The 103,810-nt window shown below is 35.4% G+C and overlaps 2 protein-coding genes across 2 annotated transcripts; one reads left to right on the top strand and one right to left on the bottom strand.

Moving 5' to 3' along the window:
* Window positions 1-18,327: 18,327 nt before the first annotated feature.
* On the bottom strand, window positions 18,328-97,304 carry LOC128207401 (synaptotagmin-17-like). Its single transcript, XM_052910289.1, has 13 exons — window positions 97,209-97,304; window positions 54,608-54,760; window positions 44,462-44,884; window positions 36,437-36,631; window positions 35,132-35,253; window positions 29,533-29,535; window positions 29,316-29,477; window positions 28,479-28,598; window positions 28,132-28,212; window positions 24,302-24,427; window positions 23,466-23,580; window positions 22,591-22,796; window positions 18,328-18,600 (listed from the first exon to the last, which is right to left on the bottom strand). The coding sequence occupies exons 1-13, from the start codon at window positions 97,219-97,221 to the stop codon at window positions 18,478-18,480; spliced, it is 1,842 nt and encodes a 613-aa protein (XP_052766249.1). The 5' UTR covers window positions 97,222-97,304; the 3' UTR covers window positions 18,328-18,477.
* Window positions 59,664-64,691, top strand: LOC128207400 (uncharacterized). Its single transcript, XM_052910288.1, has 3 exons — window positions 59,664-59,798; window positions 60,180-60,460; window positions 60,825-64,691. The coding sequence occupies exons 2-3, from the start codon at window positions 60,180-60,182 to the stop codon at window positions 63,466-63,468; spliced, it is 2,925 nt and encodes a 974-aa protein (XP_052766248.1). The 5' UTR covers window positions 59,664-59,798; the 3' UTR covers window positions 63,469-64,691.
* Window positions 97,305-103,810: the final 6,506 nt, after the last annotated feature.

The following is a 103,810-nucleotide window of genomic DNA, read 5'->3' as shown; positions in this document are numbered from 1 at the left end:
ACCTTTAATTGTAAAAGGTTGTCCCAGTGATAACTTGACAATGCCTGCACTCATGTCCCTCAAACTTGACTTGGAGAATTGGCCTGACCAGGAGATGACCCCTATGGTTTTTGGGGAACATCTGTCCAAAGGTCAAGGTCACAGTGACCTGGAATGGTAAAAGGTTGTCCGAGTGATAACTCGACAATGCCTGCACCCATGGCCCTCAAACTTGACTTGGAGGTTGGGCCTGGCCAGAAGATGGTCCCTATTGATTTTAAGGGTCATTGGGCTAAAGGTCAAGGTCACAGTGACCTGGAATGGTAAAAGGTTATCCGAGTGATAACTCGACAATGCCTGCACCCATGGCCCTCAAACTTGACTTGGAGGTTGGGCCTGGCCAGAAAATGGTCCCTATTGATTTTAGGGGTCATTTGGCCAAAGGTCAAGGTCACAGTGACCTTGAATGATAAAAGGTTGTCCGAGTGATAACTCAACAATGCCTGCACCCATGGCCCTCAAACTTGACATGGAGGTTGGGCCTGAGCAGTAGATGACCCCTATTGATTTTAGGGGTCAAAGGTCAAGGTCACAGTGACCTTGAAAGCGAACTCGACAATTCCTGGACCTATGGTCATCAAACTTGACATGAAGGTTGGGCCTGCCCAGTAGATGACCCCTATCGACTTTGGGGGTCATCAGGCCAAGGTCAATGTCACAGTAACCTTTAACGCAAAAAAGTTAACAAATCTTCTCCCACTGATATCTCAACAATGCCTGAACCTATGATCATTAAACTTGACATGGATGTTAAGCCTTACAGTAGATCACCCCTATTGATTTTAGGATTCATAGAGCCAAAGGTCAAGGTCACAGTGATCTTGAATGGTAAAATATTGTCCGAATGATAACTCAACAATGCCTGAACCCATGGCCTTCAAACTTGACTTGGAGTTGCATCTGACTTGTAGATGACCCCTTATGATTTAAGGGGTCATTGGGTCAAAGGTCAAGGTCACAGTGACCTTGAACGAAAAAAACTTGTCTGTGTGATAACTTGACAATGCCTGCACCCATGGCCCTCGAACTTGACATTTAGGTTTCTGGTGACCAGCTGATGACTCTGGATTTTGAGTTCATAGAGTCAAAGGTCATGGTCATAACACACTCTATCCTCACACTTTAATGGTCATAATCTTAAAACTGCCTTAACGGCAACAAATCAGCTGTCATTTCGGTCCATACATATTTCATTCAATTGTCCATATAATCCTGACAACATGGCGCTCAGGGGGGGGGGGGGCATAATGTTTGACAAACATCTCTTGTTCAACACTAACTCGCTCTTCAACATATGATGCCTAATTTAACGCATATTTACAGCCTAAGTTTTATCCGAATATAAATTCAAAAACAGTTTTACTCATGAAGCTATTTGTCCAGGCCTCGATTTCTCGAACAATATTAAGTAGCTTATAACAAGGACACTTTTATGTTTTGATATGTTTTGTAAAATCTGTTTAATGAAGTACTGTGGATGAATGAAATAAGATATGCACGCCTGTTACGATTAAATTTTGACCAGAAAAGCCGTCGTGTAATGGCGCCTTCGTGCTACTTCATTTACTGGAAACTTTAATATGCACTGAATATAGAAAGCGCAAATTGTTTCACATGCATTAGGCATACACAAAAAGTGTCTTTCGATTTTTAAACCATATTTCCCATTAGCTACGTTCTAACTCACAGCACTAATGCATAACATGCAAAGGGTCAGACGCAATTAAGCAAACGACAATTTGTCTGTACGATATCACGTGGAGAGCTGGCCTCGAAATAAAACATTAAAGGGACTAGACACAAGATGATACCAGAAAAGAAAAGAAATTTGTCAAAAACTTGCATAAAATTGAAATCGTTGTGTACAACGCATTGAATCTTACTTACTGATGTATTACATCGCTTACTACACATGTATCTTTCGCAGTTTTTGCGTATTTTTCAAATTCGAAATTTACTGGGGTTGTCTACCACGTCAATACTATTAAATGTACTTTCACTCGCTAAATAAAAACACTATAAACTTGGAAAGCATTAAGCTGTAAACTCAGCTGAGACAGCGACAAAATATTCCTTTAATCATGTAAAGTGATGTATTTATCGGCCTCATACTAGCTCGTATTAACAAGTCCCTTTAAAAGTATCGACTTTTATGATAATACTCGTAAAACAACGCTTTAACTTGAATCAAAACATGACTCTAAGAATTATCTTGTAAATATGGTATCAGTTTTATCTTCAAAGTGTAGAATTACCATTACAATCGATTCCAAAGCGAAGACCAAACGCGAGCAGAGGTCTTGAAGGGAGAAACAGACGTCTTTGTCAGATGAGCTGGCACTGGGGATTAACAATTAAAGTCGTTTTGTCACGAAATGGTCTGGTCTTGTCATTAGTGACAGGTGGTTGATACGTTAATGAAAGACGAGCCCAAACATTATTTGCGGTTCTTCAGTAACCTTTAGACAAAAAGAACTTCTATCTTATCTGGTAAACTGTGAAAGGGTAATCACGTGAAGTTATTGCGTTTACAATCGATTTGCCGTACCGTATTTTTTTCATATGCATGGCGGCAGAGAAATGCAATTGAGCAACATGGACAATTTCCAAGTAAAGATGAGTCTACTTTCATATTTGAATAACACTCATATAGAAAAAAACATACACAAACTCAAAGTTTACGGCAATTTATAAAGTCCAAGATGAAATGAAACGAGTGGAAAATGTGCACGTGCAGGTGAGGCCGTAAACATGATATGTTTGTTTCCGGTTTTATGCCCCGAAAACATAAGGTTGAGAGGTCGGAAAATATTTTTTGGGGAAGATATTTTAATGTCATTTTTTTCTGTTACCAAAACATACGGATCTTATGATTTAGAACATTGCTACACTCAGTATAAGCATCATTGTAATAGTTAAAAGCCGAAAATTCTTCATTTTTTACCTTTAATAGATTAAAATCAAACAATTGAAAATATATATTTCTCAAGGCAATTTTAACGATTAGTAACGAGGTAAAAATTGGGTTGGTAAAAAAAACCGGAAACACATATTATTATTTTTAACGCCTAAAGGAGAAATAAGTTATCACTATTGCCAGAATTTGCGATTACCTTTATATGTATTTAAAAAAGTTTTAATTTTATTCGAGCATTTTGCTGTGTAACAGTGTTGCATAAAATTCACTAATTCTATTTAATTACATCGAGAGAAATGTTGTGGGTTCAATCCTGAGCTAATGTCTTTTATCGTTCTGATAAATGATCAAATTTTAAACATCTGCAAACCTTTTTTAACACTTTTTGAGCAATTTTAGAATATGAAGCTTTTTTAAATCGCTCAAATTGACAATATTTATGACAATTTCTTCACAGTTCTCTAAATATTTGTATTTAAAGATCGGGAAAACCTTCAACAAGTAAAAGATATACATGTCGCCTCTATTGGAGTCTGAATCCATTGTTGAAAACTTATACCCTTTACCTGTAAGACATGCCCATTGAATAATAAGCACTAGGGAACAATATACACGCGAGTTTGTTAAAGCGTGTTTAATAATCGAATCGCCTATGTTGATGTACGTGTTGCCTTGTAGCCTTGGTTCTTCGTATTTGACTTAGAGATTAGTGTTTGTAAATGGTTTTGTCTTGGGCGGATTCTATGTAGTGTAACAAAGAGGGTGAATAATAAAACAATCAGCATTATTTGGGGAAAGAATGATTTTGAAAGCAACACTCATTCGTTAAGTCTTGGAAACGATGGCATAACAATACCGGGGGTGCATAGATGACAGTTCCGGAGGACACAGAGAATGCTCATTACCGCTGTTAATACAAAACGTGACGTCCGCAATATATAACATAGATTTAAAGCTCATATAGCATTTTAGTACTGACAAATCTATACAAACAGTGAACTAAAAGGACTCATCTACGAAAGAACATTCAATCGCAATACTAGAAATGTTGCAAAAATCATACATAAAATGTATACTCAAACGAATGCACTGCGGGCAAAGTTTCTCAAGAAAAGTACGCGTGCACACAAAACTGGAGGAAAACTGTAATCAACAACATATAAATAATTGAAAAACATGTCGTCGATATAAGAAAATCATATGACATTCATCATAATTTTATCAGAAGATTTTGAATGTGTTTTCATGTACTGCGTTATATGTCTAAAGTACAGCCGGAGACCACTTTTGATAAGTGCTAACACGATATCTAAAACCACTTTTAAAAACAATGCCAGACATAATGAGTTCGACAGAATGTATCTTTGTGAAAATGCATTATCGGCTTAAAGTATAAAAGCGTTTTAGGACCATACGATTATTCCGTAATACGTCTTCCCTAAGAGACATAATCATCACAAAGTATGTTGTCCTAATTATAATTGAGGCATACCTTTGTTATTATTGCATAGGGCCTTCAGCAAAAACAAGGACCCTGTTGGAAATAAGTGCTTGCACTTTCACGGGTTATCCTTGACCGCAAGGTCTTAAAACAAACATAGCGTTTAAACATGCATGTAAAACAAAGAGACATTGACAACATAAAGTTTGATGATCAGTTAGCGCCTACTATTTTGCATTATTTAAAACAAGGGAAAGAAGATTTTCTGATCCTATCAAACTTTTGTAAATCAATATTGCACCTTTATTATATTTTATTAAAAAAACAATTAGTTCGTATTCGGGTAAGAGCAGAGTCTGTAACAAAACATATGTAATGGAGGTGGACTTATTACGCGTGTAGATTCGAGCTACACAATTGCATTAATTAAAGCATCAACATAAAATAATGATAATTGTTGTTTTATAATGTTTAATTCAATTCCTTTTTGTAATGCTGTACTGTAATCTTGTAAAATGTAGTATGTTATCTAGACGAGCTGTATCACTTGTATAATCAAAATTGCTCGTAGAGATGTATCTCTTGTTTAATATATGCTATCATACAGATATGTATCTCTTGTTTAATGTATGTTATCATACACAGATAATGTGTGATGTCTTGTGGAGATGTGACTCTCGTTTAATGTGTGTTGTCTTGTAGAGATGTGACTTTTGTTTAATGAGTGTTGTCTTGTAGAGATGTGTCTTTTGTTTAATGTGTGTTGTCTTGTAGAGATGTGTCTTTTGTTTAATGTGTGTTGTCTTGTAGAGAAGTGACTTTTGTTTAATGTGTGTTGTCTTGTAGAGATGTGTCTTTTGTTTAATGTGTGTTGTCTTGTAGAGAAGTGACTCTCGTTTAATGTGTGTTGTCTTGTAGAGATGTGTCTTTTGTTTAATGTGTGTTGTCTTGTAGAGATGTGACTTTTGTTTAATGTGTGTTGTCTTGTAGAGAAGTGACTTTTGTTTAATGTGTGTTGTCTTGTAGAGATGTGTCTTTTGTTTAATGTGTGTTGTCTTGTAGAGATGTGACTTTTGTTTAATATGTGTTGTCATGTAGAGATTTTTTTTGTTCAATGTGTGTTGTCTTATAGAGATGTGTCTTTTGTTTAATGTGTGTTATCTTGTAGAGATGTGTCTCTTGTTTAATGAGTGTTGTCTTGTAGAGATGTGTCTCTCGTTTAATGTGTGTTGTCCTGTAGAGATGTGTCTTTTGTTTAATGTGTGTTATCTTGTAGAGATGTGTCTCTTGTTTAATGTGTGTTATCTTGTAGAGATGTGTCTCTCGTTTAATGTGTGTTGTCCTGTAGAGATGTGACTTTTGTTTAATATGTGTTGTCATGTAGAGATTTTTTTTGTTCAATGTGTGTTGTCTTATAGAGATGTGTCTTTTGTTTAATGTGTGTTATCTTGTAGAGATGTGTCTCTTGTTTAATGAGTGTTGTCTTGTAGAGATGTGTCTCTCGTTTAATGTGTGCTGTCCTGTAGAGATGTGTCTTTTGTTTAATGTGTGTTATCTTGTAGAGATGTGTCTCTTGTTTAATGTGTGTTATCTTGTAGAGATGTGTCTTTTGTTGAATGTGTGTTGTCTTGTAGAGATGTGTCTCTCGTTTAATGTGTGTTGTCCTGTAGAGATGTGACTTTTGTTTAATGTGTGTTGTCTTGTAGAGATGTGTCTTTTGTTTAATGTGTGTTGTCCTGTAGAGATGTGACTTTTGTTTAATGTGTGTTGTCTTGTAGAGATGTGTCTCTCGTTTAATGTGTGTTGTCCTGTAGAGATGTGTCTTTTGTTGAATGTGTGTTATCTTGTAGAGATGTGTCTCTTGTTTAATGTGTGTTATCTTGTAGAGATGTGTCTTTTGTTGAATGTGTGTTGTCTTGTAGAGATGTGTCTCTCGTTTAATATGTGTTGTCCTGTAGAGATGTGTCTTTTGTTTAATGTGTGTTGTCCTGTAGAGATGTGTCTTTTGTTTAATGTGTGTTGTCTTATAGAGATGTGTCTTTTGTTGAATGTGTGTTGTCTTGTAGAGATGTGTCTCTCGTTTAATGTGTGTTGTCCTGTAGAGATGTGTCTTTTGTTTAATGTGTGTTGTCCTGTAGAGATGTGTCTTTTGTTTAATGTGTGTTGTCTTATAGAGATGTGTCTTTTGTTTAATGTGTGTTGTCCTGTAGAGATGTTTCTTTTGTTTAATGTGTGTTGTCTTATAGAGATGTGTCTTTTGTTGAATGTGTGTTATCTTGTAGAGATGTGTCTCTTGTTTAATGTGTGTTATCTTGTAGAGATGTGTCTTTTGTTGAATGTGTGTTGTCTTGTAGAGATGTGTCTCTCGTTTAATGTGTGTTGTCCTGTAGAGATGTGTCTTTTGTTTAATGTGTGTTGTCCTGTAGAGATGTGACTTTTGTTTAATGTGTGTTGTCTTATAGAGATGTGTCTTTTGTTGAATGTGTGTTATCTTATAGAGATGTGTCTCTTGTTTAATGTGTGTTGTCTTATAGAGATGTGTCTTTTGTTTAATGTGTGTTGTCTTGTAGAGATGTGTCTCTTGTTTAATGTGTGTTGTCTTATAGAGATGTGACACTTGTTAAATGTGTGTTGTCTTGTAGAGATGTGACTTTTGTTTAATGTGTGTTATCTTACAGAGATGTGTCTCTTGTTTAATGTGTGTTGTCTTATAGAGATGTGTCTCTTGTTTAATGTGTGTTATCTTATAGAGATGTGTCTCTTGTTTAATGTGTGTTATCTTGTAGAGATGTGTCTTTTGTTGAATGTGTGTTGTCTTGTAGAGATGTGTCTCTCGTTTAATGTGTGTTGTCCTGTAGAGATGTGTCTTTTGTTTAATGTGTGTTGTCCTGTAGAGATGTGACTTTTGTTTAATGTGTGTTGTCTTATAGAGATGTGTCTTTTGTTGAATGTGTGTTATCTTATAGAGATGTGTCTCTTGTTTAATGTGTGTTGTCTTATAGAGATGTGTCTTTTGTTTAATGTGTGTTGTCTTGTAGAGATGTGTCTCTTGTTTAATGTGTGTTGTCTTATAGAGATGTGACACTTGTTAAATATGTTGTCTTGTAGAGATGTGACTTTTGTTTAATGTGTGTTATCTTATAGAGATGTGTCTCTTGTTTAATGTGTGTTGTCTTATAGAGATGTGTCTCTTGTTTAATGTGTGTTGTCTTGTAGAGATGTGTCTCTTGTTTAATGTGTGTTATCTTATAGAGATGTGTCTCTCGTTTAATGTGTGTTGTCTTATAGAGATGTGTCTCTTGTTTAATGTGTGTTGTCTTATAGAGATGTGTCTTTTGTTTAATGTGTGTTGTCTTATAGAGATGTGTCTCTTGTTTAATGTGTGTTGTCTTATAGAGATGTGACACTTGTTAAATGTGTGTTGTCTTGTAGAGATGTGACTTTTGTTTAATGTGTGTTATCTTATAGAGATGTGTCTTTTGTTTAATGTGTGTTGTCTTATAGAGATGTGTCTTTTGTTTAATGTGTGTTGTCCTGTAGAGATGTGACTTTTGTTTAATGTGTGTTGTCATGTAGAGATTTTTTTTGTTCAATGTGTGTTGTCTTATAGAGATGTGTCTTTTGTTTAATGTGTGTTATCTTGTAGAGATGTGTCTCTTGTTTAATGAGTGTTGTCTTGTAGAGATGTGACTCTCGTTTAATGTGTGTTGTCCTGTAGAGATGTGACTTTTGTTTAATATGTGTTGTCATGTAGAGATTTTTTTTGTTCAATGTGTGTTGTCTTATAGAGATGTGTCTTTTGTTTAATGTGTGTTATCTTGTAGAGATGTGTCTTTTGTTTAATGTGTGTTGTCTTGTAGAGATGTGTCTTTGTTTAATGAGTGTTGTCTTGTAGAGATGTGTCTTTTGTTTAATGAGTGTTGTCTTGTAGAGATGTGTCTTTTGTTTAATGAGTGTTGTCTTGTAGAGATGTGTCTTTTGTTTAATGTGTGTTGTCTTGTAGAGATGTGTCTTTTGTTTAATGTGTGTTTTCTTGTAGAGATGTGTCTCTTGTTTAATGAGTGTTGTCATGTAGAGATGTGTCTTTTGTTTAATGTGTGTTGTCTTGTAGAGATGTGACTCTTGTTTAATATGTGTTGTCATTTAGAGATATTTTTTGTGCAATGTGTGTTGTCTTATAGAGATGTGTCTTTTGTTTAATGTGTGTTATCTTGTAGAGATGTGTCTTTTGTTTAATGTGTGTTGTCTTGTAGAGATGTGTCTTTGTTTAATGAGTGTTGTCTTGTAGAGATGTGTCTTTTGTTTAATGAGTGTTGTCTTGTAGAGATGTGTCTTTTGTTTAATGAGTGTTGTCTTGTAGAGATGTGTCTTTTGTTTAATGTGTGTTGTCTTGTAGAGATGTGTCTTTTGTTTAATGAGTGTTGTCTTGTAGAGATGTGTCTTTTGTTTAATGAGTGTTGTCTTGTAGAGATGTGTCTTTTGTTTAATGTGTGTTGTCTTGTAGAGATGTGTCTCTTGTTTTATGAGTGTTGTCATGTAGAGATGTGTCTTTTGTTTAATGTGTGTTGTCTTGTAGAGATGTGACTCTTGTTTAATGTGTGATGTCTTATAGAGATGCGACTTTTGTTTAATATGTGTTGTCATTTAGAGATGCTTTTTTGTTCAATGTGTGTTGTCTTATAGAGATGTGTCTTTTGTTTAATGTGTGTTGTCTTGTAGAGATGTGTCTTTTGTTTAATGTGTGTTGTCTTGTAGAGATGTGTCTTTTGTTTAATGTGTGTTGTCTTGTAGAGATGTGACTTTTGTTTAATGTGTGTTGTTTTGTAGAAATGTGTCTTTTGTTTAATATGTGTTGTCTTGTAGAGATGTGTCCTATGTTTAATGTGTGTTGTCTTGTAGAGATGTTTCTCTTATTAAATGTGTGTTGCCTGTAGAGATAGGACTCTTGTTTAATACGCGTTGCCTTGTATGGATTTGCCTCTTGTTTAATGTGTGATGTCTTGCAGAGATATGTCTCTTGTTTAATGTTTGTTGTCCTGTAGATATTTGGCTCTTGTTTAATGTGTGTTGTCTTGTAGAGATGTGACTCTTGTTTGACGTGTGCTGCCTTGTAGAGATGTGTCTCTCGTTGAACGTGTGTTGTCTGTAGAAATGAGTATAATATTAAATGTGTTGTCTTGTAGAGCTGTGTCTCTTTTTAAATGTGTGCTGTCCTGTAGAAATGTGTCTCTAGGTTAAAGTGTGCTGACTTGTAGAACTGTGTCTCTTGTTTGATGTGTGTTGCCTGTAGAGATGTGACTCCTGTTTAATGTGTGTTGTCATGTGGAAATGTGACTCTTGTGTAATGCGTGATGCCTGTGGAAATGTGACTCTTGTTTAATGTGTGTTGCCTGTGGAAATGTGACTCTTGTTTATTGTGTGTTGCCTGTGGAAATGTGACTTTTGTTTAATGCGTGTTGCCTGTGGAAACGTGACTCTTGTTTAATGCTTGTTGTCTTATAGAGGTGTTTGTCTTATTAAATGTGTGTTGCCTGTAGAGATATGACTCTTGTTTAATACGCGTTGCCTTGTATGGATTTGCCTCTTGTTTAATGTGTGATGTCTTGCAGAGATATGTCTCTTGTTTAATGTGTGTTGTCCTCTAGAGATGTGTCTTTTGTTTAATATGTGTTGTCTTGTAGAGATGTGTCCTATGTTTAATGTGTGTTGTCTTGTAGAGATGTATTTCTTATTAAATGTGTGTTGTCTTGTAGAGATGTGACTTTTGTTTAATGTGTGTTATCTTATAGAGATGTGACTTTTGTTTAATGTGTGTTGTCTTGTAGAGATGTGACTTTTGTTGAATGTGTGTTGTCTTGTAGAGATGTGACTTTTGTTTAATGTGTGTTGTCTTGTAGAGATGTGACTTTTGTTTAATGTGTGTTGTCCTGTAGAGATGTGACTTTTGTTTAATGTGTGTTGTCTTGTAGAGATGTGTCTTTTGTTTAATGTGTGTTGTCTTGTAGAGATGTGACTTTTGTTTAATGTGTGTTGTCTTGTAGAGATGCGACTTTTGTTTAATATATGTTGTCTTGTAGAGATGTGACTTTTGCTGAATGTGTGTTGTCTTGTAGAGATGTGACTCTTGTTTAATGTGTGTTGTCTTGTAGAGATGTGACACTTGTTTAATGTGTGTTGTCTTGTAGAGATGTGTCTTTTGTTTAATGTGTGTTGTCTTGTAGAGATGTGACTTTTGTTTAATATGTGTTGTCTTGAAGAGAGGCGTCTATTGTTTAATGTGTAATGTTTTAATTTTGTGTCTCTTGTTTCACGTGTTGTATTTTGTATAGTTGTGTCTCTTGCCTAACTTGTATATTCTTGCAGTGTTGTGTCTATTATTAAATGCGTGTAATATTTTGAATTTGTTTTTCTTATTTAATGTTTATTATCTTGTAGCACTGTGTTTCTGCTTTGATGTCTGTTATGAGGCATTGTTTTGTCCATTGTTTAACAGGTGTTATGTTGTAGAGCTGTGTCTCTTGTTTAATGTTTGGTGTCTTGTAGAGCTGTGCCTCTTGTTTAATGTTTGGTGTCTTGTAGAGTTGTGTCTCTTGTCTATTGTATATTGCATGGTTGTGTTTCGTCTTTAATGTCTGTTTTCTAGTAGAGCTGTGTCTCTTGTTTAATGTATTTTGTCTTGTGTCGGTGTGTCTCTTGTAAAATATATATTCTCTTGCAGGGTTGTTTCTCTTTTTTCCATGTGTGTTTTCCTGTAGTTCAATGTCCATTGTTTAAAGTGTGTTTTCTTTTAGGGTTGTGTCTCTTGTGAATATGTTTTATCTGGTAGAGTTGAATATCTTGTTTTATGTGTGTTTTCTAGTAAAGTTGTGTCACTTCTTTATTGTCTATTTTATTTTAAGACCCTGTCTCTTGATCTTGTAAAGCTGTGTCTCTTGTTAATGTTTGTTATCTTGTAGGGCTGTGTCTTTTGTTTAATGTGTGTTATGTCATAAAGATATGTCTCTTGTTAAATGTGTGTTGTCTTCTAGAGCAATGTTGTTTGGTTAACATGTGTTTTCTGTAGAGTTGTGTCTATTGTATGTTATCTTGTTAAGCTTTTTATGTTTTTAATGAGTGTTTTCTAGTAGAACCGTTTGCTTGTTTAATGTATGTTGTTTTGTTGCGATGTGTCTCTTGTTTAATGTTTCTCTTGTTTTCTTGTAGAGCTCTGTCTTTTGTTTAGTGTGTCTGTCCTTGCTTTTTGTGTAATGGGTGTTGCTTGTTTCCCGTTTAAAGTGTTTCTTGGTTTAGGTTAGCGCCGTTGTTGCCTTTCGCTTTTGTTTAATGTTTGTTATCTTGTATATCTAACAGACTGTAGTTACACTGTATCGCTTTTGAGCTATCTTTTCTTGCGACGCGGTAAAATGTCCGCTTCCACGGAGGTGCACATAGCCTTTTGTGCTGTATGTTACATTTGAAATTTCGGAAACAATTTTCAATTTGCAATGACCTTGAGGCGTATCGTGCAGTCCGGGTCCCTCGTTGGGCGCCATAGCTGTGTCTCTTTTTTGGTGTTTGTTGGTACATGGGTCCATATGTGATTACGCCTTGAGGCTGAGCTTGAGACTGAAGACTAAACTGAACATCAGTATTGTCATTGTACAATTTCAATTTAAGGAGCAATTATGGTAAAGCCATGATAGGAAAAGTCTGTCGACATTATAACTTTGTTTTTGTGTCAACTTGCCCCAGACCACCTTATCAACAATGTCTTGTGAGTTGCTGGTGATATATTTTAATATAAGAGAGATTTTCAATAAAAGAACGATAAATAGTGGATTAAATTCATTTCATGATTGGAAAATGCAAATATCGTTCTTAAGATATCTGCAATCATCAAAAAGCCTCAATACATTTTTGACTGTATAGTACTGACAAATTTGACACAAAACCATAGTTATTTTGTTATTTTGTATTTCCGGAAATATATGAATTATTTTCTGTTGGAAATCTGATACAATTTTATTTCTTAAAATTTGCTCAACTTCTTATTTCAGCTTCACATGTTGCGTCGGATTTCCTCGTCTATTAACAAACCAAATTATTACCCGATGCCCTATATCAATGTAATTATCTATTTTCGGCTGTTTTACAAAAAGTAATCAACATAACAATGTTTTGAACTGTTGGCTGGAAATCAGTATGAACTGTTACCCGCGCGTGAGGCTACGTCATAGGTACGTCTTGGGTTTTGCCGAGATTCTAAAAATAAACTACATATCGTTTAAACTCGTGAATTTCCGGTATTACTTCTCTAATTTTAATTGGTTCACGAAGAATATCGAAGAAATTCTAAGAGCTCAATCGTCAATATGATCAAGATTATTACCAGATGTAAACAAATTTTGATATGATATAATTTGTTTTGAAACTTCAATATATTCACTTTACAAAAGTATTTGTCTTTTTTGTGTTTGAACAAAAATATAATCAGGTAATTAAACACAAATGCCCATGCAACAACTGTTTAATGGCTCCTTGTTGGCCCGGTTTTGATCAAACAGAATGTAAAAATGTTGGTCTACATAAAATGGAGAAGAGACCATTGAAACCATGGTTTACCAACCTTGGGTCATATTATTTAACCAACTTTGATCTAACTTACGTCGAAGTATTTTGCTTGGACTGTAAAAATAACTGGTCAGTATACTGAATGGAATCATAGAGGCATATCAGAGGTTAACGATAAGAATGATATTAATATTGCCCCTGGTGCCACTATTCCCTCTTTTAGATGGAATTTGTTCAGCAAAACAAGGTTTGTCTTAATAAAACCTTGGACGAGTTCAATACTGTGTTATGTAAAGTTAATAAGAAGGTCACTTGGCCGAAACATTATTTCCACTCCAGAGACCGCATGTTTGCTAAGTTCGATGAAACTTGGTGTTTGTATAATGCATTTTAGGACAAAATTGATATAAGGTCATTAGGATTTAAGACTATGGTCAACTGTGACCTATTTTTATTTCTTGGAGGGTTAATAATTTCAATGGTAAAACATAACAGACAACAAAGAAATCAAAATTTTGTTGTTTTTTTAGTCTTCGTGAAACACGAAATAACACGAATATATTGGTAACAGTTTTAACAACAAAGGGGAAGTATCCAATGTACAATATTTACAAGTACCAGATGTTATAACAATACAATTAAAACAATTCCATAACAGATACTCGTTAACATCACTTAAAGCTGCACTCTCACAGATTTACCGTTTTTCCAACTTTTTTCTTGTCTTAGAATAAGCAAATTTTTGTGTAAACATCTGCAAATCCGTGATAAAATACTGCTGACAAAAGATCAGATCGCTGATTTTCATATTTCCGTTCGAAAATCAATGTGTTGTGGCTAAAACCGTTACTAAAAGTTTAAGAAAAATGCAGTTAACTTCAATTTTTGAACTTAAATATAAAAATCTGCGATCTATTTTGTCAGCAATCTTATATGACTGGTTCGCATAAATTGGCTCGTTCCACGACAAAAAATAAAATTCTTGTCAAAACGTTCAATATGTAAGAATGTAGCTTTAAGGGGTTAGTAGATGACCAGATATTAAATAAACGGGGCAAAGGATACCATGTCGGGTGAGAGCAAAGCTCGAATCTGACTTTGGTTTCCTTCGCACCGTTTACCCCATAACGGGAAATCTACGAACCTCGTTACATATATATCACGTCTGCAACCTGTTGGCATTGATCGATTGATGGGATATGTTTCATTTATTCATCGGAATCGGAAAATATACGCCAAATTGGTACGATATAACTAGAACTCCGCGAGTCGGATGTGTCGCCTGACGAATTATTTAGTGTCGACATTATAGCTGTAAGATTGGCATTTTATTCATTTATAGACAATGATGTTGCCATTTAACTTTCAAGTGTAGGTGGCATTTGATAGTTTACGAGATATGCCACGGACAAAACCTAAGCAAGAAAATTAACAAAGGGCAATAACTCTAAAAATATGGCAGCAAGAGTAACGGTTCTTGTGTACTGCACTTGCCCACGATGAGATCTATCTAGCTATGAAGTTTCAAGTTGATACCTCTTATATTCTTCAAGATATGCCCCGGACAAAACTAACAAAGGGCAATAACTCTAAAAAATATGGCAGCAAGAGTTACGGTTCTTATGCACTGCACTTGCCCTCAATGAGATCTATCTAGGTATGAAGTTTCAAGTTGATACCTCTTATATTCTTCAAGATATGCCCCGGACAAAATTTTAAGCATGAAAATTAACAAAGGGCAATAACTCTAAACATATAGATGCAAGAGTTACGGTTTTTGTGCACTGCACTTTCCCTCAATCAGATATACCTACGGAATAAGTTTCAGGTTGATACCTCCTATAGTTTACGAGATATGCCACGGACAAAACCTAAGCAAGAAAATTAACAAAGGGCAATAACTCTAAAAATATGGAAGCAAGGGTAACGGTTCTTGTGCACTGCACTTGCCCTCAATGAGATCTATCTAGCTATGAAGTTTCAAGTTGATACCTCTTATATTCTTCAAGATATGCCCCGGACAAAACTTTAAGCATGAAAATTAACAAAGGGCAATAACTTTAAAACTAAGAAAGCAAGAGTTACTGTTATTGTGCACTGCACTTGCCCTCTATGAGATCTATCTACATATGAAGTTTCAAGTTGATAACTCTTATATTCTACAAGATATGCCCCGGACAAAACTTTAAGCATGAAAAATAACAAAGGGCAATAACTCTAAAATATGGAAGCAAAAGTAACAGTTCTTGTGCACTGCACTTTCCCTCAATTAGATCTATCTACATATGAAATTTCAAGTTGATACCACTAATAGTTAAGGAGATATACCCCGGACAAGCGAAAAAGGGACGCGGACGCCGCCGCCGACGCCACAGCCGCCGCCACCGACGCCGCCGCCGCCGACAAAAGTATCCCCTATATGTCGTCTTTTCAGGCGACACAAAAATGAGTGTCCCAATATGTTTAAAAATGCGGTGACGAATCCTGGACCAATGGTGTGGCGTCATTCATGTTGGAGGCGTGATATGGTATTATATGTGACATAACATAAAGCAGACATACATTCCAAATGCTTAACCACTGTTTTGAATCCGTTTTTCTTTTCATATGATTCATATGTTATTAATAAAAACTTATTATTAAAGATCGACTGTTCAGTTCGATATACATAACAATTAGGGCACATGTTAACTGGGTTAAACTATGAAATACATTTAATTGTTGCGAAATGTTTAATTTGACAATTTTGCAAATTATTTAGGATTTGACAAATACTTGGTTTATGATATCCGACTTAAATTTATGTGAAGTGATGATGCCTTGTGACCCGTTAGGTATTTGATATCATATAAAGGTTTCATGTGGAAAAAAAGAATATGCAAATACTGTTACAGTACTTGAGTGGTGGTATTCAATATGCAACTTCAGTCATTCTAATGATCGTACATGATATATTTCACTCACGGTATTAGTCCGTCATTAAAATCTCGCGATCCACTTAGTTACATCGTTATTAGATCCAATCAAGATCATTATTGAATACCACCCCTGATAAAAAATTGTTATTCCAATCCGCTGTTTTGACCTTTAAAGATTGAAAAATCGATCAGTTCACTATTGATTTCAAATGAAAATAATAACAGAAATTCAAACTGCCATTACTTTATTTGTAATGATTCATTGGTCATTTCTTTCACATTTTAGTAATCAACAAGCAATACTCTTTTAAATTATATCAAATAATAAGGGGCCACGAGGCGACACAGTTTAAAATGACGGTCAATGGCATGATAAAACCTTAATTGTTCATCGTATACCTTAAAGCTGTTCTCTCACAGATTGACCATTTGTACAACTTTTTTTTTGCGTAAATATCTGCAAATCAATGATATTAAAAGATTACTGACAAAAAATTAGACCGCAGATTTTCATATTTCTGTTTAATATTTTTTGCGTAAACATCTGCAGATCGCAGATTTTCATAGTTCCGTTCGAAAATCAATGGTTTATGGCTTAAACCGTTACTAACGGTTTAAGAAAAATGCATAAAACATCAATTTTTAAACTTAAATAGAAAAATCTGTGATCTATTTTTTTCAGCAGTCTTATATCACTGGTTTCCATGGATTTTTGTAAAAATTGGCTAGTTTCAAGACAAAAAAATAAAAAGAATGTCGAAACGTTCAATATGTGAGAGTGCAGCTTTATGTTGGCGGTCACATTTATTTGCCGTTAAAAATGACACATTTGATTTGTTCTTATATGGAGAGGTTCGACAATGTTTGTATAAAGAAGGCAGTTAGAACACTTGTTACTTCTACTTAGACAGAAATAGTCCTTTTTGCACCAAACATTCTCATAAACAGTCATTTGGAAGACCTCGGTAATCTTCCATCGAAAACAACCTCGAATGTATGCCGTTACATCAGAAGAAGAAGTTCGTGTTTTTAATACTAATATTAATTAATTGTAGTGTTTTAACTTGTATTTTCTATAACTAAGTATAATATGATAGTGAAGTGAATTATTGCATAAATAATTAAGATTCCCAAGAGGAAAGTCATTAAATTTAACTTCTAAATTGGAATTACAACGCGAACTTCTTGAAGTATAGTAGTTAACAATTCATACACGTTATGCATTATGGCAAACTATTTCAATATCCAACAATGTAATCAAATCGTTTCTAAAAGGGGCAGTTCATGCAGAAATAGCGAGACCTCGTTAATGTTAATATCATCATATGAATTGAATGATACACAAAAATACAACAGTTGGAATATTCAAACAATCTAGGGACATGTATGTGTGCAATTTAATTGCAACAAAAATGCACGTGTACTTGGTGTTCGCACATATTTGTGGGCCAATGACACTCGAGGATTTACCCCATTAACTGTAGCTCCATTTCATGAAGAGCAGAATTGACGGTGAAAACGACACGTCTGTGATAGAGCATATTTTGTTGGTCTACGTGACTTGGTAGAGTTTGGACATACCACGTGGTTTGTGACGTCACATTTGGATATTACAGGAAGCAAAATAATTTTCGATTCAGATATGATTATCGCTTAAGTTCGTTATCCTCATATCAATTGTTACCAAACATAGCGCAGGCTAAGGGAAAAATGTACACTATACTCCGTTACTGAGCGATATGTTGAGTATTTGAAAAAAAAATCAAAAATCGTGGGCAAATGCTCAGAATATTGTTTGTTTTAGCGAAAAGCAAATTACGTTTCTTGTCCAAAAATATGTTTATGTATATATTCACCAGGTTTGCTTTTAAAACGGAAGTTTCGGAATGCATTTTTTATGCACAGGGTCCATGTATGTAATGTTTGTGTTTTGTTATTACGAAAAGCAAAAACGATTTGGTTATAGCGTAAACCATTTTTTGGTGAACAATGCTCAACCTTTCTCCTTCTTTCCATGAGCCCGATTAAAACATGTTTTCCAAAAATTGTTTGCAAAGGCAGTAGATATAATAACCAAAATACCACGTGACTTCACATAGGGCGGTGCTAGCGGGTCAAATAAGTGCGAACACCAAATAAGTAAAGGGTTCATTCTGGCGTTCTACGGAAAATGATGCCGGCTTTGGTTTGGCCTGCGGACTCGCTGCGCTCACTCCATTTTCTGTAGATTGCCAATATGAACTATAAAAATTGAGTCTTAAATGTTGAATTTAATTTCTTTAAAAGCATTTAATATCCGACCCACTGACAGTCTAAACCTTTTGCTTACTCACGAAAGATGTCATCCAAATGTTCATTTGTCTTTCACAACAGTAAATGACTTGTTTTCGTGTAGTACTTATACAGGGGGAAGTATTTACAATGACCTGTATTATTTATATGTACGCAATGTACGATTTGAAATTGTTTCTTATTCTTAATAAACATTAAAACTGCATATCAGTTATTAAAACTGTACAAGCGACAGGATGTTCAAACCGAAGTTCGCTATGAGATACGATTGGCAGACATTGTCCAGTGGGCGTGTATTGTACGGATGATTGACGTGACGGTCAGGAAGTAATCTTGCTGGTTTTGATGATCGGATGCCAGTAGTCAGTTGGTCTGTGTGGGTGCTCCATGATATCATACCAGTGGTCAAGCTGCTCACCATGGCTATACCAGCCCAGTTCAACCTAAAACAGAAGGCATATTCTAAGCAGGTCCTATCGTTATTGTATTATGCTAAAAAAATTCTTTGCTCTGTTAGATCAATATTATCACAAATATTTTATTGATATGCATATTTTGTCAATAAGATTATACATACGTTTTTAAGAGCAAAAGGAGTACTTGACGGATTACTCAAAATTAATCTCTGTACTCACTTGTTCTTTGAAACGTGAGATTTATATTTATAATCACTTTAAGAAATATAATTTTTAAATTATAAACCTTTAACTACTTTCTAAATACTGCATTAATGGAATATATAAATAACTGATAACAAGGTTGTAACCATGTTGTTCTGTTTGTGTTATGTCTGTGTTGTTTTGTATGTGATATGTCTGTGTTGTTTTGTATGTGGTACGTCTGTATTGTTTTGTATGTGATATGTCTGTGTTGTTTTGTATTCGGTACGTCTGTATTGTTTTGTATGTGATATGTCTGTGTTGTTTTGTATGTGGTACGTCTGTATTGTTTTGTATGTGATATGTCTGTGGTGTTTTGTATGTGGTACGTCTGTGTTGTTTTGTATGTCGTACGTCTGTGTTCTTTTGTATGTGGTACCTCTGTGTTCTTTTGTATGTGGTACCTCTATGTTGTTTTGTATGTGGTACGTCTGTGTGGTTTTGTATGTGGTACGTCTGTGCTGTTTTGTATGTGGTACCTCTGTGTTGTTTTGTATGTGGTACGTCTGTGTGGTTTTGTATGTGGTACGTCTGTGTTGTTTTGTATGTGGTACCTCTGTGTTGTTTTGTATGTGGTACATCTGTGTGGTTTTGTATGTGGTACGTCTGTGCTGTTTTGTATGTGGTACCTCTGTGTTGTTTTGTATGTGGTACGTCTGTGTTGTTTTGTATGTGGTACCTTTGTGTTGTTTTGTATGTGGTACGTCTGTGTGGTTTTGTATGTGGTACCTCTGTGTTGTTTTGTATGTGGTACCTTTGTGTTGTTTTGTATGTGGTACGTCTGTGTGGTTTTGTATGTGGTACCTCTGTGTTGTTTTGTATGTGGTACCTCTGTGTTGTTTTGTATGTGGTACCTCTGTGTTGTTTTGTATGTGGTACGTCTGTGTTGTTTTGTTTGTGAAATGTATGTGTTGTTTTGTATGTGGTACGTCTGTGTTGTTTTGTATGTGATACGTCTGTGTTGATTTTAAGCGATATGTATGTGTTGTTTTGTGTGTGGTACGTCTGTGTTGTGTTGTATTGGATATGTCTGTGTTGTTTTGTATGTGATATGTATTTGTTGTTTGTGTGTGGTACGTCTGTGTTGTGTTGTGTTGTGTTGTATTGGATATGTATGTGTTGTGTTTGTTGCATGTGATATGTCTGTGTTGTATTGTATGTGCTCGTTGTTTTGTATTTGATATTCCTGTTTTTATGTATGTTATAAATTATGTCTGTGCTGTTTTGTACGAGCTTTGTCTCTAAGTGTATGTTTGGCTTTGACTCTGTGCCTTTAAATAGAGTCATCATAATTTGTTTTGGCTAATGTGATTTTCCCTGTAATGTTCATTGTATCATTGGTATGTGCAATGGACCCGCCTTCTCGAAATATGTGGATAAAACAAACCTGGTTGCATCATATTGAACATGATAAAAGTATGGAGTAAACGGCTTCAGAATTTTCTAGTTAAAGATGCACTATTACTCCCAAATAAGATTTACCACAATTAATACGGTTGCTTTAATATTCCAAAACGGGTGAATAAATGTCGAAAACAATGGTTTTTATGAAGGATACCGAGTTTAATTGTAAGAATGAGCAGAAAACACGGTATTTTTACCTTAAGTTACCATAGTAGACCACAGTAATGTTTTTAGCTTTCACCAATCATTTAATATTTTTGCGTTTTTTGTTATTAAATACAGGGTTAAAAACTTGTTACAAATCAGTTTTAAATATTTTCCATTAAAGTATTATTTAGTAAGTAGTTAAAGGTTTATCACTCAAAATTGATATATGTCAAACATGTGTATGTATTGATTTTGAATAAGAGTGTCACTTTAAACGAAATAATACAAAATTGATTTAAGTCCTCCATAACCGAACTAAAGCTATTGTTTTTCTTGCGCACGCAGAGAGTTCTGAAGATGATGAAGATGAAGATGAAGATTGATTAACTCGGCTATCACTCGATCTAAGATTCTGCATTTAAAATATGGGTATGGTTTGAATGAGGCTGGTAAAAGGCTGGTATTGGTAATCAATGAAACTTAAACGGTAATTTAACTTTAAAAATGAGACCTTGAAAATTGCAACGTGGGATGTTCTTTACAAATTTGCTACAGACATAAATTGCAACTAAGATTAAGTTTAGACAACACAGAATTATACACCAAGGATGCAAGAGTGTTCGTAGACTTGTTTAGAAACTATATATTTCAACTTGCCACATGCAGGCGCGTAGCTGCCTTTACGCGAATACGCGGCTGAATCCACATGGTTCTGTTAAAAACAAGAGGGCCATGATGGCCCTAAAACGCTCACCTAAGCAAAGGGCCACAACTCTGCGATAAAGCATTAATAGAAATGTTGCAATTCAAACATATCTTTACCCGTGACGATGCCTTGATTTATATTTGTAAAAGGTCATGCAATTAAGCTTCCTATAAAGTTTCATTGCATTTGGCCTGGTAGTTTCAGAGATTTTTTTTAAAGCAAAAAAAGTAAGTCGGCCATTTTTTTGTTGTTGTTGTTGTTGTTGTTGATCAATTTCAATGACTTGTTTTACTTTTGTAGAGGGTCATGCAATGAAGCTTCCTGTAAGGTTTCAGTGAATTTGGCTTGGTAGTTTCATAGGAGATGTTTTTTATAGCAAAATAGGAAGTTGGCCAGATTGTTGATGTTGTTGATCAATCGCGACCCCTTGTAGTATTTTTGTAGAAGGTTGCCCAAGGAAGCTTCCTATAAATTTCAGAGAATTTGGACTGGTAGTTTCAGAGGAGAACTTGTTTAAAGCAAAACAGGAAGTCAGCCATTTTGTTGTTGTTGTTGTTGTTGTTGTTGTTGATCAATCGTGACCCCTTGTTGTATTTGTGTAGAAGGTCAACCAAGGAAGGTTCCCGTAAAGTTTAATTGAATCTGAACTGGTAGTTTTAGAGGAGATGTTTTTTAAAGCAAAACAGGAAGTTTGCCATTTTGTTGATGTTGTTGATCAATCGTGACCCCTTGTAATATTTTTGAAGAGTGTCACCTGAGGAAACTTATTGCTTCCTGTAAAGTTTCATTGAATTTGGAGTGGTAGTTTCAGAGGAGATGTCTTTTTTAAAGTAAAAGAGGAAGTCAGCCACTTTGCTGTTGTTGCTGGTGTTGTGTTTGTTGATCAATCGTGACCCCTTGATGTATTATTGTAGAGAGTCACCCAAGGAAGCTACCTGTAAAGTTTCATTGAATTAGGACTGGTAGTTTCAGAGGTAATGCTTTTTAAATCAAAACAGGAAGTCGGCCATTTTGTTGTTGTTGTTGTTAATCAATCATGACCCCTTGTTGTAGTTTTGTAGAGGGACACCCAGGGAAAATTTCCTGTGAAGTTTCATTGAATTTAGCCAGGTAGACCCCCTCGTACAATTATGAATCCATGTTAATAGAGGGCTAGCTACGCTCATGACGTGGCAAGCAATATGTTACTTTCTCTTCTATAATCAGGAAAATTTCATGTCCTTTGTTTTATCAGGATTGCGATCAAGGTATTAATTGGATCGATGTTGCACATTTACAACATAACGTAGCTGTGTGATTAAACACATTAGCTTGTCATATCCAGAATTGTTCACGTTTTTGTAAGTCTGGAAATCTTATAGGCCTTGATGTCTGAAAAGCTGACGAATCAATTCATAGATTTAAGACAAGGTCGTTTGTCCCCAAGGAATGGAAAGTAAATTTCCATTTATTGTGGCTAAAATAATGATGACTCATACAAAACTATGGTGTTTTAAATTCACGGAATTTACTGGTACCTGGCCAATCTTTTGAACTCCCATCATCATGTCCTTGTGTATTATATGGAAAACAAACACGTGACCAAGCAGTTTCGGATTCTCTCTGTTTATATCGAACACACAGGCTTGGTTCCAGACCGGATCCTGTGTGTTTTGTCGAACCTTTGTTTTATGTTTGGCTTCTCGGATCCCGTTTATATACATCTCCACCTTGACATACGGATCTGGAAATAATGTAATACAGTGCCAATTTAGTCAAACAATTAAAAACCGTTTTTGTTGATAATAAACTAGTTTTGGTTTTATATTGGTTTCACAAACTGTGTTTTTATTGTGATATTCTCAAATAAAATGAATACCAGGTATATCGTTTGTTTTATCTAATAAGGCGGTTTCGTCTATTCGTTCAATCCGAAAACTAGCCCTCTTTAAAAACAACAACATGGCGGACAGTGATCCAACACGTGTGTTGAAATACCATTTAGTTAGAGCAGGAAAAGGACCATCTGCGATATCATTATTTCAAAGAAATTTAGAAATAATGGCTACATGAAGAAGTGCCATCATGTTGTTGAAGCTGTACACAAAACCATGCATGTGTTACTTCCAGCAAAACAGATTTCCAAACAGCCGTAACCTTTGAACCCAAAACAATACCTAGTTTATCAACAAAAATGCCTTAGTATGATGTACAAGAACATCAATTTTTTCATCGAAAGGTCCCCCACATAATTTACTTTTTAAGCGTGTATCAACTATTACTGTTATCGTTGTGTTTTTAGATTACGATATTTTACATATTTGCGGTCAAAAGTATTACATTAACACACAGACAAACCGCATAATTTAAACACTTTATCAATGGATGAAACAGCCATTGCTGGGATACTCACTGACAGCACCTAACAAGGAGACACGTGGAAGAGTCCTCGCCTCTATCACGTTGAAAACCATTTTCCCGGCTACTGGCTGATAACAACCAGATATATGGATATCACCCTGATGAAGCTGAAAAGCCACAATCCAGATTAAGCCCCTAGTCACTGACCGTTCCAAGGATAATATTTAATATGCAACTTAGGTCAATCTTAGGGTCATACATCATTGACTCGATTCTCTGTACAGTTCGGTTATTTAAATCGAGCAATCCGATTAGCTACATCGTTCTTAGATTCAATTTAGGCCAATATTGAATACCATCCCAACGCAGTAATCCCTTCATTTATAGGTGAAGCTATTTAGATGCGGGTGTGATCTGTGTTTTGTGTATGTGTTTGAGTATGTGGAGCTTATTCGTTTGTGTCTCTAGTTCATTGTCTGTTTGGCCTTTGCCTTGTGACTAAAGACGGTTTATTTTTGGATATTCGAATAGTGGGCTTATCCCTGTAGTTTTCGTTGTATTATATTGAAATAAGAACCCTTATAAATGGTTGATGACAAGACGCTGCATTGTCCTATTTGAATATTTCATATTTTTGTAAGTCAATGAAAAAGCTATGATGAGAAATACTCGAACAAAGAAATGACCTTGTTCTTGGATTCAGCGAAAGATTTTGTTAAACAAAATGACAATGCCCGAGAGTGGACCTTATCAGATGTTAATGTCATGTCAATTAACGATAAGATGACATTTAAAAAGCAGAAAGTCGTATTTAAGATTATTCAAATTTGGTATTATCTCTGTTTGTGATCATTAGGTTTAACGATGTAACATTTTCATATAACTTACCCTATACACACTGTGAGGCATAATGATTAGTTCTATGAGACCATTGTCAAACTTCTCCACATCTTTCAGCTGTACGGACGCCATACCGACCAGATGCCTTCGAGTAATGTGATGGGACGAATACACCTGAGGAAATAATGTGCATTTGATGGTTTTAAACTCGTTGGGGTTTAAAGACAATACATTAATTTCGGCATGTCCAATTTAGTTAAAAGAAGACTAGACATAATTTTGTTGGCATTTACCCAATTAAGGGCACATATTTTGTATAGGAGATTAAAATACATAGAAATTCAAATAAAAGAATAAAGCCCATTTAAGATTCATTGATGACCAAGACCATTCTTTTCTAGCTTGCATTCTATATTTCATTTCTAACCTCCTGATTTATAAACAACTGAATGGACAAGTATGGCAAACTGTGCAATCCTTTCATTTTTTTAATATTCAAAACTTACAGGAACGTAGATTTTCTAAAGTCTTTGGCTTAAAGCCTGTTCAACCACAATGAAATAACGTACGTGTATTGTGTGGTCCTTCGGGATCATTAAACATGGCTTATTAATTTTATGAAAAAGGAAAGCGGCTTAAGTCGAAGCGAAGGGCATTGACAGTGTTGCACTTCACATTGTTCTTAGCCGGCGCAAAGGGAGTTGCCAGTGGTGCACTTATCATTGGTATTAGCCGGTGCAAGGGGAGTTGCCAGTGGTGCACTTATCATTGGTATTAGCCGGTGCAAGGGGAGTTGCCAGTGGTGCACATATCATTGGTATTAGCCGGTGTAAGGGGAGTTGCCAGTGGTGCACTTATCATTGGTATTAGCCGGTGCAAAGGGAGTTGCCAGTGGTGCACTTATCATTGGTATTAGCCGGTGCAAGGGGAGTTGCCAGTGGTGCACTTATCATTGGTATTAGCCGGTGCAAGGGGAGTTGCCAGTGGTGCACTTATCATTGGTATTAGCCGGTGCAAGGGGCGTTTTTAGTGTTGCACTTTTTATTACCCGGTATCAAGTGGTTGGAAGTTTTGTACTAACTATTGTTATCAATACATTTCAGTTTTTTATTCAGAAGAGACTGTTGTTTTCATCATTTAAATGTATTGAGTATGTCACAGGTCTTTCTAAAGTTTAATTTTGTAACATTGTGCTCAGTTTTTGTTGAATTCAATTTAGTTCATTCAATGTAAGAATATTGTTTATTAAAAATCACATGTTTCTTTAAAACAACATGACGATTAAAAAAAACTACACGTTATTTGACGAGCCAACTTAGCTCCATAGTAGCGATAATGCTGTGTTTAGAGTTCTATTATTTTGACTAAAAATGAGCAATTTAGAAGTGTCACATTTCGGGAGCGCCAGACACCTTGTCAGACCAGATACATTAGAACCATTAATCTAAAGGGTAACTTCGTCCTTGATGCTTAATCCAGTAACATCAAGATAAAAAGAGTCATTTATTGTTCATGATAAATTGAAAACAAAAATAAAATAAGAAAGAGTTATCACAACCTTTTTCCTTACTGATCGGTAAATTATACCTACTAAGGTTGATATCCGTAGAAACAAGCTTTTCGGATATTTCAAGCTAAAAAGTTAGTTGAATAAAAATTAGGGATGCAAACGAATGGCAAACTCGATATTCGAATATTCGGTAATTCTTTCGATCGAATATTCGAATATTCGATAACCGAAATACATATTTTATAAGATGTAGTAAAATACCATTAGTATTCGCTAAAGTAATAGCCGGGGTATTTTTATCCCGTAATTTGTTGAAGCCAGTACGTGCGGCGGACCCTGAATTTCCCCAAATGAGTTTTTGAAATTCTCCATTTTCAGGAAGAAATAAGCAATTCATTTCAAACAAACAAACAATAATATCAAATAATTTCAATTCTGCTGCCTTTATATTTGTAAACAATGTGAAGTTAGATAAATTGCTATTCAAATAGTTTTGCGCCAATGGAGGGTCTTTCCGTAGGACGTGCAGCCTTTTTCTGTGATTGACCTCTAAATTGACTTAATATAACTATGGAAACCCCAAACCAACTTGGGAACTAGTAAAATAATAAATCAAAATAATATGTGGATTTGAGGTATGTTATACAGCTTAATTTGCAGCCAAGAAAACACAGTGGTGTTAAAGCCGATTCCTAGCCAGATATTGTAAAAGTAGGGGGACTTTTTATAGTACCCAAGGATAAGTCCCTAAATGACATATGACGCGTGTTTAGTGTATCGTCACATTCACACCTCTGGCATTAGGGGCCAATCGTAGTAAAAACAAGACAAATAAATGTTATAAACCACAACAGTGGTGTAGGTGTTTTTATTCTCTTTATTGAACTTTTTTATTCGAATATTCCAATACCGATTTTGACATTCGAATACCAAACGTTTGATCGAATATTCGAATATTCGAATATTCGTTTGCATCCCTAATAAAAATAAAGAAAATAACCATTGTGATATTAAGTATAAAGACTTTACACCAAGGAATTTAAGTTATTGATAACAAAATAATGTGTTACGCCGATGGCGATGATGATGCCAGACAAAGCGATTCCTGTGTGCGTGTCGTGCTTCGCAGACGACACGAAGACGATGGCGCCTGACAAAGTGATCCCTGTGTGCCTGCTTTGCTTCGCATGCGACACGTGGACGACGACGACGGCAACAATAGTGATCTCTATGTGCTTGCCATGCTTCGCAGGCGACACGAGCACGACGACGCCTGATAAAGTGTTCCCTATTTGCCTGCTATGCTTCACAGGCGACAGGTGGACGGCGACGCCAGACAAAGCGATCCCTTTTTGCCTGCTATGCTTCACAGGCAACACGAGGACGACGTCGACATCTGAAATAGTGATCTCTATGTTCTTGCCATGCTTCGCAGGCGACACGAGGACGACGACGCCTGATATAGTGATCCCTAGTTTCCTGCCATGCTTTGCAGGCGACACGAGCACGTCTACGCCTGATATAGTGATCCCTGTGTGCCTGTTATGCTTCGCAGGCGACACGAGCACGTCTACGCCTGATATAGTGATCCCTGTGTTCCTGGTATGCTTCGCAGGCGACACGAGCACGACGGCGCCTTGCATAGTGATCCCTATTTGCCTGCCATGCTTTGCAGGCGACACGCGGACGACAAAGACCGATATAGTGACCCCTATAGACCTGTCATGCTTCGCAGTGCCTAACATGCTTCGCAGGCGACACGAGCACGATGACGCCTGACATAGTGATCCCTATACGCCTGTCATGCTTTGCAAGCGACACGAGCACGACGACGCCTGGCATAGTGATCCCTCTGTGCCTGTCATGCTTCGCAGGCGTTGCGAGCACGACGACGCCTGGCATACTAATCCCATTGTGCCTGTCATGCTTCGCAGGCGTTGCGAGCACGACGACGCCTGACATACTAATCCCATTGTGCCTGTCATGCTTCGCAGGCGTTGCGAGCACGACGACGCCTGACATACTAATCCCATTGTGCCTGTCATGCTTCGCAGGCGTTGCGAGCACGACGACGCCTGGCATAGTGATCCCTGTGTGCCTGTCATGCTTTGCAGGCGACACGAGCACGACGACGCCTGGCATAATGATTCCTATACGCCTGTCATGCTTCGCAGGCGACACGAGCACGACGACGCCTGAGATAGTGATCCCTATACGCCTGTCATGCTTTGCAGGCGACACGAGCACGACGACGCCTGAGATGGTGATGCCTCTATGCCTGCCATGCTTCGCAGGTGACACGAGCACGACGCCTGACAAAGTAATCCCTATGTGCCTGTTATGTTTCGCAGCGTCAAAAATATTTTACCTGGAATTCAATAGCAGACCCTTCGATTAAGTCGGCTTTGGTTATCTCTGTTATTGAGAATTTCTCCAGGAAAACAGGAGTCTAAAAAGAACAGACAAAAACATTCATACAAAATATTATAGTTGAACCAAACACCAAATCATTTTGACTTACTTTTTTTACATTAACATTTAATATCAACTGTACTTAAGGCAAGCATTTGCATCTTATTCTTACGTCACGAAAATACTGTGATACTAATTATTCTACGTTAAGAAAAAGACCTTAGGTCAAATTAATTTGCCATGTCAAAAATTATTATCAACATAATTGTGTTATGTTTATCAAAAAGGACGACAAACACTTACGCGTGACTTGTTTATCGTTTTTGTTCGGTATTTAAACGTTCTTCCAGGGACGAGGAACGCTTTTACATAAGGATTTACTTCTGTGTTGCTAGGCAAACCGGCAATTCTGAGATCACCTGCCTGAAAGTAACATTCCAAGACGTCATAAAGCTAATTCCAGAAAGCAATCAAAGCAGCAAGACTGCCAATGAAATCCATGGGATTAATCAAATAATATCCGGTCAGTAAATGTCATTCCCGTGCGAATTGGCAAAGAAATGTAATATATTTATAAAATAGCAGGATACATTTTCCATTTAGGCTTTGAGTTTTTTTCCTACTAACCCGATCGACACTATTATTTTTCTTCCGACCTAACACTTGTTTTACCGTATTTTGTTTGTATTTTCCTAAAAATTAGCATTTATTTTGGAGATTCAAAACACGTTAGAATCTGACCATTTTATAACTATTGTTTTACAATTGTGATAAACCCTCTTATGGTTCGGTTTGGTACAGAATACCGGTTCTCAAATAAAAAATAGCAAAAAGTTATGCCTGCCTATCTACCTAATAAGATTTTAATGATAGCGTAAAAAAACAGTTTTACCCTTATGTAAACTTATTGTACTTTAGGAAGAAATGGATTTTTTTAATGGGGAAGAAAATTTAGTTAACATGGTGAATGAAATCTCTTTACTAGGAAGAAGATTAATAGCATTCATTAATTGTCTCTTGAATAATTAGGTTTTGGCTTGTCGTAGAAATAAAGGTCCGTCTAGAGGAATTTTCAGGGACGTATTTAAGAGCCTGTGTCTAACATTGTTTTTTCAATTAAGCATGAAGGAACAGCATTACCTCAATAATGATGACATTTAACGCATTATCAGTAAACTGCAGCTGGACTTTAAGTTTGCCCGTTGGTTGGAGTGGGGCAGTGTATTGCGGGACCATCATCTCCTCGAGGTTTAAATCGCCCATCATCACCGGCGTGTCTGGGAGACCTATACCTGGGGGGCGCTGAAATATAGTACAAAGCCTTATGTATAGTATTAACTAAATTAATCAAACAAACATTCTTACAAATTTCAAACACACGCTTATAGTTGACTCAAACACACACTCGCAAATGACTCAAACAAACACTTGTAAATGACTGAAACACACATTCGTAAATGACTCAAACACACACTCGTAAATGACTCAAACACACACTCGTAAATGACTCAAACAAACACTTGTAAATGACTGAAACACACACTCGTAAATGACTCAAACACACACTCGTAAATGACTCAAACACACACTCGTAAATGACTCAAACACACACTCGTAAATGACTCAAACAAACACTTGTAAATGACTGAAACACACACTCGTAAATGACTCAAACACACACTCGCATATGACTCAAACAAACACTTGTAAATGACCGAAGCACACACTCGTAACTGACTCAAACACACACTCGTAACTGACTCAAACACACACTCGCAAATGACTCAAACAAACACTCGCAAATAACTCAAGCAAACACTTGTAAATGACTGAAGCAAACACTTGTAAATGACCACAATTTAAACTTGTAAATGACCAAAACATACACTTAATGATTAAAACAAACACCCTTAATTGGCTGTAATTCACGTTTGATATTCTGCATGTACAATTACAAAAGTTGATTCTGGTATTGAATTCGCCTAGTTCCTATGCACTATTTATAATATATATAACGGCTTCTATCCTGCGTATTTCGTCTAAAGGCTAGTAAGTTATGCAAAACTAAAATTAATTGTTGGTCTATAACTGTTTATAATTTGAAATCGTGTCCTATTCAAGTGTCGCAGACTGGCTCAAAATAGTATTCCCAAGTTCATTCACATCAGCAAATATTACCAGGCGTCGAAATTACAAACATCTGAACGGACGAATGTGCAGCTTTTAATGTTTATGTATTTGAAATCAAAAGGTTATATGATTTTTATTTCGCCAAAATCGGTTGACAGTTTATAATTGGTATATTGCAACAATCGCTTGACGAATCGATCTACAATGATATTAAATTCACGAAAAAAGCTACGTTGAATCATGGAAGATCGAACATGCATTTGCTGCTGTATGTCATATGCGTGAAGGAGTGGTGTTGGATGTATCACTGGTCCTTTAAACAACTGTAATCTTCACTTGCTTTTGTTATTGGTATATATTTTATATAGAGTCAAAGGCGATCGAATACATTAAAATACAATTTGTATACATGAGTAAAGGAATTAATAGCATATGAGAGCGAAACGTTCAGGAATTCACCACTTGCAGTAAAGTCCATGTGTGTGGCAAAGTTGAATAACTGTTGTTGTTTTTTAAATAAATATACACATCTTCTAGTTTAAAAGGTGCGTGACAAAGTGGTTGCCGTATGCATCATGCTGATGTTAACAGAACGACATATAAGAATGGAATAAGTACAAAGTATTCCTAAGAACTGGATTTGTAAAATTATAACAGCAAAGATGGCTATTGTATTGCGAATGTTGCCAAGCAACAGTGGTCAGAGATTGAAAACTTAATTTATCGCCATTTTCTATATGCGGTTATAGTAGTATACCGTGATTAAGGTTATCAACTTCGTGATGAAAATGTATGATCTTATAGATCCGTTTAAGGTTCTTCCCAATCGCGGAAAAACATACGAAAATCCGTCCTTAGTACGACAGTAAAATATAAAAATACGTATTGTTTGCCTTTATTATATGAGGTCCATTGATTTTTGCGTTGGTGATTAAAACCGTACTATGCCGTATAATGTATGATGTTTCGCTATCTCTGTTTCTTTGAGAATTACAAACTTGGTGGTCCTTTGGTTGCTATGCATGACGAGGGCAATGCTGATTTAATAAACCACTATGGGGTAGGGAACGATATATACAACGAAATATACCAAAAGTTTGTTCGGATATGTCTCCTACGTCCATTTGCAAGTTGTTCCGGCTTTGTTTTTGTGTTTTTTGGCTCATAGAAGATAGCCAAACGAATTTCGATAGGTCCACGAAGATCAAATGTGGGGGTCAGTCGAATAAGGGGCATATTTAGACAATTATAAAAGCTTGTGTAATGTGTACAAAGTTAAATGTGTTACGATCTTGAACGATTTTTTTCCACTAAACCGAGACATTTTTCATTCCGACCCTACATCGTTTTTAGGTCGTGTTGTGTTTTTTGTTCGTAGTTTCCAAAACGTTGTTGGAGTGAATATGTTAGAATTTGACCATTTTATATTCGACACTTCCTACAAAGCGATATACCCTTATATACGTCGGTTTGGAACAGAACCCTGGTTCTTAAAAAATAGAAAAGATATGCATATACCTACCGACTCTAATATTTTTGGAGATATTTGTGGAAACAAATAACTACTTTGACTTTATTGCCAAGGTCACAGTATTTGCACTACGAGGACGATGCCGTGAGACGCAGACGACACCTAAGGCTATGACAATAGCTCGACCTTTTTCTACGAAAACAACTAAAGGCTTGGTGATAATAACAACTAAATTGTATAAATAACAGATTTAACAAGAGCTATCACTGAAAAGGAAAACTACTGCCTTTTGAGTTGACATTATCAGATGGAGAGAAGAACATGAGAATGCAATGCAAATGGATTTTAGGCGGGAACAGTTATGCCCTGAAACGAATTATTAATGTGCTTGTACCTACAATAGTGATAAAAAAAACCATCTTTACCACTAAGGATTTTTTAGGAATTATGAAATGAACGCTTTTATTATGTGACATATATCAACTTCTGAGAAAATATTTTTCCTAGAACATATAAAAAGCCGTTAATTATAGTGCAATTGAGTCACTGAATGCAGGAACCGTTGAGGAAATGTTCAAATCTTGTTCTATGAGCGCATATGTGTTTAGTTTGTGGTCACAAAGCCCGACAAATGGGCTTTCTCCGGGTATATACTTCGGTTTACCCCACAACAAAAGACCAACATCGTGCCAACAACAGTGGCTTATTAAAAGTTATCATAGCTTACTTCACAATCGTTGTAAAATATAAAATGATTAAAATAAATCTTGTTTTATTTTCGCTAAGTTCAGAATTATACCGGAATAGAACTAGTAAACATATTAATTTTGATTGTTCTAATCTTAATCTCATGGCAAATGCATTTTGGTATTCATCTGCGAAAAAGTCCCGTTTAAAGACCATAACTATGTACTGTATACTAGTATAAGTAATATTTTGCGATACATCGCGTATGGTGTAAACGAAGACCTATACGTTAGAAGTCAATCAATATAATAGGCCGGGGTTGAAATACTTACACATAAAGCATATAATTTTCCAACGAACTCACCTACCCGCACACATTTATTTCGGGGTATAAACTTAAGCAATTAATATATTCAAAGCTACTTTGAAACTGAGGCAAATTGTAATGTGTAGTTTAATAACATCTCATAAGTTCTCCGATGTACAATAAAAGACCTTATTTTTATCGCGTCATTGGTAATAATGTTAAATGTTGATGCCTGGTGACCCCATTTTATTTCGGTATCATTTTAAATGTTTTGTTTGTTGATTACCAACATATGAAATCAATGACTGAACGTTTTCTGTAGATACAGTTATTGCGGTAAGTAGTTTTCTTCTTCATTTACACTACAGACCGCGATAATTTGGTCTAAAACCGTGTTGAAAGGCCAATTTAAATACATGGCTAGATTTTCATCCACTTTTTAAATAAGGGCGGGTGACAATTTTTTCTTAAATGACTGTTTCATCGTCGAATATGTGTTTATGCTTTTCCTTATAGCATAAGGGACCATATGCATGTGTTTCTTGACGAACAAAGAACACCATCGTAACAATTTTCCTTTTTCAATTTGAATAATATACGTCGACACTGTAGGTATGAATAAACGCCGTTCCCGGAGAGTACCGGACCGATACGCAAATCGTGGGGTGAATTCGAAAAGGTTCTAAGTGACATTAAATAAAGAAGCAGATAGAACCTTTTCGCTTTCACCCATCGAAATACAGACATTATTATTTGAGCCAATAAACTATAAGGGTCGGCGAAAGAAAAGAGGGGACTGGCGGGGATGATAGTCTAGCAATTAATTTAAAGTTGCCTAACACAGTTTCCTGTATAATAATCACATAATCTTTTTCTACTCATACAACGGTTTCATATACATATATATATAATAACGTATATATTGTTATTCAATATTCCAGGCAAGAAAGATGTACGAACTCGCGATGTGTCAATATCCGACATCAGTATCAAGTTTCCACTTGACCTTTCAAAGAGTTACACATGTCAACGTCTGCGAACCACTATTTCCTTGTTCAAATAATAAATCGTAAAATGGTTATATGAATAAATCAATGCGTGTGAGCATCAAGGAGGAAATGTTCAAATCTTATTTATTTATTTTTTGTGAGTATGTGTTGTTTCGTAATATACGTCAAACACATCAAGTCTCGACTTGACGTTTCAAAGAGTGGCAGATGTCGACGTCTGCGAAATGTGATTTCCTTGTTAACAAAACAAATCGTAAATAGTAGTACACATAAGTCATTGCTTGCTTACATCAAGGAGGAAATGTTCAAATCTTGTTTTTGAAGCTATTTGAATTATTATACTGGTATTCAGTATTAATCTTAATTGGATCTAAGAACGATGAAGCTAATCAAATTACTGGCTATTTATAATTGACCAATAGAGTGAATGAAGTCAATGGTGTAGGACGATAAGATATATTTAAGTTGAATATTGAATACCACCACAGAACTAGTTTCAGAGAAAGTGTTGTGTAAAAGTATCCGCCAACGCAACAAGGTCTACCATACATTTAAAAGAGTGACACTTGCCAACGTCTGCGAAACATTATTTCTTTGCTGAAATAACAAATCGTAAATAGTAGTACAAATAAATTATTGCTTGCGAGCATCAAGGAGTAAATGTTGAAATGTTATTTATTTAATGTGTTTGTGGCTAAGATCAAAATTATTATCAGAGAAAGTGTTTTTTCGTAATATCCAACATCAGTATTAAGTTTCTACTTTACCTCTCAACATCTGCGTGTCCTTGCATGACTGACAAGTCGTAAATAGTAAAACGATTAAGTCATTGCTTGCATGCTTCAAGGACGAAATATTCAAATCCTATTTTTGATGCTAAGATCAGATTTATTACCAGAGCAAGTGTTGTGTCGTGATATACGACAAACGCTTCAAGTTTCTATACTTCACTTTTCTACGTCTGCGAAAAATTATGTCCTTGCATGAATAACAAGTCGCAATTAGTATAACGATTAAGTTACTGCTTCACGCAAGCAAGTGCTGTGTCATAATCTCTGAGAGACACATCAAGTTTCTACTTTACCTTTCGAATAGTGACACATGTCGACGTCTGCGAAACAATATGTCCTTGCATGAATAACAAGTCGTAAATAGTAGTACAAATAAGTCACTGCTTGCACGCGTCAATGAGGAAAAATTTAAATCTTTTTTTTTTGTTACGATCAAAATTATTAAAGTGTTTTGTCATTTTATCCGACACATACATTAAGTTTCTACTCAACCTATAAACACTTTTGAAATAGCAAATAAAACCATGCTTATGTTGAGGAAGGGACAACATGTGGCCTACCAGTTTAGGCTTCTTCCTTTGATAAGGTGGAGCCACGGGATTCGGGGTGTGGTCCAGGGCATTCAGCGAGCTGACGACCAGAGAGGAGAGCGTGACGCGTCTACCGTCCGGTCGACTTCGAGCTGAGCCGACACTGCGTGAAGGAATGGTCTTGTCTTCTATAATACAGTACAACAGTGTGTGCATACCACGTGATAAATTACGTCATATATGCTTCGTCGGAAGGCAAAAAATTGCTTAGAATGAAGACTTAAATCAAACCTAACTTTTCATTTACAAAACCATTTTAAATGAAACAAAGGGCAGTCTATGCCGCCTAAGGAGCCCCGCCTTCGTTTTATTACTGGGGTTTGATAAGGTGATTTGTTTTATCAAACACTTCGACAAACCTGTTTCCAATATAATGTTTTGACAGTGCTCCGTCAGACGGCCGTATTGAGAAAAGGTTTGTCGAAGTGTTTTAAGAAACTAAACTCTCAATCAAACTCTGGCAAAAGACCAAAAACGGGGCTCCGTAAGCGGCATAGACTGCGCTATAATTCATTTAAAATTGTGAGGAAATAGTTATATTTGTTTAAAGTCTTCATTCGAAGCAAATTATTACCTTCCAAGGTAGCATTTATGACGTAATGTAGCACGTGGTATACACACACTTATTACAAGGGTTGTCAGGTTCGACTTACAACAGGGATCAAATACTTAACACTATTATTTCAATGGTACTGTTTATAATTTTTTTAGACTTGGCAATATATAACAATATATGACTTTTACTGCTTCATATCCCAGGACAAAAACACATTATGATTTTACCTACCTCGATAAGTAATATAAAAACAATTAATGATAAATTTAAAATAATTAAAGGCACGTTTTTGTTTATACTTTTAATATCATGCAAGAGTTACATTTACCTGTTGGCTGAGGTTGCTTGACTGAAAATATAAATCATTAAATGGGTTATAATCCTTTCGCCTTAATTTTTATATTAATAATATATACGAGAAAAGTAAATGTACTTCGATAAGTAGCAAAAGTACATTCAATGAATTAAAGAAATATGAATGATATTATGAGAGAGGCCAAAGCTACTTCCTTTTAGAATCGTTGTTCTGAAGCATTTGATTATACAATATAATACGAGTATGAATATGCATATGAATATAGATAAAGTAGTACCGCCGGGTATGAATATACGTATGTATATAGAAAAAGTAGTACCCTCGGGTATGAATATTCGTATGAATAAAGAAAAAGTAGTACCCTCGGGTAAGAATATGCGTATGAATATAGAAAAAGTAGTACCCTCGGGTATGAATATTGCACTGGGTCTTCGAATCTCGGCGAGGGAGTGGCTTCGGCGATATGGGCGTGGTTTTCTCCGCGCCCTCTCCGGCTCTTTGGAATTGTGCTCCTCGAGACTGGAGCGCCTGTTCTCCGGTAGCTCCTCCTCCAGCGTGTACATCTCTTCAATCTCACAAGTTTCCGAGTCGGATAGATCTGTTTGGACAAAAAAAGTCAACGGTTTTAATTATATGTTATTTATTTTTGGAGGTTTTAAATAACAAGTGACATTTTTGACCTCAAACATTGACCTTTTTTAACATTGAATCATTTTAGTCTATGACTTATTAAAGAATTTGCAAATGCGTATTTGCATGTTGATGTTAGGTTTTTGTTCGAAAGGAATACGTTAATGAATTAAATGTCAACAAAGTTTTAAAGATAAAATCTCTAAGTCCCTTGAAACTTGTTCTTGTTTTACAAATGGCGAGCTTTATGAAGGTGAATTTCATCACGATCGTGTTAAAATTGCTTTTGCATTTAGAACATGAATCTTTGTATGTATGCCCAAATGCACGATACTATAGAAATGTGATTTTGAATGCTATTGCCAACAGACAGAAAATACAATGTACAAACTAAACTCTTTCATAGAATTGCTAAGTTACAACATTGGTACACTTAAACGTGTGTACAAATATTTTCTCTACTTTCAGCTCAAAAACAAATGACGTCAGGGGATTTTCTAGAGGAACGGTTTTATATCGTCATTATTCTTTATTTTGCAGTACAACATTCAATTGAATACAGTTATATTCATCCGGTGAATATTCACATTTCCGTCGTCTATTCACGATATAACGAATACTGGAATGTACCCAAAGTGGTAGTGACGTCATGGTGAATAGACGGCCTTTTCTTTTACGTTTTTTTGTCGAAATCGTTTCTTTAATGATATATTTTTATATATAATCTGTCAAAGAAAAGTATAATTTCAATCATGATGATTAATTATTTAAAATGCAAATAGAAGGGTCAATTGTACGGTGTATTTTTGTTGTATGATAACACACTTGCGAATTCCCAAGATGCTTGCGCGCTTCGTGAATTTTCACATTAAAAAAACGCTTGACGCGCATTTTGATGTATGAATGCATTTGCCGCAGAGAAGCAGATAAATGGAACACCGAGACAATGTATTCGTCATCAATGCCTTATCTCGTAATGTTCTATGCTAAAGTCATCTGATACCTTTTCAGTGATCAGTTACACTTGTCAACCTGCCCTTAGTACTATTATTTCTCATTTTACTGAGTGTGTTGTATTTTTCGTATTGAAAAAAAAGAGTTTAATATGTTGGTTTGTCTGGACATTCAACTTTTTCTTACATATTGTTAAGGGTGTTTAGTTATACAAATATGGTTGCCCAACTTTTTTGCATCAAACTCTCACCAAATTTAATGGTTATTAATTTCAATTAATATCATAAACAATCTAAATCTTAATAATTGTTTTTATGATAGACATGTTTTTACAGCATATTCAAATACGAGTGTTAGTCGTTTGTTGTTTAAAGAGAATAGATCATGTTTTTGCAAAATGCATTTTTGTATGACGAAAATAAGTAAGGCAAATCATTGAGAGTGTTAAAACTAAGATACCCTAGAACCCTTTGGCAAATGTTGATATTTGCTCAAATCTCGTCTTTGAAGAGAACAATTTGCATAAGAGCTAGTTACGCTAATGGTAACTTAATTAAGGCTTAGTTGTTGCGTAATTGATTGATTGACATCATCATTTGATGTTATTAATGTATTGTTAAAAGGTCAAAATATCCATCACTTATAAGTTCTGGTGGCCTGGTGGTAAATGCGTCGCTTTTTTCCGGACCGGCGTTGGTCTGCGCACCACTTAAACCAAAATACATTTTGTATAACTAAAATTGTTTTGTTTTTCTGCAATTTCGGTATCATAGAGTAAAAATAATGATCAAATAGGTGTTTCCAGATGCATTACCTGGAAAAATAAATTTTGGTCCAAAACATTATCTAGTACCTTTAATATACATACTAAGGTTGGTGTTGATTTTTTTGTGTATCTCCATGAGATAAATCATTTTGCAGGACATAATAATATCTAATATTATATGTTGAAAGGATATGAAAATAAAAATATTCAATTTTTTTTTTCATTAGATCACAAACATTACTCTGACAAATAACAGTTGCCATGGAAATACAGACTTCCTGAAATGGTATTGGAAATGATTTAAAAATTGCCTATATGAAGAGATTGCGGTTTTAAAACAAATCACCACGGTAAAATTATATTAATTTTGCAGCATCGATGTGAAGATAAGGCAATATCTTAAAAGCTTATAAAATCCAAAAATTGGGTTGCAACAAATGAGATCTAAAATCCTCAAGAATGAGAGTAAAAATGCTATAGATTTAATTTCGTATCTATGTTCGCCACTGAGTCAGGGGTTTGATTCAACATATTTTTTAGTAATTTAAAAAACATTTTTGTTCCTCATAGTATGATATACATTGTTATATATAAAACGATAACATGATAGGTATGAAATTAAAGATAGAAAGCAATATAATAGTATCAATAAAAACAGTAGTTGTAATAGATAAGTTTATTTTAAGTATTAATACAATCTGTATATTAGTTGTTATGTTTGAAATATTAAAGTAACACTCTTATTCAAAATCAATGCACACATGTATAATTTTTTCTCCCACCTCAGTTTAACAAAATACAGTAAAAGTGTACTTACTTATCGTAGGAACACTTTTTGCATAGTGAAGAATAAATGCGTAAAGATAATACGTGATTTCTCGCTTCAAATGTCACCATAAAACAGTTTTCATGCACCTTTTAAGAAATTATCGGCAAACCTCGTTTCCGCAAAACACCCTACGCTCGGGTCGGAATGAATCTTACACTCTCGGCCATGGAAGATACTTATATTCTAGCATAGTAAAATTTTAGGTTCTACTAATTTGACTTGGGAGAAAAGCCATGCGAACAATGCACCCTTTTCGTCTATGTAAGTGCATAGTTTTCAACAATTTAAATTTTAACTTATCAATTTATAATGCAAATCATAAAAATAGAAAGCAACATTCAAACGCTGTTAAAATGTAATGTTTTAGGAACTATATGACGTCAATTTTGATTTAAAACTACTACTTATTTTGCGTCAGTAAAAAAAATGAAATACCAAATCGTCTTAATTTACATCAATTGTTATAAAACCTTACCGTTTCAGGTATGCAGGAAAATGCATCAATCATGTGCTTCCGTTGCAAATCGAAAACTTGCCCTCAGATTAGATATATCGATCCGCACCGGAAACACATGACATTTCTTATTAACGTTCACTGCAAGTGGCGTCAAGTTCGATGTAATGGCCGTAAAATGTCGATGGAGGAGTCATTTCATCAACATTTCTAAGACAGATTTCGTACAAAGGAAGGGTTTACAACAGTGCAAAACCTGTACTAGTTAATACCCATTTATTTTAGCTCGGTTGTGTAGAAAAGGCTAATAGCTTATTTTAAACACTCGTGAGTCCCGGACCGCTGCCTGGGTCAAATTCACCAGTACTGAATGTCCATTTGAGAGGCCATCACTGCGTTCCCCAACCGCGGAACCTTGATCGGGAGGCAGACACTTTACCTCTGGGCCTTCCCGACAAAAACTACTGTCAAAAAGCTCTCCTATGTAAAAACATCACTCCTAGTAGTCTTGATGAAACGGCTCTTAGTATTTTTCCCACATAATACTTCATCAACAGTGAAAATGAGTTTTGGGAGCATGAGACATAACTCTGTAAACTCCTGTTTCATTGACTGTTTCTGGTGATGGCGGTAACCTCGACTTAAAATTAAACCGATGTTTTAATTTTGTATATGTATTCTTTGTGTGCTGAATTGAGTTGTTGAATGTCTGTTGAAGACATGTCTACAGTATTCTTCTCAACATGCATGGTTAAATATTTTGCTAGTGGGTTTGTCCCTGTAGTTTTCAACGTATTATTTGTGATTCTTGAGTACAGAACACCGCTTAAAGAGACTGTCCACCAGATTTTTTCTGTAACAAATCTCAGGACAATTATTTAATAAAATGTTTTACTCGTTGATATCATGATTGTGAAAAAGAATACCAAAATTTAAAAACAAAATGTGTCGAAGACCGGGTTCGAACCGGTGTCGCCAAAATTGCAGTCCAGAGTTGTATCCATACGGGTTACGAAGGCTTGCTTTAAACGGGTGATATAATTAAGCTATACACCTTACTCGGTAATATCACGTGGTAACATCGACTAGCCAAGTACGCATAAGGAATGAATTCTACTAGGTAGACATACCCAGTAATCTTTTTTAATAGAGAAATACGAAAAGACTGCGAAAAAAAAAATAATTGTAAACTATGTGGTACTTCAGTTAGCAAGTTTCAATGCATTGTAAACATCGATACCAAGATTATGTCAGTTTTTGACAATTTTCTTTTTTTTCTCGCTATTTCATCATACGCAGTACAGTCCCTTTAAGACCATGACAATGTTGAAAATGTTGTACCTTAGATAGTTCTGTCAATCTACACAAAACAGTTAACAGATATAGAGAATTTGAGAACCACTGTATTTGTGCACACGAATTATAAAGGCAATCCCTAATATTGCTAACAAAAAAAAATGAATCCTAAGTAGTATGTTAACGTACGATTTTGGGTTCTTCCAACCTTTGAACCAACGATTTTGGGTTTTTTCAACTTTTGAACCAACCATATTTCTTATTTTTCGAAATGGCTCAGTTACTATCCAACATTGTTAAGCTGTTCGGTACTGGCTCTGAATTGTTGCTAAAGACCTGAGTTTGTCTCCCGCTAAAGACCTGGGTTTGTCTCCCGCAACAAATATTCTCTTAATTAAGACAAAAGGCAAACGGAAATATACGCATACACGACAATACTCTATCATTAATCACCAAGGCAAACATCTGTCATAATTTCCGCTTTTAAACGTCTATGCAACCACTTGGGAAATTAATCGGGTAGGGAGAGGAAGGGTGAACTGCTCGACTTCACTCTAAGCCCTACATGTATTAATTACCTATATCGCATTGCAGTTGCTAAACGGTAGGTATGTTAACATACGCTATATGATTATAAAGAATTCCGGTTGAGAATAAGTAAAAATGTTGTTGATGTTGTTGTTGTTGCAATTGTTTTGATTTTTAATGCTTTGGTCGTCTTTGAAGTTTCAATGGTTTTATCAATGGCAACAGACAATATATTCATGTATCCTGTCTTTCAACCTGTTCTAAGACACATCTTCTTCTCAAAGCGATATACTATTAAAGACAACACTTGGACTTAAAGATACGTAGTTATTATCTTCGAAGTCCTACAGATTCGTTCTAGAATTTGTGAATCCACTTATGTTCGAACCAAAAATTATTCTCATTAAGCGTCAACTCAATCTGAACTTAAATATACATGTATCCTTAGAATAAACAAGTCCCCTTGGGAAACACTGTCGCCTTTTGCATTATTCTATGCATTTACCTAGAAGTATTGCTATCTATCATAGACTTTACATATTCTGAACAATAAGAATCACATTAGAAAAAGTCAATTATTTTTCCTGATGAATGGAAGATGACTCCTACAATATCTTAGAACTATTTTGTGTGAAGTTTGGTTTATTACGCCTAATGATGAAATAGTGTTTAATGAACTAGTTGACGAAGAATGTCGCCTCAAATATCAGTTTAGTTTATACTAACAGTACCTTAAAAAGGTTAATAAGTGTATAGTTTAGGTTTCTTAAACGACGTTTCTAGTCTGAAAAAAATGTTGGATACTTGATCAAATCCCTCGTTACGCCGTTAGGTCTGATCCCCTGTAAAACTATATCTTAATCGGTATGTAAACGTGTAAACATACTTTAATTCCGACCTCAAGTGACCGAACGGAAAGACGTATGGGAATTGATTATTCAGAAAAGCCAACTTAGTTATGCAAAAATGGGAATAAAAATCAGGAGATAATGATTTTCCCTTTATATCAGATGTCACCCCTGTAATGCAATAAAACGATTAATTTTATGGGAAGCTTAAACGCGGTGGATTTTGATACTTTTACTGGTTCCGGCTGTCCAATATAAAACCCATGACACTTAGGTGCTACCACAGATCAGCATTAAGTCAACCACCGCTCTATTCTGTTCTGTTCTTTATCAAGTCATTCACCGAATATTTTTTTATTTTGCATTTACCGGTGAGTGTTACAAGGTGGGGAATCACGTGATGCTAAGGGGTTCTCACATGGGTCAACAAGGGTCACAACCGATGAAAACAAACAAGTAAGTTACGTGCAACCCTTGGCCAAAATTTCAACTTGACGGATATTGAAGAACGATGCAAGGCTGACATTTTGACCAAGGATTGCATAATTAAAATGCAAGCAAAAAGAAAACATTTCACACGTGTTGAGGCAGATAATAGCATAGTCGTTTATAGGCTAGTGGTTAAGCGTCCGCCTAAGGAGCGGGAGGTCATGGGTTCGATCCCTAGCCGCGACATACCAAAAGACGTTAAAAGTTGGTACAAGTAGCTCCCTTGCCTGGCGCTCGGCATTTAAAGGTTAGTGCTTGGAAAAGTGCTGTATTCAGTACTGGTTTAACCCAGGAAAGTTGTACCCCGTGATACACCGAGCACGTAAAAGAACAAAGGAGTCACTTCGAAAAAGAGCTCGGGTATCGCACCCGAACTTCCTTGTATCCCCAAACTGTCTCTTCATCGTGCTGTCCCTTCAGCAAAAACAAAGGACCCCGTTGGAAATAACTGCTTGCACTTTCATGGGTTATCCTTGACCGCAAAGAAATACATACATACATAGGCTAAGAACTATTTTCATATCTTTACTGCCAATGTGTTTTCGTCATTAACGTCACATGATTCCTCACCCTGGTTAACGCCAATTGTGAAGTCTGGTGCTCGTAAACATTGTTTAAACCCACTGTTAGTTCTTACTTAGTTTAACTGATCGTGACAAGGCGGTTACCGTTACGTTTACCAGTGACGATATTGTGATGTGTTGGTAATGTTCGTTGTCTTATAGCGCAGTGTCTCGTGTTGGCTGTCTTTTTGTCCTAACTCGATTTAAATAGGATACTATTTTGATTCAAGGCTGCTTGCAAATTGGATTAAGCAATTCCAGTTTGTACAGATTACGAACAGCAGAAAGTCAATGAAATGAATATCTGGAAAGTATTATTGTCCTTGATGTATTGCAGTTAACTTGGAAATAAATATAGTTCATACACGTGCAATAAGTGCTGCATTTGTTTTTCACACAAACATTATATATGGCTGTTCAGTTTCGGTCTAAAATCGATTATAAGAATCATTTTATATATATTTTTCATTTAACACTAATGTGGTTCGTTTAAAATTATATTTATTATACACCGACAGTTGTAAACTATGAATCATGTATTTAAACTTTAAATACATGATTCATAGTTTTGAACTGTCCGTGTATATTACACCGTAACAATGTCGTATCTGTCGACTATCACTGTATTTTTATATATGAATTTGCATATTTCTACACTAAGGCGCGAGCTTCAGGGGAAGATAAACAATGCAAGCAGGCTAAAAAATGGCGTACATGATGCCTTAAGACCTAGTTTGAGGAGGTTCTGGCTTGAAAATCCCCTGCTGATTAGCCCCTGTTGTATGACCCTTAGTGACACAGCAGGGTGCATTTGCTGTATATTGTTTAATGGCTAATGCTGCGTTCATAGAATAGGGGCATTGGTTTTACTTTGACCGACCATTATTCACTGATCTTTCATACCATATAACAGGCACTAGAGGGCAAGTAATATTAGGATCAATAAACAACCGTGTAATTTACAATATATTACGCGGGGGCCGGGCGGGGTAAGGCGTGGTGGGGTGGGGGTGTCACTTATATACAGGTTTCACTTGGTCATTAAAAGAAACAATACTCCACTTTTCATACCTGCTAAAAGTTCGTCCGTATCATCATACCTTCCCGAACTTGCATTCGAGCCTTTACGACTACTTCGGCTACTTCCGCTACTACGACGAGAAGTACAATCGGAAAGTAACGAGGTTCTCCGACTACACAAACTGCTTCCCGATCCCCTCCGATCATTGGACGCGAGCGAAGTTCGTCTGCTACTGAGGCTGCTGCCCGACCCTCTTCGATCTGTCTCATTTGATGCAATAGAGGTTCTCCGACTACTTAAACTTTCAGCACTGCATCGTCTTAAATAGTCTGACGCATATGACTGTCGTCTGCTTCCATAGTCAACAAAAATCTGAGGCACAACGAATTTTGCCTGTTCTTGTTTCTTATTCTGCATCGGTCCCATCACCAAACTTTTTTTGTCTTCTGCCTTTTCGCTCTTTCTCATGCCAGCTGAAAATGAAAACAACACATTTAAGTTGTTTACAATCACCAAAGAACGAAGTAGTTGTTAATGTATGCACATGTTATAAAATCCGTTCTGAATATTCACGAAAACAAATGCATTTGAATAATAGTTTATATATTTGATATTTATTTCAGGACGCATTAATAAACCTTTGGAAACTTGTGAGGTTGTGTACTCGACTCCCGGTTTAACCATCAGATAATGTCGTTGTGCTTGCACAGACCATTGCTGAAGGTGATAACCAAATTTGTAATTTCCACGTAGGTGATACCTTAATTAATTTCTCAAAGTGTTATGAGTTTAAGTCTATATCTAAGGTTTCTTGTCTTGACCTCTCATTTAAAAACTAAGCCCAAATTTCTGGAATATTCTTAAGCGTCTTGGGCTTAAAGCTGCTCACTCACAGATTGGACGTTTTGACAACTTTTTTTTATTTTTTTGTCTTGGAACGAGCCAGTCTTTGCGAAAATTCATGAAAACAAATTTCACGGCTGATGAAATATTAGATCGCAGATTTTTATTTTTAAGTTCAGATTTTAATGTTTTATGCAGATTTCTTAAACCGTTAGTTAAGCCATAAAACATTAATTTTCGAACGGAAATATGCAAATCTGCGATCTGATCTTTTGTCAGCAATTTTTAATCATTGGTTTTCGGTTATTTACGCAAATATTTGCTCTTTCCAAGACAAAAAAAAAATAGTTGTAAAAGTGGTATTAATAATATCTGTGAGAGTGTAGCTTTAAGTTAAGCCAAATAACCAACTTTAGCTTTCTTTTACATACTAAATATGTGTTAATTGTTAATTGTGAATTTGATACAGGGGTCCCCGAATGCTTCAAGATGAGAGCATAACACAAATCATACCAAACAAAGATATGTGGTTAGCTTGATCCTGTTTTAACGGATTTAAGATTGTTCGATAAATTGTGGTCTAAATATTGGACTTGAAACCAGAGTATCTACATTATTCTCTTCTTTTCGACATTTTCCAAATGATAGATCATCAGTGGATTCATTCTTTCAATCATGCAAACAATAGTGGAAAACAAGACACGAACAAGCTGACCTTGATTCTAAAAAGGGACTCATATCTCCTTCAAAATGTTGTAAAGGGATCAATTAACATCCCAGGTTAGATAAGTGAATAGTTGGCGGTGAACTGCAGACATGTTTTTTTCATCCACAATTTTAATAAATCTCAGTGGCAAAACATTTAGACGATCGATCATAACCATATTACCTCCAAGTCATATTGAAAGATTCAGCAATTAAGAAAAAGACAATACAGTCGAAACTGGCCATGTTGAACTCTGTTATTTCGATATTCTGGCTAAGTCGTTTTTGTATATTTTTCGAAAGAGAGAGAGGGGGGGGGGGAGGGAGAGAGAGAGAATGAGCGAGGGAGAGAGAGAATGAGAGAGAGAGAGAGAGAGAGAGAGAGAGAGAGAGAGAGAGAGAGAGAGAGAGAGAGAGCCTCAGTTAAAAGGATGGCATACCACAGAGATCTATGAGCACCGCAAGGAAGGCCGATATGTGACCACCATTTGTTCTGTAAGCACCACAATGGCCGACCTGGCTCTGCGAGCACCAAAGAAGAGGCCGACCACGCTCTGTGACCAGCACTGATCTTTTCAGCACGTCCCAAATGATTCATATCATTTGTTTTTCTAAGATGAAGTGCCTTTAAGATCATGTTATAAGATACATTTCTGCAATCTATTTCTTCACAATTTGAATCCCTTTTGTTTTAACAGGAGTTATGATTCCTTATTCAGGTTCCAGGCCAAGAAAGCCTGCAGATAACTTCTTAATACAATGCAGCTTCAATACGGTAACACATAATGTTTTGTTACCGCTTTGCTTTAATTAAAAATGTTCAAACTTAACAAGAATGAAAAGCAGCGAATAGTAACTCATTTTCATTTCCAGAATGAAGCCAAATGACAGCGGTTAAATTAAAGACGATTATATCTTGAGTTGCGTGGGGTTCCGTCCTAGGAAGCTCTAATAAAGACAAATTGATTATAGACGAATGTAGCACTTGCTTCCTTTGTTTTCGCGTCAACTATCCGATTTAGATATCAATTTTCATTAACAGAGCGTGTTTCTGTTTTGCTAATAATCAATGTTATGTCATGAATGTTAATAATCATTGATGTTATTTTCTCAAAATGTTTTGTATTGTGGTTAAAGTATTGTTTCCTATAGTTTTCTTGAAACATTCGTTTTTACATACAAGTGCTTTGGTAGTGGTCAACCCTTGTTTAGTAGTAAAAAAGGCTGATATGATTTTTAAAGCACGTTTCAACCTTGACCTTGACCTTTGGGTCGTTTGTTCAAGTGACTCTCTTATTCAAAATCAATGCATACATATGTATAACAACCATTAATTTTGAGTAATAAACCTTTAGCTACTTACTAGAAAATGCAATCATGGAAAATATTTATCACTGATAACAAAATTATAACCGTGAATTTTATAGCTGAAAACGCAAAAATATTAAATGATTGGTTAGCGCTGAAAAATTTAAAAACAATCTTCTATCATGGCATAAGGTAGAATATCACGTTGTCTGAACATTTCATTCAAATTAAACTCGGTATCCTTCATTAGAACCATTGTTTTCGACTTTTATTCATCCTTTTTGGTATATTAAAAGAATTGTTTTAATTGTGGTAAATCTTATTTGGGAGTAACAGTCCGTCTTTAAAAAGTATGAACATAACAAATTTGACGCCAATACATGTTCGTGTGACATAGTTATAAAACATATAATTAGAGTAGGTATGGGCTCAGGAAAGGGCTGCCATATTTGCTATTGTCTGGTTACCATGGAAACTTGCATGATGACAGCTGTCCACTCAAGCTGAAAATGAACTTCAAACATCCCCGACACAAATAAACCAAGAAACGCTTTGGACAAAGCGTGCACTAAAATATCTCTCAACTCAACTCAATTGTATTGTGAATAAAGGCCTCCAGCCCAGCAGCCAAATGTTTACAATACTAATATAACAGTGCCACACTGTTTTCGTAACTGCTTAATCTTTTTTCAATCGCAGTCATAATTTGTGAAACAAAATATGTGAACACATAGTCGTTATCTATTAGATGATAAAATTAATATGACATCCCTGACCACTATAGACCACTATATCAATTAAAAAAGATACCCTAAAATTAAGGAGACTCGAAAAAAGCATGACACATATTTTCAATGTCTTGCACATTTTTTTAAGCGTGTGAAAAAAATGCAATCAGAGTGGGTATCACGTTGCACAATATAATGTCTTCCAGGTTTTTTTTATATTTAACTAAAGATAAGAGCATCTAAAGCGTGTCAGTGCTTGATATCTGAACGGGTAGGTCGATTGTTAAATATCGTTCAGAAGAAAGCAGTAATTTAAAATATTTGTGTCACAGCGCAAAGAAGTACCGCATCGTTGTGCCAATTTTGCTTCATGCAATCAGTTACCCGCTGTTAAAGCAACTGTGCACCTGATGATCAATTTGCAAGAAAAAAAGAAAATTGTCGAAAATTGTCATAAACTTGGTATTAATGTATACAATGCATTGAAACTTACTAACTGAAGTAACACAATTAATGCGTCCTGAAATAAATATCAAATATATAAACTATTATTCAATTGAAGTAGTTTACAATTTATTCAAGTTAAGCAGTTACTTCGTATTTTTCCATTAAAAAAGATTACTGGGTATGTCTACCTAGTAGATTTCATTCCTTATGCGTGATTGGCTAGTCGGTGCTATCACGTGATATTACCGAGTTAGGTATATAGCTTAATTATGTCATCTTAATAGAGTAAGCCGTCGTAGCTCAGTGGATACGACGCTTGACTGCAATTTTGGCGACACCGGTTCGAACCCGGTCTCCGACACATTTTTTTTTTTACATTTTGGTACTTTTTTTACAATTATGATATCAAAGCGTAACACATTCTATTAAATAATTGTCCTGAGATTCGTTACAGAAAAAAACTTTTTTGGTGCCAATCTGGTGTACAGTCCCTTTAAGGAATGTATGAACATAGTTATGTCCCCAATATCCTGCACGATCCACAAATATTTGCAGAATATCTATAACACTAGTTGCCAATATCCTCCTTCCCAATCGTCTAACGATTTTAACATTTTATAACAATTAACTGGGTATAGTATGATCTGGCATTTGTAATGCAGTACACCAATTTTTGATACATTCAAAATATTATATAATGCAAAGCGGGAGCCAGTCGCATTCCCCTTGAAACATATAAATATATACTTTGGAATTCACTCCCAAATATATTTACAGAATTCTACGTTTGACCTTTCCATGATTTCACTGTTACAGTAAACAAAGCCCCATATTTCGGACCCAAACGTATGTATAGGTGTAACCATACTATCAAAATATTTAAATGTATTCGAATTTGAAAAATAACCAAATGGTTTTTGGTATTTAATAATGGAGAAAGCAGCCGTGCGTGTTTGCGCTGCTAATATGGTTTAAGCCTTGGTCGAGCGTAACTTAGGGGTGAATAATAGACCCATATATGTATATACGAATATGGTTATTACTTGTTGGCCATTTTAAAACCATTTCTCGTAATTACACAAAGGCCTACCCTTCTGAAGACAACAATCTTTGTCTATTTCTTAATTTACTTTCATGGCAAAAGCTAGATACTACAATGAATTGTAACTGGAGACTGCTGGCGGTATCCGCGCAGATTGCTACGTCTTCAGCGTATATAAGGCAGAATATATCAGGTATTTAATGGTAATGAATATACCATTTCTGCAATTATCCTTTATATATGATACTAGACATTGATGTTAAGAAAAAATAATATCGGTTATTTGAAAATACCTCTGTCTGGTGTTTACGGTACATTTAAATAGTTGGATAACATTATTTCCCTCAACGTTTACATGCCCACGTAATTTTGAGTGCATGGACATCAGGACTATTAGGGTTTTTATCATTCATACCTCTTTTTCTGCAAGATTAAAGAACAACAATTTAAAGTGTACCAGAGAATCAAACGCTTTTTGAAACTTAAAGAAGATAGAAACGGCCACCAGGCTTGTAACATATTTCTGAACCATACGTTGCAAGCAGAACAGATTGCCGGATAAAGATTATAGCCCGAACAAAATCTGCATGGGACTCTTCAATAATATCATAATCTTCCGCCTATATATTTATACGTTTTTTTATACCAGAGAAAATCTTATAAGTTACATTGATTAATAAAATACTTATATTATTACTCGGATCTGGTTTACATCCTAATTAAAAAATGGACACTATAATTACTTTACTTCAAGTGTCCGGGGAAAAAGCCGTTTCTATAATTCGATTAAATAGCATATCCATAACTGGGAAATTAATCTACTATGTGTTCTTATAAAATTCTTCACATCCCATCGTTACCGTTTGATTTACATAATGTTCACTTTTTATAAGTCGGCGCCCTTCTATATTTGATATTACTTTAGAATTATTCCAACTGGGGGACTAGTTCATAAATTGCAGAACAATGCTTTCAATATTTTCCACGTTGCATGATAAAATGTGAAGTTTAGTATGTTATATAGAACTTCACACTTTAATTGATAATGAAACCTTAAATTATAATAGCCCTGCTTATCATTTTGAATATTTTGATTTTAAATACCAACTCAATCATAACAACTCGGCCATCTCCGGCAAGCTTCGAGATAGATACAGGCCGAGGTGTTCCGACTGATCCCAAATTGATGAAGGTTACACGGTACTATTACAATATCCTTTATGTTTCTAAACCTCCTACGCAGTCATCTCCCTTGGCGACAGCAAAAAGGCGAGTTTTGAAAAATTAACATTGAGCTTAATTGTTTGTTTTGAAAATGTCATTCGAGAGAATGAACTCCAGATTATACCCACTTAATGTATAGTATTTTTATCCCCGTTCTATTTACTCATAAGAGTAAAATGTGTTACAAAAACATAAACAATATATAAAGCCAGGAATTCACATAATATGCCGGTTCAAATAAAAGGTGAATTTCATGCTATTGAAATCAAAGCATTAGACCATTGACTCTATTTCTTCCGAAGAAACGTGTGCATATTTTTGGTATAATTTAGTTTGCACCGGATGATTAGCTTGGAAAAAACAGAATATCTATAATTCCGGGCTTAAACTATTGTAACAATATTATCAACCATAATGTCTTTCGAACATCTGTATACCCAACATATTATCATTGAAATGATAACCATTATTTGGTTTTCTACATGCACGTTTTTCTTCTAACTTAATTGCAGCGACTTGATGCTATGCATCAATTTTTTCTTGTACCTTTCTGTATTTCATCATTTGATATAGGACGATTCAAAGTGTCGGTTGTATTGAGTAAAGCGTTGTGCATACTCGAGGTTGATATATTCTATGGGTACTTGATTGTCCTTGTACAGCAAATATTCAAAGTAACTTGCCCAGTCATTTGCCGAAATAGTATTACACTCTACAGTTAACGGTTTTGAACGTTTAACTATTCGCCAATTGTTTAAGGTTTATCCATAGATTGCAAAAGTGAAAATAGTTTAACTTTTAGTTTGCATACATTTAAAATGATATTCTAGACGCCTTCTAGCTTAGAAAACCTGTACTTTTATTTGTCCATCAGAAATGCTTTAAAAGGAAATATTTTCTCCTTTTTGCCTCCGGCCTCTGTACAAGTTAAATCCCACTTTGCTGGCTGAAATCGACTATACTTTCTCCCAGCTCCACTGCGCATGTTTTTAGCGGACATCGTATATAAGCATACAATTTTATAGACAGCATAGTTAATATTCGCCTATACTGTATTGTATACAGAACAGATCATTTATTTACCAGAAGATCATAGACCCATGTGGCCGAATATCATACAAAAATGGCGACAGGTACAAAACATGTGTAAATATTCATACATATATATGACCTTTCGTGCACTACAGACAACATATAACATACCAAAACTTACAATAATAAAAATTTAACAATGCAATGAATGGTATATAGGTTATTATATTTTATATGCATATACATATACATAAAAACATACAAACACACATATAAACACACACACATATTTATGCTGGATATAATGCATTTCTAAGTTCGAAAGCCTTGTATATAAACATACTCAGATTTTTAAAAATAGTTTCATTTTCTGCATTGATCAACGCAATTAATTTATACATACTAGGATGTTGTCTATAGTACCTAGGTATACATCTCATTCTTAGTTCATTAAATAATGTGCATTCTATAGAAAATGGTATTCATCTATTATATACATTATATTCTCTTTCATCGAAATTATTTCGAAACGCGCGTATAAAATCATCTGACTAAATATTTCGCACAAAAAAGCGATCGTAGTTCAGTGTTGTTTGTGCACCATATTGCTGCACAGGCGATATTATTTATATACGGAAAACGAGTTTGAAAACCATCGTTCTTTACTGAAGCATATGATAGACATTCAAACAATAACGTCCAATTTTAAATTACGTATCTTACAACAAACGCATTATGTATCTTCATATTATTGAACGATGTTCATATTTGCCGATAAAACCTGATGTACTGAAGTATTAATATAACCAGGGATCGAGTTTTTTAGTGCCATGCATTTGGTTTATGATAATTCAAGACGCAATTTAAACTAATCGTACCGATATGTCAAGGTTAAACCATGATTAATGTCATGAATCTTTACATCTGACCACAGGCGTATCTAATTGTAGAGTTTTTACATTCTCTATTATCCTACGCAGTGCCACATTTCATAGATTGTCACAGCAACAACCGCATCTACCTGCAAATTGGCGATAACAAATGCCGACAAATGATTAAAGGTTTAAGACGATGCCAATAAATTTAGACTGATAATAGAAAATGAGTAATTACAACGCCAATTAAATCAAAACAGTCGTGAACATCCGTTATCACGCACCTAGTTACCGTGTCTTTCATAAAAGAAATTTAATATAAATTAATTTCCCATAACTTTCGTTTAAATATGCCATAAAAGCTATGGAAACATTAGATAAAGAATGCATGTGTCCGTTTCGCCAGCGTAGAATGGCAGACAAGAAGTGCGTCTTCCTCATATTCATACGTTAGTTTCCTATCAATCACTGTTGAGCAACTTGGTGTAGAATACTGATTTTTTTTAACAGAAGGTCAAAGGTCAAGGTCGTTCAGGCCTTTTCAAAAGTATTTGTTGTAGAGTCCTAACTATATGCACATTAGTCATGCTCAGTAGATGACCCCTTCTGAGTTTGTAAGACAAAAGTCAAGGTAGTGGTAACTTTAAATCGAAAAGCGGTTTTCACTCAATTTTTTGAGACACCACTTTGGTCAACCCTATATTTTCTTGTGATTAAATTTTGTGTCTTGGATTGTTCTACATATTCAGTTAATTGTTTTTTAATTGGGACTGTTGAAAAGCGAAAAGCCAGTTTAGTGTCTATATGAAACATATAGTAAAAATAACTGAGGTCTTAAGCCAAGTCACAAGGGAATATGCGCTATTTGGGCATAACGGTTAAGTTTGTATCGGTCATTGAGGTTGCATTCCACGATTGATATAAGAAAACGACAAAAACTTTTGGTTCCTGAATTCATGAAATGACATGAAATTACACAGAACTTCTAAAATTGCAGTTCAGTGCAATAAATTCCCTGGCATATAACCACGATCTCGTTATAAAACCCTGGAATCTGCATGGAACTTAATGTCTCATTATACTAATCAATTTAAATTTGGATCGTAGAGAGCGAACGTTAAAATTCATGAAAACGTGAAGTAAAACAAATGATTTCATGACGCATCCTGAAATCATGCTTTCAAACACGTTGGACCAACGGGAAACTACAAACATTTTAAGTATTATAAACACGAACAGGTCTGTACAATTTAAAACAGAACAACGCAGCCTTAGTATTCTTTTAGCAAGCAAGTTTTAAGGTATAAGTTTATTTGAATTTTGAATATCAAGTGATCCCATTCTATATGTCGTTTTAAAGGATATCATGTGTAGAGAAGAACTATATAAAAAATATACTGAAAAATTATCACAAATAAGTTTTTTTTAACCATGAAATGTTGCAAAATCGGTAAATTCATGACTCATTTTCGTTGGAATAAAGAACTAAACAGAGAAATTGTCATAACCTGTTTAACGTACAGAAAGAAATAAGGCACCAGGCCCCAATTTCTCAAAACTTCTTAAGCTTAACAGGCTTAAGTCGCTTATTTCAATTAGCCAAAATACATACTGAAAATTGATTTTGATTAATGAAATGGTTTATTCTGATAATCATACAGATTGTTCCTACATAATTACTAAGAAAATCTTGAGGAAGTAAATATAACACATTTTATAGAACAACAAAAATAGTGAGATTAGCTTAATCCTGTTATAAGGGAATTAAGAAGTTTCGAGAAATTGGGGCAACATTATCACCAATGGCTCGTTGAAGCGTATGTGTGCATGTGAATTTATTCCGTTTTCAATATTAAGCCAACAAGTACTGTTTAATAACGGTTCGAAAACTTTTACAGAAATTGAACAAATTCACTGAAATCAAATACCGGATTCCGTATTTTAAGGTTATGGAAATCAAATATCGTCTTATTCAAATGCAATCCAACTTACAGTAGAGTCTCCGTATGAGTCGCTTCAAGCCCCTGTCCCAGAAGGTTCTGGATCGTATCATGGGGTATTTGAGGCATATCACCACGACAATGAAGAAGCATACGCCAATGGTAACTATGCCTAGTATTGCTCCTGCTAGCTCTAATGCTGGCACTGAAATATAGAAAACAATGAACTGACAATAGTTTACACAGCATAATCATGTTGAATGTTCTATGTTATTAGAAACATACACTGTAACACATGGCGAAGTTAGGAGATTACTGCAACCACGTATGAATTTTCGTTCAAAATCCAGCCGATTTACAATATGCACAGGTTGTCATTTGTCATGTTTTAAACATACAGTTAACATATAGCTTTAACGTAATTTGATTGTTGACAAAAGAATGATGCAATTAAAACATATACATGTATAATGATTTAAAATTGCCGATTCACTAATTGGTCAAACACTATCGTCACGTGGTGTTTGGTGACAGGGATGATTGTTCTTGACAAAATCTGATGAAACGGTTCCTTTCAATGTGAATGGGCTTGTCTCTGTATGACAATGATATTCAATAAGTATTATACATAAAGGTAATAATCTATTATAAACAAAAAAGTAGCTATTTTAGAGTTTTCTAAATTAAGATGCGTTGTATTGTATCCATTTGGTTCGTGGTACGTTTACCGACTGTTTCAATATTGTTTGAAATAATGCGTATGCAAATCGGATTTAAATGGCGGTAAAACCACACTTACAATCGATATGACAACAAAAGATAGCATAGTGGAATAAATTTCAACTCATGCATAGATGAATTCCAATGACTTTATTGTAGAACATAAAATTTTAATGTTGACAGGAATGGGAAACATATTATATGCCACGCTGTGGTGAAAACATATTGCCACTAAATGCCGAGGTCGTTCTATGTAGAGACATTGTATTGCTAACACGCATACTCTATGATACGACGTCGTTCTTTGGACGGAAATTGTATTTTTAGCGTGGAAAGTCTATTGAAGGATTTGATATTAGCCGTTCAATTACCCAAACCGCATTAGCGAGGTCTAGTTTTATTATCCATCAGGGTTTAGTGTCTAGCGACGGAGATATTTTCACGCAACATTTTAGAGACAGTATGGTTTGCTACAGAAAACGCCATTTTGATATAATTTGTTTTCAATGTTCAAAAGATAAACATAGATTGAACACTACGAGTAAATTCAAATAACATTTAATATTAGTCCTAGGGGCCGGCTACATAACCTCAAGCCTCGGAAATTACGAGCCAAGCAGGTATGTTTACATTTAGTTTATAAAAATCGGTCCCTTACATCCAGTTCGAGCTAACGAGTTATTCGAGCCAAGCGAGTTCGAGCCAACAGGGTTCGAATGTACTTAACCAGTCGAGAACATGAATGTATCCTTATGAAACTCATATACAATATGATAGAAGGTTAGTGCGTCCAATTATAACAGAAATGACTCTAATTACTCATTATAACAGAAATTATTAAAGTAGTAATTGGTTTCTCTGCTCTATTGACAGGTGAAATAATGTGACATTAACTAGTTCTCGGTGAAACCAAAATAGAATATATATTTGAACAAGTCAGCTAAATATCATACAACGAGTGATTGAGATAGCCCTGCACGCCCAATTAATTTTACATCATTTCATGATTAAAAACCGGCGATAGTTATATGAACGGAACTCTATGACATGTTACAGATAACTGAGTCTGCTATGTACAATCGAATCCGTATTTCCTGGCTTCGCAATAATAGATAATCAATGCTTTCTATTCATAGACCGTTGATCGCGGTACCATCTAAAACGTATGTCTGTAAAATATGAAATATACGGTCGGCGTCAATGCATGAATGTACACGCTGTCCATTTATCTGATTATAGCCCCCACCTACACCACACCAGCGGATCAAGCTTCACTCCCCCCAGAGACTTCATTGTGACAATATGGTAGACATTATATGCATAAACTACATCAAACAATAAGAACAACTCATTTTAGCTTGTATCCATTTCAGGGATGGGACGGATCTGAGACCAAGTAACATCCCGCCACCAACGGCAATGTTATCTTCTCCGCTGATGTCTTGTAGTTGTATTACATTGCAAATGTCTTTTATTGCGCTGTCGACATGTTGTAAGACGCCGTAAACCTTGACGTAAGCATCATTTTCTTTACCTCAAGATGTTTACCAGTGATCCAAAACCTTGAACAAACATAGGAGCGACATGTTCTCGTGCACGGAACTATAGTGACCTTGAACAAACATAGGAGCGACATGTTCTCGTGCACGTCACTATAGTGACCTTGAACAAACATAGGAACGACATGTTCTCGTGCACGGAACTATAGTGACCTTGAACAAACATAGGAGCGACATGTTCTCGTGCACGGAACTATAGTGATCTTGAACAAACATAGGAGCGACATGTTCTCGAGCGCGGAACTATAGTGACCTTGAACAAACATAGGAGCGACATGTTCTCGTGCGCGGAACTATAGTGATCTTGAACAAATATAGGAACGACATGTTCTCGAGCGCAGAACTATAGTGATCTTGAACAAACATAGGAACGACATGTTCTCGTGCGCGGAACTATAGTGACCTTGAACAAACATAGGAACGACATGTTCTTGTGCGCGGAACTATAGTGATCTTGAACAAACATAGGAGCGACATGTTCTCGTGCGCGGAACTATAGTGATCTTGAACAAATATAGGAACGACATGTTCTCGTGCGCGGAACTATAGTGACCTTGAACAAACATAGGAGCAACATGTTCTCGTGCGCGGAACTATAGTGATCTTGAACAAACATAGGAGGGACATGTTCTCGTGCGCGGAACTATAGTGATCTTGAACAAACATAGGAGGGACATGTTCTCGTGCGCGGAACTATAGTGACCTTGAACAAACATAGGAACGACATGTTCTCGTGCGCGTCACTATAGTGACCTTGAACAAACATAGGAGGGACATGTTCTCGTGCGCGGAACTATAGTGATCTTGAACAAATATAGGAACGACATGTTCTCGAGCGCGGAACTATAGTGATCTTGAACAAACATAGGAACGACATGTTCTCGTGCGCGGAACTATAGTGACCTTGAACAAACATAGGAACGACATGTTCTTGTGCGCGGAACTATAGTGATCTTGAACAAACATAGGAGCGACATGTTCTCGTGCGCGGAACTATAGTGATCTTGAACAAACATAGAAGCGACATGTTCTCGTGCGCGGAACTATAGTGATCTTGAACAAATATAGGAACGACATGTTCTCGTGCGCGGAACTATAGTGATCTTGAACAAACATAGGAGCGACATGTTCTCGTGCGCGGAACTATAGTGATCTTGAACAAACATAGCAGGGACATGTTCTCGTGCGCGGAACTATAGTGATCTTGAACAAACATAGGAGGGACATGTTCTCGTGCGCGGAACTATAGTGACCTTGAACAAATATAGGAACGACATGTTCTCGTGCGCGGAAGAACAAACATAGGAGCGACATGTTCTCGTGCGCAGAACTATAGTGATCTTGAACAAACATAGGAGCGACATGTTCTCGTGCGCGGAACTATAGTGATCTTGAAAAAATATAGGAGCGACATGTTCTCGTGCGCAGAACTATAGTGACCTTGAACAAATATAGGAGGGACATGTTCTCGTGCGCGGAACTATAGTGATCTTGAACAAATATAGGAGGGACATGTTCTCGTGCGCAGAACTATAGTTATCTTGAACAAACATAGGAGGGACATGTTCTCGTGCGCAGAACTATAGTGATCTTGAACAAACATAGGAGGGACATGTTCTCGTGCGCAGAACTATAGTGATCTTGAACAAACATAGGAGCGACATGTTCTCGTGCGCGGAACTATAGCGATCTTGAACAAACATAGGAGGGACATGTTCTCGTGCGCAGAACTATGATTTAAATGTCTGCATGCTGATGGATGTTTTAATGTTCAGCAATCTATAGATCTCTGAATGCACAGTATTTTCTACAGAATGAAAGCGATGAAATTGCCATAAAAATAAAATGCCATTAAACCTGGCTGAACTAAAATTCACACTTTAACAAATATTGTATGCTTAAAATGTCAGTAGTAAACATCTCCCCCGCTTATTTCGTTCATTATCGAGAGAGAAATTGTGCTCCAAACAGCTTTATGAATGAACAGTTATCGTAAATAGTTGTTAAAAGCGAAACTGTTTCAAATGTTTATCCCACTGTTTTCCATTACTCAACAGAGAAGTTTTTAAAAACCATAACTTTTTATAATTGCAAAAAAGCGGCCAATCGTTTATACTGCATAAACGCACGAAAAATAAGAATCAATCCTTATAATTACAGTTCCCCTTTCTATTTCTCTATTTGTTTGTGATTATAATGATTTTCTCTTTTAAGGATATTGTTTTTAATTTATGTTTTAAGTATGCATGACCAAGGCCTTTTTTGCGAAACTCCGCCTACAGAGGTCAAAAAAGGTCAACCGGTTCAAGCCAAATGAACGCCAATTTTAAGGTACAGAAACTCAAATACGAATGTTAATGTTTTACATTGTTGATATACATATACGTAGTGTAATAATTTTAGCCGTGATGACATAACTGAATAGCTATGGAGATGTGCGTGTTATATGGCGACTTTTGTTAAATGTTAGCGCTTTAAAGCGACATTTGTTATGCATTTAGCACTCTAAATCATCAACTTAGTATTTATGCTATAACTTGAATATCACATTCGTGATCATAACATGCGAAACTCGTTTACTGAAATTCATAAAAAAACGAGTGTTAGAAAAACCGTTTAATAAATTTCGTTTTGACTGATAAGTCATTCAATATCCTCATTATATATTCTTGAAAGTCAATACTTGTTGCTCAATTCAGCAAAACAGGTCTTAATCCTAAATACGATGAGCTAAAATAAACGTCTACAATCATACTATCAATTACAACGCATAGTCCATGTGCAAGTATCGTATATACAGTGGTTTAAATGTTTTCTAAATGTTAGATACCCGATCCAATTAACACCTTTTGTCTTGCTCGACTCAGATATATTAACACGGCTATTGATTAAAACTTATAATCAAAATAACAATTTAAATGGACTTTAACAATTGTTTTCAATTAAATGTTTTGAGGAGACAATGTAAGTATTAAAGAGTTGTTAATTAAAGAGTTTTTTTGGGGGGATTTAAATTGGATTATCAAATAGCATTCACTTGAAGAACAAACATAAAATGCTCCTGTTTGTATCTGTGTTGCACAAAGGGATCTAAGGGTTTGATAGCCCAAATTCAGAAGCCTTTCTATGGAAAAAAACTGCACTAAAGGGAACTTTAACAGTAGTTCTACTGCTGTTTGTCAAAGATATCTACCAAAGGACAATGAATCCGTGATTCGACACATTAAATTATGGAGTCTTGCAACAAAATCGTAACACAGTGCACGTTAATACTCGTATTGGCTATTTTTGGTTACTGGGCTTGTACGTGAAGTTTTCTTTGTATTTTTGTTTTATAATCATCAGATGCCGCTCAAAAATAAGGCACCACCTGGACAAAATGGAGCCTCCTCTCCGACCCCAAGCGGGGAAGTTGTTAACCGGCTGTTACATGTGAAGGACACAGTGAACTCAACATTGATTGTGCAGCATAAAAAGACATCGAATCTCACAAACGTATTGTCTGAAGTTGAAGATCAAATAAGAGAGGTGACAGAGCAGACTCTTCGTAACATAAAATCAGATATTGAAAAGAACAAGCGGAAAGTACTGCCAGGAATAAAACGTTTGCAAGATTGTTTAAAAGGGTGAGTACAACTTTAATAGAAAATGTCGAATTGTTTGTGCATAAATGTATACACAATATAGGTTGATGCCAATTTTTAAAAAAAATATATATTTTACTGCATTATTTTGTTTAACTCATTTGACTTCAATGCTCAAAACAAAAACAAGCATATTATTTATGTACAGATAAGCCTTTATAAATAAAAACAACAACAATTAATTGTAGCGTGGCCATAAGCGCCAAAATATCGCTATACTTTTTATATGTACAGAAATCATACGCTTTTTAGTTTTGATCATTAAAAGTCAGTTGAGTTAAACATCATAATGCACGAAAAAATATTTGACATCAACCTATATTGTGCCCTTAACATTATTTTACAGTTTGTCGAAGTCTGAAAACAAGATAAAGCAAGGCGACCGAGGGGGTAGGAATGCAGACACGAAGAAAGCTAAACGTCGTATCAAGGATGCCCAAAAGCTCATTCAAGAGTTTGGGACTCGGGAAACGGACTACGAGATGACAACATGCCTCGCTGATCATATAACCCAGCTTTGCAAACGCCTCATGCAGCTTACGATTAAATTATCCACAGCCAAACTTGAACCAATTGAAACGCCGAGAAATGAGAAGTCCGACACCGATTCAGAAGATAACTTTGATTCAAAACCACTTGAAAGAAGCAGAACGCCGAACCACATATACGAAGAAATAGACCAGTTTCAAGTTGATGATACATATCTTAAGCCAAATGGACGCTCGCAGTCTTTGCATGAAAGGTCTTGCGAAGTTCCACCACTTCTCTTAAGGAATTTGAGTCCAGGGAATATATCCAGACTTAATAGTGTCCATCTGTTTTCAAGTGAAAGCGATTCAAGTGGAGATGATTTTAATTCTAAGACGTTTATGCCCTTCAACCTTGAACCAAGAAGTAGAAGTCCTCTCATTCGAAAAGCAAAAAACACACAGCAGACGCCAAAGGAGCGGAAATACGTGCGAAAGTCTCGTTCGCCGAAACCGCAGAACAATGAATACGGGTTTGAAAGACATATTTCCCCTAAATCTGAAAAGCGTAAAGCGGTTCTGATATCCGAACACCCGACAGAAGACAAGCACGAAACACATTTCCATCCCTCCTTGCAAGCACCAATTGATCAGTATATCGAGCACATGTCAACCTCACCGGAAAACCAGTCCAGTCACCACGAGATTCCTACTTCTAATTGCTTGACATTTACTACACGATCGACACCGAAGCGTTTGCTACCTGCAATTCCAAAACCACCTGCTGAGGATGTTTTTGATGCGGCACAAACTCGACACGAAGAAGGCGGAACAACTGCAAACTATTTCAGAACAAAAACTAACAATTTCCAAACAGCAGACGACATTTCATTGACGAATCAACGTCACTCTGAACGCCGTGAGGAAAGTTCAGATAGGGGGGAATCTGTTGATAGGGAGGAGATGGAGTTTCGAAAAACAGTGAGAAATGCTCGTCAGGAAATTATCGATCGTATAAAGAATCGATTTCATGCAGGCGGGAAGTATATTTCGGACAACAGCTCTGATGAGAGAAGGGATGATTCTAAGACAGTTGGAGCGCATGTAAATACAAACGCTAAACAAAAGCAAAGTGAATTTCAATCAATGCAAAACTGGCACTCAAAGGAGATGGATGCATCAGGGTCTGACACATCTTCTGTTAATAAAGCAAGTGGAATATACAAAAGTAAATTAATCCACCTTGGTGACACTTTACCTAGTACTAGTAATAATTCAAAGGAGTCAATTGTGAGCTCTACGATAAAGAAGTTTGAAACTGATATCTGGAAAGCTGAACTGACATATTTCAAAAACGCAAGAAAGAGCAAGAAGTTACGAGCTAGTAAAACATTGCCGCATTTCAGATCTGCCAGTGAGCCTCGAAGGTCAATCTCAAGTTTGCACTCAAGGTCAGACTTTACCGAAATCAAATCACCGTTTAAAAATAATGCTTTGAAACCAAAAAATGAGAGTGGGTACAGCACATTAAATGAAAGTGACAAAGACAAATTCGATGACAGCGCAAATGAATCCCTAAACAATTCTCTGCTTCTCAGATCGTGCACAGAAAATGATCTAAATGACCTTGTGGAAAAGGAATGCCCTAGTTCCATACGAAGACAGTGGAGTAAAAGAAGGTCTTCATCCCTAAATGCAAGAGTCCCACGAGCAACACAAGCCCCGATCAAGCAAGGACATGTGTATGAGAAAGAAACATCATTCTATATACCCGACCATGTGACAAGATGTCATGCTGCAGCTATAAACGTGCTGGACAGTGGAAATATCATCATTTTGGATGAAAGACATTTTTACATACATCTCTTCAGCGGCGATTACAGCCATATTCAAGAGCTGAAACTTTACGATATCCCACGAGGATGTGAACGAATTGATGGAAATAAGGTGGCAATTGCTTTGCCATACAAGAAGAGAGTTTCGATATATGCGGAGGAAAACAAACATGTTAAATTCAGGAAAGATCTAGCTATCCCATGTCAAGAATGGATACTTGATATAAGTTTTGCAAAGGGTCTCATATATGCTCTTTGCAAAGGCGGACATGTTCATGTTACTAACGAGCAAGGGAACGACTTAAATTGTTTGTCAATTGGAATGAGCGGTCGTTTAAATGTCGAGCCTTTAGGGAAATCTTTCTACATCATTAGTGGTAGAAAAATTACCAAGTTTGACATAAATGGGAAATCTATTTCAACGAAACCAGACATCGACGCATATTCAATGTTGTTTTTGGAAAATCGTGTTTATGTTGCTGACAGAATGAAACACCGCATTCGTGCATTAACGAATGTTCCTGACGTGCAAGATTTAACGGAAGATAAAATAGAATATCCATCAGCGATATGCACTTCAAAAAATGGAAATAGGCTATACGTCAGCCAATATGACGAGTCGATCGATGTCACGTTCGCCCGCACAATTACAGTGTATAAGTTGAGAGAAATTGTGACAAACGTATAACAATGCAGGATCACTTTCTGAAAGCCACTATCTAAAAGCGAGAAAAAAAACGTTCCAAATTCCAATCTGACACAAATTTAAAAAATCAGCTCAAATAATGGTTTTAATGCATTGCCTTTTTTGTAAGGTTTGTTAATAATTTATTGATTGTATATCTTAGGAACTGATGCAATTGAAACCACACTGACAAATGCATCAGACAAAAAATACTGTGATATTTGTGAATGGCGCAAGGAACGAAAAAGCCAAAGATACATTCATCAATTTATATTTAAGACAACACATATATCGTGTGTATACAATCAACGTATATATTACAAATCGTTTATCATTGATTGCGGTACTGTTGGAGTCAAATGGAGTTTACACCCGGTTTTCCATCATTCTATCGCATGTGAAAATGGAATTTATACTTTGAGTTTGCATTGAGATGGTCATTTTGATAGCAACATGTTTTGCATATTCGTTTCAATTAGCGGTGTGTATTCCAAAAGCTGTAAGAGCTCGTGTATTTCCTGACTTGACCTTTGCAAACCGAATTTGTCTCACGCAGTAGGTAAATGCCACAGAGGACGTAATGGCTTTATACAGCAGTCGATCCTTATAAAAGTGAACATTAAACCCCAATCCTATTTAAGATATTCTTTATATAGTTTCGCTTTAAACCCTACGTTAGCCGTAAGGTGATAATATTATGCTGGATTCCCGTTTCTTCTCCCCCAAGATAGGCTAGGTAATTCTTTTGACCCACTTAAACTGTTTTCTCTTATTTTACCCGTTGCATTATAAAAATGGTAACATAAACGCAAACAATGCCGTCATTTAATTTCGTTTCCGATATGACGTCATTCGGTTGAAATTTCATGCGATTTCTTATCAAATATCTTCTTTTTTTTCAATTAATGGCATGAAATCGGTGAAATAAATTATATATCTTAAACTGAAACAAACAATTACCCTCTATGGATTTTCATGATAAATCATTTAAGGTACATATAAGTACACTTATACCTATAAACGAGTATCTTTCTGTGCAAACACTCAATGTTTGTTGTATGGACATTATCTCGTGCGGATACTTTTTCGAAGAGTATTATCAGCACGTATTGGAATGGGAGTGTCATATTCACGTGTTAACCTGAGTTGTTAATTGTTATTCTTAATGTTGCACTTAAATATTTCCAGAAAAATGTTGTTGCATTAATAGAAAGTGAGATGTATCAAACCTGATCACACGAATTGTAAATAAAAATGTTTGAACGTTAAAATATCAGATTTGTTGTTTTTAAAATGCTGCCGCATCGTGTCTTAAACCATGTGAGCGAATGAGGGTGTGATGGGTATTAAAGCCGCTCTCTCGAGCTCACAAACTGACCTTTTGGCAACATAAATGAGCCATTTATTGCGTTAAAGTCTGGAAACCAGTGATAAAACAAGGCTGACTAAAGAGAAGACGGCATATTTTTTTCATATCAATGATCGAAAATTGATGTTGTATGGCTAGAAAGCCTATAGAAAATCACAATTGTCTGATCTTTTTTGAATAATTGAGATATGCTCTATAAAAATATATCTTATATCACTTAGTTGAAAGCATAAATGCCAAAATCAGCTGATTTGAAGACAAAAAATTTAAAAAAATATGTCAAAACTGTCAATCTAGTGTGAGTGTGCAGCTTTAATTTCCAATAAAAATACTAAAATGGGAACGTTATTCCACAAGGATTAAAACATTTGATGATTTTTCCTCATATAACACATTATGATTTACGTGTTCTCTCATGAATTTTCTAACTTCAAATCGCCTGAAGCGAAATACACAATTTCAGTTGTCTCTGATAACACGGTGTATTAAGTTTCTCGATTTTGCGTCCTGGCGAGATTAGCAAAAGCATTTCACAGCACTTATTTCACGTTCTATTGCCATATTGGTCACCCCATTTCCTTCTCATTACAATTTCAATTTCCGGATAATGCAATAGTGCGACTCCAGCGATTCACTTGTTTCAAGAGTCATTCCTTAGATGAAAAAAATCAGCTGCAATTGGCAGAATCGCCCCGGTGCAAATTACGATGTTGTGTAAAATCTATATCAATGCAATTTGGTGTATTTTTGGATGTCTTTATAAGCTAGAGTCGATGTTGTTTGTCGCCTGCTGAGCAACATAATTTGAGCTATTAACTGTAATTTGGCATGATGTCGATATACATGTATCCATCTAAGTGCGTATCATTATATTCTTCTGGAAAATTCTATAGCTACGCAAGTTATGTACGGAAGGCTTGCACTATCATTTTTTTACCTTAATGATTTAATTTAAGCAAATTGTCATATTTTAAAAGTAAGAATCGTAAAAAGGAGAAGAAAAACGTATGCTAAAAACGTCGTGATAATAAATGTGTTTGTTTCTTCTATCAAATATTATAATAGTTAGTTTCTAGATACTTCGAACAAAAGTCGATGTACTTAATGTAAAATATATTATATGGGTTTCTGCATAAATTCATTTTTACATATTAGCTTTTTGGTTTATACAATGTCAACACAAAACCTGATTCACTATGCCATACCTATCTACGTTGTAGCATGGTTAATAACGTATTTAGACAAAACTCGTTTCACTGTATGATAACTAAATTATCATAAACCCATCTATGTATAAGTTTATTGAATCGATAAAATGGAATAACAAAATCTCAGTAAATTTATAGCTAATATTAGCCTCCAAAATATAACACTCTATTGTTAAGATTTACCTCCATATCACATATACATGTATACTGATATTTTTTTTCCTTTTGTATGTCTTGTTACATTGTAAATATCCCCATTCAATGATAATGCCATTTATCATTGTGACCAAATCATCATGTCTCCCCAACTCATGGGGAGACATATTGTTTTTGGCCTGTCCGTCAATCCTTCCGAACGTCACACATCTTTTTCGCACAATAACTATATAATGCGTTGACACAGGAACTTCATATTTTGTATCTGGTTAGTAATGAACTGCCTAATTGCTCGAAACTTCTTAAGTCCTTAATAACAGGACTAAGCTATGTTCACTATTTTAATTTTCAATATATTGGGTAATATTTACTTTTTTACTGTGTTTATACTTAAGATAGTAATAACAATTAATCATTTTTCATTTATCAAAAATCAATTTAAGTATGTATTTTGGCTTATTGAATATAAACTACTTAAGCCTGTTAAGCTTAAGAATTTTCGAGAAATTGGGACCAGTAGATGTTGATATTGAGATCAGTAGATAAAAGGTCAAGATCGCGGTGACCTTGAGGTGAACAAAAAAAAAAACGGTTTCTGTTCGACTGCAGATTCTTTGTCCATGATTTTCATACAAGGTCAAGGTCATGGTTACATTCAGGGTAAAACGATTCTTTGGCCATGATATTGAGCTAAAAAATGGTTACCGCTCAATAACTAAAGACCACTTACTAGCAGATGATCCATGTTGATTTGATATCAGTATGCATAAGGTCAAGGTCGCGGTTATCTGCTTAATAACTAAAGATTTTTTGGGCATAGGAACTCCATACAATACAAACTGTGTTTACACTTTGTAAGAACGATCTCACAATATTGTTTATGAATCAATAGACCAAATTTCAAGGTCTTTCTTGGTTCGTCTCCATTCCAAAACTACAAAATGTACGTCCATCATGAAGTATTTCTTACCTACGTCCACACAATGGGGGAAGAGAGACAAGCGCATTTCAAAAGAAAAAACAATAAATAAAGAACCAAAACAATCTTAGTTATTCACTATTATGAAACATGAATTATTATGGTTGGTGATTAAACTGTTTTTTAAACATGTTAATGACAATAAACAATTATGTCTGTCTATCCTATCTATGTTGAAACAAATTGAAATTAGTTAAATAATTATTGTATTTTCGACGGTTTTCATCACAAACATTCAAAATGTTTGGTCCTTTTTTTGCTAATAGCGAACTGGGAACTCCAGGCACATGTCTAGCAGCATAGCAAAATGTTACTGCGATCTTTTAACTCAATTTTAAGACATTTTCATGATATATAATTCCTAAAATACAGTTTTATTGTCGTTTAGATTAACATTAAGTGCCAACTGCGTCTATCGAAATACATTTTACAGTAAATTTCAGTTATAGGCAAGATCCTATTGATTTGTTAGACGTTGGTAGGTCTGTAAATTAGCTTTTGCAATTATGCTGCTTTCTTGAAAAAAAATATATGAAAACACTATCTCAGATTCTCTTGTTTATCAATAATTCAATATGGTGGAACTCGCTTCAGGATAAAACGCAAACACGACGCGAGGTAAAATGAAATGGTTTTTTGCAGAAGTCGTTTTAAGTGAGAATATTTTGTTTTTAGCACTATGTTGGTAATCCGCTCTAGGGAGATTCTAAATGTAGTCTCCTTTCTATCGATAATGGTACAAGATGTCTTGAAAGCTAATGGTGGTTTCTCCTTATCAAAGAATGAATGAGACGAGAATACAATTACTGTAGATTGTTATTCCATGGCGATGAAACATAATACACATGTTTTAGTTTCGAGTCAGAAAAAAAGTACGCTATAAAGTATAAATCTGACCTTTATTTTTCATGTTAGAAAGTCATCATGTGTCCCTCGGGATGAAACTATTTAAGAATTCACCGAACATTTAATGTACGAATGTGATCATCTTTTATTTGATCTTTTCGAATAGTGACATGAGGGTATCTTTTAAATTCGCCGTATATATACTTTGTGAATCAGTAGTTAGCTTAAGTATAGATATATTACAAAACAGTGTTACTAAAGTTATCTTTGGATGAAATTATTTGAAAATATACCAAATACTTACTGTATGAGTTTTATCATCTGTTCGATCAGTTTGCAAGTGGGTTTCAGTATACAAAATTAAAGGGAGTCTCATAATTTGTAAAATGTACTTTTTATGACGAAATAAACAAGGCAAACCATTAGAGGTGTTAAAAATAAGACACTGAAGTCTGGAATCCTGCAACAAATGTTGATATATGCTCAAATATTGTCTTTGAAGTCCACGATTATGAATAGCGTAGGTAACGCTTTTCAACAAAATATCTTAAAAAAATTTACAATATGATGTGAATGTCCTTTTGGGCGACATTATTGTCAGTTTTCTAAAATAAATTTGTAAAACTGTACCATCGTGGGCTCGCTACCAGCTCATACAAGTATGTTAAACTTTAATTGTATATTTTTTTCATTTTTATTTGCAATATCGGTATCAAAGAGTAACAGTGTTTTAAATGCATTTACATGAAAAAAATGTTGATCCAAAAACATGAGAACGTAAATATACTTTATCTATTAATACCTTTATTAATATAGGAGAAAACAACAATAAAACACGCCCAATATTTACGCTTTTGACTAAAAAATGGTAAAAAAACGCCTACATTTTTACCAAAAAAATAGGTCCTAATTGTGGAGCGCTAATTTAACTTTCGGCGAAATATGTAAAAATCTTACACTAAAACCAACAATTATCCAATGTTTAGCAAATGCCATTATTTGACTGCATCGTCTAAGATTCTGAGGAGCTCTCTTGAATATTTGATATGTACGTTATTCGCGCATGAAATTATTTATGAGTATAATTCATAAAATAAGGATAATTATTCATATTTTCCATAAAAACTGAAGTTTTAAAAGCTGTGTGGTTTTTGAAAAGAATGATCAATTTTCTCCGTATTTCTAGCAGTATTTTTCCTTCATATGATAAAAGTTTTTCTCAAGAATCTTGCGAACAATGATATTCAATATTAAAATCAGATGGATTCTGTAACACAATTTATGTACTCTGTTGCCATAGTAATAGATAATCATTTTCCGGCAAGAAAATTAATGCGTTCGACATTTTTTCCCGATTCCAGTTCACAAACCCAATAAAAGAAAGTTGAATTCCAATGGACATGTATACACATGAAAGCTTTCTCTTGAATTATAATTATCTGCAAAGAAGGCGATGACGGAAAACAATAATTGCAGTTGCCATGAGCTTCATTTCCTTGTATCGAAAAAAAACCAGCAAGGTTATTTGCAACAAACATGCAACTAATCTTTAAAAGGATGAAAACCTTTTATCTTTTTCCTGAAACTTTGAGAAAAAGGCATTTAATTAAATTGACGTCATTTATTCATATGCAAATATGACGTAATCTGGATATTGTATCACATACGATATCACAAAAAATAAACGTCTTTAAAATAATTTGACGCCATGCGTGCATGTGCAAAAATTTGGATATACTATTGCATACGTTAAAGAAGTCTAATAACGAAAGCTGGTGTCTCTCATAGCATGGCATGCGTATCTATACATTTAAAGTGGCACTCTTATTCAAAATCACTACATACACATGTATAACAAACATAAATTTTGAGTGATAAACCTTCAACTTCTTACTGAAGAATGCATTTATGAAAAACATGTATTACTGATAATAAGATTATAACCTTGTATTTTATAGCGGAAAACGCAAAAAAATATATAAAAGAATGGTGAGTGTTAAAATATTAAGTAAATCTACTATCATCTCCTAAGGAAGAATACCGTGTTTTCTGCACATTTCATTCAAATTAAATTCGATATCCTTCATAAGAACCATTGTTTTCGGCATTTATTCATCGTTTTTTGGCATATTCAAACAATTGTATAAATTGCGGTAGATCTGATCTGTGAGTAACAAAGCATCTTTAAACATTTTTTGTCAGCATTTCAATTATACAATGGCAACTACAGAGACCATCCCAGTAGTCAAACATCAAATATAAAACATGCTAGGACACAAGGTAATAGCAAAAAGGACACTCATTGCAAGGCCTTTAATAAGTACTTTCCATGGCTAAGAGTGTAAGGCAGACTCATCACAAACCGAGCGTAGGTTTACAGAGTTACCGTAGACCACCCTGTCCGAGGGTTTGGATAAGCCTGTCTTACACGAGCGGCCATGATAGATGCCTTTTCACCCACCTCAGTTAAACATAATATAGTAAAATGCGTTTTCTTTTCGCTGGAACTCTTTTGTGCGTAGTGAAAAAAGTCATTACACACAGGCACTTTTTTATCTGTGCCCGTGGGCCAGATAAGGATTTCCAGCATGTCCAATATTTTGATCTAAATACCCGGGGTGGGAGAAACAAACATAAAAGCCCCCATTCAGACAACACACCATCATTATAGCTTTTCTAACTGAAGATGGGATAACTGCCTCGGAACTGTCGGTAAAACTTCACTTGACCCGAGTCTACTGTGGGTTTAAACTAGTTTTTATCATCATAAGCCCACACTTTTCCAAACAATTATCAATTATAACAAAGTTTAAAATAGAAGTCTCATTAAAGCAGCAATTGAAAACGATTAAAAAGTTAACATATAAACTGAGAAAGTAATTTCAAGTTCTAAATAAACGACCGAATGCAAATACATCTGCTAGATTTATTATGTACACTTTGCAATAGCTTTGACAACTGGTCTGAACAATAAATCCTCGTTTTTAGAAGGAAAAATAATGAAAATAAACACTTCCTTTTCTGTATTGTCATTCCAATAGCTAATTGCATTGGGTAATTTAATGTCATAATTTGAAATTTTCTAGGAGACGTGCTGAACTGAATATCCTTTCGAATACCGCTACCGTACATCGACGCGCTACCGTAGCCGCCTAATGCAGACCAACTTTTCAAGGGTGCTGGTTACCGCTACTGTTTTACTGTAGGAATACTGTAGACGACTGAAACGTACCGAAAAAGTAGGTACGTCCAGTTCCACAGCCGCAAAATGCACATTTTTCGCAAATTTGTGGTACGTTTTTCATTGAAATAAGAAGGATTGTGAATTTTTAAAACAGCATTAATACGCTATGGTACTTTGTCTCAGAAACAGTTACTACACTACGGTATTTCTTTCAAATATAATAATCATGCAAAAATAAGCAACGGTATTTCTTTAAAAATCGCCATTCACCATTATTCGCCTCTGGCTTTAGTAAATTTGCTTTAATAAAACAGCATGCTTAAGCTTTTCCTCTTGTATCAGGAGTACGCTGTGGTATCACTGTTAAATTTAAGAAATGAGCAAAACTGCGCAGTGGTATTACTATGATATTTGTTTTACGGACTGTGTGTTAACTTCGATAAGGTAGACATTTCATGTTACTAAATCAGTCACTTAAGTGCACTTTGGTAGCGTTCTTGAATCTAGAAGTATGCAAAACTACGCAACGGTATTTCCTGTATAAACATAATACGTAATCAACATAACACAACCCATTTCAAAGGCGACGTTGCCTTTGAAGGTCATTTAACACTAGTTACGCTTCCTTTTAAAACTGTTGAAATATATGCTATAACTTTCTTATAAATTCAACCGGACATCTATTACGTGATCGCTATAAAGTTATCATGGAAACCAATAGTGACTGCAAATATATCAATATATCAACAGAACATCCATTAAAAAATAGCTGTCACAGTTGCCATGAAAACCACTGCAATAGACAATAAACCAACCGGACAAATATCACAAGGTCGCATCAAGGTTACATTGGAACCACAGTGACCCCTGTTATGAAAGTTGTATGGGAAAGGAGCATGACTTAATACAACGTGCATCAATACATATCTGTCGATGAAACAATGATCAAATGTCACGGTCACCATTCAAGAATCGTTGGTGCTCCATGTGTCATGGGGTATCTCAGGAATTACCAGGCGTACTTAAGTCGAAAGATAAAAGTAAGGTTGACTCAAACAGTTGTAGAGAACTGAAGAGAAAACATCACAGGATGATCATGTTGTATTTGCCGACAAGTTTAAAACATCAGTTCCTCTTGCGTTTGGGAAAAAAATCTATACAGTCGTGTCACGCATTAAACACCGGAAGAACATATCAATTGGTCAATCGCAAAATCAGTCCACGAAAAGAGATGGCAAAGTTAGGATGCTCAGCAGAGGAGAACACATGGCATGAAATATTTCGGACCGGAAGCGTATGTCCACTGCATGGGAATAATCAAAACATGTGTGCAACCCGATGACATGTTTCAATCCTATACTATAATAAATAGCCGACAGAACAAGGTTTTGACCGAAGAAGTAAATGCAAAAGGAAAGTGGGGAAAAAACATGCATCGAAGTTATTTTTTAATTCAAAAAGGGCATGGGTGTTGTAGACAGTGAACATTTACAGTGTACCAACACAAAGTGCTTATTTGTGGACCTAATGTGTGTGGTTTGCCGTGGACATCTGGCTTGTGATTCATCATGTATAAAGCGTCAACCCTCCGGCTACCTATAAGCTGTTTGAGAGAATGGTAATACTTTTTTTACAGTATATTACAAACATGCTGTAGAATGTTAAATAGTAACCATAATCAGGTTTAATATCATGTTGATCTTTGCACGTACCACCAAAATGAAACATGAACAACATCTTTTAAAATCAATCAGCTGTTTAATGTTTTATGTTCTGTTTTTAGGTTGCAGAACAACTTATCGGCGGGAATAGCACACGTATAAGGAAATCCAAACAAACAAGTGACATTTTTTAACCTCACCTCTTTGGCGATGTGCAGTGCAGAGTCAGCTTGCACAAGTATAATTATATTTCGTATCGTGGCATTACCTCTAGGAAAGGCCGAATGGAGGTCAAGTCCAACAAGACTATGGCTCCAGAAACACACAGGAACGAAAAACAACAACCCATGTATGTAAAACATTTTCAATAATATATGTTTTTTATATAATTGCATTTTGAAATGACCCTTAAATCGCAACAATGAACGGCCTCTGAAGTTTATGAAAATGCATACATTACATTATTTCTACTGTTTAATGGCACATCTTGAATTTCAGAGTCTAGTACAAGAAAGCGCCGTTTAGATCAATCATGTATTAAAATAAGTATTAATGAAATAATCATAACAAAATGTTGTTCAGGTGTCAACCTTTTGTTCCTGAAGGGACGAATAATGTTTGTTTTAATGTTTTTATAGAATTAAACATGTCATACTTAAAATGTGGACATATTTTTCGAAATTACATATATACAATGCAATTGTCGCTAACAACGTGTCTTTATAACAAATATTCATCAATATGTGATTTCTTTTAACAGACCGATGATATTGCATTGCACCAGAAACTCCACTAGACTCTGTTGCCGTTTCGTTAATCGCATGCTGTGATTATACTGGTGTTGTTTCCCGTGACAAATCTGGCGATATTTTTAGCAATATAATAGTTACAGTCAAATACTTTGATTTATGTTTAGGTCTATGTTTTTCTATTATATAATTATGTACATGTGTTCTTTGTTGATTGGAGAAAAAATATTATCATTATTGATTTTTGTCATGTTTGATTTTTTCCCTATGTATTCCTCAAGTTCCTATGATGTATATAATTGCTCTATACATTTTATAACCTTGATGTATGAATTAATTGTGAATCCGTATTTGGATTTTAGTCCTATAAGTATACATTTGTATAGGAAATGAATGAACATGTGTGTAAAATATTATGATAGAGAATTGTTATTTTAATTCCTTTCTGATTTATTTAATAAAAAATATATTGTTTTGTAATCGCTTTATGCATGTGTAAATACTAAAATAAACAAAAATATGTATAATATAATGAAAACTACAGGGACAAGCCCATTAGTTGAACAGTAAAAAATAAGCCCTGTTAAGAGGTACAAGTCAAGGACCCAAACAACAATGAACTAGACACACAAACATTGTTACACCACTTCTTAAATCATAAGTTTCACTTTTTATTTTATTACTGAATTTTACATAGAATGACACGTGCCTGGAAAACTGTGATAATGTGATGTCTGCATTAAAATTAAGCATGGCTAAAATAGCGTATTTATACATACATAGTTTAGTTACACATGGCATTCCAGAGAGTGTTTATGTGGATTTTTTTTTAATTTACTCAGATTCAAGCACACACATGCATAATATGATTGAAATAATAAAAACATTTCGCAAAGTTGCCTTACAAACATCTTTTTAAGCATTGTACTTTTGAAATATTTTGGAAAACCTTTTTCTACTACTGTAGTACAAAAATGCTGTTTTAAAAATATCAAATAATAGCCGTAGCGTATTTATGAGGAAAACAACAGACATAAATATCGAGTTACTACAAAAGTTAAAACTGCCATAGTGTATCTATGCATGCACACGTGGTATAATCATAACATTAAACGTCTCCGGCAATTTTGAAATACATATAACTGAAATGTTTGTACTAGAACTACCAGAGTGTATTAATGCATAATATTATCCTTTATGTACTTTAACAACTTGTTCAAAGAAGTAATTCCTATCTACATAACTCGCCTATAGTAGTTTTATAAACATTAAAAAGTAGCCAACACCGAAGATGAAAATTACCACAACCTACATATCACAGGATTACCATTGCGCTGTTTTGCATGTGCGTTTACCTACTGATGATTGTCTTCAATCAAATTACTACAACACACGTCTACGGTTATTTCTACATTTGTTCAAAATTCATCATATCCGTAGTGTATTAATGAGAGTTTTGTATTTTTCCGAAGTCAACCAGAGCGTAGTTATGCCGAAATGTCATATATATTAATAAGTGAATATTTTAATTGCCGTTACATAATAAAACCAATAAAATGCATTTTATTGTATTAATGTGTCTATTAAAGGGTTTAAGTAAAAGGAAAAATGTACATTTTCACTAGAACATTACCTAATTAGGGATAATGAATATGTCACTAATTCGTGAAATGCAAATTTGATTTATAAGGGTGTTATGTTATATAATTTTATGTACTATATATTGTTTGTATTTAATTTCTTTAATTGTGTTATAAATTTATACTGTTACGAAATTGATAAACATTTTACCTAATTGCTAACGCATTTTAATCGGGAGATTTAAGTCTCTGCTTTTAGCAAAACATGTACAAGATTATAAAAATAAGCGGTATTCCCACGCTGTACGATAGCGGTAATCAGAAGCCGAAAATTTGAGTACGGTTTACACTGCTGTGGTAGTTCGCCGGTGTATGATAGAGGTAATGGGGACACCCGAATTTAGGGTCTGCATTAGGCGGCTATGGTAGCGGAAAGGATATGACAAATACTTCTGTGCACTGGCCTAGAGCATTACAGAACAGAACAAAACATTTATTTAGATACAAGCACATACAGCTTATGATCATCCAAACAATCATCATAGCATGCACAACTGGATATATATATATATATATATATATATATATATATATATATATATATATATATATATATATATATATATATATTAGTATGATAACACACAAAAAGAAACATTAAGCAGAGAGTAGTAACATCCAGTTTAAGTAAGGCTGTAATTCTTACTATATTGTCACTGATCTTATTTGCCTTTATAGTAAATATAGCCAGTTTGTGTAACAACGACTTCTACTTAGAGTAAAGAAGAGTAATAAATTTTATCATACTAGGTATATAATGATCTCGCTGTTTATATCTATCTAATATCAGTATAAAATGATATTCATCTTCAATGTCATTCAATGACAGCTTAGCAATAAAATGAAAACTACAGGGACAAGAGCAGCAGAAACATAGTGCGCTTATATACTCAAGTTATTGTCAAGGGCTTGTGAATGTTCTCAGGTCCCGTATTTCCTAACGTTCTGAGTCTTTTTTTGAGCATCAGACTCAATAAAAACACTTTTAGGAGCATCTGTGTTAAACAATAATGCAGTCGGTGGCATAGTTAGCCCTCTTTTTCATGTGGATTCATAATCGTGTTATGGGGGTTCGGGGCATGCCATATTGGAAATTTTTAAAAACCATGGCGTTCTGAAGAACTTCATTTGGTATTGGAAAATGAAAAAAACAGGTTTAGAATCTTGTAGTCAAGAACTCATATTGCAACTTTGGCAGTTTTTTTATTTCTTTAGTCAGAATCATGTGGATTCAGCCGCGTACTCGCGAATAGGCAGCTACGTTTGGGAGTTGTTACAAAAAGTTGTTCTACAATCTAACATACATATTTTGTCAAATGAGTGTTATTACAGATATTCGGAAACATTTAGGAACATAAATGTTCCGAGCCTGAGTCTGTAATTCAGACTTAAGACGTTAGTAATCCGGACCCAGGAGTCAGGATTACGAACAAAATATGTCATTCCAGTAATATTTTAGGTGGCAACTTTATTTCAGCGCATTTCGTTTTTTACTATCGATGTTTGAATTAGCTTAACATTTTATCTTTCTTAATAGATTCAACAGATGACAATAAAACAAATAATGCATTTTCCGTGTACAATTTTGCTATTCACAAACTGGGGTCAAAGTTGGGTTGTAAAATAACGTCAACAACAAACGTTTGGCTTTGAAACATGATCATTAACAATGACACATATGAAGAAGAAAGTTTATTCAAAGAAATATATCACACAATACATATTTGAAATAGGCCAACATGACCCGTGATCAAATCAATGTAATACAATGACTTATATATACATGTATGGCGGAACAGATTGATTGACTCTATTTATATATTCACAGATTTAACAACTATATTCATATAATTTAATATAATTGTCTTTATCGGTTATGAGTTATAACTTAAATACATATCTATCAACCGTATGACTTATGCACAACACTACAATGATACCATGAATTTTGATAAGCAATTCTCGTTACTACTGTACTCATTATCTACAAATAACTTCAATAATGTTTTGCTAGTTTGGACTAAGTTTTTAACAGAAAGATAGGCTATGGAATACAAAAATCAGGCTTGTACGTACAAATATGTATGGTTGTCATCGATACCGGTTAATGTGTGTCAACAAATTTCGAATAATTTATTAATCTGTTGTATTTCATATATACATTCTACGTCTAGCATAAAGAGTACCGTTATTCAAATACAATGTAACCGTACACTAAGTCGTGTTTACACTCATTCTTAATTTTCTTAATTCAAAAGCATGATATATGTATGCTGATAAGTTTCTTACAGTATTAACGTTTTCGGACTGCAAAAGTTGTACAGTCTTATACATACTAGGCCTAAGTCTATAATATCGTTTTATATATTTATCTCTAATAGTATTATAAAGATTACATTCCATCAAAAAATGGTATTCATCTTCAAGTACTTGGCATAAATTACAGATCCTATTTTCTCTTGGTACATTTGACCATCGTCCAGTTTCTATAAGTAAACGATGAGAACTAAGTCTTAACCGTGACATAGCAATTCTATATTTTTCTACATTAACAATATTCAAGTATGCTTGGTATTCAAAATTACCGAGAGATATATAAAACGTTGCTCTAGATGATTCATTTATCCGACTATTAAGATTTTGAATAAAGTTATCTTTGACTCTTTGCTTAAACAAACTGATAAATACATTTATATCACCAACACCTTGTGTTAACCATACCTCATTGAACCCAAAATTACACAGCATGTCTCTGACACTAGCGGCCCAGTTCTTTTTTCTTGGTCTAATATCAATGTCTCTTAACATCATTTTATACACATTGTTAATAAATTTTCTATCCGAGCACTCTATCACTTTAAACCAGTATTTAAGAATAGATACATAACGTAGATGAACAAAGTCTAAGCGTCCCAGCTCGTTATATACAAAATCGTTTTGCGTTGATGTCTTAACTTTCAGTATTGATTTGCAAAATAAAGTATGTATGCGTTCTACACACAATGCATCTGTAAATCCCCAAACCTCACATCCATAAAATAAGATAGGCTTCACCAGCTTATCAAAAAGATCTAAGATATGTTCTACGGAAATATTAGTGAAATGAAATAAGTATCTCTTCAACTTGAAAATAGCTTTTAGCGCTTGGCCAGCTAATGTCTTGCATGTATTTTGAAACGAACCACCAGGCGTGAAAACAATACCCAGATAACAATATTTGTTAACAATCTCAATATTCCCACCCTCATAACGGAAGTTCAAATCATTAGGCAGTCTACCGCCTTTTCTAAACACAACTATCTTTGTTTTATCTCTATTAACAATTAATTTCCAGCGTTTACAGTATTGCTCCAGAATATCTAAATTTGATTGCATATCTGCTGGTGTTGTTGCAAAAATAACAATATCGTCTGCGTACATCAACAGGAATATTTTTAGTGTATTTACATCAATGCCATTTGCACCTTTTGTCATAAGCTCTTCCTCTAAATCGTTTAGATACATTGCAAATAAAAATGGACTCAAACTTTCACCTTGCCTGACACCGAGTAAACATTCAAAGGCATCACCTGTTTTACCCAGTAACTTAACACGTGAGCAAACAGTATTATACATTGACTTTATAATATTAAATAATTTACCTCTTATACCTAGTCTATATATCTTTTGCCAAATATTTGGCCTAACAATATAATCGAATGCCTTGGAATAATCCACAAATAAACAATATAGCTTGTCATTATTATTTAAACAATGATTTATTAATGCGTTTAGAACAAAAACATTGTCAACAGTGCCCATCTTTGCTCTAAAACCCGCTTGAGCTTCGACGTACACATAATAATTCTCAGCCCATCTTGTTAGGCGAGTATTAATAATTTTGGTGAACAGTTTTCCTATAACACTTAATAAAGTTACTCCTCTAAAATTGCTTACTTCACTAACACTTCCTTTCTTGTGTATAGGCACTATATAGCCTTCTCCCCATGATTTAGGAAAATAGCCTACTTCTAATATTTTATTAAAAAGGTTTGTTAATACTAAAGTAAATATATTTTTACCATAATACAATAATTCATTAATAATTCTATCAGGGCCTCCACTTTTCCCCAGATTCAATTCTGATATGCCTTTATCTATATCAACAATAGTAAATGGTATGTCTAATTCTGCAAACATAGTTTTCATTTCACTCCCTAATAGTTGATTATTAAAAAATAATACATCTTCATCAGCCTGAAAAAATCTACTCCCAGGATTATTTATAGCTTTAAAGTATTCAGTAAATGTTTCTAATGAGATATTCTTTGGTGATTTATGTGTGACAGTCTCTTTTAACATATTCCAATACAACTTAGCATTTTTAAAACGTGCCTTTAACAAATCTTGGGTTTTTATTCTACTTCTATTGTAATTAAAAGATCTTACATTTTTCTTATACACACTTCTTGCTTGTATCATACTTATTCTATTCTCTGCAGTTTTCTCACGCCTATACATATTTAATTTGTTATAAAAGTATTTTCTACTTTCAATACATATATCTGTAAATAAGGCGTCACCACCTTTTGCATTTCTATGCAAATCATGACAGTCAGAAAATGTTTTAGAATGTTTCTCAAATAATGGTTTACAAACACTATCAATATGATATAACAATGTCTCTATACATAAGTCTATGTCACTATTTAAAGCAATATTACTTATATCACTATTTAGTTGTTGTACATGGTTTATAAAATCAATATCATTAATACTTTTCATATAGACATCTTTATGTTCTGTGTTCCACTTATAATATGCATTCATATTTAACCCAGGCGCATAACTTTCATTTTGTTCGCAATCTATATTATAATCGTTTTGCTTAACATTATTCAACAATGAAAATTCTATTAGACAGTGATCCGATAAAATATTTGGTCCATGATTGACAAAACACTGAAAAACATTTAATAAATGTTCGCTCACAATACAGTAATCTACCACACTTGACCCATTACTGCCAACATAAGTAAAATCACCACAATCACCGCATACACGCCCGTTAGCTATTCTCATCCCGGACTGTTTTAAAAAATCAATCAACAATCGTCCATTCGAATTAACATTTAAATCTTTATTATTTCTGGCTAAAAATCGATCTGCAATGTAATCATCAGGTAAAATATTTAGATTTGATAATTCAACATTATCATCCTCGACAAAATCATGTAAATTTCCTATGCGTGAATTAAAATCGCCTAGAATCATAAACGTATATTTATTATCTCCCCCTGCGCTCTGAAAATGGGCGATATTGTCTAAAATATTGTCAAAAGTACTATTTTCTACAAGTGCACTTCTGCTGGAGTTAGCCGGTATGATATAACATACACAAATCAGCAAGTCAGTCATAAGATTAAAATGTTTTCCATCTAATTTAACCCAAAAATGAGAATCATTTTGTTGCATAACACACATATCTGTACTTGCTAGCTTATCTCTAATATATAAAATTATTCCACCTGAATTTCGAGTACTGCCTTTAAGTTTCTCTTTTCTATTTAAGACTACATGTTGAAATCCACTAACTGTAAAATCTAAATCATCACTTCCCCAAGTCTCAGTTAAACATATAATATCATTCTTATCAAATATCAATCGTAAATCATTACTTTCAAGTTTGTTTATACGCTTAAGTTTTAATCCCTGAATGTTCAATAAAGCAAATTTAACTGTACTATATACATTGTTTATGTATACACCGGTAGTACTACAACCGTCCTAGGTATTGACCCCAGTAGGCGGTTCACTATTTGAAACCACGCTCTGATTGGTCAGCTGTGTCTTCTTTCGTGACGTGGTAATCGCTGGCTTAGCGCTGGCTGATCTCGGTCTGCTCCGATTAGTTGATGACTGGCCACGTGATCGGGGTCGACCACGTGCACTTTGTTTATCAACAATAGCACTGTTAATCGGAGTACCTGAAATCAATGACTGCGATAATGTCTGCGAATATGTCAGATTACTGATGTCACCAGCCGTCTGCGTAAGTGGCACATGTTCCGGAAAAGGCCTGCTACTGGTCTGTTGCTGTGTAAGCGCTGGCTCGGCAGATCCCGTCGTGCTAAGGGACACGTCCTCACCTGACACAACTTTACCACTGGATGTCGAACCCAAAACGCCACTCACCGCTTGAAACGCCGACGGATCTCGTGTCGGCGCGGTTTCACTAGTTACATATGGCGTAGAACGTCGGGGTATGGGTTTTGCTAGTAAAGTATGCCAGTTCGGGAATTCATTTATAATCGTTCGGTTATTTACAACGAGTTCGGCGGGATATTTTAGTTGCACTCTGTTGGCACGATTTGATTTGCATTCCTTAAACTTAAACTTATGTGTAACCAATTTGAAAGACATCATAAACATGTACCTGGACAATGTAATTGACTATTGTATTAGGCCAATGTATTTCTCCCACCTTAGATAAGTAGATCCAATAATTTAACCATGCTAGATATTCTTATCTTGCCCACGGGCGAAGATAAAATGCCCGTATGGAACTCCTTTTACCACATTGTAATTACCTCCCTTGTTGAAGTCTGTCGTCAGTAGCATCAAGGAAATCTTGTCTTATGGTAATATTTAGAACGCTAATTAATTATTTCTCGCTTCAAATGTCACCATAAAGCAGTTTTCAGGCATCATTCAAAAAATAATGCTTCATTGTCCTTAGAACTATTTAAAAAGACCGATTTGACTATAATATTAACATTAACTGGATCACTGCGCGTATATCCATGACAACCACGTGCTATCGCATATCCATACGCAATTATTTTCACTAAGCAAAAAAGAGTTCCAGCAAAAAATATATTTTTACTTAGTTTTGTTTAACTGAGGTTGGAGAAAAAGCATGCAAGTGCACGATGCAAGATAGACATCATGAATATGCAGATGACCGATGCCAGATAGACATCCTATCATGTGAGTGACCAATATAAGATAGACATCAAGAATATGTAGATGACCGATGCCAGATAGACATCATGAATATGTAGATGACCGATGTCAGATAGACATCCTAGCATGTGAGTGACCAATGCAAGATAGACATCATGAATATGTAGATGACCGATGCCAGATAGACATCATGAATATGTAGATGACCGATGTCAGATAGACATCCTATCATGTGAGTGACCAATGCAAGATAGACATCATGAACATGTAGATGACCGATGTCAGATAGACATCATGAATATGCAGATGACCGATGCCAGATAGACATCATGAATATGTAGATGACCGATGTCAGATAGACATCCTATCCTGTGAGTGACCAATGCAAGATAGACATCATGAATATGTAGATGACCGATGCCAGATAGACATCATGAATATGTAGATGACCGATGTCAGATAGACATCCTATCATGTGAGTGACCAATGCAAGATAGACATCATGAACATGTAGATGACCGATGTCAGATAGACATCATGAATATGTAGATGACCAATGTCAGATAGACATCCTATTACATGAGTGACCAATGCAAGATAGACATCATGAACATGTAGATGACCAATGTCAGATAGACATCATGAATATGTATATGACCAATGTCAGATAGACATCCTATTATATAAGTGACCAATGCAAGATAGACATCATGAACATGTAGATGACCAATGTCAGATAGACATCCTACTATATAAGTGACTAATGCAAGATAGACATCATGAATATGTAGATGACTGACGTCAGATAGACATCCTATAATATAAGTGACCAATGCAAGATAGACACCATGAACATGTAGATGACCGATGTCAGAAAGACATCATGAACATGCAGATGACCAATGCAAGATAGACATCATGAACATGTAGATGACCGATGTCAGATAGACATCATGAACATACAGATGACCAATGCAAGATATACATCATGAATAAGTAAATGACCGATGCCAGATAGACATCCTATTATGTGAGTGACCAATGCAAGATAGACATCGTAGACATGTTATTGACCTTTGCAAGATAGACATCGTTGAAATGTTATTGACGTTTGCAAGATACCCATCCTTAACATGTTATTGACCTATGCAGGATAGTCATTATAGACATTTATGTGACCTATGGAAGCTTGAAATGGAAATGTTATTGACCTATTATTTACAGATTTATACAACATTAACGAAATAAAGTATATGTTGATCTGCTAGGCTATAAGAATGGGTTGGACTGGCAAAATTCATTCCGAAAAATAAATGTTGTCACATACATATATTGTTAAGCATGTCCGTGTCTTAAACGATAACGCTTTCAATGCTATGATACTTATCACCACTGTGAATGTTACAAGCAAGGTTACACACTACCGATGCAAATTAATGTTCATGCAACAGATGAGATGATCACTTTATTCATTTTGCAAATAAATGAGTTTTATGGTGCCCTCTCATGAAGGAGTGCATAATAAAGTAATACAGCAAGTAGTATCATTGAAAATTGTCATTAAATTAATGATGATTAAACAAAAAATAATTGTCCATGAACCATATGATCTATTTAATTATTACACAGAATGATTCAACGCTTGATTGTAAAAATCACAAACATTACGCATGAATAGCCCAAACAGTTTACACTAGTAACAACCAATTCATTTAATGATAGTGATGATAAGAAATTCGAAAACTATTTGAACGCATTGTCAAGCATATTAAGAGATTTTAGTCTGTACACCGCTTACCTACAGAATTTAGTATCGCAAATCGAAATGAGGTATAGTGAGATCTAATTTTTAAGATGTCATGCTATAATAATTAATGCGTTGGGGTTACAAAATGGGACGTGTTAATATGCGGTTTCAAATATGGCGAATGGAAATAACAATTCATAAAATGCAATAATAAAATTGCAGCATTCATGCAAATTTGAAAGCCAGTCGATTTAATCTTAAATGAATATTTGTGAAAACCGACGACAAAAGATAGTTATAGATAATTACGCAGAAAATGGAAATGTGTTGACTCAAAGACCGTACCTTAATTTACCTACTACAAATGATCAAAACATGCTCAGGTATATCATGTTTCATGTAAATAACTTTAAACAAGCAATTAACTCGTGATTTGAAAGAAATCTGCATATATCCTAGTTGATATAGGTATACTTATAAATATAAATAGGTTATTGTATTAAAAAATCATCAATTTTAATTATCAGGTAATAATAGGCATTAATCGGATTACATTTTTATTGTCTGTGAACAAAACTGTAAAGAAACTAAAATCAAGCATGTCGAGCCTACAGAATTTCAATGCTTCCAGCGCTTTCATTTTACTATGTCAAGGACCCCACACACTTTAACCAGCCCAACTGCGTTCATACCCCGATAATGACACCAATCACGCTATTCATTCCTGAGATAGGTACCCTTAGATATAATGCCATACGCCAAACAATCTCAAAATGATCACGTATACACAATAATTTGTTTATCGACATTATGTTTTATCAGTAGCTGTTGCTAATGTAAACAGACATGATTTCTAACATTTTAATGTACACATGCAGTTTTGTAAACATCTGGACCAATATTATCAAAACAATGTTTTTAAACATTTCATAGAATATGTTGAATTAAAATTTTGATCAAGATTAAGAAAAAATATTCTGCAGTAAAACAATGAAATAAAGTCAAACTCATTGCTTTTAAGCAATTATTCAAATGCATATTTTAATTTGTGTAAAGACAATTTAAGATTGAGATTTGGATCGAGTATTTTCGTGATATTTGAGCCTGGACATTGTTTTTTTTTGAAGTATGCATTGTTTTACCGTTTGTCTTTTAGTGTATAACTACCTTCATAGTTTTGCTAAAAAATGAGGCTTAATATTTGTCTTCATGTTTTGTATTGTCATGGTCATATTTTTTATCGCCAGTTGTGTTGGGCATGCTTTACCTCCTTATGAGCCGCTTGCGTTCTTACTAATGTTTTGCAGCATAAGCCCTGGCTTAAGTTGTGTTATATTCAATCTGTCCATTAACCCTCAAATTCGCCGTACTAGAAAGCAGCTGGTTTCTGTTGATAAAACAGGTTTCTCGGTTATAAATCCAAAGAGAGTACACCCGAGTCGGTTAAAATTAGTGTCACAAATACTTAGTTTAATCTAAACATGGAATAAAAGAACTGCCAGTTCAAATTAGTTCAAGCAAGTAGGTTTTGTGTTTCATCTTATTTTAAAACTGAGGTTTTATATTGTTTTCACCGCCCGTTTCCAATGCGGTATGCCAGCAATTCATTGAAAGCGTTATTCAAATATTTTCACAATTTTTACTGCCCGTTCCGAGGAGGTAACCCCGTTATATTTAAAAACAATATTCAATAGTGACACTGTTTTCACTGCCTGTTACAAAGAGGTAATCTAATTGACAACTATGTTCAAATATTATTACATTCTTCACTGTCCGTTCCGAGGAGGTAACCCCTTTTATTGTTAAGAATATTCAAATGCTTACACGTTATTTACTGCCGGTTCCGAGGAGATATAGAACATATTTGTTGATAACGATATTCAAATATTTACACATTCTATAGTGACCGTTTCAAAGAGGTAACTCCATCATTTATTGTTGACGATATTTAAACTCTAACACGTTCTTTACTGCCATGTCCAAGAAAGCATAGCGGGTATTTGTTGATGGCGATTTCAAAATGTTTACACATTCTTCACGGACGGTTCCAATGAGGTAACCCAATTATTCATTGATAGCGATATTCAAATGCTTACACACTCATCATAACCCGTTCCATGGAGCTAACCCGGTTTTTTTAATGCTTACGATGTTTAGATATGTTCAATATTTACACTACCCGTTCCAAAAAGGTAACCCGTTATTTCTTGATAACGATATTTAGATTTGTACAATACTTCATTGCCTGTTCGAAGGAGGTAACCCCGTTATTTATTGCTGACGATATTCAGATATATACACTGTTTTCACTGCCCGTTTAAAGAACATAACCCATTTCTTTATAACGACATTCCGATATAGCTACTAAGGGGGAGCTAATCTCGAAGGTATCTTCGGAACCAATAATGATAGGAGCTTGGTTCTGGTATTGAAATTTACGTCTCACCATACCCTACGTGGCGCCCACGTCGGCGCATCGCTGACGTTATTACGTGACAGTTTCCATTCGCCTATAACGTTATTTTATACTCTAAAATGCAGCACAAAATGCCCTAAAATGGGGTTGGCAATCTCGAAGGTATCTCAGCATCCCTACACGTGATTAGGCTTGGACCAATTTTTCCATGTAGGGGACGCTAAACCCTTCAAGATGCACCACTTGGGGTGTGCGGGATGATAGTTTTTGACTGGTTTTATTAGCGTCAAAGTATGCGCAAATTCGCGACATTTCGTAAACAAAACGCGCTCCCATAAAGCTACTAAGGGGGAGCTTATCTCGAAGGTATCTTCGGAACCAATAATGATAGGAGCTTGGTTCTGGTATTGAAATTTACGTCTCACCATACCCTACGTGGCGCCCACGTCGGCGCATCGCTGACGTTATTACGTGACAGTTTCCATTCGCCTATAACGTTATTTTATACACTAAAATGCAGCACAAAATGCCCTAAAATGGGGTTGGCAATCTCGAAGATATCTCAGCATCCCTACACGTGATCAGGCTGGGACCAATTGTTCCATGTAGGGGACGCTAAACCCTTCAAGATGCACCCCTTGGGGTGTGCGGGATGATAGTTTTTGACTGGTTTCAACAGCGTCAAAGTATGCGCAAATTCGCGACATTTCGTAAACAAAACGCGCTCCCATAAAGCTACTAAGGGGGAGCTTATCTCGAAGGTATCTTCGGAACCAATAATGATAGGAGCTTGGTTCTGGTATTGAAATTTACGTCTCACCATACCCTACGTGGCGCCCACGTCGGCGCATCGCTGACGTTATTACGTGACAGTTTCCATTCGCCTATAACGTTATTTTATACACTAAAATGCAGCACAAAATGCCTTAAAATGGGGTTGGCAATCTCGAAGGTATCTCAGCATCCCTACACGTGATCAGGCTTGGACCAATTTTTCCATGTAGGGGACGCTAAACCCTTCAAGATGCACCCCTTGGGGTGTGCGGGATGATAGTTTTTGACTGGTTTCAAGAGCGTCAAAGTATGCGCAAATTCGCGACATTTCGTAAACAAAACGCGCTCCCATATAGCTACTAAGGGGGAGCTAATCTCGAAGGTATCTTCGGAACCAATAATGATAGGAGCTTGGTTCTGGTATTGAAATTTACGTCTCACCATACCCTACGTGGCGCCCACGTCGGCGCATCGCTGACGTTATTACGTGACAGTTTCCATTCGCCTATAACGTTATTTTATACACTAAAATGCAGCACAAAATGCCCTAAAATGGGGTTGGCAATCTCGAAGATATCTCAGCATCCCTACACGTGATCAGGCTTGGACCAATTTTTCCATGTAGGGGACGCTAAACCCTTCAAGATGCACCCCTTGGGGTGTGCGGGATGATAGTTTTTTGACTAGTTTCAATAGCGTCAAAGTATGCGCAAATTCGCGACATTTCGTAAACAAAACGCGCTCCCATATAGCTACTAAGGGGGAGCTTATCTCGAAGGTATCTTCGGAACCAATAATGATAGGAGCTTGGTTCTGGTATTGAAATTTACGTCTCACCATACCCTACGTGGCGCCCACGTCGGCGCATCGCTGACGTTATTACGTGACAGTTTCCATTCGCCTATAACGTTATTTTATACACTAAAATGCAGCACAAAATGCCCTAAAATGGGGTTGGCAATCTCGAAGATATCTCAGCATCCCTACACGTGATCAGGCTGGGACCAATTTTTCCATGTAGGGGACGCTAAACCCTTCAAGATGCACCACTTGGGGTGTGCGGGATGATAGTTTTTGACTCGTTTCAATAGCGTCAAAGTATACGCAAATTCGCGACATTTCGTAAACAAAACGCGCTCCCATATAGCTACTTAGGGGGAGCTAATCTCGAAGGTATATTTGGAACCAATAATGATAGGAGCTTGGTTCTGGTATTGAAATTTTCGTCTCACCATACCCTACGTGGCGCCCACGTCGGCGCATCGCTGACGTTATTACGTGACAGTTTCCATTCGCCTATAACGTTATTTTATACACTAAAATGCAGCACAAAATGCCCTAAAATGGGGTTGGCAATCTCGAAGATATCTCAGCATCCCTACACGTGATCAGGCTGGGACCAATTTTTCCATGTAGGGGACGCTAAACCCTTCAAGATGCACCCCTTGGGGTGTGCGGGATGATAGTTTTTTGACTAGTTTCAATAGCGTCAAAGTATGCGCAAATTCGCGACATTTCGTAAACAAAACGCGCTCCCATATGCACACTACTTTCACTGCTTGTTCGAATGAGGTTTCCCGTTATTTATTGCTAGTGATATTCAGATATGTACATTGTTTTCACTGCCCGTTTCATGAAGATAACCCGTTATTTCTTGGTAACGATATTCAGATATGTACACTACTTTCACTGCCCGTTCGAATGTAGTAACCCCGTTATTTATTGCTAGTGATATTCAGATATGTACACTGTTTTCACAGCCCGTTTCAAGAAGATAACCCGTTATTTCTTGGTAACGATATTCAGATATGTACACTACTTTCACTGCCCGTTCGAATGTAATAACCCCGTTATTTATTGCTAACGATATTCAGATATGTACACTGTTTTCACTGCCCGTTCGAAAGAGGTTACCCGTTATGTGTTGATATCGGTATTTAAATACTACGATGCCTTCTCTGTCCATTTCAAGGCGGCAACAATAGTTATCTATAAACATTTTTTGGTATTATGTTATATTTGACAGGTGCCTCGTGACGTTGTGCGTCTCACGCTGACAGTCTGTTAGGTTGGCAACCATGTACGGTTGAAACTCAAGCATAGCTATATGTGTCATTGCTGGATTGGTTTCTGTTGTTTCAACTGTATTTGTTCAAAAAGCATAGCTATGCGCCCCGTAGAAGTAAGGCGTGTTTTGTGTCAAACGTTTCCATATCGAATATACTAAACAGCATAACACAGTACGTCCCATTTTCGAACCCCGGCGCATTAATTTATTAAACAAGGCAAATACACCAAAATAAATGCGCAATTTCAGACTATAAAGAGCCAAAGATTTCTTTGCGGTTAACCCCAAACTTTCTTACTGTTATTTTACCTTCATATATTTCGAGCAAGCCCCTACCCCGATCAAAACTGTGCCCATTCATACGCCGAATCCTGTATCCACATCCATTTACCATTAATAAGGGTATGAGAGAACTTTCAGTTGACATAACTTACAATCAAAGTTGTTTACACAAGCTGCGTTCAATTACCTTTCATAGGTTAACGACACTTCTTCGAAGAGATTATAGAAGACCATAAACAAAGTAATTAACCGAATCATGTGCCTTCTTTTTTATATACAGCGTTGCTCAAGCATGGTATTAAGACCTTTCATTTCTCGCTGATTACAAGTAAATCAAATCAAGATTGGCACACACGAATGCCCATTAAGCTGATGTCTGGTTGTCCATAAAGATTAAATCTGATTCGAATAAATGCAAATTGTCAGCCCTCGCTCTTCATTTCGTCTGCAAATGGCACGTGTTTAACCGACGAGACTATTTTATAGGACTAACTTACATACATATTGTTTCAAAGCGTTAAGCAAGAGTGCCATTACGGCGATCTAGATAGTAATGATATTATTGAACTTCATTCACTTGCGTCAATGATGGGGCGTACCTGCGCTTTTTCCTCCCAAAATAATGTCATTGTAAGCATTTCTATGTCAACATTAAAGACCAAAATTTATGAAAATACTCCAAAATGCGCCATTTTAGACTACAATCAGACAAAGATTTTTTTGAGGATGACCCATATATATAGGTTTTCGGGATGTGGAGGCGCATGTCCAAAGTCGCCAACCCCCTTTCAAGTTGCGTCTTCATTCATGCCAAATCCTGGTATGAGTGAGTAGGCGTGTTCGACTTTCAGTTGACTTTACTTACAATCATCAAAGTTGCTTATATTAGTTGCAGTCAAATACCTTTCATAAGTTATCGACACTTCCTCTAAGAAATGCTAAAAGACCATGAACAAATTAATTAACCCAATTACTTGTTTTCCTGTTTACATACACAGTAACATAATTCAAGCATGGTATTTAGATTTTTTATTTCTCGCTAATTACGTGTAAATCGAAGCAAAATTGGCACACACGAACGCCCATTTTAAAAGCTGAAGACTGGTAGTCCATAAAGATTAAATATTAGTGATTGGAATCGGCTGGAAAAACTAAAATCGATTAATCGGACTTAATCGGAAGACTAACCGATTAGACATCGATTATTAATCGGTTGAGCCTTTCGGATTCAAAAATATGTTTGTGAGCTTCTAGCGTATGCAAAGATTTAACCATTTCCTCCACGGAAGCGCCATTGAGCGCCTCTGTAACTGATTGTTATTGAAAATATTGTACGAAATGAAGCATTTATTCCATACAAGTGAACTCCATTTCCTACTATGAGTTCAATGCAAATCAAATATGTATTTTTTCCTTTGCATAGATTTTCAATATTTTCATCAGAGTTTGTCCTTAAGTAGCTTGTGGAGGAAAAGGTTAATCCTTCACTTCACAAGCTGTTTTAAGACTTATCCACAAGAGAATAGTCTGGAGAAAAATATGAAAATTTTTGCAATAGAAAAAATCAAAAGTTAAGTTGCAAACATTGTAGTCCCAGATCTGAAAACTCCTAGTCCATATTATTTGACTTATAAACAAGAAATCTAATTGTTATGATAAAAAGGATTGTAAATAGATCAATAAAATATGAACAAACATGATGCTAGTCTTTGAAACTCTTTTTAATGACAAACCTTAGAAAGGAAATCTGAATTTCCTTCACAGAAGCAACTTGTTAAATGGGTGGGTGGGGAAATATCTTTGTTGGCGTATTCTTTTCCACACACAACGCACACCGCCTTTCGCAGTTCAAGATCGCCGTTCTCCTGTTTCCTAAATTTAAAATATTTCCATGCAATGGACTTGGTTTTGCCCCCCGGGTATGCAAACAATTCTGGCAACAATTCTTCGCTGGCGGCACTCGTTGGCGAATCTGGTGCAGCCATGCTTGCTTGCAAGAGTTGTCTCCTTTTTCCTTTGAGCTAATTTAATTACACGAAAGAGAAAAAACTAGTGCAAGTACTCCAAGTAGCTAACTACCGAAAAGGCGACCAACGACACGTCGGCGATGTCAGAAATAACACTCGATTATCGCCGACATGGGCTCAAGTGACCGATGTCGCCGACCTAGCGCTAATCGGTCAAACCACTATTAAATATATGTCAAATAAATGCAATTTGTATACCTTCGGTCTTTTTTTTTGTCTGCAAATGGCACGCGTATTTAACAAACGAGACTATTTATAGGACCGACTTAAATACGCATTGTTTTATAGCGTTACGAAAGAGCGCAGCGACGGCGAACATGATAATCCCATAACACGTGACGTCAGTAAAGGTTGAGCTTGACTGGTTCCTATCACGCTTCAAATCCTATCAGATTTGTGACCGAGTTTCGGTGACGCTGGTACTTCAGTTAACAGCATTATTTTCACATCAAGATCACCTTACTGTAAGTTTAAATACCTAAATATAACAAACATTATCGGCTGCCAGAGACATAATCACACAACGGCACCGCAAAGCCATATTATAATCTCTAGATAATTTTTACACAATGAAGAATTAAGCATCACCACTACAGTGATTTTACTAGATCCATTAGATACAGACGTCAAATTGGACTCATTTACTTTTCCGTACACACCTTAAATATACTTTATGGGCTCCAGGAATAACCAAGTTTGTTTAATTGTTATGTACACCTTTATATGGATATATCAAAATGATATTTAGTGGTCATGAACTTTCTAGGAAGCTGGTAGTTCTAAAGGTCACAGCAAACATATCAAGCCATTTATATACATCGTTGAAAGGCACAAACTCAAACAATTAATAAGACATGATGATAAGTTGTGTGTGTATACCACTTGATTAATTACGTCATAAATGATTCGTCGGAAGGCAACTTTTTGCTTCAAATGAAGACTTTAAACAAAGATAATTTCACTACTTCTTCACCATTTTAAATGAAACATAAAGCAGTCTATGCTGCTCACAGAACACCGCATTTGGGCTTTAACCAGAGTTTCATTGAGCGTTTAGTTTCTTAAAACACTTCAACAAACCTTTTTACAAAACGACCGTATGATGGAGCACTTTCAAAATATTATTTTGGAAACAGGATTGTAGAAGTGTTTTATGAAACTAATCACCTTTTCAAACTCCGGTAATAAAACGAAAGCGGGACTCTCCAAGCGACATAGACTGTCCTTTGTTTAATTTGTAATGGTGTAATAAAGGAAGAGTTATCTTTGTTTTAAGACTTCATTTTAAGCAAAATATTGCCTTCCGACGTAGCAATTATGACGTAATTTATCACGTGGTATATACGCACTGATACCATTAAGTATAAATGTACGTTAACTGTAATGGTGGTTGTGGGTCTCTTGTCGGTTAGACAGTTGTTTCTTTAGGTCTTATTGTAGGATCAATGAAACAAGGAAAAATCCAAGGCAGAGCCAAGCAGTCAATCATTGAAATACAAAACCCTGTTTATTTGCATTCAATCAAAACTGCATTGTTTTTTGTTTGTTTGTTTTGGTTTTTTTTTCCATTTCAGGGTTTGCATGTGTTTTCTTTAGTGCCCCACCTTTTCCAAATTGTCTTTTTGTACGTTGCTTTAATTTTAGTTGTCACGAGACTACATTATTGACTCGACTTTGAATAAGAAACAGAATCAACCGCATTGCATTGCATATGCAATAACATTTCTTCAAAGCCACCTGAGAAATAATTATCAATTGAACGAGAACTTACCGCTTATGGCGAGTACAAAACATTTTTCTGACGCATGCAAGATTAATGGGATGATCTAAAAGAATTGGAAATAGCAACACTATGATATAATGCTAACTTGGACCGACACCAAATATTGCTAATCGCTAGAAGTGCTGAAAGCGGACAACATGCACAAAACGTCTATATCCATAATATCTATTAAGTGTAGTTGTAGACAATTTCGAGATTGGAATAAAGATAGAAGGGCGCGCATGCGTTGTTGAAATAGTGCACTACTGGCGATAATAAAAAATGCAATACTTCACATCTGGCAATAACAAACAAAGGAGATACTGCACTTCTCGCAATAATAAATAAGGCAAATACTGCTCTATTGGCAATATCAAAAAATGCAAAACTGACCTATAAACAGTAATAAAAAGGCTATTCTTCATATCTGGCAATAATAAACAAGGCAATCCAGCACTTCTGGCAATGATAAACAAGGCAATACTGCCTTACTGGCAGTAAAAAAAACATGGTAAATATTTCAGTCCTGGCAATAATAAACAAGGCAATACCGCACTATTAGCAAAAATACACTACACAAAACTGCCTTCCTGACAAAAGGGGCGATACTGCACTTCAAGCAATAATAAACAAGGAAAAACTGAACTTTCGACATTAAAATAGGCAGTTTTGCACTACTGACAATAATAAACAAGGCATGACTGCACTACCAGGAATAAAAAAACAAGGCATGACTGCACTATCAGGAGTAATAAACAAGGCATGACTGCACTACCGGTAGTAATAAACAAGGCATGACTGCACTCCCAGTAGTAATAAACAAAACATGACTGCATTACCAGCAGAAATAAACAAGGCATGACTGCACTACCAGGAGTAATAAACAAGGCATGACTCCACTACCAGGAGTAATAAACAAGGCCTGACTGCACTACCAGGAGTAATAAACAAGGCCTGACTGCACTACCAGCAGGAAAAAGTTGTCATGACTACACTACCAGGAGTAATAAACAAGGCATGAATGCACTATCAGCAGAAATAAAAATGTCATGACTGCACTACCAGGAGTAATAAACAAGGCATGATTGCACCTTTTGCAATGACAAACAAGGCACGATTGCGCTACCAGTGGTAGTGAACAAGGCTTGACTGCACAACCAGTAGTAATAAACAAGGCATGACTGCAACTTTTGCAATAATAAACAAGGCACGATTGCGCTACCAGTGGTAATGAACAAGGCTTGACTGCATTGTCAGCATAAACAAAACGTTGACAATGGAGGCACTCTCGCTAAATGTAAAACGGGTCTACCGATCAGAACTGATGAAATTTAATGGAATTCTGGTATATTCAGGCCAATATCATCACAATTTTGGAAGAAAACAATGGTTATCAATAAGTTATATTAACCGTATAATATTGGATTTATAGCTAGTGCATTTTAGTACTTTACATGAGAACATGCATTAAACAAACATGTCGACCAACAACGCGGTGTACTTTAAAGGGGCTGTCTCACGTATGATAAAATAGCGGGAAAAAAAGAAAATTGTCGAAAACTTGGCATCGATGTGTACAATGCATTGAAACTTACTAACTGGAGTACCAAATAGTTTACAATTTATTTAAGTTTAGCAGTTATTTCGTATTTTTCATTAAAAAAGATTATTGGGTATGTCGATTTCATTCCTTATGCATGATTGGCTAGTCGGTGTTATCACGTGATATTACCAAGGTAGGTGTATTATCTTAATTATGTCACCCGATTAGAATAAGACTTTGTAGCTCTGTGAGTAAGACGCTGGACTACGATTTTGGCGACGCGGGTTCGAACCCGGTCCCCGACACAATTTATTTTTTTACATTTTGGTACTTTTTTTACAATTATGATATCAAAGCGTTCACATTCTATTAGATAATTGTCCTGAGATTCGTTACAGAAAAAAAACTTCTTTTGGTTCCAATCTGTGACACAGTCCCTTTAAGCGTAAACGTACCATTAAATTATTCTTCTTGGTTTAGTATAAGTCCTGTTCAGGTTTGTTGAAGTCATATTCAGCGCTTTAAGAAACACATGTGTTAAGTTTTACACAGCTATCATCACGTCTACCATGGATTCTTAAATAGAAACCATTATCAATGAACTTGTTATTTTACACTATAATCATCCTCATTTGTTTATGGAAGTAAAAGTCACGTGCTGCAGTCTCTCTTTCATTTAAATAACCACATATGTCATTTACAGACAATAGTCGTTTATCAAATTCCATTAAGGTATAAAATAAATGACACGATTGTATTTATATATAAATCGTTTGTTTTGATGTATTTAAATATATAAATCAACCATTATAGCTAACTGTTGTTTTATCACGTGCTATACCTTGTTTCCGGCTTAATTTAGACATCACGCGTTTTTCTGTTTTACACATGTGTAATATAGCATTGTCCTATTTCTATTAATCATAAAATATATCAATCCGCAAACAAATGTCAAGAAGTAAATTCAATTGGGCAAAAAAATAGTTTAATTGACAATTGTCTTTCAAGTTTTTCTTTCACGTTTATATTTCACTTTGTACACATTTTGGAAATATATCTGAATACAGTAGTTCATTAAACATGCATACAAATTGATCTTGAACATTTTCATATAATTCCATACAAAAAAAGCAGTTAGTCTCGGAGCGGGACCAACCCTCTCCCTATGATTTGAACCCATTTATCAGAGGATATGCATGCTGTAATGTTAAAGTTCTTGCTATGTATTCACCCAAACAAATGGGATTGAAGCGAGAACAAATCAGATAATGCATACGTATAGTAAAGCCGATTTACCGGAGTAATGCCATAATAGCAAATAGATGCTGATTAAAAAAAAGTACAAACCTTTTCAACAATACTGCCATGGGAGAAAATGTTTTTTCGAGCATTTAATTATGTAAAACACCAAATTTCAAATGTAAGACTTCTTGTTTTGGAAATTATAAGAATATACTAGGGCCTTATTTATTGGATCGTATTCATGGGCCGTATTCATGGGCCGTATTCATGGACCTTATTCAAGGACCGTGTTAATGGACCGTATTTATGAAACACCTATGAAATAGTAAGATTGCATTTTCAACCTAATAATTGATAATACTGGAGCATTACAGAAACAGTACATGGCTGTAAACTTAACAATGCAAACAATAAATAGATTTTGGTCTTATGGTTCAGTTCTTATCAATAGACTCCGTTATGAACAAAATCAAACTAGTCCTTGAAAATCAATCTTGCAATATACACTTAATCCACTCATTTCTTTTGTGCATACTGGCACTGAAGCGTTGGTGCCATACGTATGACGTTTATGTTTATATAACACACAAAATATTAACGTGGTAAAGAGCAAACTAAAGGCCTCGAACTCATGCTACAAATAAAATCTAATAGTTTTATTAGCCAAAGGAACAATTTGTGTTTAGTCTAAAGGCATGCTATGACATCTAAAAAAGCCACTAACTATGATGCTGGTCGGTGTCTCATTTTGTGAAATTACCTAATCAAATACAGGTTTGTATTTACCATAATTCATCAACGCGCACCTACGAAAGCAAAGCGCCATGGACGGTGCGCCGTTGGCGGGGTTGCACATACAATAAAGCTATGATGATAACAATTCGATAGATGGTCTCTAGTACTAAATATCAAAGTTCTATGGTTAGCAGTTTAAGCCAATAAAACAATTACTAATCCGTTATAAAGTATCTATGTGATAATAAAACAATACAAAAACAGTGCATAAAGACCCATATAATGCTAGGGGTTTTTCATGTACTGAATGAAATACAAATATAGCTTACACAACCACTGTATCACGAAAATAAAACATAACACAGAAACTATCGAGAGAAAATACGACCATTATATATTTATTAGTATACCTTTTCTAGTCATGTTTGCATTCGTCTTAATCCAATTTCGCGCACGGATCTTTAATACTCCCTCACAAATTCTTCAAGTATTTTGCAAACTTTTACAATGTACTATCCACCATCCTTTTTTGAAACCTCCTCCTCCGATAATAATATACTATATTTACCTACGTGGTATAAATCACGTCATGTTTTTAAAAATATTGAAAACTTTCCTTTTCATAAGTCTTCATTCCCCGAGCACCTTGCATGTGACAAAGCGTCCAGTGATATCGATTGTGTAAAATGTCGTCTGCTACGGACAGCCGTATATTGGGGATCTGCTGGTGACAGAATAAAAAGGCAAAGCGACTCTGGGAAAATGGAAAGGCGTCATTTCAGCAGGCAATACACTGGTTTAATAGCTATCAATAATGTCTTTAAAAAGTATATATTTCACGTTGTTGTTGTCTTTTATATTAGTATCGAGTCGAAATGTATTATTTATATTTTCTAATCGTGTGCAATATGTGTGTATTATCACTTTTCTGGCATGCATATTATTTTAAACTAATCAACTCTTCTTACTTATAAACTCATGATAATTTGATTATCGTGTATGCCCTTATATTTAGCTGCAATTTCCAATCTCTTATGTTTTCACAGAAAGATGCACTCTTACTCCCAAATATGATTTGCCACAATTGACACAATTGTTTGAACATACCCAAAAGAATAAATAAATGTCGAAAACAATGGTTCTTATGAAGGATACCTAGTTTAATTTGAAAGAAAAGTACAGAAAACACGGTATTTCTACCTTAGTTATGAGACGAAAGCAAGAGATGAGATCACAGTAAATTTTTTCACATTCACCAATCATTTAATAAGTTTGCATGTTCAGCATTTAAAGCTACACACTCACAGATTGAGCATTTTAACAACATTTTATTTTTTGTCTTGGAAAGAGGAAATATTTGCGTAAATTTATGCAAATCAATGATATAAGATTGCTGACAAAAAATCACATCGTAGATTTTCATATTTCCGTTCGAAAATTAATGTTTTATGGCTTAAACCGTTGCCAACGGTTAAAGAAATATGCATAAAATATCAATTTTTGAACTTAAATATAAAAATCTGCGATCTGATTTTAGTCAGCAGTCTTTTATTACTGGTTTCCATGGATATTCGCAAAAATGGCTCGTTCCAAAAAAATAAATAAAAAAAGTTGTCAAAACGTTCAATCTGTGAGAGTGCAGCGTTAAATACACGGTAACAATCTTGTTATCAGTTATTACTATTTACAACGCATTATTTAGTAAGTAGTTAAAGGTTTATCCCTCAATATATATGTTTGTTATATATGTATATGTAATGATTTTGAATAAGGGTGTCACTTTAAACACAAATTAATGCGAAATACTTAAGATATGACTTATATAATTAAATTAATAAATCACTTTAAATCGACGTCAGTTTGAACATTTATTTTTACATCGATTGTGAAACAAGTTATTTCAACTTATATTAATCTCTCTCGTTGGTACGATGTTGTGCAAGAGTGTGGTCTTTTGTTGTGGGCGAAACCGGAATACACGGAGGAAACCCACTTGTCCAGCTTGGTGACCACAAACCAAACTCACATGCGCCCAGGCCAGGAACGTTGGGAAGAGAGTTCGTCACTGATGTTGTTAAAATATTGCCCATTCTCTTTACATGTTTTCTTTTGAATGTCCGTTTCAAACATAAGCATGTTACAATATGAATTGGAAAGGCATACATTTGATGTTGAAATATTCATTTCAGTAAAATCGCCGATGTTCGATGTATATATTACGAAATGCCGTTAGGGCCACCGCCTATGAATGTGTTGATCTGAAACGCGATACTCGATAGTGATACGATGATGGTGAAAACGCGAAAGTACGATGATGAAAACACGACAGTACGATGATGAAAAAAAGCGAAAGAACGATGATGAAAACGCGACAGTACGATGATGAAAACACGACAGTACGATGATGAAAACGCGATAGTAGGAAGGTGAAAACGCGATAGTACGATGATGAAAACACGACAGTACGATGATGAAAACGCGATAATACGATGGTGAAAACACGACAGTACGATGATGAAAACGCGATACACCAGCGTAATATCGCGTTTTCATCATCGTACTGTCGTGTTTTCATCATCGTACTGTAGCGATTTCACCCTCGTAGTGTCGTGATTTCGCGTTTTCATCATCGTACTATCGAGTATCGCGTTTCAGATCAACACAATCATAGGCGATGGCCCTAACCGCATTCCGTAATATATTACACATGTATAAACTTATATGCAAACAGCAATAAGAGTTACTTTAATCTTATAGATATCACACATGCTTGTTTAATGCATTGTAATCAATTGCCTTTCCCATGATTTTTTTCTTTGTATATGTGCATACATTGCATGTTTTTTGGATTTTCTTCTCTTTTAAAATGCCCTCGTTTCTTATTATGTATTTCTTTGTCTTATATACTCATGCTGTCATGCTATCATATACTGGGTTCTTTCAATAAACTTATAAACTTGATATATTGACTACCAATTACCAGTCCTAAATCGCGTTGTCTTTGTGCAAAAGGAATTTGTTAAATGCATTAATTTTTGACTATGATTTACGATAACCAACTTCATTATTATGTTTCTATTTCACTTATCGTACTTAATGAATATTATTTGTTTTTCTTCAGACATTCTTGTCATGTCACGTGATCAATATTATTTTTGAAATATATCATTTAGCAAGATAACAATGCTTACGTTACTTAATAAGTATGTTTGAATCTAGAATCTTTGAAATATGATGTAAAAAGATTATACGTATTTATTACCAACTGAGAAAATATATCTTAGTGCACAGTGGTAAAGTGGACGGCAATAACTTGTCTCTCTCGATTCCGGTGCGTTTCTTGACAATTGGTTTGGCATTCGAAGACTTAGAACTATTAATAAAGGTTACCATTAAAGCTAAAATTGATGTATTAGGCGAATACATATCTTAGTAACATTCAGTATAGAGGCGCAGCATGTTGCAAGTATCTTTTTATGAATTGGACGCTTCTACACACAAATGTTGAGGTATGTGTGAGGATTTACCGTTAGCAAGGCGGTTGCAAGAACCCCTAAGTGACCTTCTCAATCGGGACACCTCGGCCAGCTCCTCAATACGAGCCTCGAATATATGCCGGCGCATTAGTAAAATAATTCGTAAAATTTATACGAATTAAGTGTAGTGATTTCACCTGTAATCTATAGCTCAAACTAATTCGCAGTGACACGTATTATCACACACACGCACGCACGCACGCACGCACACACACACATCAATAAGCTTCCTTGGAGTACAGTATTTAGGCCTAACAGCTAAATTGAAATTACTACTCGATCTACTCGCCTAGTTAAATGTAAAGAGTTCTGATATAAAAAAACCATTCATTTACATCTGAGGCAGTTTCGAACAAAATTGGCAGAGGTGTTTCAATTGATGAACTCGTCTATTGAATTGCGTCCCTTGTGTTGATTGCCTGCTTTTTTAACCTTTTTACCATTACAACATTTATCACAGAAAGTGTTTTACTGCTGGGCTGGCCCATCGTTTCTTATTAGCAAAATGCGATGCTGTTATCACGAATGCAATTATCGCTACATTATTATGTCTCCTGCGTCGCATCGCAAAAACCAAGCGAGCATGATGTCCAACGTCGTCGTCGTTCATTGCGGCGTCGTCCAAGGCGTTCTACATCCTTATCCGATCTCTAGTTTAAGCATTTGAATCTAATTCAATCTTTATCGTGATTGGTTACAATGTTCAATTGCATGTTTACTGAGTTCGATAAAATCCTGATTATTCTATCAACTCCAGAGTTAAATGGTCAAGAAAAATGTAAAAATAAATACCAAATTCCTTTTATCTGTTTTTTTTTACTACACCATTTTTTTCAAATCATTACCAAACTTGGATAAAGTACGTATTGGCATACTATCGCGACTGAGAACGCCCATTCGCTGTATACCATTATTAACTGCCGCTTTTGTATGAAAGGCAATGTCGTAAGTTCCCTCTAACCGCTCTCTTACTTAAGCTTGTATTATCTATTCTTGCCACATTGGAAAATCAAAATAACGGAAAAAATATTAATAGTATTATTCAATATCTAGCATGTTTTTATACTTTTTAAAAACTTATTTTTCTCAAAGAAAGTGTTGATAAAAAGATTTCGACAATATTTCAGAGAAAACTAATTGTTATGCAAAAAATATATTTAAGTATATTAAAAAGGCATTGATTTGTACTCAAGTACATTTTTTGGCTGTAGAATACTTTCCCCTTGGAATCTAGACCAAAGGTTTTAAACTTTTAATCAATATATTCAATGATAGGATGCGGTTTTAAAAAGTGTTAAAATATATAAAAATATTTTCAATTTATTTGATGCTATGTTTTAAAACAAGTTGAGACTGAGATTGAGATTTGACTTAAGTATTTTTTTTGTGATATTGGGGCTTGGAGCATATTCAATCATCAGTCAAATTACGCTTTTCCCTCTTGAAATGTCAACATTAACCAAATTCATCTTGTCGTCTTTCTTACTTGAAGATTTATTATTAAACTTTTAACAATACGTTGACAGTGGAAAATAGGACAGTATCCCAATTGAAGTGACTAATTCATCTTGGGATTTAATAATGGATTATATATTGCTTTAAATGTGTGACATGATTCAAATATCAACTATTCATTTTTTTATTTAGTTTATTTATATTTGTCTATATTGAATAAAATCACTCCATTTACCTCATTTGTACTTTCGTGATTTAAAAGTTAGGTATAGTTTAAGTTTTTATCAAAATGGTGACGCATAAATACTGTAAAGAGGTTTCACCGATTGGTACTGGCCTTTTATCGCTGGTTGAGATTCCTGCGTCAGCGAATATTATTTTATATTAAGGCTAAATGTTAAAATTTTGCGTTAAAGCCAGTTTTTTTAAACCTAACAGCTAATAGTACAAAGTATAGTTTGTACTTTCTGTGATTTATTTGTAGTATTTTTATTTTTTTACGGATGGCAACATGCTGTTTCATTACAGCTGTATCTTAGTTTAAAAAAAAAAACACGTCGCTAGCGGGCTACAGCAAACTAAGAAGATAATAGTTTGTTTCTGTTTAAGCTCGGAAAAGTTTTCGCCGATTGAGCACAAAAAAGCTATATTTCACACCATTACGTGTAGACAATATGTTTAATGCCGCTAAATGGATGGACGCACATGCGTAACATCAGTTCCAATAAAACAAAATGAGTCTGTACGTGACATACAAGGCTCTATGAGACAAGCGTTTGTTTCGTATCATGATATTTAAAACATCCATGTGACGTCATTCGTTCTTATTTTTGTACTCTATTATATAAAGGTTATCGTATTTTGTGACTTTGCATGTAGTTCACTGGCCAGTCAATTCTTAAAGCAGACGACATTTAGACGAAAAGAATTACGTCACACAGTTCAATAACTTATATATAGGTTATTCCCTACCAAGTAATGTAAATAGGCAACACATTTTCTAAAAATTCAGATCACACTCAAATGATTTTTAAACAATAAAAAATGTCGTGTTTATCCTAAGAAAATTCACAAAATTTGAAGTTTAACATCATTCACGTTTTAGCCGTGTTGCAACAGGCTGGAAGATAATCAAGTTCTGTTCAGGCAAAACAATATTATCTGAGAAAGTTATGATTTATTTTTCTCTAAGTGCGGGTATAGGAATAAATCTTACCATTACAACTATAAATAGCTCATCACTCAGACTAATGTCAATCTGAAGTAGCATTCTCAATTTTAAATATAGAGAGGGCATCCTGGACAACTTCCTGTTTATTGGATCTAGTCAGTTAGTTTTTCACAATATCAACTATTAGGAAGATCTATTTAACCCCTATACAATAATGTCGACCCATTTTATTAAACTTATCATAAAAACCCAAACAAAGTGCTTAAAATGGTCAAGCATCAGAATTTTGTAATACCTGAACTAGTTCAGGCCCCAAATAAACGTGTGTTCCTTTGAAATAGTGCATCACAGTCCGTTCAAAGGCGCTAATCCCATCATTTATTGGTAAAGCTGTTTTGATGCGGGTGTGATCTGTTTGTGGTGTTTGCGTTTGTGGTGTTTGTGGTGTTTGTGGTGTTTGTGTTTGTGGTGTTTGTGGTGTTTGTGTTTGTGGTGTTTGTGTTTGTGGTGTTTGTGGTGTTTGTGTTTGTGGTGTTTGTGGTGTTTGTGGTGTTTGTGTTTATGGTGTTTGTGGTGTTTGTGTTTGTGGTGTTTGTGTTTGTGGTGTTTGTGGTGTTTGTGTTTGTGGTGTTTGTGGTGTTTGTGTTTGTGGTGTTTGTGGTGTTTGTGTTTGTGGTGTTTGTGGTGTTTGTGGTGTTTGTGTTTGTGGTGTTTGTGGTGTTTGTGGTGTTTGTGTTTGTGGTGTTTGTGGTGTTTGTGGTGTTTGTGTTTGTGGAGTTTGTGGTGTTTGTGGTGTTTGTGTTTGTGGTGTTTGTGGTGTTTGTGTTTGTGGTGTTTGTGGTGTTTGTGT

The sequence above is a fragment of the Mya arenaria genome, chromosome 11 (genome assembly GCF_026914265.1).
Source record: "Mya arenaria isolate MELC-2E11 chromosome 11, ASM2691426v1".
Classification (NCBI taxonomy): Eukaryota; Metazoa; Mollusca; class Bivalvia; order Myida; family Myidae; genus Mya; species Mya arenaria.
The sequence above is the reverse complement of the archived record's forward strand: the minus strand, read 5'-3'. Positions and strand labels throughout refer to the sequence as shown.

Excerpts from the sequence above, each read along its gene's own strand:
- LOC128207400 (XM_052910288.1), top strand. The coding sequence starts at position 60,180 with ATGCCGCTCAAAAATAAGGCACCACCTGGACAAAATGGAGCCTCCTCT. Across the intron at positions 60,461-60,824 it reads TTGCAAGATTGTTTAAAAGG|TTTGTCGAAGTCTGAAAACA; the intron begins GTGAGTACAACT and ends ATTATTTTACAG.
- LOC128207401 (XM_052910289.1), bottom strand. Across the intron at positions 36,632-44,461 it reads TACGGACGAACTTTTAGCAG|ATCTATCCGACTCGGAAACT; the intron begins GTATGAAAAGTG and ends TTGTCCAAACAG. Across the intron at positions 18,601-22,590 it reads GAGTTCAAAAGATTGGCCAG|GTTGAACTGGGCTGGTATAG; the intron begins GTACCAGTAAAT and ends CTTCTGTTTTAG.